Source organism: Candoia aspera, chromosome 17, assembly GCF_035149785.1.
Source record: "Candoia aspera isolate rCanAsp1 chromosome 17, rCanAsp1.hap2, whole genome shotgun sequence".
Classification (NCBI taxonomy): Eukaryota; Metazoa; Chordata; class Lepidosauria; order Squamata; family Boidae; genus Candoia; species Candoia aspera.
Genome location: NC_086169.1, coordinates 2,619,571 through 2,756,355, shown reverse-complemented (window position 1 = coordinate 2,756,355; position 136,785 = coordinate 2,619,571). Strand labels below are relative to the sequence as shown.

The following is a 136,785-nucleotide window of genomic DNA, read 5'->3' as shown; positions in this document are numbered from 1 at the left end:
CAAACTGCAAGCTTTGTGAGCTGGACCCCTTCAGAAGTTTTCCTTTAAAAAAAAAACACCATCCTTCTACTTGGAAGAAAAGACCTTCCCCTTGCATGTAGAAAGCTGTTGTGGGGAAAAGAGGAGGAGGAAGGAGTATCAGGTATGTTTGCCGCCTTGAGTTATTTATAAAAATAATAAAGGCGGGATATAAAATAAAACAAGTAAAGTAAAGTAAAGTAAAGTAGAGTAGAGTAGAGTAGAGTGTAAAGTAAAGTGTAAAGTAAAGTGTAAAGTAAAGTAAAGTAAACTGTAAAGTAAAGTAAAGTAAACTGTAAAGTAAAGTAAAGTGTAAAGTAAAGTAAATCTCCCCTTGCATGTAGAAAGCTAGTACCTGGCAAGGTGGTTGCATTCGTGTTATTCTTAGATGGGAAGACCTCAGCTCATTTTACAATTTACACATTTACAATTTACAAACAAATTACACATTTCTTTTCACTGCTTGCAAGCTGCCCAGGCTAATTCATAAATGAATGAACGAACGAACGAATGAGATGGGCGGCGCTATGCCTTTGAACAATAAATCAATCAATCTCAGGCAACAAACGATGGTTACTGCAGCCTGCTTCTTAAATGCGACCGCACCCCCCCACACCCCCACTCATACAGGGTTAGGTTTGGTTTTTACAAAGCTGGGCATCTCTTGGAAAGAAAGAATGCTGGCAGGGCAACGGTGCCGCCTCAGTCTTCCACCTCCCTTCTGTATAATGGGTCCAATGAGGTTAGCCAAGGTCAATCAACTTCTGATGCATCAGTCACCACAATGGGCGTCAGTGGAGGTTACTGGGGCATATTTCTCCCTCCCCCAACCAACATCAGTACCACTCACCCCCCGGAAAGGGGGCCAGGGCCTCCTCTCTGAAATTGGAGGATTTGGACCCTCTTCTACTCCAGGGCGATGGCTGTCTGGGCATTTCAGCATTGAATCCCGCAGAGTCTGTCCCTTCTCAAGGGGGTGGCCGGCTGGTGGCGAGGGCGTTTCCGGGCAAGGGAATTCTGCAAAAAGGAAATTGGCAGTTAGATCCAGGAGCAAATCTGGGGAAAAAAAAGGGGAGTTTGGAATCTGCAAAAAAATGGAGGAGGCTGGGCGGATCACGAGTTCCAGGGAAGTTTTTCGGCGTCGCGAGCCAGCCCTGCTTTTCTGCAACAGGTGAGCAAGGAGCAACACCGCTCCTTCGCAAAAAAAAATAATAAATCACAGTCACCCCCTCAACCTCCTCCCCCAAATGAAGGGGGGGGGGGAAAACCACCAATGCTACCCTCTCCTGCACAGTCGCCAGCATCCCCGCCTCGCAGGGTCGTTGGGAGGATGAAACAGGAAACACGGGCTGTTTGGGCGAGGACAGAACAGAGGGAGGGAGAAAAATAATGAAAAAGAGGAAGGTTGAAAAAAGGGGGCATAGAAGTATAAAGTACAACTATCATTATGGGGGGAAAAGAAGAGGAAGAAGAAAAGGAAGAGGAAGAAGAAATAAATTATTATTATTATTATTATTATTATTATTATTATTATTATTATTATTATTATTATATAAACCAGCCAGCCTCAGCTGCTAGGAAAAAGAAGGAGAAGAAATTACAGAATGTCAAAACAAACCAGTCTTTCCCCCCCCTTGATCTATATAATATTGGAAAGTCCAAAGGATCTAAGTTTCGGATCATCTCGGGTGAGATTGATCTGTTTCCACCGTCCGATCAAAGCCGGATTATCCCTGCAGGACCCCAATTTCATCAGGATCCTGCAAAAGGGCACCCACCAAAAGATGGGGGAGGCAGACTCCGGGCTCCTACGTCGCTGAAGAAGTTGTTAAAATCTTGGAAAAGCTGCTCGAAGCCAAAATGGTCGTCGAAGTGAATGCCGCCCGGCTCGAAAGTAAAGCCGAAACTGAAGCCGTCGGGGGAAAAGTGATTTTCTCTAAAACCCAGATCATCCTCGTCGTCCTCGTCGTCCTCGTCCTCGTCATCCCGGGTGAATGCCCCCCAAAAGGGGTCGGGGGTCCTGCGGGCAGAGACAGGTGAGGAACAGGGGTCCCTTGCCCATTTTTCGAAACCTTGAATTCAACCCCAAGATCATTTGCAGAGGAGACAGGAGCACACATGAGAAAAGGTTTTGCTAAGGCTTTTTAAAAATATATAGTAATTTTACTGAACGTTGCAGTTAAAAAGAGCCAATGCCCCCCACATGGGGTCAGGGCATTAAAAAGAACAAATTGAATAAAAAGAACAAACTGAATAAAAAGAACAAATTGAATAAAAAGAACAAATTGAAAGTGCAGAACAGAAAGAAAAAGGAAGAAAAAAGGAGAAATGTATAAAGAAATGATTTTCCCCTTCATAACAAGTATAAACGATTTTAGTGACTTATCGCCTTGTCTTAAAATACAACAAATAATCTTTTTCCCAGATCTCATTTCTTTTCTATAAACAAAGCTTTAAAGCCTTGTTGTTCAGTCCTGATCGGCAAAAGTCCATTTGAAAAGGTTTTGCCAAGGCTCCTCCCAGGGTGTTTGCAAAATAGGTGGGAAACAGGCCCGTTGGGCCTCTCCCCCTTTTTCGCCCCCCATGGCATTTATTGATTTATTTAAAACCAAGCTATCGTTCCCAAAGAGCTCGTATCAGAAAGTGGGTGATGAAAATCTCTGGCGCCACGCAGGCTCCATTAACGTTCGTAAAAGATAAACTGTACCAGGCAAAGCACGCCGAGTTCTTTTTGTGATATATATATGACACACATTAACATATTATTTATATATATATATATATATATATATATATATATATATATATATATATATAAAAATAAACATATATATTACATATATGTGTGTGTGTCATATACACGCACACAATAAATACAACATATATTTATTGTAAACTGCCCAGGGTCCCTCCTTGTGCGGGGGAGATGGGCAGTGATATTTATTTATAAATAAATTTTATACATATACATATACATATATATATAAAACATACATACATATATATATAAAACATACATACATATATATGTATACATATATACTATATAGTTTTTATATATATATATATATAATATATATATAAATATATATATATATAAAACATAGTAAAGGTAAAGGTTTCCCTTGACATTAAGTCCAGTCGTGTTCGACTCTAGGGGGACTCTAGTCCATTTCTAAGCCGAAGAGCCGGCGTTTGTCCGAAGACACTTCCTCCGTGGTCATGTGGCTGGCATGACTAAACGGAACGCCATTACCTGCCCGCCGAAGCGGTGCCTATTAATCGACTCACATTGGCATGTTTTCGAACTGCTCGGTTGGCAGGAGATATAAAACATACATACATATATATGTATACATATATACTATATAGTTTTTATATATATATATATATATAATATATAAATATATATATATAAACATACATACATATATATGTATGCATATATACTATATCGTTTTTATATATATATATATATATAATATATAAATATATATATATAAAAAACATATATACCTATTACATACACATACATATATATACATACATACATAGATAGACATATACATATATATATGTATGTAATTTTCCCCCCTTTTCTTTTTAAAGTATGTATAAATAATACTACAGTGGGGATTTGGCGTTCAGTTCAAAAAGCTAGACTTTTTATTTATATTTATCGATATATATAAATAAAAAATCTAACCCTTTGAACTGAACGCCAAATCCCCACTGTAGTATTATTTATACATACATTTAAAAAGAAAAGAGGGGGAAATTACTAAAAATAACATAGACAAGGATCTAATTTTGGAGTTGCCCTTCGTGCACCAACCGGAGGGAGGCCAGGAAGGGACCCAGGTTCGAATCCTGGTGGGATAGGACGCTCACAAGGGGAGGCTGGAGATTAGCCCGGGCTGAGCCTACCTTGCAGGGCTGCTGTGAGGTCAAAGGGAGGGGGGCACGACGTTCGCGTCTTTTGCCCACGTTGTGGGGAAAGAAATCTAACCGGTGTAGAGTCGAGATGAGAGGGGAGGAAAGGCTGGTTTTTTTTAATCTGGCTGGCAGGCAGAAGTTCAGCCGGTGCTTCTTTAGCCTCCCAGGCCCGGAAGGATATTATTTATCGGCTGGATCACAGCTCCCCGCCAACCCTCATCCGCACCATGCGGGGCAGGGGATGATGGGAGCCTTGGTCCAACCCCGCTGGAGAGCGACAGGCCGGGAATAGGCTCAACCGGTGAGATTTCTGCCCACCACGCGCGCTTGGAAGGAGCCTGGCGCGGGAACGGGGGAGCAGGCTGCGCCCCGCGCGGCCCGACCGGTGGGGGGACCCCGATTTCTCACCTCCGCTCCCCGCGGAAGCCGAAGAAGCCGCGGAAGAGGTCGAAGACGCTCATGCCCCCAAGCGGCCGTAAAGCGACGCCGCCCCCCCGCAGGAACGCCCGCTTCCGCCACCCCGTCGCGAAAGGCGCCTCTGGTCACCCCGCGCCGTAAAGCGAGCCGCCGCTTGACGACATGGCGCCTCAGAGAGGCGAACGCCGCTCCGAGGCGGAGTTTCTCCATCTTGGAGACTAGGAGGTGTGGACTTCAACTCCCAGAGTTCCCCCGCCGGCAATGCTGGCGGGGGAATTCTGGGAGTTGAAGTCCACAGCTCTGGAAGCAGCCAATCCCCCTAAACTGGCTTTCCAGTTTTTTCTTTTCTTTTCCCTGCTTCGTTGGCATTCCCTGGCTAGTCTCCAAGGGAGGACCTCTGCTAAACCCTGCATCAGGACCCTCGATTTCACCACCGGCCAACGGGACAGTCTAGATTCCAGGCACAGTTCCCGAATTCAAGACCCACGATTCAAGCAGGGTTCCTCAACCTTGGCAACTGTAACCTGTGCGGACTTCAACTCCCAGAATTCCCCAGCTGGCTTTGCTTTGCTGGCTGGAAAATTCTGGGAGTTGAAGTCCACACAGGTTACAGTTGCCAAGGTTGAGGAACCTGCATCAAGGGTATTTGGCCGCCAAAATACAGTACTGGAAATAAGCTTCTGCACAGCCCCCATCCCCAAATTAATTTGCTGCAGGAAGCTCTTTTAAAAAAAAAAGTATCATTTGTGGTGCCCATGGTGCTCTCCGAGCTGGGTGGCTGGCCTGCAGACATTTCATGACCAAACTAAGTACCATCATCAGTGCCGGGGAGGGTGGGGGTCGCTCCCTGTTTATATACAGCCGCTTGCCCTGCCAGGGTTGGTGGGCGTGTGGTTTTCTCCTCGGCAGTTCCTTGATTACTGTTTTCTGCTGGATTGTTTGCCTGGTGTTGGTCCCTGCTTAGCTGGGTGTTGGCTGGTGGAGATGATGTCTTCTGGCCTTTTTGTTTCCTTCTTAGCTTTTTAATTGTCTCTTTTGAAGGGTGTGTGAATGTGGTTAACCTCTGTGCGTCTATTGATGGCTGATTTGTCTGAATGCCAAGCTTCCAGGGATTCCCCGGCATTTTGGATGTGGCTTGGCCTAGGATGCTGTTTCCCGGCTGAAACTGTGGTTGAGTCTGTCCCTGTGTGGCGAGATCAAGGCGGTTTCGTGTCCCGACTGCTGGTTGGTGTTCATGGATGCGCTCGGCTGGTCTTCTGCCTGTCTGTCCCACCCACCCCTCGCCAACCTGGGCAGGGCAAGCTGCTGTATACAAACAGGGAGCACACCCCACCCTCCCCAGCGCTGATGATGGTACCTAGTCGGGCAACAAAACGCCTGCAAGCCAACCACCCAGCTCAGGGAGCACCACGGACTCCACAGTTCAACCCTGAGCTACAGAGATTCCCTTCGATTGGAACAGTATTATTTGCTATTGGAACCTCTTTAAAAAAAAAGAAAAAAAAGCACAGTATTATTTTCAATGAGAACCTCTAAAAAAAAGAACTATTATTTGCTATGGGGGCCTCTTAAAACACAGAAAATTCAGCCAGTAAAATTCCCATTAAGAAGTGCCAGTTTCCTCTTGTTTTCCTTTTGGGGGTCTTGAATTGTAAGCCCGTAAAGCAAATATTGCCTTCTTTATCGCATGTGTTTCATCCGTCCCGGGATCACCACCGAGCTTCTTAAATCTCTCTGCCACAAGTTCTGGGGGGTTTCCAATTCTCCCCCCTACCTCCCACCCCCAATATTATTGCCCCAGTCCTCATCTTGGTCTCTCCATCTTCAATTCCAACCCGCCCCCTCCCCAGACCAATCCAAAAACGGAGGATGAACTGACGAACTTGGACTGTAGGTTCAAGACATGGGGCCAGAACACCTGGATGGAAAAAACGCTGCGTGCCCAGAAAACAGAATGGGGTTTTCATTTTTATATACAAGACACATTTATCCATTAAATTTAGAACACAGTACAAAAAAAAACCACTTCAACTAATTAATCTTACAACGCGGTTCATATCAATTACTGCTCTTATTCCTAATAATAAAGGGGGGGCATCGAAGGGGCGGGAGGGAAGGGATTCCAGGTGTTGACTCCTTTGGATCTGCTGGGCAGTAATTTTATTTGGGGGGGGGAGCAGGGAGGAGGGGCAAGGAAGAGTAAAGGAGTAGAAAACCAAACAGAAGCAAAACGAAACGAAAAGGCCCCTACGGCTGAACGGCTCTCTGAATGAATGCAGGAAAAAAAAAAAGAGAGAAAGAGAAAAGGAAAAAAAAAAAAGATACAAATTCTATATTACATACAATAAGGGCAAGGTGATGGGAGGAAGGGGAAGGAACGTTATGGCCAGGCCGTGTTTCCCAAGGCCGCAGGGCCGTGCTGAGGGGAAGGGAGGCCTTCTCCCAGGTGGGGGTCGTTCCCGTTTGGGATGGGTCGCTGTCGTCCTTCTGCCTGTCTCTTGGTTGAAGTGTCGCGCTGCCAGGGTGTGTGGCGGTGGTCAGTTGGCGCCCCAGTTGTAGCTGTTGTAGGCGGACTTGTTAGCCTGCGATTTCTGCGGGATGGAACTGCCCTGGCTGCGCTGGCCGGTGCTGCTCTGCAGGGGGAGAAAGCAGGAGGGCGAAAAGGCGTTGAGCGTCAGCCAACGGACCCCCCCCCCAACGCTCTGGCCCGCCGGAGCAGAGTCGAGCGCCGATAGGTGGCGGCTGGCCCTCCCAAATCAGGCACCTGGACCACCACGGCACAGATCCGCTCAACAGAAGAGCCTTTTTGGGGTCTTCCGTTCTTCCGTTAGGCCAGCGTTTCTCGACCCTGGCGTCTTTAAGATGGGTGGACTTCAACTCCCAGAATTCCCCAGCCAGCAAGGCTGGCTGGGGAATTCTGGGAGTTGAAGTCCACCCATCTTAAAGTCGCCAGGGTCGAGAAACGCTGCAATAGGGAGATGGATCGCTCCGAACTCTTTTTCCTCTCAACTTGAGATGGAAACCGAGTCACGTGCAACACCGTGGCTGCGTTCACACGCGGTGTGGTGGTTGGCCGACTTTTTTATTTTTGCAGCGGGATGGGCGAACCTGGTCCAGTGTGTGGCAGAGCAAGGGTATGGGAGAAACAGTGGAATGTGGGTTAGGCAGGAAAGCCAGCCTCAGCCAGAATAAGCCCCGGGGTTTTTCCACTCATCGACAGGGCTTTAAAGGACCTTCCTGGGCTCTCGACAATGACCTGACGGCTTCTCAAGATCCTCAGCTCTCTTCTGCCCATCCCATTCCTGAACAGGACAGCCTGCACGAGTCTTCCCTAACCTGGTTTGCTTCCAGGGGCTACAAGGAACATGCTGGCTGGCAATCCTACCCGTGCTGCAGTTCGGGGTTACCGCAACTAGCTGCCAAAAGGGAAGCAGGAAGTTGAAGCCAGCCAGCTAAATCCCATTTTATTATCCCTTTACGATTCAGATCGGCTCACAGGGTAACTCTGGAATCCAGTCTTGACTAAAACTGCAGGATACGCGCCAAGACTGAGTGGAATGCCAAGTGATTCAGGTTTCAGGGCCAGAATCAGACCAGAAGGGACCGATGTAAAAAAGAATCCAGGGCGGCAAGATCAAGCTGGCGGTGTCCTAGCTCCCAGCCGTAGCGTTTCTCTTAGTTTAACCTTTGAGTCTGAGACAGGGTAGAGCTTCCTATCCAGAGGATGTCACATCTGGATATCAAAGAAATCCAAACAGTCTGTGGGGCTGCGTGGACGGGAGCGAGAGGCAGGGGCAGAGAATCTGGAGGGCAGAGGGCAGCTTTCTGGGCATGGGTGGGGCCTGGCCTCCTATTTACACCGATGGGTGCCTGGGACAAAAGGCTAAAGGTTACCAGGACAGCAGGAGGCCTTCCTCAGCCTTCCGCGATGTTCAATACTGGGTCTTCCTGCTGGTGTTGGAAGTACAGAATCGTCTGCAAATTTGGGGGTAAGTGCAGGCCGAGGATATGGAAAATATAAGAACACATTATGACAACCTGGGATTCGGGGGCGCAAGGGGGAAAAAGAGCTTTAATCTGCCGGAAAAGGAGGAAGGTTTTTCCAAGCAGCCTCGGGACGACCCAGAAGGGAGCGGAGGGGGCCAGGCTTTTCCAGTGTCTCCCCCCTCGCTGGCATGTGCCGAGAGCCCCACCGGCAGCTCCATGTTCTGGGGCGGGAGGAGCAAACGGGAGCCAGCGACAAGGGCGGGCACGTTTCAGGAAGGCGTTCGTACTTACCTGCCCGTCTTGCTGCAAGTGATGATGCAAGATTTGGGAGTGGGGTTGTTGGTGGGGGGTCAGGATGTGCATGAAGGGAGCCGGTGGGTAGGCTGCAGCCGTGGCGGGGTTGATCGGGCCCCCGCTGCCCAGCGCCGACGGCAAGTTGAAGGAGGCCGCTGGCGTCCCAGTGTGAAATCCCTGCTTCTCAAAGGACTGCTGCCAGGAGAGAAAAAAAAAAAAGAGGGTCAGCTCATGCACATGCTTGCTCATGCTCTTGCTGGTTCCTAAAGGATCTGTGGTGGACAAGCCAGATCAAACTTCAAGCTCAGACACTCCATGAAACAGGGTTTCTCAACCAGGGTTGCGTGGCACCCTCGGGATCCACGGGGGGGTCGGGTCCCTGGGAGGTCACAATTTATTTAAAAAATTGTTTCAAATTCAGGCCACTTCACCTTCAAGAGGGAAGCTTCATCCTTTATTTTTAGTTTAAGAACACCATTGATGCGTAGATACAGGCCGATGCATGAAACGCATATAATAATTTCCTAACTTCTGGCCTATATTGGAGCCTGCATGTGAAGGGGTTCCCCCAGGCCTGAAAAATATTTCAAGGGTTCCTCCAGGGTCAAAAGGCTGAGAAAGGCTGGCCGTTGTTGAGAAGCAGCAGCTCTGTCAGAGCATGGGAGCGAAAGGGGAGGCGAGGGCCCGCTGTTCTAGGCAGTAAATGGTGCTGAGTGTTTATGGCTGTTCCTCCAATTCGGATGGCCCAGCCCGAGCTTTCAGTCGTTCCTGCTGTGGTAGTGCCCAAGCTAACAACCGCCAGCACTTCATGGAGGCTGGCTTCGGTTCAGAAGCTTCTCCCAGCGGCCTTGCGGGGCCAGGCAAGGAGTGCACGGAGCACGGGTTCCAGAACGAGCACGCGGGGTTTTGATACTAGCGTGTTTCTGGACCCAGTTTGAAGTGCCAAGCAGTGTCCTTTAGGGCCCCGCACAGCTTTGGCCCAGTTATCTGAAGGATGATCGCACATCTCAACCTGCTTGGGCCCCGAGATGCGAACAAACTGGGGAGGGCGGGGGGGATGAGAAAGGCAGCCCAATCTTTCGGGAGCAGCCTCACCACGAGACGCAAATGTAGCTCCTTCCTGACCGTTTTTAAAAGGGTCTTAAAAACCGGGCCGCTCCAGCTGAGTGAGAAACAAACAGATGCCCTTTTTAGGGTTTTTGACTTGCAGCGCGCGCCAGGAGGGGCATTTCCGTGAGGTCTGCCATCGGCTTTGCAGCCTGGCTTCGTTAAAGGACAGAATAAACGTACTCCGACGGCAGAGAATCCTCTCTCCGGAGACTCCGGCGCGTCTAGGGGGGACAAGATGGGAAGGCCAATGACGCTGAAAGACTCAAGGTTGGGGTTCCCTCCTTATTTGGGGTGAGGTGGGAGTTTGACAGCAGGGTTGTTCATTTATTGATTTACCTGATTTACGGATTGCTTTAACTATTTAACTTTTTCTGCCCTGACTTCCAGGCTGTATACATCCTTCGCGGGGCACTCAAGTACCAACCTGCGTTTTGGAGTACACAGAGCCGGAGATATCAGGCACTCCTGTGTTACTGGATGTTACGGAAACTCCTGGCGAGGGGGGGAAAAAAAAGTAGCAGAATTAGCAAGACGCCATCTCCCTCCTCTGCTCTCCGGCCCGCTAACTGCTGCTAGGGGAGGGACAGACCCTGTTGGCCAGCCGAACGCAGGGCACCCGAAACGGGCTTTCGGTTGGAATCTTGGGCAGCCGCAGCGCGAGGGGTCTGTCAACCTTGAACTCCCACGGAGCCTGGAAACGTCTCAGAAAAAGCGCCAACCGCCCAGGCAGAACGGAGAGCTAACTGGCGCCTCCTGTGGGTTTGTCCCTGGTTTCACAGGGTAGGCTGCCCCTGCACATGGAAGCTCCTTTCTGATCCGAGGCAGAGAGCACAGCTTTACATCCCCACGAATCTGACCCATCTTTGATGGCCGTTCAAAGGACCGTTACTGCGTCCCACAGCAATTCATTCTTATTTCTAAGTGGGCAAAAAGCGCTTCCTTGTATCTGCTATGGCACTCGGCAGAAATGCATAGATTATTCCACTGTGAGACTCCCAAACCGGGCTGGGCGGAGAGAGGCAGAGGGGAAGAAAGGGATTTGCTCAAACCCTCCCTGGCTATCTGTACGGGTGCAGGAGCAACCAGAGGCAGAATTTTGCAACAAGCATAGCCCCGGGGTAGAAATTTAGGGAGCTGCAATCTTTTTTTTTTTTTTAATAAGATTTTTATTAGATTTCAGACAAAGGTAAGAACTACAGAAAAATAAAAACTACAAAGAGAAAAACAAACCGGAAGTGTGGAAACACAAGTTTTTTTTTTAAAGTTACAGAAAGAGGTGACTTCCGACTTTTAACAGCAAAGATATACAACAACCTTCCACAATCAACCCCTCACTCTGCGTTGAACCAAAATCACATTATTTCTATAAATCATTCCATTAGGGAGCTGCAATCTTGATGGCTCCAGAAAGCGCCAAGTTAAGAAAAGCTTGAGCTAGCCAGCAACTTACTTATTTTATTTATTTTCTATTTTATTTTGTCATATTTATTTACCGCTCATCTCATACACAACTCTGGGCGGTAAATAAGTACGACAAATAAAATCAAATAAACGGCTTTCTCAATTCATTCACTTATTTTCCACCCCGCCTTTTGCACTGTGGATTCTTCCTCCCCTGCCTCCTCCTTGCAAACCACCCCCTCCCCACTTAAATCCCCTTACCCGTGCTGTATCCGTGGGAACCGTAGCCGCTGGGCTGCTGAAATGGGGCGGCAGAGGCGTTCACACTGACGTTGACGCTGTGCTGCTTGGAAGAAGTAGGAGCAACCTGGGACAAGCAGAAGGCTGGGGAATGAGCTGAGGGGGGGTCAAGATGGGCTTCGGGCTCCCCCCAACCCCACAGCAGGCTGGCACTCACGGGAAACACAGCAGGTCCGTACTGGAAGGTGCTGGGCAGCCCGGGAACCCCGGTGTAGTAGGGCAGGCTGGTGTAACTGTAGCCAGGAGGCAAGGCCGGGTTGAGGAACGTCTGCTGGGTGGTGTGGTGCGTCTGCGTCTGGTTCTGCTGAGGCTGAGCCAGCGTGGTGGCCGGCGCAGGGGAAGAGGCGTCGCCTCGGCCAAATTTCGTGAGGTCGCCTGGAAGCAGAGGGGCATGTGGTGAGCCGGGCCCGTCCCAGAGCAGCACAGGACGGCAGCGGCCAAGCCAGGCAAAAGATTGGGCTTGCTTTATTTTTATTATTTTTATTTTTATTATTATTATTATTATTATTATTATTTTATTTATTTACTATCCCGCCTTTATTATTTTTATAAATAACTCAAGGCGGCGAACATACCTAATATTCCTTCCTCCTCTTTTCCCCACCACAACAACCCTGTGAGGTGGGTTGGGCTGAGAGAGAGGGACTGGCCCAGTCACCCAGCCGGCTTTCATGCCTAAGGCGGGACTAGAACTCTCCTACCACGCCTGATTGGCTCTTAGGCTGAGAGAGAGGGACCGGCCCAAGGTCACCCAGCCGGCTTTCATGCCTAAGGCGGGACTAGAACTCTCCTACCACGCCTGATTGGCTCTTGGGCTGAGAGAGAGGGACTGGCCCAGTCACCCAGCCGGCTTTCATGCCTAAGGCGGGACTAGAACTCTCCTACCACGCCTGATTGGCTCTTGGGCTGAGAGAGAGGGACCGGCCCAAGGTCACCCAGCCGGCTTTCATGCCTAAGGCAGGACTAGAACTCACCGACTCCTGGTTTCTAGCCCACTGCCTTAACCACTTGGCCAGCTAAACCCATTTTTGGGGGGGGGGAAGCATAAACAGGCAATTGTATATGGTTTATGGGAACTGAGAAGGATATTTTAAGAGTTGCAATGGAGAACTGCCTCTGATGCTGGAAATCCTATAAAACCAATCCTAACTTCTACAGGGCAATGTATCTTGCAACTTATCCTTCAAACGCCCTCCTCCCTGAACTGGTCTGATCCCATCTTTTTTTAAAGTCGTCCAATGTAACGGCATCTGGGAAAGACCTTGGGAGACGGGGGGAAGAGATGCCGCCTAAATAATGGTCAGACAAGAGAGGGCTTAGCCCTCAGCTGCATAATGGGCAGAGAAAGAGGCTCAGAAGGGACCCTCCCTGGTTTCTCAGGCTGTGAAGGAGACGGGGGAGAACTGGACTTTTAGACTTGCAAGATTCTGTCAATGTAGCCTTGCAATAAAGTAGAATTAGCTCATCTGGCCGTGTTTCCTGTCTGGTCCACCTGGGAAGGCTGACCTCAGATGTAATGGGATGTGGGAAAGACATTGGGAGACGGGGCGAAGAGACGCTGCCTCGGGAACGGTCGGATAAGAGAGGGCTGAGCCCGCAGCTGCATAATGGGTGGAGAAAGAGGCTCAGAAGGGACCCTCCCTGGTTTCTCGAGCTGTAAAGGAGACGGCAGGAGATTTGTACTTTCAGACTTGCAAGACTGTTAACGTAGCCTTCCAATAAAGTGGAATGATGAAACGCTTGACTGGGGAATTCTGGGAGTTGAAGTCCACACATCTTAAAGTAGCCAAGGTCGAGAAACACTGCGCAAGCGAATTGGGGCCTGACGCACCAATGTATGCAAAAGGCTACAGAAGTACTCTGGGGTTGAACATTAAGAATCTGACAGTGGGAGATGGGAGAACTGTTCAGTTCCAAACCATGTCTAAAGATACACCCCTGTGGGTCAACACACCTGCCAATTTATGGACAAGAAATATGTGCAAATGCTTCTGGTTTATAATGTCCAGACAGAAGACTGAACCATAGAGAACAAGCGTGGGAATAACCTTGGGAGACGGGGCAAAGAGACGCTGCCAAGGGAACAGACAGTTAAGAGAGGGCATAGCCTGGAGCTGCATAATGGGCGGAAAAAGAGGCTCAGAAGGGACCCTCCCTCATTTCTCGGGCTGTAAAGGAGACGGGGGGAGAATTGGACTTCGAGACTTGCTGGGTTCTGTCAATGTAGCCTTGCAATAAATTAGAACTTGCTCATCTGGTCATGTTTCCTGTCTGGCCTACCTGGGAAGGCTATCCAAGGAGATGGACCATGGCAGCATGGATTTTCACAATCAACAGCAAAAGAATCCCCTGCACAGAATCCCATTAAATCCACCCATCTGGAGGAGCGAACTGCCATTCCCACCACCCCGACGTGAGAGGGCCTGGAATCCCACTTCCTTCCCATCACATCTTACCAGAATAGGGGTTGCTGTTCAAGCTTGCATCCCGTCCGGTCAGCGGGGTGGTTGGTGTGGGGAATGGGATACTGTAATAGTCCTGGAAGGAAGGAAGGGAGAGGAGGTGGGATGAAGACAGGGAAGGTGACTCCCCAGGGATGGGAAATTAGGTCAGCAGACTGGGCTACTATCACACTGAGCTGGAGCCAAAGAAAAAGGAAGGTAACAGCAGACCGAGGCTTACAAACAACGCAAATTAGTAAATGTGTAAAAAGGGGGAGTCAGAAATCGATAGCTGATTTTTTTAAAAACCCGTTCAATCGTGTGCAATTCTCAGAGACAGCCTGGACAAGTGCCTGCAGTTTCCTTGGCAAGGTTTTTCAGAAGGGGTTTGCCCTTGCCTCCTTTCCAGGGCTGAGAGGGTGCGACTGGCCCAAGGTCACTCAGCTGGCTTTGTGCCTAAGGCAGGACTAGAACTCACGGCCTCCTGGTTTCTAGCCGGGTGCCTTCACCATGACCCCAAACTAGCTCTCGTTTGCTTTTAATTGTTATTATTTCCTTTTTTCCCCTTACTTTTAGGTATTTTAATTTTTGTTAAATTTGCTTTGTCTTTCATTTCCATTTGTCAACACACACACACAAAGTAACAATACAACAGATATCTTAGTATTAAATAATTAGTTCAGGACTGAAACTATTATCGTATAACTAATACTTCGATGTGAATCACAGCAGTTCTTTTTTTATGCTAGGTGGTTGTTACACAATGCAATATTCAGGCATTTTTAAATAGCGTGAAAGAGGACGACTGGGTTTAACTCACCAATGGGAACCTTGTCTGAAGCATCTGCAAGTCATCATAGCCGTAAACCTGCGGCTGCAACAGAAACCGAGCGGGTTACACATCCAGCCTTTTGAGAGTGACGGAAATTATGAATTGTCCAAAACATTTCAAACAAGAAAGGTGTTTTGATGCCCTAAAATAACTGAGACTCATAGTTTAGGGCTGTGGGCGGCTTTAACTTACAGTGAGCTATTTATCTATTTGTCCATATGCTTTTAGAAATGCTCTAAAAATAAATTGCAAAAACATCCAAGAGGGTCCTGCTTGGACCAGCACTGTAAATCGTAAACATTACCAAGGAAAGCCTTTTCCAAAACATGTCAACGGCACTGGAAAATGCAGGAGTGGGAAAATTACGCATCATTACCCAACTTCTCCTGCTCACATCCCTGTTGACTGAAATCTCTCCCTTAAAGCGAGGGCTAGCACGTGCCAAATTTTAGAGAAGCAGACGGTTGCGGACACACGTCGTTTTATTTAATTGCAGAATCACGCTGCTTAACTGTAAATAAAATACTGTAACGCTCTCAGTGTCATTTTATTTACAGTTAACCGGTGGGATTCTGTAACAAGACCAGGAAACTATGAGGGAACTTCCTCCCATTATCCAGGTGGGAAAACGCAAGTTATTTTGGAGGGATTTTTCACACTGGGAGTGCGACTCCTTCCTAAAACCCCAGGGAGAACGGCTGCGATCCCTGCTGCCCCGTTTAGACAGCCACGAGACTGTCCTGTTTAGAGCTTAGGAGCAAGCTAGTGCTCCTCTGCCCGCCAAGAGAGACACTGCTGGCCTCATTTGCACATCGCTCCCCTTGCCAAGCTCCTGTCCGAGCCAGATGTTGCAGGCTCAGGCAGGCTGGTGGGCTGCTTCAGCCGCATCCGGTACTGCTCGGGGTTGTTCTCCCACGCGCTGTCCCTCCTGCACCGCCACAGGTTAAGTGGAGCAGGATCTACTAGCGTGGGTTCGCCGATCTGGAGGAGGGCACGGCGCGCCCGACTCACCGGGTAGGCGTGCAACAGCCCAGGCGCCATGATGTACGGATTCGGCAGCAACGGCGGCACGCCAGGAGGCAGGTTGGGGGGAGCCTTTCCTAGGAGGAGAAGGAAGTGTCACAGCAGACACCGGCCGACTGCCCCCCAGCCTTGCACAACCATCTATGCCAGCTTTCCTCCACCATGGCCGCTTTAAGATGGGTGGACTTCAACTCCCAGAATTCCCCAGCCAGCCTTGCTTTGTGGTTGAGGACAACGTGGGGGAAGGAATGGACGAGCCGTTAAGGGAGAACAAAAGGGTAATTCAATCCCGGGAAAGCGAAAAGGGTGAGAAAGAGACTCAAGGCAGCCCCAACTTGATTCTGTTTGGTATAAAATGGAGTACAGGTAGTCCTTGACTCACAATGACAATTGGGACCAGAATTTCCAGAGTAAGTCATTGCAGTCCTAAGTCGAGTCACCACATGACTGGACCTGATTTTATGACCATTTTATGGTGGTTGTTAAGCAAATCACAGGTCGTTAAGCGAATCCAGCTTTCCCAATGGGCGTTTTTTGCTGGAAAATGGCAAAAAAACAGCAAAATGTGATCACGACGCAGCAACCGGTCGTAAATGCGAGCCGGTTGCCAAGTGCCTGAAATGTGATCATCTGACTGTGGGGGAGTGGTGGTTTGCAGCGTTTTGGGATGCTCAGAAGCGCTTTACAGGCCATAAAGCACCCATTCCGAGGCCGTCGTAACTTCAGACAATCGTTAAACAGACGGTCGTAAGTCGAGGACTACCTGTAGAGAGAAACTCTCCCAGGCTTTCCAAATTCTGTTATGATACTCTGCAACAGCAAAGCAGCACTTCCTGAATCCTCACAGCCTCTGTTCCTTGACCAGGCCTCCTTCAAAGGGCTCACAGAGATCTGGAAAGCCTCTCCCCACCCCAAGGTGCCCCCCCCCCCAGCACTTTAGCCACCAGCCAAACCCTGGGCCTTGAGGAGGCACCTGACGTCGTGGCTACTGAGTTGCGAGTCGTGGCCGTCACGGTAGAGTTATTACTGAGGCTCAGGCCCAGGCTGCTGACGCTGCTGAGACTCGACGAGGCGCTGACCACGGGGGGCGCGGCGGAGACAGTACTGGAGGTGGTGGAGAAAGTGCTTGCAGAAGAATGGAGCCCGGCTTCGCTCTCCATGCTGGTGTGCTACAGAAAGAGGAGAGGGGGAGGGCGGGGAGAGAAAGCAGGGGGCACGAGAAAGTCAGGTTGCTGGCGGAGCAGACCTCAGAGGACCACAGCAGCGGAGACAGGAATTCAACCAGCCTTTCCTTCGATCCTGGATCTCCACCTGGCTGCACCTCCGGTTAGGATTTTGTGCACTCCCCGCTCCTGACTAGCTGCAGGCTGAGCTAAGCAGGAGCCGAGGGCAGAGGTGCCTTTTAGGAGCCTTGACATGGAGGAGGAGGAGATGGTTCAAAGCCGAGAGAGAACCTGCCCTCGTTTCTGTTGGCCATCTACTTGGGGCTCTGCAGTCGTACTTTCTTCCACCCCCAGAGAAGGGCAGAGGGGCCCTCGAGATTGCCTAGGGGCACCTAGACGGGCAAGAATTTCCAGCTCCCGATTCTTAACAACCGGAGCAACCCAACCGTCCTGCACGAGTTAAGAACGCCGGGGAGGAACTGAGCGTGGGCTTCTGGGTGGGACGGCTGCGGATTCATCAGCCGCCCATCTGTGATGGCCGCTTCCCACTGGCAAAGCTTGGGGTTCCGTGGTGGGGGTGCAAAAAAAATGTAAGCCCTGCAAGGCTGACCTCTCTTGACCCCAATCCAGAACTGCAGAGACCAGATTCCCAGGAGCAGGGGGGGCTGTTCAAACGCGGCATTTCCACCCTGTCAGCCTTAGCGCAGCACAAGAAGGGCCACCGGTGCTGGATCGCCCCACCCTTTCGGATGACTGGTGAGGGATGACCTTTGAATACCTGGCCCACACCCTCCTCCTCTGCTGCAAAAATACCCCTACGCAGCCGGGGGAACTACTTTCACCTCTGTTAGCACAGACAAGGCAATGAATTGGAGAGCAGGGAGAAGAAAGGTGGAATTCGGTGGTGCTCATGCCTGTCTCCATTCAGAGACGCAAGCACAACGCAGGCCGCTCAACTTTCCCAAATGGATTCTCCCGGCGACTACAACCCCGCTAACAATTTCCACAGACAAAACTGACCAGGAGCCTTGGGGAATTCCTTACAGATAGTCCTCACTTAACAACCATTCATTTAGTGAGAGTTCGGACTTACAAAGGTGTTGGGAAAAAAAAGACTTATGACCGGTTCTCACACCTATGACCGTCGCAGCGTCCCCGCGGTCACGTGATCACGATTTCGGCGCTTGGCAACCGGTCCGCATTTATGACCGCCGCAGCGTCCCATGGTCACGTGATCGCCAGTCGCAACCTTCCCGGCCAGCTTCTGGCAAGCAAAATCAATGGGGAACTGCATGATTCACTTAACGACCACATGGTTCACTTAGTGCCTGTGGTGATTTGCTTAACAACCGCCGCAAAAAGGTTGTGCAATTGGGTTGGATTCGCTTAATGACTTCACTTAGCAACCGAAATCCCGGTCCCAATTGTGGTCGTTAAGCAAGGACTACCTGTACAATTTCTCTGTCTGCAGATCTATGGTTTTGCTCATAAAGAAAAATGGATGTTACAGAAGTCCCTGTAAAAGGGCACTGGAACAGATTGACCGCAGTGGGCCATGTGAACTCTGCTGGGCATTTCTCTCTAGAGCAGACAGCAAACTTCCCACTGAGGCCAGATACTTCCCCTTGTCCCTCCTTCTGGATTCCCACTCACCAAGAGAGTCGAAGTTGACGTGCGGCCAGAGGAAGTTGAGGAAGAGAGGCTGTTCTGCTGGGTGGGCAATGTACTGTGGAAAGAATTAGCAATGCTGGTCAACCAACGTTCAGGAATTCTCTCTTTCTTTCCCCCTGGCTCACAATCCTAAGTCAGCTAAGGCTCTTCTGGCACACGTTCTCTGGCAAAAGCGGGCCAAGGCAATATTTTCTTTTCTTGCCGCTGCTGTGCTGTGCCCAAAGGGTCACGCTACAAATTGGAATGCATGCTTTCTGAAATAAAGCCGTGGGTTTGAAGGAATGTGCATAGGCCAGGCCCGGACTGACCTCAGAAGCCGGAGGAGGACTTGAAAGACATGTGGTGGTCGGGAACGGAGGCTGACTAGCTGCAGTTTGGCACACGACTGCCGTTCCAGGAGAACCATTTTCTCCATTTTATAAAAGGTGCACAATATGGGCCAATCCCTTTCCTAAACCTTTACCCTTTCTAAGCAGGCCTTACAGGGTTTTTCTGCCTCCCTTTTGGGCTACAAAAAGGTAGCTGCAGAAGCCCCAAAGCTGCGTGGCTAACAAACTAAGGTCAGAGAGGGCTCAACAGGTGATGGAAGGTGAGGGGGCTTCCTGGCGGTGCCCCAATCTTGCCAGTACCTGCTGTGTTGCGTGGCAGCGGTGTTCGAGAGCTCCTCGGCGTGATTCAGGCTGCTGAGCACCGAGGAATGCTGGGTGGCCGTGGTCAGCAGGGACGCCGCTGACACAGTGTCACCGAGAGGGGCTGTGATGCTGGGGGCCGAAGGGGAGTCAGATTTCACAGCAGAGCCAGCCGCACCTGGCGGAAGGGACCGAGGAGAGGGAGGGGGTTGAAGAGGCAAATTACTCAGCAGCAAAAAGGAACAATTCTTTCGGTCCCTGGGATGCTGGTGTGAGCTCCAGGGCAAGGATGCCGAGGTGCACATTTTGGTGAGGCTGTTGACTGGCGATGGGCTATGAAAGGCAAACACTGTAAGTCAGCGTTTCTCAACCTTGGCAGCTTGAAGATGGGTGGACTTCAACTCCCAGAATTCTGGGAGTTGAAGTCCACCCATCTTCCAGCTGCCAGGGTTGAGAAACCCTGCTCTAGGTAGACACTTACACAGATACCTGGGATCCAACCTTATTCAGGAGTGGGACAGCTGGACAGGGTACCATATTCCCTGCCCTGACGTGTCTGCTGCCCCACTGCAATTCTCCTTTGTGCATGCATGAAGGGGAGACAAATGGCAACTTATAGCTGAAGTTCTCCATGCATATCAGAAATGGGCAATTTGAGGATTCCCAGATGTCACCAGAGCCGAACTGCTATCAGTCCAAGTTATCATGGGAGCTGCACCCAAAATCCTCAGAAGACTTCTGTCAGGCAGCAAAGAAAGCGGGGGGGGGGGGGATCTTGCCCTGGGCCACCAAGAAGCCAGGTTCACACCTCACGGCTCTTCTCAGCCAGCTCACAACGCTGGCCATCTGCCCCGTCACCCCTGGCGTGCACAGGGGACAAGTTCAGGCCAGGCTGCTAAGGGGCACCGTGCCACCCACCTGCCCACCCACGCAAGGGGCTTACCTTCAGCTGCCTGGGTGGTTTGCAACTGCGTAGGTGGCACCGAGTTGAAGCCGTTCTAGAGGCGAAAGGACAAGGAAAGGGCTGGGTCGGCCCCCGCTGCTAGAGATGTGCGTCTAGCATGCTTTAAAATCCCAGGAAGCTGCAGGGGGCGACTAAGAGCCAGCTCTCTTAAAGTACCATTTACCATCTATCGGTTTCAGGCTCAACCTGCAGGAGGCAGCCGAGCCGGCCGCCCTGCTCCGGAATTACCCTCCGTCGTAAAGGCGAGCTTGTGGGTCTGGCGCCCAAGAGCAAAGCCTACCTTGGCCTGGCTCAAGTCCTTTTGGGGCGAGGAAGAAATGGAGTTTGGATACCGCCGGGTCTGAGTGGATCTCTGCTCGTACAGGGGTCCCTGAGCACTGTTCTGGGAGGTATACGTTGCTGTAGGCATGCTGCCACTCTGGAAACCGGGCTCCTGGCTTTTATTGGAGGAAATTGTAGACAGAGACTCGCTAGGAAGGAAGACCGACAGAGAAATACAGCTGTAAGTGGATGAGACTGAAGGCAAGGGACGGGAAGGGAAACATTTAAACCCCACAGCATCACCGGCTCCTGCGCGTTCCTCGGTCAGCAAAGGGGACAAACAAGCAACAGCCAGGGCGTATGAAATCAGACATATCGCTGGTGGGCAAGATCACAAAACTCCGCCTTACTTATTTCGGCCACGTCACGAGACCCAGCTCGCTGGAAAAGGCAGCTATGCTCGGAAGGGTCAGCGGCAAAAGGAAACGAGGCCGCCAAAAAACATGGTGGCTGGACGCCATCAAGGCCGACGCCAGCCAGAGCGTAAAAGAACTAAAAGGAGCCGGACAAGATCGGGAAATGTGGAGAGAGCTGGCCTGTAGAATCGCCGAGAATCGGACACAATTGAACAGATGTCACCGTCGTCGTCGTCATCTCTAACTAGCTCTACCGTTTGGGATCTCAAATCACAGGGCTTATGGTTCCTTCCCCCTATTTTATCCTTCCAACGTCACCCTGTGAAATCCCACGAACTTGACTAGCTAGTTGGCTATCCGCAGATCCAGGATTCTCCCACGACACTCCAGCCCAGTGTTTCTCAAGCCCGGCGACTTTAAGACTTCAACTCCCAGAATTCCCCAGCCATCTGGGAGCTGAAGTCCACGTATCTTAAAAGTTGCCACGGCTGAGAAACCCTGCTCTAGCCGCGACATGGGACGGCTTTCCAGCTACGGATTTTGCGCGCGCTGCGGGCGGGAAAGATAGCGGGGCTCCGAGCCCCAGGAGGGGTCAGCGCCACTGGGCCGCCGGCAAACGTCACACCTGCCGCAGCAGATGCTCCTCTCTTCACTTATGGGCAAAGGGGACTCAAAAAAGGCCCCTCTGCACCCAGGCCTCGATCCAACCTAAGCGGCACACGGGGCGCTGTGTTCTGCGGACCCGTCACCGTGAGCGATCTCTGGCTCACCTTGCAGAGCTGGTATACAGGCTGCTTGGAGGCTGGCTCACGGAGCTGCTTGTAGCAGGTGTCGCTTCGTACTCCGAGAGGACGGGCTCCGAGCCAAACTGCAGGGCCCCAAACTGCAAGTTGAGCCCCGAAATATCCGCAGAGCCAGGCATCTCTACCGCCAGAGCAGGAATCTGAGGACGAGACGGTTTGACCTTGAAACGCAGTGTTTGAAGGGAAAAGGGGGAGTGTGCTTTAAACTTTCGGACGTTTCAGAAAGGGAGGAATGCAGCAGGATCTAAACCTTCTAGATACAGGTAGTCCTCGACTTACGACCACAGTGGGGACATGAACTTCCACTGCTAAGCGAGGCCGTCATTAAGTGTGTCATGCCCGATTTTATGATCTTTTTTGTTGCGGTTGCTAAGCGAATCACCAAGGTCGTTAAGTGAATCCAGCTCCCCCACTGACTTTGCTTGTTGGAAGCCAGCTAGGAGGGTTGCAAATGGTGATCAGGTGACCCCAAATACTGCGAGCAGGTTGCCAAGTGCCTGGCTTTTGACCATGTGACCGCAAGGACATTGCAACTATTATAAGCCCGAGGACCGGTCGTAAGTCACTTTTTCCAGCGCCGTCAGAACTTCGAGCAGTCGCTAAACGAACGGCCGTAAGTCAAGGATTACCTGTCCTGTCGCATCTGGCATCAAAGAACAGGCTTGTTCGGGCATCACAGGCAGCTGGCCAGCCACGCAGCTGCGACAGCAAAGCCGCCAATGATCCCGGCCGTTTGCTATGGCACACGCTGTCCCCCCTTTAAGGCTACGACAGAACCAAAAAGGGTCTACTGGCATGCAGCCTATCTAATGGCTTCAAATTAAGCTGGCTAGCCACCATTTATAAATCAAGCATTTCATAAAAGAAGGACCCACAGGGTGTCCCAGTTAGCCAGTTAGCCAGCTTGGGGCCCGCGCCGCCCCCCCGCAAGGGGCCTCACTGGGCAGCAGGGCCAGCGTCAAGGAGAGCCCTGCCCACCTCCCGCTCTCCCACCTTCGATGTCAAGGAGGCCTTCTTCCTTGGTTGTTTCGACTTCTGCTGGGCCGGCTGAGGGCTCGAGGAGCCTGGGGACGCCTGGGGGACGGGGTTGGCTTTGCTGGCCAGGGGGGAGGACGGTGGCGGCGGCGCCGTCACTGAGGCCGTTGCCGCCGGCTGCTTTTCCTGGAGGAACACTTCCATCATGGTGGAGGCGGGGGGGAAGGCCTGCCGCTTGGCAAACGGGCTGTGCACGGCGGGTTCCGAGGGGTTCTTGAGATCTGCGGGCCACGGAGAGAGAAAAGCTGGCACGGTGGTCCCCTTTGTGGGGAAGGTCTGGGAAGACGAGCGGATCGCTTTGGGCACGCCTGGATCTTACAAAATGTGCTGCGCGCACAGCGGGCTGCCACCCGTGGCAGAAAAGCCGACGCTGGACGGGCGGAACCCAATCCGGCCACGAGCGCCTCGTTCACTTGCAACCCCCCCCGCGACCTTTTCCTCCCAGCTCCTCTCTTGCGCACCCCCCCAGAAGGTCTTACCGTACTGCACGAGGGAGGAGGGCTGACCCGTGCTGCTGATGTCCCACGAGGAGGCCGGGGTGCTGCTGCCGGCGGGCTGGGGGTGCTGCGCTGCCAGCTGGGCGAGGGCCTGAGCAGTCTTGAACTGCTCCAGGAACTGGGAGCCGGTGGTGGTGGTGGTGGTGGTGGTGCTGCCGCCGCTCTTTCCTTCCCCCACGTCAGTGAAGCCCTTTCCCAGCACACCAACCTGAAGGGGGTAAAAGGAGCCAAAGGCTGACTCAGCCAGAGCACTCTGGGCAGCCCCGTCGGAGATGCCTGGCCCGTGAAAAAGACCCAGCTGTATCCCGCAGTGGCCGGCAACTTGGCGCAAAACCACGCTGCCTTCTGCAACTGAAAGGCAGGCTTCCATTTCGCCCCGTCTCAAAGCCCACCCCAGCCATTCTCTGCTCACTCAAGTCTGTCTCCTCCCTTTAAAAAGCATACCATATTTTATATTTATTACCTTGTTTATGTTTTTAAACTGTAACTGAGGCTCAGATGTTTTTACTATCCTTTTTATTGTAAACCGCCCAGAGTCCCCCATTGGGGGAGAGAGGCGGTAACACAAACCTAATAAACGATAATAATAATAATACCTGCCAGACTTACTTAAATACCAACTCGATCAAGTGTTCTCAGCTTGAGAATGGGAGCGGGAGCCAAATTCCCTGCCCCGCTGACCTCTCTGAGGTTCCCTTTCGAGGAAGACACCATATACAGGCAGTCCTCGCTCAAGAACCGTTCATTTAGCGACGGTCTGAAGTTAGGGCAGCGCTAAAAAAAGTGACTTGCGGCCAGTCCTCACGCTTACAAGTGTCCCCGCAGTCAGAAGATCACAATTTGGGTGCTTGACAACCACTGCGTCTTGATGACGACCGTGGTGCCTCATGGTCACGTGATGGCCATTGGCAGTCACTTGATGTCTTGCTTAATGACTGCTACGCTTAGCGACGGACTTGCCAGTCCCAATCAGGGTTGTGTGTGTGTGTGTGTGTGTATATATATTTATTTATATCTCAAATTTCTCTGTCACCGCCCATCTCCCCCAAAGGGGGACTATATATATAGGACCTTCAAGTCCCTATATATATTTCTGTCAAATTTCTGTATATATATATATATAGGGGCTTCAAGTCAGTTGACTCCTGGCCAATCCCTGTACTTTTCTTGGCAAGATTTCAGAAGTGGTTTGCCGTTGCCTCAGCTTCCTAGGGCTGAGAGAAAGGGACTGTCCCAAGGTTCCCCAGCTGGCTTTGTCCTAAGACGAGACTAGAACTCATAGCCCCCCAGTTTCTAGCCTGATGACTTAACTGTTACACCAAACTGGCTCTTCATATATATATATAGAGAGAGAGGGAGGGAGGGAGGGAGAGGAAGAAGCAAGAGGGAAGCAAAACAGCTGAGTGTCTCCCAATGCAATTATTTGCCCCCTCAGAGCCAGCCCTAACCTAAGCTTAACCGACTAAATGCAAAAACGGGCACAGAGTGAAATTTCCCCTCTGCCCACCCCAAGAGACAATTTTTCCCAGGAAATCTAACTGAAAACACCCCGCAAAGATCCACTGGAGTTTAAGAACCGTTCCTCCGCAGCTTATGGAGGATTCCACACGCACACACCCCCTTTTTTTTTTTGGCAGGCTGGCTGGCTGGCTCAGCAGGTTAAAAAGGAGCAGGCCGTTTCCTCACCATGCCATGGTGAGAGAAGGCGTTCCCTGAACTGGACTGGGATATGGAGCTTTGCTTCGAATTGCTGAACACCAGCGGCTGGCTGAGAGTCGGAGCCTGGGAGGAATCCAGGCTGGGCGACTCGTTTTCCAGCGAAGGAGTCTTTCCTAAGAGCACTGCAAGGTCGATCCTAGGAGGGAAAAACACCAACAAGATGTTAGCAGGGGCTGGGGAGCCCAGGCTGGTTCTGCGCTAAAGCAAGACGTTCCTTTTTCAGTTGCTTTTCGTTCTTCCTTTGGAGCCTCAGGAGTTGTTACTGTTTGAAAAATGGAGAGGCAGGACAGACAGGAGATAAAAAACAATCGAGCCTTGCTTCAGGGGAGCTGGCACATTCCTGCTCAAATCACACACGTTTTGTCACTCTCCAGCAACAGTAAGGGAAGATATCGCAAATCAACTGCCATTCTTGCTTTGAGGTTAGGACTGAGATAACACAACGCCAAGCAGGGACACACACTTGGGTGTCAGCCCACTAAACACAATGGGGTTAACTTCTGAGTCAACAGGACAGAGCTGAACGGGAAGGATGCACGCTGGCAATCACCAGTTGCAACTCCCGTTAGCAAATCCACCCAAACTTTGTGGGGCTCCGCTTAACTGTGAAACTCCAGGATGCCAGTGAAGCCCTGGCTTGCTGCCAGCTCCAGATTGCTGGTAGTATACAAGAGGCTGGGCAGCGAACGCACAAAAACCATCCCCACAACATACGCAACCCTAAAGAGATGACGGGGAAGCACGATGAGGGAACTCGCTTATCTTTCGCTTGAAGCCATCTAGTGCGGAGTAGCAATGGCTGGACGTGGAAAAGGTGGTAGGTGGAGAGATTCTGCTTGCAGAATGCCTCCTTGACATTGACCCTCGCAAGGCATGGGCTGACTTACCCTGGGCTGCTTTAACCCCCTTCCCCCTGAAAAGCCTACCCAATGGCTAAATGGTAACAGAGACAAAGGGGTCACCTTTGTCCAGCTGTGATGGTCACGTTTTCCACCGGCAGTGGCACAGAGGAGACATTGGATGCAGTGAAGATCTTCGTTTCTGAAAGCTGGAGGGGAAGAATAAAGGAACGCTATGAAGCCTCCCCGGTTCGTTAAGCAGAAAGGCAGAAAGAGGAATGGCAGGTACCTACATCTTCATTCCAGTCCTCAGTCCCCCATTCCTCCGTTGCCGTCCTCCACGCACCTGCCAAGCAAGACCCAGAGATCAAGCATGAGGTGCGAGCAATTCGAAGCGCCAGTTACAAAAAGGGGAAGGAGGGAGATTTTAAAGAGCAATGCAAACAGCTAAGCAGGTTGGTGACCCCTGCCCAGACAGACAGAAGCTGGGAGGGCCAGAGAGAGGCAGGGGAACAGCAGCTCAACATACAGTCCCCCCCACCCAGCCACCACCAAAGCAAAGAGGCTGGACCCTGGAATCACCTTGGGAAAGGGGAATGTCCTTTGTCCTGACGTGGAACTCACTTCCCTTTGGAAAGATCTAATTGTCCCCAGGTCTGCTATTAAGCTAGGTTCCAACTTGGGGCATTTCCTGCTCCCCCAAAATTAGCTTTTCTAGCTTCACCTGTGACAGGATGAGCAGTGGCACCAGGTCAGGGATCCTTGTCTTGGGACACTTCTGAGCTTAAGGACAAAAACTTGGTGCAGTTTTGTTTTTTGGTTTGGTATGCTTAGGTAGGTAGGTTTCCCTTGACATTAAGTCCAGTCGTGTCCGACTCTAGGGGGCGGTGCTCATCTCCGTTTCAAAGCCGAAGAGCCGGCGTTTGTCCGTAGACACTTCCTCCGTGGTCATGTGGCCAGCATGACTACATGGAATGCCGTTACCTGCCCACCGAAGCGGTGCCTATTAATCTACTCACATTGGCAAGTTTTCAAACTGCTCGGTTGGCAGGAGCTGGGACTAGCAACGGGAGCTCACCCCGTCACGCGGATTCAAACCGCCAACCTTCCGATCGGCAAGCCCAGCAGCTCAGCGGTTTAACCCGCAGCGCCACCGCGTCCCTTTTGGTATGCTTACATACGGATAAATTATAGTCATCCTTCTCTCTCGGCAGGGAACGCAAATAAGACTACCTGGTACCAAAAATGAAACTGGCTAGGCCTTCTTCCCACAAACAGGAAGGTGGTAAAACACACAAACACCTTAAACTCAGGTTCGCTATAGCTGGTGTTTACTTTAAGTACATTTAACTGAAAACGCAACCGAGATTGCCCACATCCCAACGGAAGTTGCTTAAACATTTCTGGATGCTTTCCAGGCCTGGTGGACTAACCGCTTTAGATCATCCCAGAAGTTCATTTCAAGGTCCAGGGAAGGGCAAGCAGGAAGGGGAATCACATCGCAAGGCTTGGGGTCATTAAAAAAATATATATCTGTGACTTTCTGCAAGTTTCCTCTCCCACCGCCTAGCCCCAATGTGGGTCAATTAACAGGGCAGGGCAGAGGAAGAGAGGCAGTGAAGAACCTATAAGCAAATTAATCTTTGGAGGTTTTTATCGAGCAACTGATACACAAAAGGTCCATTATTATCCTAACCCTTTACTTATATATTTATTCCTGTCAGAAGCATCACAACTAAAGTAAGACTGGAGAGATGAACATGGTTCTGGGCTTTGAGAGCTCCAGGCCGCTGGGTAGCTTTTCTGCAAGCAGATCAATGCTAAATTTGGAAAACTGCTGGAGTTTTATAACCCTTTACTAAAACTCCAGCAGTTTTTCAAGTTTAGCGTTGAGCTGCTTGCAGAAAAGCTACCCAGCAGCCTGGAGCTCTCAAAGCCCAGGACCTTGTTCATCTCTCCAAGCCTAGGTTGGCCACAAATTGCAGGCAACATGGAGGCCTGCTCTAGCAAATCAAGAAGACTTAAGGGGTGGCAGCAATAGAAATGCCAACATTTCTCCGAGGGATCCTTCACTGACTTCATCAGCAAGTTGCTTCTTTAACCAAAGAAGACTTGCTTCTGAAAGAAACTCAACAGGTTGTGGTGACCCTTTGCAAACATACATCTGTGGCCACCACCTTTTTCAAGCATTGGTCTTAAAAACAAACAGCTTTTGTAACAAGGGGCCCAACGCTCGATATTTTTCCTACTAAGGAGTGCCCAGACTGATGGGAACAACCTATTTAAAGTCAGGAAGACTAGGAAGAACAGCTGAGGGTCATACACACTCCAGACACACTAGTTATTTTCCACATTGGTGAAGAGACCTCCAAACATTATAGCTCAAACCACAACAGCTAGATTCACACAGCAGGGTAGGCTCCCAAGGAAATCACATAGTGACGTAGCACGATGCAAATCCAGGTTCAACAAGTTAGAATGCATCGAGATCCACCGGTGGAGATCTCGATCACCTCCAATTGATCAACAGCGTCCTGACTGCACCCTGCCTAACCATACCAATTAAAAATATTTCCTCCTCACTCTGACCACACCCCCAACTGTAAAACTGCTGGACACAAAAACACAAAGGGCAGAGTTGAGGAAACTCAGTTGCTGTGCAAACTTGGTTCTGGAGACCGATTATAAATCACTGAGCTGAGCATCTGCCCTGGTCCATAATTTGGAGGGATGCTTGGCTGGTTCGGACCCTATTTTGCAGCTGGCTCCAGCAGGTTGACCTCTGGCTTGTGGTGGAAAAGCCCAAAGTATATCTACAAATGTCAGATCTGTTCATTCCTAGTTTAGACCCAGTCTAGGTAGGCAAATCTTGCAGGTTTGAAGACCGTAACTCAGTCCGTCCTAACAGATGGAAAATGAGAAGGGGATGGAAGGCCGCCATTCTCCCTTGCGAATTTATTAGCTGGCCACCTCTGAAAATGGAAAGTCAACTTAGCTTGACCAACCTTTTCCAGCCCATGCTAGAGATGAGGCAAGTGGTAATCCCACATTACTACAACACTACTAACAACTTGGAGAGGGTACCAGGGACCAGGCTGGGGAAGGATGAAATGGATTCTTCATCTAACTTAGGTCTCATCTTATGTTATAGTAATTCCTGGCCATGCTATTTACTCCCAAGCCATAATGATACAACCATCATAAGCCACAGAAGGCCCGAGCAGTCAGCTTGGAAATCAAAGCTAATTTTCACCCCCCAAAATGTAAACCCCGCTTTCAAAAAAAAAAACTGTAGGGAGAGAGGAAGGTCTGCATTAGTAAAAGCACAGGCAAGTATGTTATCAAATATTCATTGTGAACGAAACACAGATGGAAAGAGATGGGGGGAGATAAAAAAAGACAAGACAGTAACATATCCACAGATATATTCCAAATTATTTTAAAAGAAACAAGACAAGGAGATCCGAGGGCAATTAGTGCCCCTGGATTTCTCGTACCAGGAGCAGTGTCAAATTTTCGGGGATAATTTGACCCCTCACCCCTAATGTAATCAACTCCTGAAACAAAACAGAATAAAGAAAGAAAAGAACAAAAAACAGTAAAATGTCATATACTTTGAAAGGTGAGATGAGGTGCCCCTCTTCCCCGCCCACCGTCCCCGTACCTGTGGATACTGATCAAATTAAAGAAAAAGCTTAAATGCTGCTAACTAATAAGGAGGATATGTAACACGGTGTAAATCTTATGGAGGAAGGGTGGAGTGATAAGCAGGTTCTAGACACCAGGAACAGTAGACAGAGGGACATATTACCCCTTTCCTAAAAAAAATTCCTTCTTGCTCTTCTCTGATGGTTATCCAAAGGCATGGGAGGGCGCACGATCTACCTGCAAAGCACTTTAGTGTCCTGGCTGCGTGTGACTTCCTACTACCCACAGGTGAGCATTTTCTCAACACTTCAATAAGAACATGGTTGCTTTTCCCAGCACAGGTCAGCTTGCTTACAGTAAAAATACATGGAAAATATGTCCCCATGGAGGAAGGGGGGCACAGGAGAGAGGAATTGCTTCTCTGGCATCGCTACAAGTGAACTCCATGCCTCCCTTCCATGCTAAAAGAAAAAAAAAACAAAAAGGAAAAACCGAAACAGCATCGAGGAAACTTATTATTAAAATTGTCTGGGGACAGCCACCCCTCTTTGTCCTGGTCACAGAAGACGTTTAAGCCGTCAGGCCACAGGTAAAAAGGGGACCCGAAAAGAGGTTTTGACAATTCTATAAATTCCTGCTGGTTCCACAGACAAAAAGCACGGGTTACTCAGCCCCTACACTACCTCAAAGTAGGCTTCAAAGGAAGTTCTTCGTTTGTATCTATTTCAGGAGCAACTTGGCGACATTACATGCCTCCACGTCCCGGAATTCCGTTACTACACCTCCCTCCCGACCCCCCAGGATTTCAAAGAAGGCTAAAGTTTTGGATGCTGAAGACCCCATCAGTCCTAGAACGGGAAACACAAGCCAAGAGACTGGCTGATCGTACCTGCCGGAGGGCCCTCCGGGCAAAGGAGATGCACCCGCTAGGTTTTGAACCCGATCCGGTCCCCGGCATCCTCCCCAAACTCAGGCAGGGCCAAACGCGGGTCACTTACTTGTCCCATCATCCGGCTCAAAACTTCCGGTGTTGTTCCACGTGTTGCTGTTACCATTGCCGTAGCCTTCATCCATGCTGGTGGGTTCTGCATAGTCCGCAGGGTTGAAAGTTCTGGGGAGGCAGGAGAAGGTGAGCAACCATACCAGGAGGCAGTTCTCCCACACTGCAGGTTGACCCAAGATGGTTACTGGTCCCTGGCGAGGAGACTTCAGCCAGGCTGGGCGTGCTTTGAGTGCGCGGCTGACAAAAGTCTTGCGACTGGGGCATCACTCAGAGCCAGGAGCCCAGCAGGAGCAGCTTTGGAAGGGCATCCACAGTCCCCTCTCTGCTTTGCTCCAACCTCTTCACCAAGTCTACATCTCCTTGTTGACGTCCTGACTAAGCAAGAACCACACTGAGACGAGGAGTAGGTCTCTGGTGTTCTGTTACTGCTATCGTAGACAGAAAATCCTACCCGACTGAAGGAGCGTGGGAAAACCCAGACAGATAAACCCAAAAAGTCAAGGCGGGTCTGTTCTGGGTTTCTTCGAAGGGAGGTTCAAAGCCTCTAAACTACGCTTGCGTTTTTCCCCCTGGATAGGGGCCCCCTCCTGCTCACCATCAGTACTCCCGATCACTCAGGAGCCCCACGGGAACCCCAGCACCGCCTTTAAGAGGACTGGCAAAGGAAACAGGCATGTCTTCTGTTGTTTGGCCCCGCTCACCCGCAACGCACGAGCTGCACAACAAGCAGCACGCTGCCTGGAACAGCTGGCGCTACCGCTACCGCAATCGTGGAACGGAACCAATTCACACAGAGCGAAGCTTACCCCATGCCTTGGGCAGAAAATCTTCCTCCCCGTCGTCCAGATCCGCCTGAAAATACAAGAAATGCTGTTAGCTGCCTTCAGCGTTCACAGTCCCAGGACCAGCAGTGCAACAAGAGATCAGTTTTCCGTGGTCTTACAAGGTAAGCCAGGAACAAAAGAAGAAAACGTCACAGATGAGGAAGTTCCTGCTAAAATTTCTTCTCGGCAACCCTCAGGAGCTATGTTCCTCCTTATGGGTCTTGTTCACTTTAAATTTCTTAACAAAGATGATTTGTCGTATTACTAGACAGACAGATACAGGAAGTCCTCACTTAACAACCATTTGTTTAGCGACTGTTCGAACTTATGGCAGTGCTGGAAAAACCGACTTACGACCGGTCCTCACATTTACGACCGTCGCAGCATTCCCGCAGTCACATGACCACGATTTGGGCGCTTGGCAACCAGTTCGCATTTACGACCGTCACAGCATCCCACAGTCACATGATCACCATTTTTTACCTTCCCAGCTGGTTTCCAGCAAGCAAAATCAATGGAGAACTACGTGATTCAATTAACAACCATGTGGTTCGCTTAACAACTGCAGTGGTTCACTTCACCACCACAGTAAAAAAGATTGTAAAATCAGGTTGGATTTGCTTAATGACCACTTCGCTTAGCAACTGGAATTCCAGCCCCAATTTGGTCGTTAAGTGAGGACTACCTGTAATCACCCATTCTCCCCTGCTCACCTCTGCCTCGCCCACGCCCCCGTCGCCCTCTCTCTGTGCCTCTACCAGAAGATCCACTTGTCTTGCCACCATCCAGTCCATTCTCTTGGCCCCGAACTGAAAAACACAAAAGGGCGCTGGGAGAGTTGCAAGCGATGAACGACAGAACCAAGGGGGGGAAATAAAGGAAAATAAAGGGAACACGACAGCAGACGGAGAATACATTCTGCCCAATATCGATGCCCTTGCGCATTCAAAACCACCTTGTCGGCCCTTAGAAGAAAAATGGCCAGAAAAACAGTGCCGCTGTATCCCCCAAAGCCGGGGGAAAGCCATACCCTCGCATGCAGCTGTGCCAATTCAGCGAGCCCCACGTCTTTAAGCCGAACTTCAGAAGCGTGAAGTTATACAATCTCAAAGAAACTAACATTATGGCCGCAAACTCTCCCTGGCAGCAGTGGGGGAAATGAAACTCCTTCTGGGAACGCGAAACAGCCACGTATGCGCATCTGAACACTTGAGCTGAAAATCTGCGCTTGCCTGTGCAGAGATCCATGCCCGCTTTCCCAGAGGCCAAACCCCTTTCTCACCCAGGATGCCTGGATAGCCGGGATACCAAGCACTATTCCCTGAGAGGTTGGCTCTACCCCGCTTCAAAAAAGGAGAAGAAGCTGGCATCCAGAAATACAAAACGCCCACTCCTGAAATCCCATGCCCTGCAGAAATTTCCTAATTGAACAGTAGCACCAGGAAGGTGCCCAGCTTTCAAAGTGTCCCATTAGAGTCAGAAGGTTCTCGGGACAGGAGGGCGAGGGGAGGTTTTCTGCTGACCATTCCGAGAGGGGAACAGCCCGTTTGAAGGTCAAACCACCTCCAGGACATTGGAAGGGACGAGAACGACCTATTTGGGAGTCACAAATTCTGCAAAGGAACATTTTGCACCTCCTTAGGAGTATCTATTGCTTTGTATGCAGAAGCATGGCCTACATTCTCTTCCGCGGCTGGCTCCACGGCCTCTTCGGGGCAACCCACTCCCCCGTCGCCGGCTGAAGTCTCTCTCTTTTTCCCGGTTCTCTTTGCCTTCGTCGCTGGGCTCCGTCTGTCCACTGTCTTTCTGTCCTGACACACCTTTCTTCTTCCCAACCATTTCCCAGGAGTGCTAAAAGGGAAGGGAGAAACATGCATGTGGTATTCCTGATGCACAGGACAATGAATCTGCTCTCATTTATAAATTGTTAACTTATTTTTTTCAATAGCCTTTTCATGTTTCGGTTACAGGTAGTCCTCACTTAACCATTTGTTTAGGGACGGTTCACACACCGGTGCTGAAAAACTGACTTGCGCCCGGTCCTCACAGTTGTGACCGCTGAAGCACCCCGCAGTCACGTGAGCACGGTTTGCATTTATGACCGTCGCAGCATCCTGTGGTCCTGTGATTGCCACTTTTGACCTTCCCAGCCAGCTTCTGGCAAGCAAAATCAACGGGGAACCGCATGATTCGCTTAACAACCATGTGGTTCGCTTAACGCCTGCGGTGATTCGCTTAAAGGAGGTTGTAAAATCAGGTCGGATTCACTTAACGACCGCTTTGCTTAGCAACTGAAATGCCGGACCCCATTGTGGTTGTTAAGCGAGGACTACCCGTATTAACAATTGTGTTAGTTTAGGGCAGTGTTTCTCGATCTTGGCGACCTGAAGATGTGTGGAGTTCGACTCCTACGCTGGCTGGGGCGTTCTGGGAATGGAAGTCCACGCATCTTCAAGTCGCCATGGTTGAGAAGCACTGGTTTAGGGAACAAGAGGAGATTAAACACACAAATATGTAGATGTGCTTCAAATTTCTGAATAGTCCCCCAACTTGGACTCCCAGTGGGAAACACTTGTTCAAGTAGTGCCACTTTGCCTGCCCTCCTGCTAATTTCCATTCTGAAAGAATATGAACATGCAGGGGGGAAAATAAAGGCAGTTTTTTTCAGAACCAAGTATGTGAAGCAGCTCTGGTCCCAAAGGAATCTACTGCAGCCCCCAGTCAATCAAATCAAATTAAAATTCAATTAAATGAACCAACGCTGAATGTTGTGCATCAACCCATCCATTTCATTCTGAAAAGATGCATGGATGTCAACAGACCCTACATCACTTTTGCTGCATTAGTTATCATTTTAAAATTACAGAAATGTGACGGAAATTATCTTCCCGTCAACCTTCAAGTTCCCCTGACATTTCTTTCATTTTTAACCCCCTAAACTCACTGGGATGGAGGGCTGAGATTAACTGTTCTGTGTTCATTCCTTCAAAACCAAGCTATCCAAGGGCTCCCAGCAGTTACAATAAGCCAGGAGCATTTTAGGACAGGAGGCACTCAGATACTCAAACACACAAAATAATAAATAAACGCTCTCATAGCAAGGCCTTTTTTTTTGACATAATGCTACGTTATAATACGGTTTGTTGTTTCTGGCTGAGTGCAATATGCAAACCCACTTATTATGGCTTGGCGCAGTGTGTGAACAGGCTGTTACTGCTCATTCAAAGTTCAAAATCCAATTCAGCTTTGAGAAGGTGGGGGGGGAGGAGAGGCATTGAGAAAACCTACTTCACTGGTGTAAGGCAGGGTTTCTCAGCCAGGGTTCTGTGGCACCTGCGGGTTCCATGGGAGGTCCCTAAGGGTCCCTGGGAGATCACGATTTATTTAAGAAATTACTTCAAATCTGGGCAACTTCACATTCAAGAAGGAAGTTTCGTTCTTTGTTTTCAGCTTAAAAACACTGTTGATGCATATATACAGGCCTACCCATGAAATGCATATAATAATTTGGTAACTTCTGGCCTATATTTGAGCCTGCATGTGCAGGGGTTCCCCAAGCAAGGCCTGAAAAATATTTCAAGGGTTCCTCCAGGGTCAAAAAGTTGAGGAAGGCTGATGTAAGGGAAACAATCACAAGAGCCTGTGAGCTTCCAGCAACAGCCATCCTTTGATGGGTTTGCGCATCATGCCAAGCTAGAACAGAACGTCCTCCCACTGTCCAATCCAGGCCTTGGAGGCCAGCCCCACCCACCCGAGCCCCAGATCTACCGTGTCTGGGTTCCCTTCCAGCAGCACATTGATGGCTCTGTTGACATCCCCGTTGCAGTCGTGCAGGGCGATCACACACTCATCCTGATTCTTGCCTGTGATGTCGATCAGCTGCAGAGGCAAAAGGAATCATGAGCACCGGTCTCCAGCAAATGCAGCCCAAGAAGCTTAGCTCCCTCTCGGTCCAGGAACAGCAAAATATTCCAGTACTACTGACTTTAGAACCCAGAAAAGTCCTTTTTCTAAAGCACCATTGTTCTGCGCTCGTTACCCCAGCTCCGTTTTCACCCCGAATATCCTTCAACCAGTAAGGATCATTTTTAGAAGTAAACCTTTGACCTTCCAGCTGGCTGCTTAATAAATTATTTTAACGAGGCGGTAATTCTCTTTTACACGGTGCTTTTAAAACGTCGGCAAGGTCTTTATTTTTGCTAAGCTCCTGGAACGTAATAAAACTGCAACGGTCGAGAGTCCCAAATTTAAACCGGCTACCTGCACATTCATTTCCCCAGGAAACAGCAATAAAAAAGAATTACTGGCAGGCGGAATGGCGAGACAGGACAACCCTGCCAAAAATTTACCAGTGTTACTCTATCAGCTGGAATTAGGGCAAAGAACCGGTTCAAAGCTGCTCCTGGGGCCCTCAGCATCTGAACGGCAAAAGGCTTTCGCTGGGGATCTTACACCCCAGAATCAAAAGTCAGGACGGTCACACTTCATTTTGGTTGGAACTGATAAACACTAAACAGTGAGTCATTTCGGCTATATTATTGGATGCCCCACGTCCAGTCCCTCTGAAGAGGAAGGACTCCAGACATGGGTAAGAAAGCTTAGCCTGTCTAGATATTCCCTTACTTTTTCAACTGACCAGCTTTGGCTTTTCCCACATCTATGAACATCAAGTACAAAGGGAGCAGCCGTAACAACAGTGTATTTCCATTATGCTCACATCTCTTGTTTTTATTTCATCTGTGGCTCTCGCTTAACGACCATGATTGGGACCAGCATTTGGGTTGCTCTGCAAAGTAGTCATTAAGCGAATCTGGCCTGATTTTACAATCTTTTTTTTTTTTTGCAGTGGTCATTAAGCAAACCACTGCAGGCATTAAGTTCCCCATTTATTTTGTTTGCCAGAAGCTGGCCGGGAAGGTCGAAAATGGCAACCACGTGACCGCAGGATGCTGCGACGGTCATACGTGCAAACTGGCTGCCAGGTGCCCAAATCGTGGTCATGTGACCGTGGGCATGCCGTGACGGTCATGAGTTGTGAGGACCAGTCACCTGTCAGTTTTTCCAGCACTGTTGTAAGTCCGAATGGCCACTAAACAAATGGTCGTTAAGCGAGGACTACCTGTAGTGTCATTTCGGGCATCATTTTATTTACATTAATATCGTCACCCTCTTTGAAAAGCTGACTTATCAGCTGGCAACCGCAATGCCAAACACAGAGATTCCGCATTAAAAGACAAGTCTGCCAGCAGAAGTGATCAACGTACGTGCCATTTGGTGTACCTCCTGCCCTTGTGAAAAACGCTCTTTTTCTTTCTACCGTATCAGATCTTATCTTGAAAGTTCGATTCCCTGCCTCAAGATACGTTTACGGCTATGTCAACCTTCAAGATGGCCCCTTTCAAGCTGGCTTGTTGAAAAGCACTTTAAAAAAAAACGAAAGCACACTCGAAAGAAAATCATCCGGTGGGCTTGACGCTACGGCTAGGCCTCCCCATCGCTCCCAATGCCAAAAGACTTACTTGCTTCACTTTCTCCTCAAAGTCAGCATCGTTGTGGTCCGAGATCATCTGTGCAAGTCGAATTTGCTCTGCAGTGGCCTGGGGAGAGAAGGACCGGAAACAGAAAATGAGAAGCTTCCATTTTCAGGAAGGCCGCGTCCGAAAGGAAAAAGACGGAGAGGTAAGAAGTTACAACCATTCAGGTGAGGTTCCGGGTGAATAACAGAACTTCGGGACTAAGAGAGGATTTGTGTCCAAGTTAAGGCAAATTCCCAACTCAGAATATGATCTGAAGTCAGAGGGACTCAAATCTGAACTACTGTTCACAAATTGCACTCCCATATCACGTGGCTGGCTTAACTGGGGCCCAGCCAGTTCTGAAATTTCAGCTGCTCCGATCTGCTCTACGGCTTAGCGCAACACGCACAGCAAGCCGCCGGGGCTCCAAACCATGTTGAAAAATCCAGTCGAGTCAAATCGGATCACAGCTTAGTGTTAACAAGCTCTTTGCTTCCCTCATTAAACAACAACGCTGGCCAGCCCAAGAACAGTTGTGAGGGGGGGGGAAAACACCTCCCGATTCACGGGAGCGGCCAAACCTTGCAAATAACGAAATCCCAGAGTTTATCAACCTGGCTGGGACTATTCCAGGAGCCCGATTGCCTGGGTAACCAGACGCTTTGGTACAATTGGCTAAGAAATGGCGGGGGGGGGGGGTTGACCTCTCCTGGCACCTCTCCCTGTCGAGAAAGTGAAAGGGCAGCTATTCTTCCTAACTTATCCAGGGTTTCTCTACAAGGCCAAAACTCCGCCTTCTCTCCCAAGTATGCAAGTTAAGCTCCAGGCTAAGAACAAACAAAGGTGGAGAAGGCACCTTTGTCTCCCAACCTGACGTTAGGGCCGGGTGCCACTAAGTCACAACTGAAAGAGGCCCCTCCGCACTCTTGGCAGGCAAGCCAACCAGTTTCCATGGATGCTCCGCGCTCACCTGTGGCCTCTGCTTGTGCTGTGCCTGGTTCTGTGTCTGTGTCTGTTCCCAGCTTCCCCGGGCTCGGTTAGTGCCCACCGATGTCATCATTTACAGTATATACAAATAACAGTATTTACAAGGCAGAACTCTGTAAGGGAGGATGGAAAAAAGAGGGCAGGTGTAAAAATGGAGCCAATAAATGGACAACTCAGCCGCGCAAGAGCTTTTGCCTCTTTTGCTATCGAGGACGGCTTTTACGTGTCGACCGGACGCTTATTTCCTTCTTATTCTCGGCTAACGTGGAGCCCTGCATCAATACACCTGTCAGTGTTTTTGCTGAAGAATCACATGTTCCCTTTCCCAGGTTTCCCCCTACCCTGCACAAAACCCATCATGCAGCCCTCACTGCAGCAACCCCACCTTCACAGCACAGATCTGACATGCTAAATGCAAGGAGCATATAGCTTCACCACTAGCTGCTAGCCCAGATAACTACAGGCAGTCCTCGCTTAACAACCACAATTGGGACCAGGATTTTGGTTGCCAAGCAAAGGGCCATCAAGCGAATCTGACCCCATTTCACAATCCTTTTTGCGGTGGTCATTAAGCAAATCACTGCAGGCATTAAGCGAACCACATGGTTGATAAGCGAATGACACGATTTTGCTTGCCAGAAGCTGGCCATGAAGGTTAAAAATGGCGGTCACGTGACCACGGGACCCTGTGATCGCCATAAGCCCGAACCAGTTGCCAAGCACCCAAATCACGATCACATGACCAGGGGAAAATGCTGCAACGGTCCTAAGTGTGAGGACAGACTGAAAGTTGGTTTTTTCAGCACCGTCGTAAGTCTGAACCATCTCTAGATGAATGGTTGTTAAATGAGGACTACCTGTATACGTTGCCATCAATGTTGAAGGCAAGAACTCTGGAGGAACACAAGACACATCCTGCTTACTGGTTACTATGAGAATGATAAAGTGGTCTAGAAAGTTCTTGAGACTGATCCAGGAGCTCTGCTTAAATTCTTCTTCCCTCTTCACTCCCATTGGCTTCCTACCAGTTCTGAATCACAGAGTTCAATTCTTAACCGTTCAAATCCAGTTCTTAAAAAACTGATAAACCTTCTCCTAAGAAGTTTCCATTACTAATGGAAAGTTAGAGGTGTGTTGCGACATGCCACCCAAAAACAAGATGGATCATTTTTTTAGGAAAGCAACAACTCTTCTCCACTGGATCTGGACTAATTTCTCATCTTTAGCGCCACACAATCCATTTGGAGCAAGGTTCAAACCAGGATTTCCTGGCCCTGCAACGAAATTCAACCTGACTTCACAGCCGTTCTCAAGGGAACTAAAAGAGGCCTCATTAAAGCCCAGAAGCACTCCCAAAAGACGACCATAAGGCAGTCGAGAACCGAACGTTGTCAATTCCTAATCAGAACAGGGACGTTTGCAAAACTTCAGAATTTCCCAGCCTTGCAGATGCATTTAACCAAGCGCACAGAAGAGCGGGCAAAAACACAGCAGTTGCTTAATAAAACAGATACCCTTAAGTCCAGCCTGCAGTGCAGAATGGCCCCCGCAAAAGAGATCACACACAAGAGGGAAATCAAACACCCAACCTAGAGGCCTTTAGAGTTCTACCAGGAACAGTCCAATTATCGCTGGAGTTACTGACCGAGTTTTAACTCTCCCCTCCCGAGGAGAGAACGGATGCTCCTCCTTCCTCCCCCCTTAGAAATCACTCCACATGTAAGCCACTCAGAGCAAAGGGATTCGACGGAGATGCAACACAACTTGGTTTCCAGGAATCCAATCTGCTCTTTTAAAAAAAAACCCTGCTGAAGCTAATCAAAAGCCTCAGACAGCAAATGGCTCAACAAGGAAACATTTTCAATTCACGGACCAGGCCTGCTGCTAACAAATTCTTATGCCGGGCAGCAGACCCACACAGACGGGAGAAGGAAACCAAACAAAACCACAGTTTGTCCCTTGCCCAGAGACTCAGTCCTCATCTTTGGAGGCAGTGGAAGAAAAGACAGGCACTCTCTCCTGTCAAGAGCACATTTCTAGGGGGCCAAGGGACAGGAACCGCACGCCTGGAAGGAAAATGTCCATTCTGGGGAAGCCTAGCCTTCCTATCACCATCAACGTGCAGCCGTGATTTCAAAATGGCAACTCTGAGCCGTTCCAACAGGCTCTCCAGACCAGCGAGAGCACCGAGCGTACACAACGGAGGGACAAAATGACCTGAAGGGTGTTAGGGCAGGGGCACAAAATGGGAAGAAGTAAACAACTTCTACAGTTACAGATCCTAACTCTTCCTGCTGAGGTTCCCCAAAGGAGAGACGGTTGGCTGCAGCCAGCAAAACCAGCATGGTGCTCTTAGGCGCTCAATTCTTGATTTTTCACCATTTTCTTTCCCGGCAGAGCAGCACGCAAAATGGGGTGCACGTGGCAGCAACAGAGCACGTGCACACACATCTCTGGCTTATTCAGCAGCCTCCAATTAAAAAGGAAGTGACAGCAGGTGATGGAAAAGACCCTGGAGAGCAGTTGCCAGCAGAGCCAATGCAGTTGGGTAGACGGAGCATCAACCTGACCTAGCACACTGGTGATTCTTCCGGAGTGATTTTTTCCACGGCTCGCAACTTCGCCCTGCAAGAAGACCAGCTGCTTCCCCGAAGCTGGTACACCTCCCCATTTGGGGCCTGCCCTCGCACCAGCCCTGCCAGCTTCAGCAGAGTGAAACTTTGCTCAAAAGATACCTGGTCAAGCAGTTGGAAGCCAGTGATGGGGGCGGGGGGGGGGAGATGGGAAAAGACAAACTTTTTACCCCCACGTTTCAAGGGTCGCTTTGAAGTTTTTACAAAATGAAGCCAAGGGAAGATTGAATGCTGGGTGTGTGTGTGTGTGTGCATGTTAAATCTTTATTTCCCATTTAACTCTCAAATGGGAAGGCTGTTTAAACAAAGGCACTCACTCAAGTCTTTTGGTTAGGGAAGATCAGACATGACAAATGGCCCTTCTTTACAAGAGCGAAAATCCATCATAAGAGCATGAGAAAGCAAATCCCTGGGCCAAGATAGATTATTCTGTAAAAGATTAAGTCTAGGGAGCACCGGCTTGGCCACCCCGTGATCTGCTCCAATATCATTCCCTCAATGGGCCGGGTGGATGCTTCAAAGAATCTCCAGCGTAGCATACTGCTCCTGAACCTGATGCCATCGCACTTAATACTGATAGAGCCCATCCCCATTTAAAGCCATTGACCAAACCCACTGCCAATAAATTCACCGCCAGATAGCAGATGATGTATTTCAAGACTGGTAATAAAGAAGGAGGTGGCGGGAAAAAACAAAACAAAACGCAACACTCAGAAGTTTGGAGAAAAGAAGCTACCTGAGGCAAAAGGCTGGTTTGCTGAGCAAAAGATAAACACCAAGAGCCTCCTTTAAAGAATGGCTGTTCTCACCTGGCTGTCAGGTGAACAAGCCCAGGAGGGTTTAAGATTCAGAGCTGTTAAACTACACAGGAGTGAAATCTACCCCAGTCGTCCCCAGCCTAATTTCAACAATACTTTACTGCAGGTTCAACCCTACAAAATACGTGATCTCAGCCCAAGAAACAAAGGCAATATTACTCTTTCTGTGTTACTCCTGATAGAGAATAACTCTTGGAGAGCAGCTTCCACCAGGAAAAGAAAGGTCCTAACCATTCTTCGGTCCAAAGATAATGCACTGCTTGCTGATTCCTGAAGTGAAACCTTCCTGCTCGCTAACTTGCTTACTACCACCTTCAAAGAGCAGCGTGAAAGCAGGAACCCTCTGTGTTAACGAGTTCAGAAAAAAAGCCACTGCATATTGAACATCCTACTCTAAAGAGAGGCCGGACCAACGAGGCATCTTCCAGGTCTTTAGGAATAAAGTCGTAAGAAGTTATTGCTCCAGTGGAAAAAAACAGCCTTGCTGACCGGATAGTTGCACTTGGCATCCTAGCCAAGCACCCTCTTCTACCTAAGACTGCAGTTCCCTGTACATCCACCTGGCAGTAAGACTGACCTACCTCAGAATCAGCCCAAAGAGGAGCAGCCCAACTGAAGAACTGGAACACAAAATGCAGATTACTAAAATATCCAATGATACACAATCACATTTCGTTGATATGCTTAGTAAAATCATCCTGCCTGGTCACGGAGTTCTCTATAACGTGGAAAACAAAAATCTCAAAGACTTTTAACCTCTTTTGATATATAAGGAAGTCACCTACACTTGGAGGATAATAAAGGATGGCCAGGTTGAGAAGATTCTGGCACAATTTGTTAGAAAATCATAGTACGATTTTGCTTAAAAGAACCTCGAGAGAACAACGCCAGGAAAAGTAAAGGAGACAAGAATACCAAGGCTTTAGGCCTTAAAGAAAAAAAAAGATCATAGAGTCTGTGGGATTAACAAGGGGGTAGGAAGCGAACAGGAGGAGCAGTGGCCATTTCAGAGGGATGAAACGATTCATCTACCGTGGCCTCTCATCCACCCACCAACGATTTGTGCTACCTATAGTCACTGTGATCTCCCACCACCGTGGCCTTGCTGGCTGGGAAATGACCCAAGCTGCATATTTGAGGAAGCCATTTAAGAACATCAAGTGTAATAAGACTTAAGAGAAGGAAATAGTGGGCCTACCAGCTTCTTACAGAGTTCCAGACGAAGTCGTTCGACATGATACAGAAAACAAAAGTAGTTTTCTTCATGTGAGGGAAATTGCGAGGGGAAGAACAAGGACGGGGCAGAAGGGAGAATGAAGGAGTATCAGTGTAAATTCCCAGGGCCTTAGGCATCAAAGTGAGCTGGGAAGTGTCTGTAAGGACATGGCAACAGGATTAGTTACAGGAGAACGGTGACTACTAGCTTTCTAAGAAAAGGAAAGATGAGCCGCAACTTCATCCTCGGAATGCCGCTACATCGCTTTCTCTGCAAATGTCGGCCTCCCCCCACCAGGTCAAAAGCTTCCAAAAGTCCCGGAAAGTTCCTTCAGCAAAGCTCCTGGCCCGGCAGGTCCACAAGGCCCAGAGCGGTGCGCATCGGGTCCAAGAAGTGCCGATGAGGGCACCGGCTCATCTACTAAGCAGCAGCACGGCCCGGAGTCAAGCCGGATTTGAACCCCACTCGGCCGCAACATTCACCGGGACCGGCCAAACCCTCACGCGCTTCGCTTCACGGTGCGGAGATCCCAGAGGAGCACCCTTCTGCCTCCTGCAAAAAGGAGCTGCAAGCCTTAAGAGGAACCACCAGCTCTAACTTTTAAGAAGCCTTCAAAGAAAGAACAGGGTTAGAAGGTAAAGTAAAAACAGAGGAGAAAACACCCCGTGGTGATGGGGGGGGGGGGAGCGGCTGGAGGCAAAATTAACACCCCAAATTCATGCAAAAGCTGCGCTGCATGGGGGGGGAGGGGGGGTCGTTTTACATTAGCTTTCCCTAAGGGGGACTTTTTGAGGAGGGGGATAGAACCGCCCTCGACCCGCAGGGTGGGCGAAGCCAGGAGCGGACGGAGCGAGGCCCGCCTTGCCCGGGTTTAAATAAGCCCTACTCGGCCCCGATCGAGAGAGGGGAGCCGGGGGCGTCGCTTCCCCCTCCCGAGCGGGAAGCCGGAGCCCGGCTCGCGGGGAGGCGGCCCGGGGGGGCGCGGGAGGCTGCGGATCCGCGCCCGGCCTGCCCGAGCCCCGGGCCGCGGCCCTGCGGAGAGCCCGGCGGGCAGCCAAGGCCCCGCCCCGGGCACGGCGGGGGGCGAGGGCGCCCCTCCACGTGCCCGCCGGGGGGGAGGCGGGTGGCGGCTCCGCGGGGAGACAATGAGCGCGGCGCGCCCGCGAGGGGGAAGCGGCCTCGCCCGGGCGGGAAGGGCCGGCGCTGCTGCGCGCGGGGCCGGCCGGCCGGGCCTCCCGGGGGCCGGGGGCGGGGGAGCGCGGCCCGAGAGAAGGAAACCGGCCTACCCGGCGGCGGGCAGCCCCGCGGCGATCCAGCCCGGGAGGGGCGAAAAAGAGCGCCTTTTTCCCCCCTTCCGGCCGTCCCGGCGGGGCCGCGTCCGACTTTGGTCTCCCCTGGCCCGGCGCGGCGCGCTACGCGAGTCCCCGGCTCGCTCCCGGCCGACTAGGCCGCGGCGGCGGCGGCGCTCCGGACCGGAACTGCCCGCCTCCTCACGCCCCCTTCCTCCCCTCGGGCCGGGAGGGGAGGGCGCCCGGGGGCCCGGCCGAGCCGCCGCGCGCTCCGCCCGGGGCGCCAGATACCCGCCTCCGCCGCGCCGACGGTCCTCCGCTCCGCGGGCGCCGGATCGCCTCATAAAAGTAAGCCAGGCAGGCTCGGGCGGGGGAGGGGAGCGGGAGGCGGGGCCGGCTCTTAAAGGGCCCGCGCGCCATTTCCGCCGCCGCCGCCGCTTACCTGCGCCTCCGCCGCCGCCGCCGCACGCACTGACAACTGAAGCCAGCGAGGGCGCGACCGCCCCTGGGCCACGTGACGCGCGGGGCGGGGCGAGCCGCGCGGGGCCGCCCACGTCAGGTGGCCGCGGCACGCCCCCTTCCGCTCCGGGCGGGGAGGCGGGGCCCGCGAGGGCGCCTGCGCCGAGGGGGTCTCCCTGCCCCCTGCCTGCCTCCCTACCTCGTTTGCGCTGTTTGTTTTCCTCGGCTCCGCTCGCCCCGCCTTCGAGCACGTGATTCAGTTTGGGGTGTTTTTTTTTTTTCCCCTTCCCCCCTCCTCTCTGTCCCCAACCCACCCTCCCTCCCTTCTCCTCCTAGCGTGGTGGAGAGACTCGGCGGTAGGATAGTTCCGGCTCCTGTTCGACAGGCCACTCAATGCGGGGTGGCGACGCAGAGTGGGATCGACGAAGGGGGAAGCGGGGAAGGCGCCGGGGCTGGTATGCCCTCCCCCATCTCCGTCGCCTCCGCGCTGGCCGATCTCTCCTTCTTGGAGCGCTCAGGGGGCCGCCCCGCACTTCTACGCTTTCCATGGGAAACCGGAAGTGTGAGGCACAGGGGACTCCCCTTGACCGCCTCCCTTTGGCTTTCCAATATGGCCGCCGGAGCCCCTTTCTCTTTATGATTCCCCCTCCTTCCGGTCAGCTGAGACCAGCTTCCTTTTTTTTCCTTTCACCCCGCCCCCCGGCAGGCCTGACGCCGGCGGGAGGCGTGGCCTTGGCCACGTGACCGGGCGCGGGCGGCTTCGGCGGCGGCCATGTTGTGCGGCCCTGGGGGCGGCCGGGCCAGGTGCCGCGCCCGGCCATGGCGGGCTCCGCTTCCTCCGCCGCCGCCGCCGCCGCCTCCTCCGCCGCTCCCTCTTCTCCCGCCTCCTCCTCGCCGCCCTCGTCCAGCAACTGGCTCTCCGGGGTGAACGTGGTGCTGGTCATGGCCTACGGGAGCCTGGTGAGGCCAAACCGCTCCCCTTCGCCGCCTTTCGCCTTAGCCCCTTGCCTGCCGGGCGTGGGACTGCACTTCCTATCCTCCCCGGCGGGGCGGGATCCTGGCCTCCCTGCTCCGGGGATTGAAGCCCAGCAAGCGGGGGGGCCGCGCCAATGCGCTGAGCTGGGGAGAAAGGGAAGGGGGTCGTCCATCCCCTGAGGCGGGGACGATGGGCTTTGGAGTGCGGAATCGCAGCGGGAGGAAGGGGCGGGCAGGCGTTGGGAGGGGAGGAGGAGTTGGCTGGGGGCGATGGGAGCTGTAGTCTGCGGCTTGTGTCTTTTGAAAGGAGCAGAGGGGTGAAACGCCCATTTGCCTCCCTATTATTTTATTTATTTTGTATCACGTCTTTATTATTTCTACTGTTTTATTTAAGAGTATTTACTCTTATTTCAAATAATTACTTTATTAGATTAATTTTGATTTTATTGTATTGTAGTCTATTATTCTATTATTATAATTTTATTCTTATGGTTTTTATAATTATTAAATAATAAAAGAGTAACTACTCTTTTATTTTAAGAGTATTTACTACTTTTCCTTGGTTCTTCTCCCCGGGGCCATCCCCAGCACAACCCTGCGAGGTAGGCCAAGCCGCCCTGGGGGTTCATGGCTCTCGCTGGCGGGGTGCCACCCACCCTCCGCTTGTCCTGCAGGCGAGCCCAGCCCCGCCAACCCTCCCTTTGCCTCCCCTCCAGGTCTTCGTCTTGCTCTTCATCTTCGTCAAGAGGCAGATCATGCGCTTTGCCATGAAGTCTCGCCGGGGCCCCCACGTGCCCGTGGGGCAGCACGCCCCCAAGGTTTGTGGACCTGCCCGTGGCTCTTGCCAAGCTTGGACCGGAGGGGTGGGGGTGCAAACAGCAGCCACATACTGGAAGGGTGCAGAGTTAACATCCAAAGCGGGCGTGGCTGCCTGTTGAACATGCCGTACCTTTTCACGGGCTCAGAAAAAACCCCGTTGGAGTGGCCAGAGCATTAAGGAATGACGACCCATTGCCATCTCCAAAACTCAGTGCATTTTCCTGAGACTTCCGGAAATGCCAGCAAAAGATCCATCTCCTTTAACAAGTGGCCAGCTGGCCCAGTGACCACACCCTGATGTGAAACCTGCTTCGGCATTTCAGATTTGAACCCGCAGCCCTCCTCCGCTGATTCCCCCGCTGGGAGCATTTAAGCATCTGCCTTTCCTCTTGTTATTTTAGGGAGGCCTGGTTTGTTTACGAAGTTCAGCGCCCTGGTTGTGAGCCTTTGCATCCCATCTGATTTCAGCGTTCAGCCTAATCATTAAAAGCTGTTCTGAAGCCCAAATTCAATACAAAGCTGGTAGCTCTCCAGTGTGAAAGAGGCTCAAAGATTTGGGAGATTGTTCCCTAGTTTGGGGGTGGGGAAAAAGGCCGCGGAAGCTTGCTGAATTCAGAGAAGTTTAGAATGCGGTATTCAGTGAGTAGCTAGTAAACTTTTACCATTTATATTTTGCTGCTTTACTCAGGCAAGCACTCAAGGCTGCCAATGAAACCATAATTTTAGAAAAACATCCAAAAAGTGAAAAATGAGTAAAATCAGTGAAAGCTTGACAAAAAAGATGCACCTTTACAGACAATTTATAGATTGTCTAAGAGCCAAGACGGCGAGGTTGATCAACAGATCCATTTTGGTACTAACAAGTTTTAAAATGTATTCTTGTATTGAATACACCTCTTTGGGGGAGCCAAAGAGATGTATTCAAAAGCCATCTCTTTGAGGGAGATGGGCGGCGACAGAAATTTGAAATCTAAACAAAATAAATAAACTCCAGATGAAGTGCGTGCTATAATCTGACACAGGCCTCTGACCCCAGAAGCATCTTCTCAATTATCTCTGCAGATCGGGACCGGTTCATAGCAGGAGAGGCAACGCATTCGTTCCTTGGTTGCGCCAAACAGCCAAATTGATTAGCAGCAGATTCCGCCATAGTCGGGAAATCTGTCATTAAACGCAAGGTGGCAGAGTTTGAACTGGCGGCTTGTGAGATGGAAAGCTAACCCACATGCCCTCTTTCTTCCCTCATCGTTTTCTCTATTCAGGGACTCAAGGAAGAGATTGACATCCGACTGTCACGGGTTCAGGACATCAGATACGAGCCCCGGCTGTTGTCGTACGATGACGCCCGGCTGTTAGAACTGGACTCATCCATCAGCCCATGTACGGTACTCAGGGATCAGGGGGATGGGGGGGACAAGGCCACAAGTGGGCAGGGGACATCTTGCCCCAATTCAGTTTCCTCTGCTTCCTTTGCAGTCCCTTACAGTTACGTGTATCGGATGAAAGCTTTGGATGCTGTCAGGGATTCAGGTAAAATCAACCAGCGGCTATCCTGCAGAGCATCGGCGGGCCTGTTTTTCGCCTTTTGTTTCATCTGAGCTGCCACAGCCTCAATCAGCAGGGCGGGGTGCAGGAAGGTACTTGGGCGGGGTGCCGCTTTGGAAAAGACATTTGCTGCCTCTCTGTTTGAGAAACTTTTTTTTTTTAAAAAGGGTCTTTATTAGACATTGTGGAGAAAACGTGTTACCCGGGAAGGACGTTTCTATGACTGGGTGAAGCGTTTGGATCGTTGCGGGATTCCAAATATCCAGCAAATCCAGGCTCGTGTGTTCGCTGCAAAACCAGGAGCGGGGTGAACCCCACCGAGTGGGTCGTGTGAACGGGGCTCCTCTGTGTTTCTCTCCGCAGAGATCCCGTTCTCCGCGGAAGGCAGATACCCCAAGTCGTTGATCGGGAAAAACTTCCAGGGCTACCTCCTGGAGCTCCGCAACTCCAGCACCCCTTTGAAAGGGGTCCGCAAGGCTCTGATTGACACACTCCTGGATGGGTATGATAATGCCCGCTACGGGACAGGGGTGAGTGCGGCCTTCCAGAGGCCCTGCAGAGTGGGGCTGAAACGTTGCAACCTGCCATTCTTCCAGTTCAGGCATCTTTAAAGTTGAGTGATTTTTTTTTTCCCTTTCTCTCTCTCTCTGTGCCATAGACTTTCGGCAAGGCAGAATTTCTCAAGTATCGGGAAGCGTTGTGTGAGCTGGCAACAATGTAAGCTGGGAATGGGGCTGAGTGGGGGCAAGCGGGACAGTTTTTAGCTAAAGCAACGGGGGGATTTAAAAGAATTGGCCCCGTGACGGTGGAGCCAGACGGCCTCTCCTAGCAGCCACTTGGTTTTGTAAGTAGAAACATGCAGCTTCAGTCCCCAGAGGGGAAGGGAGCTGCAACAGGTTTTCCCCAATCTAGGAGTTTCCTGCGGTGTGGATTTCAGCTCCCAGGATTCCCCGGTCCGTCGTGGAGAATTCTGGGAGCTGAAAGCTGCTCCGTAGGCGTCTGGATTTCCACTGCCGCGGTTCCTCCGCTCGTTGCTGAGAATCCTGGGAGCTGTGCCCAGGTGGTGATGCTATCTGTTCCATCTTGTCCGATCCTCGGCGATTCTAGGGACCAGCGCGCTCCACATTTTCCTATCTTGTACGGCCATGCACAGATCTGGAGATTGATAGGGGTGACCCTGGCGTCTGCAGTTCTGGCTTAAATGGGCCAATTATAAAACTCTATCCCGGGTGAAACGCCCCCCGATTGAGCCTCCTAGGGTGGAATCGTGCCCTGTTCGGGTTGGATTGTAATTCCGTGCTAGAGCCCCCACCCTTTTGATCGATGATGGCCCAGCCATCCTGGGATTTAGGAGTAGCCCAAGGTGTTCCCAGCTAAACTACAAACCACAGAAACCAGACCGCAGCTGCACAAGGGCACGGCTCAGCGTTTCTCAACCTTGGAACCTTTAAGATACGTGGGCTTGAACCCCCAGAATTGCCGGCTGGGGGGTTCTGGGGGTTGAAGTCCACGTATCTTAAAGGTGCCCAGGTTGAAAAACGCTGGCACGGCTTGTAGTGCAGACCACGCCACGGTATGCGTCCCCAGGGGTTGGATGATGGCCAGGCTTGTGGGGCTGCGTGCCCCACCATCGAGGCTTGTTAACCAAGGTTTGTGGCCCGGCACATGGTAGAAACGCGGCCTTTCTCTCCGCCCTCTCTCCCCGCAGCATCAAAGCCCGAGGCGGGAGCAGCCAACGGCAGCACCAGTCGGCGGCCAAGGACCTCACCCTCTCGCCCGACCTTGCCAGCCCAACTATCCAGGTCACCTACCTTCCCTCGAGCCAGAAAAGCAAGCGGGCCAAACATTTTTTGGAGCTGAAAAGCTTCAAGGACAACTACAATACGCTGGAGAGCACCCTGTAACCTCCCGTCTGGACTTGAGACGCGCGTGCCCAGGATCGAGCCCCAGAAGGGGCATGGCTCTCCCCACCTGGACCAAGCGAACCGGTTGCCTGTACGCAGGCTTGGCCAGCCCTTGTGGCTGGGGGCTGGCATTTGGGGCCATCCCCTGCCGTGAAAAGATTGCAGGATGGTGGGGGGAGCAGCCGACCTCCCGCCTCCCCAGCGGGCACGTGGGGGGGTTGTAAATAAGCCTGTTTCTTTTGTTACCTCGTATTTATTTATAAAGACTCGCTCTCGCAGCATGCCGAACAAGCCAAGAACGGGCCAGCGATCAAGTCCTCGAGAATTTTTCCCCTCTCGGTGGACCTTTCTGCCTTTCCTCCCTGAATTCTGCCCCGCTGACGTTTGCGGGAAGGTGGCACTGCCCCCTGGGGCATGGTGGTGGTGGATGTCCAGCTGCTCAAGCAAGAGGTGGTCTGTGTCACAGAGGACTTGTCCGGCAGGGCCTTTCCATGTTCACAAGCAGGAAATCGAACGTGGTCCCCGCCCAGGAAGAGCAATTTTCACCCCCTGGCGCTTAACGGCAGGAGGCACTTAAGAGCACCCACCGATGCAAAGCAGCACCGTGCCCAGGGCCCTTCGAAGGCGTGTCACCCATTCCGACGTTCCCTCACAAGCTTGCTCAGGTGTCTCTGAGTTGGGCTGTTTGAAATAAAACGAGCGGTTTTGCCCTCGCACACCCCTCTCCTCTGTGTTTTCTGTTCAAAGCGGGTTTACAACTTTTTTTACAGTTTTTTTTTTTTTAACAGGTTTACGGCCTTAGAAAGCTGCGCTTCGGTGTAAGGAAACCTGGCCTGAGTGGGTGGGAGGGAGAATAAATCAACTTTGGCAATGTTCTTTCCTGCGTGGGGTTTCTCCATCCTGTAATGACCGACAGTGTGATTTATTTGAGTCTCTGCTGGCCAGAAGGTGGCGTCTCAGGGCGATTGTGAATTTTGCACAACTAAGGGTTTCCCCTGTACTTGGATTTCATGGAGGGGGGGACCTCCAGAGCAGCCTTTCTCGACCTTTTCACCCTGGAGGACCCCTCAAAAGATTTTTCAGGCCTTGGGGAACCCCTGCACATTCAGGCTCAAATACAGGCCAGAAGTTGCAAAATTATTCTACGCGTTTCATGGGTAGCCATGTATATATGCCTGAACAGTGTTCTTAGACCGAAAATAAAGAATGAACCTTGCCTCTTGAATGTGAAGCGGCCCGAATTTGAAATAATTTTTTAAATAAACCAGCATCTCCTTTTAAATAAACCCCTAGGTACCTCTCGTGGAACCCGAGGGTGCCGTCGAACCCAGGTTGAGAAACCCTGCTCCAGAGGAAGGCCCTTTCAAGCAAAGGAATGGCAGTGTTTTAAAAAAAAATTGTTTCTTGCTACAGGCAGCAACCCTTGGCCAAAGAGCAGATGGTGTCGCTGCCTACATTTGTTTTGATTTCTCAATAAGATGCTCCTGCATTGTGGATTATGCCAAACTGCAATAAACGTCACATTTGAAAACTAACCCTTGTTACCGATGCAACAAAGCAACAGAAGTGGAATGGTTTTTCACCTGTGCTTCTGGAAAAACAGTACTTTATTGACTATAGTCCAGCTGTTTTCAACCTTGGCAACTTTTAAGATGCATGGACTTCAGCTCCCAGAATTCTGGCTGGGGAATTCTGGGAGTTGAACTCCACGGATCTTAAAAGTTGCCAAGGTTGAAAAACACTGGACTATAGTCAGTAGGTTTTTTTGTTTTTTTGTTTTTTTTACCGTGTCCCCACTGAAGCAACGCTGTCTAAAACGTTGCTTTATATTTATATTTTTAAATGTTGCTTTTAGTCTTCGCAGGTCCTCTAAAAGCTGTTGGTTAACTAGTCTGGAGAAGAGATTGCCCTGGCTAACTGCAAATGCTAGGCTACGGATTGTTGAATAGCTATGATGGTTTACTGAAATCTTGGTCAGTGAATAACAAACCCTGGTTTGCTGAGCCCACAGTGGATTGGGTCACACATCGCACTACATCCAAAAGTGTTTTTTGGACTTGATGGGTACCCCCATCAAGACAAAAATGAAATGCCTTTGTGCCAAACGGGAACCCAGCCACGATTTTTAGTAACCCTTGAAAACTCTTTACAGCTTGGTCCTGAAAGAAGAAAAGATCAGTTGGCATAAAAGCATCATGGCCTATTTACTCTTTCCTTCCTTAGCCACTCCTCTGTTCATTTATTTCATTTATTTAGCAAATTGATATAGCCGCCATCTCACACTACATAGCGCAATTTAACTGAGGATGTGTGAATCCAGAAATTGGAAAGGAAGTCAGATCTGGCTGTTAGAAGCCCGATGGGCCAATCTTCTTCCATAGCCAAAATCCTTCTGTTCCATTGTTCTGATTCTCCCGCATACACCCAGATCTTGGCTTTTCCCTGCAAAGGGCAAATTATTTGCTCCAAACCAATCATCTCTGCAACTGGACTTCTCAGCTTGTGCTGTGTCTCTTGGTTGGTCATGTGGAAGCCAGCTGACATGATCCGGCTTGAGGGCTCGTCAAACCCAACGGCGGGGCTGCTCCATTTTGAAATAATCTTGTCACTAAATGGAATCAGGCACCCGTATAATAAGCCCTGGAGCGCCAAAGCACCAAGGTCAGTGGGAAGCTTCAATGGGTGGTTGGGAGCCTCTCGAGACCAATCAACCAGTTGAGAGAGGTAGTCCTCTTGATGTCCTTCGTTGGAAGGGGTTGCCTCCCAAACTTCCAGCAATTGCCCTTGAAAAGAAAGCCAGAACTTTGAGAAGACCACCACCACCTTCGCTAAGCTGAGGTTGACCCCAGTTCCTTGAGTGCGTTTGGGAAGTTGACATCAACGGGGTGGGTGGGGAGGCCTTCATGATGAGCTGTCGACATAGCCCGCCAGACATAGCCCGCCAGTTCTTCCTGGCCAGCTGTCCCTTTCTCAAGGTCGATGGGGTGTGCCCACCCAACCGTGTGCCCTCAATGGTGCAGGGGAACATCCATCAGTGGATGAACCAAGAGATCAATAAACTAGCATTCTGGCTAAACCAGTGGCGGAACAAGGCTGGTGGGGTGAGGGGATCGAGAAGAATTGGGGTTGCACTAATGTCCACAAACACGTGACAACAATTGCCTGGGATGGGTGGAACCCTGCCCAGTCTTTCAGAAGTATACCCATCAAATAGGACAAAGCTTACTTTAGAGGGCGGGCAGGCAGCCATTTTTCCATCCTGGTTTAGCCCTTGCACAGATTTATTTCTCTGCAACAGCTTCCACGCCACCTCCAAAGCTCAACTTTCTCAGAAACACTTTTCAACGTTGGAATTGAAAATGGTTTTCCGTAAGCCACTAATGTTAGTTCAGGCTGAAATAGGTTGGCCATCTGGAGAACGTCGCAGGAGGAGAGCCCAGTTAGTCTATGGAGGCCCCAAATCAGAAACAGTCTGGTAGCTGTTCAACTTTTTCAAACTTTATCTGAGCGTATGCCTTTTAATAAAAGTGGTTAGTTAGGCCAGATGCTGGTCATTGGGGAAATAACTTAAAAAAGAAACACATTCTGTCCTGCGATGGGTTGATGGTCTCCACAGTATATCTTAGAATATACAAATCAAATGTGACATAAATTGATTCAGGTTTTGTTTTGAACTGTAAACCCCGCTACGGTTCTTAATTCCTAATGAATTAAATTTAATGATGCTTCTTGCAAGTAAAGTTAGGCTGAATAATCCCAATTAATTAAGATCAGGCATGTTTTTTCAAAAGTGGGAAGTTGTTCTGGCTGAAGCATTTATACCCCTACAAAAAAAAAAAGCTTTGAAATAAAGAATACACTTACTCCAATCTGGTATTTATTAACTGGGTTAACAACATTCTTCCTTATAGATTTCTTTCTGGACAGAAATTTCGAATGCAGATGGGTAAAATTTGTGTAGTTCTCAAAATTGTGATCTGTCCACCTTTGTATATGCACACCAGTTGGTGTGTGAGTGAGTATTCTTTAATTGCACTTGATTTCTTAGACACGGAAGCCGTCTGGGTGACTTTGGGCCAGTCCCTCTCTCTCAGCCCAACCCACCTCACAGGGTTGTTGTTGTGGGGAAAATAGGAGGAGGAAGGAGTATCAGGTATGTTCCCCGCCTTGAGTTATTCGTAAAAATAATAAAGGCGGGACACATAAATAAAATTTTGCATCCGTTTTTCCTCTTTAATTCCATCACTCGTTCACAATGGTCTTTTTGAGGCCCCTCCGAATCCCTTCTCTGGAACTGCGTAGTGTCAGGAGCAGAATTCCACAAGCTTTGGATTTTGCCCAAAGAAATCTACCGATGCGTTTTGTTTTGTTTTTCCCCAAAAGGAGAGAAAACAGGTTGGCATTGAAGGGGAAACCTGGGGGGGGGAAAAAAAACTCCGTCCATCCCCTTCGTGTTTTAGTAAAAGTAGCAGGTCCAGAGCCCAGAGTTATTGATGGGCTATTGACAAGGCTCAGAGGTGGGGCAAGAAAATCAATCTGGATGATTGATCTCCGAAGGCATAAGGGGTGGGTAACGCAGAGGGGCCCAGCCGTTGCGTCTCTCCGGTGCCGGAGGGCAGCGAGAGATGGTTATAAAGGGAGCGCCTGGCGAAGCAGCAGAGCGATGCCAGGAAGGCCCTCAACGCAGGTAAGGCTTGGGAAATTTAGGACAGGTATCAACAACGCAGGGCAGAGAGAGGACGAAGGAGGTCCTGTTTCTCCAAGCTGGGCTTCTCCCGGCAGTGAACTTAAACTGCTTTGCCACGCTTGCCAATTTTGTCTGGATGGCACCAGCCGCAGCGTTTTGGGCAGAACGATGTCTTTTTCTAGCTCTGTTGCCAGTGTGCTCCATGACATCTCACCTGCAAAAAATGTGAGGGGCTTTTCCCCTGTTTTCCCGGCTTCATCCCAAAGTCTGCTGTCCTGTTTGCCTCAGGAGCCGGCCAGATGCTTTGAGATGCTTATAAATCTGCAGGTGAAGACGTGCCCTCCTCCCCACGGTTTGTCTGGCTCTGATGTTCAAAGGTAGACTGCGTCTGAATCCAGAGGTTCCATTTTGCTGCTGAGACTAATAGTTTTTCTCCACTGATATGGTTACCACTTTCTTAAGGCCTTCCAAGCTAACATTTAAATCCAGCCCAGATCCTTCTTTCCTTTTCCTTTTCCTTTTCCTTTTCCTTTTCCTTTTCCTTTCCCTTTTCCTTTTCCTTCTCTTTCTTTTCCTTCCTTCCTTCCTTCCATCCATCCTTTCCCTCCCTCCCTTTCCCTTCCTTCTCTTTCTTTCCCTTCCTTCCTTCCCTCCTTCCTTCCTTCCTTCCTTCCTTCCTTCTCTTTCTTTTTCTTCCTTCTTCCTTCCTTCCTTCCCATTCAATCTCTCTTCCTGTATCCCTTGGATTTTCCTTCAGTCTCACTGTTAGGATGCTAGCAGATAAAATTCTTAATTCTGGGTTTTCAACTGTTGAATGCTAGTCAACTTATCCACCCAGACCGTTACCGGTTGTTTAACATTTTCTGATCTCCTTAAAAGAAGGGGAGGAAGAGAAACCATAAAAGGGGAGAAGAAAATTTATTATTATTATTTTCAAAGCAAAAGTACATATATTTTACTTATAGCTTCCACTTTCACTTCAAAGGGAAGCCATTCTTTGTTGCAGGTAGCACTTTGCGAGCCTCGAGTGAAAGAAATGCCTGGCTTTTTAATGGCTCAACCAAACCAGGTGGGCCAGGTGAATGAATGACTGAGCATCTGGTGCTATCTGGGTTAGGTTTAGCCTTGGTTAGGGGTTTTCCCCACCTCTGGGGGTGCAGAGAGAGTCTTTCGTGTGTTGCCTGAAACCAACTCGCTCAAGTCATTTGGGTTTCAAGGCACAGTACAAACTGGTTATCTACATCCCCAGGTTAAGCATGCTGTGAGGTTTCAGCCAACGGGCGCAAAATTCGCAGAATAAAAGGTTCTAGATTTAATCCACCCAAGCAACAATTTCTCCCAGCGTACAGCGGTTGCGTATACAAGATGCTCTACCTCAAACTGCCGTGACTTTTCTTTTCTCCATCTTTTGCAGTTCCGTCCTGGCCCGGAAAAAAACCCATGGCTTTGCGTGCCCGGCTTTCCGCTCCCCAGCCTCTGTCTGATATGTTTGATATTAGGTTGTTCTACTGGGAAACTCAACTAAATATCAAACATATTCCGACAGCGACTGGGTCGGTTCGACGCCCGGACCGTCCACCGGATAGACGCGGGGTCAGTCCTGTGTCTTTAGCCTCCCTTTCTGAGACTGAAGCAAACCTCTCCGAGCCAGGGGATTTGGGGAAAAGGCTGGGGGTGGATTTTCTGCAGAGGGATTGAATTCTGGCCTGGAGATGGAGGTGGGAGGAGGGAAACACTTGCCCAGCATCAGAAAAGGGGAAAATGTGAAATCAAGACTCAGAACCTTGATCTGGTTATCCTTCAAAAGGGGCAGTGACAGTTCGGGAGCATTTTGTTCCTAAACTCTTCCACAACAAAGTACCGTTCCTGGAATCCTTTCAGTGTCATTTTCCTTTTTTAACCAGGCCTGCCTCGAAGGGCTGGCACGCGCCGGTGGAAGATCTCAGCTCTGTTTGCAAACTAAAAATGCAGGTTTCTGTAGCGAGCAGAGATCTGGGGTCTCCTGGCATCGTTGCAGCACCTCCGACTGGTTGGAAACGTTGGACCGTGTGATGGTACGTGGGAATGACCTTGGGAGACAGAAGGGAGTGCTGCATATTGGACAACTGGCGCATAAAAGATTTCTCAGCTCACAGAAGGAAAAGGGGTGTGGGAAGCATCTCAGGAGGGACCTCCCTTGTTTTCTGGAGAGGAAAGGCGGGGAGAAATATTTTCACTCTTGCATGATTCTGTTCATGGAACCTTACAATAAAAAAAGACCTAGTCCTCCTGGGTGTGTGTCTTGTCTGGACTACCTCGCAGGGCTAACAGATCTGCCTGGGAGGAAACACTCTGTTGCCCCTACAGGGAATATAATTTTTCTGCCCGCCCTCCCGTGCCTCCACCTTTCCAGCCCGGAGTGTGATGGGTTCAAGCCCCCCATAGTGGGGGATAATGTTTGTCTCCTTGTTCCCACGTTATCCCAGGGTACGATGGTGTACCTGCGTGAATGCCCGTCCCCTCTCTCTACTTAGCCTCGCAGCTTTTAAATCCAAAGCAAGATGCAGTGACGCTTCAGAGCGTTTGGGGGCAATAGAGGGGGCCGTGAAGCGTGACCCCAATATGGCACGAATGCAGGCCGAATTGGGGGCCCTAGGGCAACACTCGGGGGGCACCAAGAGGGAATTGCCAACTCTCCATGTTGAAACCGACTACCAGAAATCAGAAGCCTTGGATAAAATTGGCACCGGGTTTGGCCCTCCACTGCACGACAGTGGGTAGGGCCGGGCAGGAATTGTTCTTGTGCTATTTAAAGCAAGGGGATAGGATATCAGCGGGACAAAGAAACGAGATCGGACAGATGGGGCCTTGAGTCCTGAACATGCTGTCGAGGCTGGTGACCTTACAACATCAGGACCCGCTTTCCCTGAAGAGCTAGACTTCTGCTTGCAAGGATGAGGGCTGTGGATGGTGGCGGTCGTAATCCAGCTTCCCCGAGACAGCCTTGCAGGATCGTGTCCTGAACTGCCTTTCATTCAGAAAGGTTTTTCCTCGGAGGGCAGCCACAGATCCTACAGAACTGGGCTGCTGCAATAGGCTAGCTTGGTTGGACGTGGTTTAGGAAAGAAACCCCAATAGGTTGGTTTGAGCCACACGCCAAGGCTCTCCGTTTGGTAGAGCGACGGGCACGTCTGGTGAGTCCCCTCTGAGATTATAAGGTCAGTTCATCAAGGAGAAAAAGCGCTCCTCTCCCTGGGCTGGGGCGAGTCTTTAAATTGGAGTTAGAGGGGGAGAAGAGGTTGTCAAATGCCGTCACTTTAAAGGCGGGCCGGTCTCCGAAATCGGATCAGCACCAGGTTCTCTGTCTCTTCAACCCTGGAGGAGCAGCGGAGAAAAGGGCTAGGAAAAGGGTGTGAGGTGTTCTACGGGGGAAGCGTTTTGATTTGGCACTCCATAAGTTGGGGACACACACAGACACACAGACAAGAGGGGACACATGTGCGTGCGAGGGGGGCGTGTCAAGAAAGCTGGCACCAATTTCCCTCTGGGTGTTTTAAGCTCTCCGGGGGGCTCGGAGGGCTCCCCCGAAGCAGGGGCTGAGCAGGAGCATCAGGACTGCGGGGCGGGCAGCGTTCGAAAAGGAACCGGCCCCTTCGTGGGGGAGAAGGCGGTTCACGGCTGCCAGGCGTGAACGCTACACCCTGCGGGTGAGAGAAGATGCCGTGTTCCACGTTGGGAGGGTGGGCAGGGAAGCGGGTCAGAAGGAGGTGCCCCCAAGGAAGACAGGGCTTCCAAGCGTACCCCAAAGTGTAGAGAGGCACGCCCCCAACCGAACATGAATGCAGGGCAAGGGCAAGCCCCAAAATCACACGCAGAGGGCCTTAGTGTTGGGAAGCAGGGATTTCACCAGAAAGGTGAAATTGATCAGGATAGATCCCGGGCTCATTAGCAACTTCACCCGTCCGACCTGGCTCACAGCAGGACGCCTGCTCTCGGTCAGAGGGCCAGTTCACACAACCCCCAAACCCGGCTTCTTAAATCCCGGCTCCTTGACTGAAGCACCCACCTTCAACCCCTATGGGACGCCCGAAAGCCTGGTTTGCGAGCCTCTCCAGCTGAACTCAACCCCAGTCTTTTTGCAGAAGAGGCCAACTGAATCCTGGAGGGATCTTTTCAAGGATGGGGGAGCAAAAGTTGGGGATCGTCGGGGTGTCCACGGAAGCACGTGCCACAGATTCCTGTGAGTGCTATTCATGTCTCAGCCTGTCCCCCAATTGCTGGGCAGCTTGGTCCCAGCATCATAAAGCAACACCCATCGCACACTTTTTCCTTGTCCTTCCCGTCTGTGTCCTCCGGCGCTGACCTAACTCCCTTTCTGGGCAGATTGCTCTCGCACGTGAGCATTGCACAACCTGGAGTCACCTTCTGCCTGCTGAAAAATGGTGGGGTTGGCCTCTTAAAGGGGTTCCCCCCCATTGCAATGTTTAATGCAACAAACGGGGTGATTAAGGACAAAGCTCATGAGTAAACACGGGGCCGGGTTTTAATTTTAATATCCGTCGAGAAGTGAGACCGTTTTTTCCAGCGATGGCTTAGGCAGTGCTGAAGGATAGCCCTCTCCGCTCTAGCAGGACACGTCCATCGCGCCATAGGGAGGGACCCCCAAAGGTCATCTAGTCTAACCCCCTGCACTGTGCAGGGAAACCGGTTAAATCAACCCCACGGCTTGACCAAAGGCAGGCCTGCTTGGAACAAAGCCTTTGCCCCAGCAGAGTGTCCCTCCCCCTCTTCTTTTTGCCACTTTGGGACTTCTATTAGTAGCATCCAGCTGTCCCCCAGAGAGTCCAAATATGGCCATTGTCCTCACTCTGCAAACATCTCCCGCCGCTCGGAGGACAATGGAGAGACATTTGGGGGGTCACTTGAGAAAGTTCTCCCCCCCCCCGCTTCACTAGCCCCAGAAAGGCAAGGCTTCTGCGCCAGCTGGCAGGAGGGGGCGGCTATAAAAGAGCCAGGAGGGGAACCACCGGCTCGCAGACTCCCCTGTGCCAACGTGCCCTCCAGTCCGGCTGCCTGCTCGCTTGCTCGTGACCCTCCAGCACCATGGAAGCCATCAAGAAAAAGATGCAGATGCTGAAGCTGGATAAGGAAAATGCCTTAGACCGAGCGGAGCAAGCTGAGACGGAGCAGAAACACGCGGAGGAGAGGAGCAAGCAGGTGGGCAAGTTTAAACCTGGTTTGGAGCAGGGGAAAGGGGGCAGCTTCCCTCTGCCAGCCGGTTGGGTTCAGGACGAGTTGCCGTGGCTTCCAATCTCTCCGCTCAGACCTAAACCCCCTTGCCTCCCCTCAATTCAGCCAGTCCCTCTCCCTTTGGTTGAGTCTGTCCTACCTCGCAGGGCCATTGTGACAGTCCAGTGAGGGCTGTGGCCAGGCTGGGTGAATGGGACAACAAAGTGGGGGCCGATTCTGTGAGCCAGCACGCCTGATGGTTCTCCCTTTCCTCTCCCTTGGGACCACAGTGTAAATATTTTCGCTTTGGGGTTGGGCCAGCCTAGCCCGCTGCCTAAAATCCGACGTTTTTTGCAAAGTCCAGATAAAAGGGCCCGAAAATATCGCTTGGGTAGGCCCTGCAAGGGAATCTGTGACTTAGAACGCAGCAACAGCAATGGCAACACAGTAAGGCCCCATCTGGTCTTAAAACTTGTTTTGGTGGCATGGGTAGGAATCATTGTCAGTTTACGCGGAAGGAAAATTCCCCAGTACTTTACTTTTTGACCTCAGATGTCTTGAGAAAACGTCTTGAGAAAATACGGAAAAAGGCCAGAGAAAAATGTGGAAAAAGGCCATCCGTCCTTCCTGAGATGATTGGCAAGCTGGTTAAATATAAGCTGGGTGGACTGGCCACTGCGTAGACCAATTGTGACTGTAAAATTGTCCGCCAAGAATGCCCACCAGTGGTTCCTCAACATACTGGACAGAGGGATAAACTGGTGGGGTTTCAAAATATCATTGCTCTAATCCTCAATACTTTTTATTAATGAGTTGGATGAAAAGGCGGAAAGAACGCTGATCGGATTTCAAGATGACCCCGACTTAGCCAGGCGAAGGAAAACCCCGGAAGATTGATCAGCAAACTGGGTTATAAGCAAGCAAATTAATTTTACAGAAACATCATTTATGAAGCAGAAACTAAATGCACAATTATACGTGGGGGGACCTGGCTTGGTAATCGGATATGTGCCAAGATTTTGGAGCGGTCATTGTCAAGCGTTGAAGCGGTTTTGGAAAAAGAAATTTGCGATTTTCAGCTGCATCCACAGAAGTATAAATATGGGAGGCAATAAATCTTTTTTTTTTTTTTACCTTGGACAGACCCCACCTTTTAAGGTTCTGGGCTCCAGCCTTAAAAAAAAAAAGCCAGGGAAATTGGCACAGGGTCAGAGAAGAGTAACCAGGCTGAACAGGAGATTAGAAATTAAGCCCCGTGCTGAAAGATTGAAGGAGCTGGTGTCTTTTGCCTTGGGCAAAGAGGGGAGATGTGATTGCATTCTTTGAAAAAGGGAAGGAAGACCAGAGAAGAGATTTGTTCTCACTCATTCCAGAGGGCAGGAGAGAGAATAACGGATTTAAATTACAGGAAGGCAGATTCTCACTATGTTAGAAAAAAACTTCCTGGCGGTTGGACGGTGGCGGGGACGTCCCAGAAAGGAGATGGCCCCTCTGTCTCTGAATGTGGAACTAGACAGCCCAGAGCAAGGGGTTAGACTAGATGATCTCACATAACCTGTCCAACTCTGGGATGCCAATTTCATTGACCGGGCTTAGCCTCAGAACCATTTCTATTTTGTGGAACTCCAGAGAAGGGAGAAAAGGAGGAAGAAGACACGGGAGAGAGACCCACAGCCGTGAAGATCTACAAATCATCCCTAAATAATAACAGCTATTGGGATTGTTAGGAATATAGTGGAATCTTTGTTCTGATTTATTGAATTCAACTTCCGTTTTTTTCCTTCCAAAATGGAAGAAAGTCTGTACTCTTTGTAATTTCCTCTTTTCCTCCGGCAGCACCGGCAGCTGCATTTCTCCCCATTTCTTGCAGATCCGTCTTAGGGGTCGGCCCCCGGAAGCCCCAACGTCGAAAACAGCCCGCAAAATCACTTTTTCATCACCCCCCGCCATCAATCTTAGTTTGGTTTTGATGTTGCTCCTGATTTGCAATGTGTTTGGGCCTTATCACCCTCTCTCTGGGAATCTGTTTTTCTTAATTTATTTCCATAAAGAGGAGATGCGTTTCCCAAAAATCACTTTGAAACAGAGTTTCTTTTCAAGAAATGGACGGCCTATGATGCACACCCACAACCAATCCATCCATCCATCCACCAATCAATCAATCAATCAATCACACACACATTTGCTTCCCGCTCTAGTGAATTTTCACTTTTCTAGATCTTAGGATGTGGAAGCACAATCTCTGCATGGCATGAAAACGCAAGGGTTCCTGAGCCACTGCAGAATGCACTCGCCGGCTTCGATCCTGTTGCTTTGCAAATCCCTTCCTTTAACATAACAGCTTACAGTTGAGTTCTCTCTCCTTCTCCTCCCCCATTGGCCAGGAGCGTGCCTTTTGCACATGCTCAGAGGATATCCCTGGTATTTGTTCTTGCGATCCAGGGAGTTTCTTTCTCTGATGTGTGTTTAACAAGGATGGAGACAGGGAGAAGAACATTAGACTGGAAATTTAGCTGCAGCAGGTATGTGCTGTGAGCAGCGCACGCTCAGCGTATGCTGAGAGAGCATGGCCTGAACTTTGCTGATCCAGTTTGATCTCTCCCCTTTTCAGAGAGTTTTTGAGAGTTCGAGAACTCTTTTGAGAGTGGAAGAAAATAAAACTCTGCCTAACGCTCAGCAAACTTGGATAGAGTAAAAAGGCCATTTTCACTCTCAGGCACAGGGGGGAAGCACTCTGCAGATGCTCACACAGAGGGGATAAAAATCTGGATCTGAACGTATTCTGGGATTTCACCGCATTAACCCCGGTGTGGATTGCTGGGGCGGAGGGGGGGAGGAATCCTCTCGTTGGCATGACGTGGCGGCCGGCCGGAGTGGCATGGAGCCCAGTGGGCAGAGAGGAATCCTGCAAAGCTGGTATCCGGTTGCTCGTTCCGTCTGGTTGACAACATCTTGGCACAAAAGAGTGGGGGGGGGGTGTTCATGCTCTGCAAGGTTTTTGGGTGAGCATGCAGCTGACAATAGGCTGGGGGGGGCACCCCTCCCAAGCTTTTATTTCCAGGCAAAGCTCAGGTTACAAACACACAACACTGCAGGAAGGAGGAGATTAGCTTGCAATGATCTGATGGGAAAAAAATTCACGCTGATCCGAGCATGCAATATTCTCTGCTCGCCCCTCCTTGTACTGTCACTCTTAAGAATGGTATTATTATTATTATTCCTGTAAAGTTTATTGCCAAGGCCTGGGTGCTGAAGAAAGATAGATTAGTCATGGGCCTAGAGGACAAGCTAGATTGAGTCTGGGAAGAGAGGGGAGGTGAAGCCTCCAGGTTCAGAGGCAGTCTACCTCTGGGACAAAGAACCCCAGAAGGGAGCCGCTTTCATCCCGGCTGTTTGCTAGCCTGACCTAGCCAAACATTCTCTTTTATTTCTCGATCTCATTTAAAATAAAGAGATTGAGAGAGGGGGGAATGAATAAATGAATGGATGGGTGATCTGGGGTATGGTGTGTATCTGGGGATGAATGGGTGTGCGTACGGGCATGAGTTGACCAAGTGAGCCTCCATGTTCCAATGCAGTATACCTCAGATTCTTGGTTGCCGAAAGGAACACACCATCATCCCCTGGCATTGGACCTATAGAGGAAGATTCTGGATAACGTTGCATGTTAGCCTGGGCGAATCCCTTTTTAATTTGTACTTCTGTTGGGACCCATCTCCTGAGTGTGGTCCCGCTAGATTGATTGTTTCTGCACGGGGGGGTTTGCTTGATCCCTCCTGATAAATAACCACAAATTAGCTATCCTGAATTTGCCCAGCCCTAAGCTTCTGGTTGGCTCTTGTCTAAATTCTATTCCACATTAAAAGAGAGCCTATTGCACAATAAATAAAAGAAGCCATTGCTTTTGACTGGAGCGATGGGATATTGACTCCCACTGCAGAGAAAGAGGAAGGGAGGAAGGAAAAGGTAGAGAAGAAAGAAAGGAAGGAAAAGGGAAGGAAGGAAGGCAGGCAGGAAGGAAGGAAGGAAGGAAGGAAAAGATAGAGAAGGAGGGAAGGAAGGAAAGAGAGAGAAGGAAGAAAGGAAGGAAAAGAGAAGGAAGGAAGGAAGGAAGGAAGGAAGGAAGGAAAAGATAGAGAAGGAGGGAAGGAAGGAAAAGATAGAGAAGGAAGAAAGGAAGGAAAAGAGAAGGAAGGAAGGAAGGAAGGAAGGAAGGAGGGAAGGAAGGAAAAGATAGAGAAGGAAGAAAGGAAGGAAAAGAGAAGGAAGGAAGGAAGGAAGGAAGGAAGGAAGGAAGGAAGGAAGGAAAAGATAGAGAAGGAGAGAAGGAAGGGAGGGAGGGAAGGAAGGATCTGGACTGAGAACCCCTGCCTTGCCTTCAGTTTTGTTCAAATTTCATAGCCGATGTCTAGAGCCACCTTGCGATGCTCAAATAACCGATATTTCCCATTCTTTTCCTCTCATTTTGCAGCTGGAAGATGAACTGGCTGCAATGCAGAAGAAGCTGAAAGGCACGGAAGACGAGCTGGACAAGTACTCAGAGGCTCTGAAAGATGCTCAGGAGAAGCTCGAAGTGGCAGAGAAGAAGGCAGCCGACGTACGTAGAGGGGACGGGGGACGGGAGCTTAGCGGACGGATACGGGCCATCTCTGCGCCTCATCCCTCACGTATCTGCCCGTCTGGGAATGTCTAAACCAGGGATTGTGGGTTGCGTACAGCTTGCTTGACGTGCTCAGCCCATTCTAGATGGGCCAGCGACCACCCTGAGCCCCCATCAAACATTCCTGGGGCTCAGTGCAATGGGAAAACCAGCTCTTTACGCCTCGTGACCGTGCTAGTGATAACCATGGCCACAATTACTAAGAAACACTCCGTAGCAGTGTTTCTCAGCTGGCTGGGGACTTCTGGGAGTTGACGTCCACACGTCTCCAAGTGGCCGAGGTTGAGAAACACCGCCCTAGATCAACGTTCTGGTTTCTTTGGATTCAACTTTTCTGCCTGGTTCCCCAAGAGGCTCTCCCCCTGGAGAAAGCTTTTGATGGGTAGGAAAGGCTGAAAATGGCTCCCTTGGGGTGCTAAAAGTCTAGCAAAGGGACCTGCTTTGCTTCTCCCTCCTCCCTGCCCCGACGGCTTGTCGGAAGCAGAGGAAACGGCCGGGAAGCTAACCGTCCAGGAAAGGCGGCACTCAGCATCTGAAAATAACCTTATCTTCCCCACCAAATTTTGTGGTTCAACTTACACAGGGATGAAGCCCTGCCAAGCAACGGCTGGTTTTTTTGCCCACGGTGCCCGTCTCTGGAGACCTCGCTCGGACCCACTCCTCCCGGCCGTGCCGATACGCCCGTGCCTGCAGCATGAAGGGGTGTAGCGATCGTGGTAAACATCATTTTTTGTGTTGGCAAGGCTACTCGCCTCTGGTGAGCAAAAACCAGTTACACAGAGGGTCACCAGGAACGGGTCGCTTGTCCGTTGGCCACAAAGGGTCCCACGTGTAATTTTGGGTACCTGTGTCTGAAATCTTGGAGCGCTGTTGGCAAATTAGCTGGACTCCAGTTGGACAGTTTTGCCTACAGGTAGTCCTCACTTAATGACCACAATTGGGACCAGAATTTTGGTTGCTAAGCCGAACGGTCATTAAGCAACTCTGACCCAATTTTACAACCTTTTTTGCGGCGGTTATTAAGCATATCACCACAAGCGTTAAGTGAACCACATGGTTGTTAAGCAAATCATGTGGTTCCCCATTGCTTTTGCTTGCCAGAAGCCAGCCGGGAAGGTCAGAAATGGTGATCACGTGACCATGGGATGCTGGTCACCACAGGACAGTGGTCACCATATCATGTGACCATGGGACGCGATGGTCATAAATGCGAACTGGTTGCCAGGCGTCCAAATCATGATCATGAGACTGTGGAGGATGCTCTGATGATCGTGAGGACCGATCATAAGTCGGTCTTTTCAGCACTGTCTTAAGTCCAAACCATCACTAAACAAATTGTTCTTAAGTGAGGACTACCTGTTATTATCTTTACCTGTTTGCCCCTTTTACCAAACTTGGTAAGAGTTGATGGATGTCAACATCTGGATAGCTGCGGATGGTGGGATGACAGCTGACTGCAGAACAGGGCCTTCCCAAGTCATAACCTCTCCCTGAGTTGGTGAACAGACCATCATTCCCAGGCAGTTTGGTATTCCTCCGCCTTTCCACCCTTTTGCATCAGACATGGCAGCAGGGATGCTCCTGTGGACTCAGAAGCTATCTTACTATGCTGGAGTCCAAAGAAAGAGTCAGGAACTATGGAGATCCGTAAGCTATATTCCTCGGATCAGGCCCTCCAGCTTCCTTCTCCATCTCCTGCTCCTTGGAGGACAATCCTTAACATCTGGAGGCCTGATTGTGACAAAACCAGCCCCGAATCCAGAAAACCACTGCCCCTTAATGCAGAGCACAGCCCCGTTCTCTGATTTGGTAGTGGGCACTTCTGAGCTTCCTATAAATAGAGCTGAGCCGAGCTGAGAATGCCACGCTTACTCTCTAACGATGAGCGGAAAAGGTATGCTCTGTCCCCTCGGGGCCGAACTACTTATCATAAAGTTGGCGGTATTTGCTAGTCAAATGACAGCCTCGACTTTCTCCCTGAGCAATGGCCGAGCCATCTGTCAAGCATATAAGGGCTGTCAGCGCTCCGTGCAGCTGCTGCGTGGCATTCAGAGGGGATCAGCTGTGTACAGATTTATCACCCAAAACTATTTTGACGGACACACGGGCTTTTGTCGCCTCCGAGGGATACTCCTTCCCCTTCCAGATTCTGGCTGGCAGGGGCACAGCCCTGACCATTCTCTCCCATTGGGGGGCAGGGAGAGGGCAAATAGGGTGCAGTTGACTTTGATGTGCTTAAATAGCTCTTGGAAGGAACTGTCTGTCATTCCTTCAGCTTGAGAAGGTTCCCCAGGCCCAATTCTGTTATTTGGTAGGGTCGGAAGCTCAGATCTTCCTTGATCATTTTTACTGGCTGGGTTTTTGGATGGGTCAAAGAGTGGGGGGTCTTCCCTATCTGTCTGATGCAGCTTCCTAGGGCTGGCCAGCAGAGGGGCCCAGAGAGCCCATTGCTTTACTCAAGGGGGGGAGGAATGTGCTTGTAGAAGATCTAGACGTCAAAGATCTGGTCATTAGCTGGCAAGGAAGGAGGAAGACGAAAGCTTAGCCTGCTGTCTTAGGCATCCCAGCCAGGCAAAGAGAACAGCCTTTCTGTGGCTTCAGGAGGGTGAGAGTAATCTCAGAGATCAGCCTGGGGTGGTGACAAATGCTTGGCGGCTCTCGGATGCTAAGTGTGAAGTCAGGCTGAGGATGGTTGTCGTGAAGAGTGACAGGGAGGGCCGATAGGTCCGGAAAATTGCCGGGAAGGTTTGGCTGAGTCATTTCCGCCAAGCGGCTCCCCAGGCCAAGTTTTGACTTCCCCAACCCATCTTGTCAATTCTACTGTCAGACTAGAAACTCTGAACTGGAAGGAAAAAAATAGCAGCAGTTCTTTCTACCTACCTACCTACCTACCTACATGTACAGTAGTCCTCACTTAACGACCGCAATTGGGAACGGAATTTCAGTCACCAAGTGATGTGGCCGTTAAGCGAATCTGACCCGATTTTACGACTTTAGTGGCAGTCATAAAGTGAATCACCGTGGCCATTAAGTGAATGACATGGTTGTTAAGCAAACCATGTGGTCGTTAAGTGAACCATGTGGTTCCTCATTGATTTTGCTTGCCGGAAGCCAGCTGGGAAGGTTGAAAATGGTGGTCACATGACTGTGGGATGCTGTGACAGTTGTAAATGCGAACTGGTTGCCAAGCGCCTGAATCGCAATCATGTGACCATGGGGACACTGCGATAGTCTGAAGTGCGAGGACCAGATACAAGTCAGGTTTTAGTGCCATTGTAAGTCTGATCTGTTGCTAAATGAATGGTTGTTAAGCGAGGACTACCTCTATCTATCTAAAGTGTTGCAGGGTCTAAACTGATCATAAAGAAAAGAGTTGCAGGTTCTAAATTGCTATATTATGCAAAGCAAGACACTTTGCATGATATTTTATTTATCAGAATTATATAGCCACCCATCTCTTGAATGTGACTCCTATAATGTTGGCATAATTTAGCCACATCTACAGATGTCCCCAGATCCTCCTATCTTCCCTCTTGTTAAGGCTAGATTGTAAAAAGGACACACCATTCGTTGTTCTGCTGTGAAACTGCCTTCAGCAAGTCCCATGCTCCTTCTCCCTGCCAAATTTACCACATTTCCTAGTGCACCTTCACAAGGACTGGAGACCTGAAAAGGAAAAAGTAATCCAAAATTCTCAGGAAGCCGAGCCTGGTTGTTAAGGCCACACTTCCCCAGAAGTTAGCTATCAGTCCAGAAGACACAGGAAATTTCAAATTCCATTTACAGAATGAGGTGTGATAGGGGGTGATGGGCATCGGTCCAAAATCCACTTTTGCAGCTTAGTGTGTCATTTAAATTCAACGATAGAACCCACGCTAACCCGACTCTTATTCAGTGAAGTTTTATGGACGTCCGTCAAGGCACAGGATCATCATATTTCTGATCAAAAGAGAGCTGTCTAGCTGTCTTCTTCTGCAAACGCTGACTTTGCCATTTCAGACACAGCAGACAGGGTTTCCAAGGAGCAAACCTTGGCACAGAGACATCCCTTGCACTTAAAAAAGCCATTATTACAGCAAAGCTTTAATGGATCACAACCCGCTTTTCCGGCCGCCTTTTAGCCCTCCAATCCCACTTATAAATAATGCAGCAGAAGGTAAACCATTAGGAAATAGATTTCTCAGATCTTCCATTGATCCTGTAAGGAGGAAGGCATGCATGCGGTCCAGTGTGTGTGTGTGTGTGCGTGTGTGTGTTTGTTCCTGTACCAAAAAGGATCTCACCAGAATGGAATGTTTCCCAACCCTGTTCCTTTGCCACGAAAAAGCCCCAGATGCTGCAGGCAGAGGTTAATTCCAGTTTCCATATCCATATATGTCCTGCAGCGGTCTCCCAGCCTTCAAACCTGGCTTCCCAAATTCTCATTTTTCTTCCTTTTTTCCTAAGTACCACGGATTTGCCAACCGGCTGGGCTGGATGGGAAAGAATTCAGGGATCGATGCCCCCCGCCCGCTGCAGGCTTGGTGGCTGTGTTTGCAAAGGGGTGGCGCAGACGGGGCCCGGATCCAGGTCCGAGGGCCGTTCCAGGAGTAGAATTGGTATTGACCCTTCCCCTTAGAGCAGGATTCCTCAACTCCAGCGACTTTGAGAGGTGTGGACTTCAACTCCCAGAATTCCCCTAGCCAGCAGGATTGTGCCCGGGCACAAGATGTTGGGGGGCACCAGCCACTGTGTTTCCTTAATTTAGGTCCAGCTGGCGGGGTGCCCCCAGGCCTGCTCTGCAGCATCTGGGGAGGGTAGGAGGGGCGCCCCGCCAATGCAGGGGGCGCCAGGTTGGGGAAGGCTGGGCCCAGGCTGGCTTCCCCGGCACTGAGGGGGGGAGGAGGGGCGGGCGCTCCGCCGCCTCTCCCGCGGCGCCCCAGAGGCGCCCGACTACAGCTCCCAGGGTGCCCCGGGGCGGCCGGGCGCGCGGAGCAGGCGGGGCGGGGCGGGGCGGGGCGCGCCCGTCTCCAGGGCAACCCCGCCGCGGGCGGGGGCGGGCGCATCCATCCGGGCCTCCGCGCGTCACCGGGGGCGGGCCCGGGCGGGTTGGGTTCCGGTATTTCAGGGCGGGGCGGGCGCGCGGGCGCAGCGAGCAGCCGCAGCATCGGCCGCCGGCGGAGGCTCTGCGCGCGGCGGGCGGCGGCGGCGGCGGCCATGGCGGGGGCGACCACCATCGAGGCGGTGAAGCGCAAGATCCAGGTGCTGCAGCAGCACGCCGACGAGGCCGACGAGCGCGCCGAGCGGCTGCAGCGGGAGGCCGAGGCCGAGCGCCGCGCCCGCGAGCAGGTAGGCGCCGCTGGGGCGGGGGCTTCCCACGAGCCCCGCGCTGGGCCGGGGGCGCGCTCCCCGGGCGGGGGGCGGCCCGCGCTGCGCCCCCTCCCGGCGCCCCGGCCCCGTTGGGCTCCCCCGCGCTGGGGGCGGCTTCCCAGAACCCTTCGCGGCTGGCCAAGCCGAGCGGGTGGCCCTGGGAGGGTGGGGCGCTGGTGCCCAGAATCCCCGGTTCTGAAAACGATGGGTGGCCTCCCGGCGTCCTTTGCGGCCGGGGGTGGGGAGCTGCTGCCGCCCGGGGTCGCCCTGCTGGGGGCTGTTCTCGAAACGAGTGGCTTCCCAGAATGCTTTGCGGCCGAGGGAGTTGAGCTGGCGGCTGCTCTGAAAACGGTGGGTGGGGAGCGGCTACCCAGCATCCCCCGCTGGCGGCCGTTCTGCTGCGGGTGCCCCAGTCGGTGTCTCGAAAGGGTGGGGTGCTTCCCAGCACGCTTTGCAACTGGCCCCCTGATGCAAGGCCGTAGGCGAAGACCACCTGGGGGTGCTACCCAGAATCCCCCACGGCTGGCCTTGCGGTGTTGAGGAAGTCGCCCGGAGGCGTTTTCTCCTAGTCACTTCCGGCAGGGAGCCTTTTCGTGTCGGGGGCGTCCCCTTAGGGCCCCCAGCCTCTGCGGAGCGAAATGCCCCATCCCTCGCATTGGCCCTGGGCGCTCGTGACTCACAGCAACGCTGCCTCTGAGCATGGGAGCCTCTGCCGAGTTCCGGTGATCTCTGGCCACGCAGGATGCGGTCAGAACAGGTGGAAAGCTTTGTCTGGCCAGCTGGGCGCCTCTGGGGACGCCGCCGTGAGCGAGACAGGGAGGGCCGCGTCTCTTTTGCTTCCCTCTTCCTGTCAATAGGGTCCTTTTGTCCTGCTGGGCCAGCAAGGAGTCTGAATACTGGCCAGCTCTCCCTGCCTGTCTGCAGCATCGGCTACTTGGAGGTAGACTGTTCCTGTTCCTGGAGGTTCTGTTCTAAGTTCTCTTTACTATTAGGACGAGGCTGGTCTGGCTCAATTTGTCCAGTGTTGTGTTTTCAGCAGAAGCCCCGGTAGCTGCCTCCTTCAATTACCTTGTCCTTGTTCCTGGCTTTTTGTACACTGCCTCTGAACCTGGAGGCTTGAACTGCCTTCCCTCCCAGTGCTTTTGGCTCATGACTCAGGTTGGTTGGTCTGGAATAATTTACCACTCCCTGCGTTTTCACAGGCGAGTGGTACAACTAGTTGCTTTGCTGGGAGAGGGTAGGGTCTGGGAAGATCTAACCCTTGGACCTTCTTCTGAAGCTGCGCATACATGGATCCATAACGGAAGAAGGGGCTTTGGGTGGTCCGGACTCCACCACAGCTAGTTCCCTTGGTGTGGGGCAGCTTTCTCTGCCTGCTGCCCCACCCCGCTCTAGCCTGTTTCATCTGAGCCTAATAAAATGCCTTCTCCAGAAATATTCCTCTCCTCCCTCTGAAACACCGGTGATGTAGCACATCCCTTCTCTTAAACAATGTATGAAAATAAGGGAGTGCATAAAATAGCTCAATTTTACAGGACTGGGAGCTGGATAGAGAGGGAGCTAGGTTCCACGGGGTGGGGGGAGAGAGCTCTTCCAAGGAAAGGATCAGGATCCAGGTGGAGAAAGTTGCAGAAATTTGCACACAGGGCAGAGGTGGGATCTGTTAGAAGGGATCTGGTAGGAGGTGATGGTTGCCTGAGACTCTAGGGGAGGGCGAGATAGAGAGATTGAAAGGGGAAGGTGTGCTGCTAATCCTTCCCGACCTTGGGACTCACCAGGCAATAAAACAGAACAGATTAGGGAAGGGAGATAGGAACTTTTTGCCCTTAATGCAGGGAAGCTGAAACCTGGCTGACAAATGATTTTACAGCCTCTGCGTCGCTGCCCGTGGGAAGGAATTGGGGGTGGCAGTGAAAGGGCCTGTTTGCGGGGAACGCCAACAGAGGTGGCCCTGCCGGCTGAGCAGAGCCAGGAGCGTGGCTGGGAAGTGGGGTGTGACAGGATCTCATCTGTGCTGTACGAATGGAGGATCTGTGTGTCCTTTTTTGGGGGGGGAAACCTCAAAGAGGCGTTGCCCGGAAAGCCAACTCCGAGTGGGAAATGGGTCATGGCAGTAGCTCTTTTCCCTATTTAGGAAATAGGGCTGCGGTCCAGGCCGTGCCCATGGACGGGTGGAGATGCAGTCTGTTTCCTGCCTGGTTAGAGGGGGTTCCAGTGCTGGGCCGTGAGCTGAGCTCTGGAGGGAGGCAGTCTTTCCATTCTTTCGCTGCTCCTTTTGTCCAAGCAAGATCTAGCTGCGGCGGAGACAAGCCGGCTGGCGTGTGTCTGTGTGTGTGTGTTTTGCCCTCCCTCCCTCATCCTTCCAGCAGTGACTGGCTGAATGCAGTCAAAAAGAGGCATTCCTGGACTGCGAAGGGAAGAAGGGCTTTTTCTGCACTAACTGCTAACTTGCAATCCAGCAGTTTCTCTCCTAGAGTGCCCTGGCAGTAGCTCAAGCCTTCGGGTGGATCCCGATTCTCCATTTTCTTGCTACGGAAGGTTTTCCTTTTTCGCAGCTGCCTTAAAAAGTCTGGCCCGAGCCCCATCTTGCATCAAGAGGGGCGGGGAAGAGGCAGGCTCCTGTGCCTGGGCTGGCCGTCTTCTCCTAGCTCGTATGAAGAACGGAACCCATACCCAGGCACCTGTCTTTTAGTTCAGTGGTTAGAATTTTTGCTGGAGCAGGACAGGGCTCTGAGGGGATTGATAACTAGTTGCTTTCCAAAATTGTGCCCTAGAAAATCAGAGCATCGTTTCCCTGCCTTTTGGGGAGGGCCGGCTTAGGTGCGGATCCGAAACGCCTTCTGTCTCTTGTTTTTGCACCCGTGACTTTGCCGTCCCCGATTCTTTATCACCACCTTGTCATGCCAGCCATCTCGAGTTTGCCCCTTGCATGCCTCTTATCTGCACTTATAAAAAAGGCAAACAGTATAAATACTTGGCAGGGTGCAAGTTTCTGCTAACATGGGTGGTGTAAAAAAAAAAAAAATGACGTGGGAAACGGGGACTTCCTCCTTGTTGAGAAGGAAAAATGTTTTGTTTTGTTTTTTAAAATCCCTTGATGATTGGCCCAGAACAAAACCTGAGAGAGAGGGCTGGGTTTTGGTGTTCTTTTAAAAAGGACACCTTTTGGCATTTGGAAAGGGGGAGGATTTGGGAGGGATAGATACATAGAACCTCGCCTTGAAATGAACTTGCCTGTCTTTTGTGGATGATCCGTGGCTCACCCACCACTGTGGCTGAATTCATACCGCACATTAAATGCAAGCTAAACCACGTTGCGGTTCAGCGTGGTGTGTGAACCTGGTCGTAATAGACGCCGGATCAATGGCAGCAGAAGGAAAAACAACTTCTCGCTCTCTGACCGATCCCGCGAGATAAATTAATTTCATCCTTGAAACGCAGAGCCGCCAGTTTCCGAAACTGGAAGAAGTTCCTGGGGATCCCTCGATTTTCTTTTTCCAGAATGGTGTCTTTCCAGCACCTGTGGAGACGGTTTTATTTTAAACCAGGGGCCGTCAGCCAAGCTCCGCTCTGCAGGGTTAAGCGTTCCTGAAGCTGGCTTACAGGCCTGCCAGAAAATAACTGAGTGAATTGTTGGTGAAAAGCTCACCGCTCCCCTTTCTGGCTCCCAGGCTGTTAAACGCTCTCCTTGTGCTCCTTAGCAATTACAGGTATCCTTCCTGCCTCTCGGTAACCCTTGGCACGCAGGCTTCCCTTCTGAAGCAAGCCCGTTCTTGGCATGGCTTTTGAAAACAAACAGCGGAGCGCTGGCTCAGCCCTGGATGCCTGCCACCGGTTGGAGCTGGGATGCACTCCGAGTTACTGATCTCCTGGCTGGGATCCAATGCCGCCTGCTCTGCTTCTAAGCCCCTCCGAGGAGCTCATGAGCAGATGAAGGGCCTTTGGGCATCATTGACATCTCTCCCTAAATGAGTGCCCACCCGGGTATTTGCTTCTCTCTCCCTCTCCACCTTTGCAAAATGCCCTTCCTGCTGGAGGTGCTAAGCAGCTGCCTCGCCTGGCCGGTGTCGCCGCTGGGTGGAAGGGCTTGTCCATGCTGGCTGGGGAATTCTGGGAGTTGGAGTCCACACCTCTTCAAGCTGCTGAGGTTGAGAAACACTGCTTTAGAGTGTTAGCTATTGATAGGAAATTCAGGGAGAGCCAAGCTGGTCTAGTCAGGATTAACACGTAATGATGAATAATCCTCCCTCCTCCCAAGTTCTTTGACTTCTTTTGTCTCGCTGATGCTGAGGTTGGCACAGAGGCCCTTCTGTTCTCCATTTGGGCCCTTTTCGGGGCGTTTAGGGGGGGACTAAGCCGGGCTGTCCTCTTGTGAGCTGGACCGAAGCTCTTTAAGGCACAGAGCAAGCACAGAGACTTCTTTCTGTCTCCCCCAAACCACTGCCCCCCCTTTCTTGTTGGGATGGGAAGCTGTTCCTGGCTGCGTTTTTTGGGAAGAGCCGTTGTCAGCAGGCCTTTGGCGAAGGGGGGAGATTTATCGCCGGCTCGCCTTCATCCGAACAAGGGAGACACTGAGTCTAGGGTTGGAAGCAATCTGTCACTCTCGGTCCCCCCGCCTTTCCCCCCTCAAAAGTCTTCCTTTCAGCGGTAAACAGCCTGGTCACTGGGAGGTGCTTAACTTGGCTTAAGGGGGTGGGCGGCGGACCTCCGGTTTGTTGGAAAAAGGCACGTCTGCCTTCTGTGTCTGGGGGGGGAGGCCAAGTTGGTGCGGTCGGTTTCCCCAGCGGTGTTGTGCAATACAGGTGGGGGGGCGCTGCCTACAGCATCAAACACCTTGGGTAGGCCGGACCTGAGGTCCCCATCCCATTTGGCCTTCTTCATCTCACAGGAGGTCTCTTGCACCCTATTAGTGCCAACTCATGAGTGGTGGCTGCTATTCACTGGTACACTGCCTCTCTCCAAGGAGGCTCGGTGTGCCAGCTGCAGGCGTAGGGCGATCTTTGTTGATGGGCTGGATCTCCAGGTGTTGAGGTGCGTAAGTTGGTCTTGCTCCATCACCATCACCTTGTCCCCCGGCAGAGTGTGCTGCGGTGAACCAAGGGGGTCTGCCCCCAACGCCACAGCTCCCTTATTTTTGGAGAGTCTGTTTAGCAGAAGCCTTGGTCCCTGCCCGGACTACGAGTTAGGGAAGGGCTCCGTCCAAGATGCATATTTCGGCATCAAGGGTTAGGGGTTCGGTGTCCGGGTCTAGCTGCAGGGAGGGCCCCGGGGCAGAAACAAATTGAACTTAATGGAAACTGGGTGGTGTAAGGGGTCAGGTGGAGTCTTCTCGCAGCGAGAGAAATCCTTAAAGCCGAAGAATTTTGGGGAAGGGGCTTCTCCGCAGCTGGAGCGTCTCCCGCAGAGCCTCCCGGGGTGGGGGTTGCGCAAGGGAGTTCGATATAGCCTGCTTCCCATGCTGAAATCTGCTGGGGTGGGGGAGACGCCACCTTGGAGCAAGCCAGCCTTGATGGGAAAGGAAGGGGGTGGCTCCTGAGCGGGCCCCTCGGCTCTCGCAGGTCACCCACGTAGCACGGCGGCTTCTGGGGCTCAGCTGCGGCTGAGCATTCGAGAGGCATCTGGCTGGGCTTCCCCGGAGGGGCCTTTGATTGCAGTGCTGCTGTGGTGCACGTTCAGGGGTCTGGAAGAGACCTCCAGCTGCCGGCTCCTGGGCCTGCGTGGACTTGCAGTTGCGTTTGTGCTGCAAAACCAGCCATGGGATCTTGCGCTAACCCCTTCTGGAAGGCAGCTGGCGATCGTTCAGGACCCGGCAGCTGACAGAGTCCAGCGGCCTCAGTGAACAAGCCCTGGTCCCCAAACTTTTTATTATTCTCCCTCCCTCCCTCCTGGCTTGGGGACTTAAGCCGTTGTTCCCCAGGGCTTAAAGCCTCTGAGCTTATTGTAAAGAAGTCAGATCCATTCTGAATTTGGATACTGTGAATTTGGGAGGCAGCAAGAGGGCTTCTCCAAACGGGTCCTGTAGAGGAGAGCTGCTGGGAATTCTGTTCCGCTGAGCGTGGCTTCTTGTTGGAGCAAGTTTCTAGTCCTCATGAGCAGCCTTTGAGGCCGATGTTGGATGCCGCAGCCCTTTGGTGTTCCGGTGGGTCCCTTCGACACACCAATCTTGTTTGGGTGACCATTCTTAATAGTTTCTTTCTTGCAGTTCAGAACTTCTTCGCATTTAGCAGGTACAATTTATGCAAGCAAGGCCCAAATCCTGGCTTATTGTTTCAGGCAAAGATTTTGCGTTCCTCCTACTCCCCACCTGCTCCTCATGTCGATCAAGCTGTGGCGTGTTTGGTTGGCGGAAAAGGAGTTTTAGAGAGCCAAGGAGTTTGTTGGCTTTCTAAGACCAGATCGGGAAGCGGGAAAGCGAAACCAGATGATCTTAGCAATATGATCCTGAAAGAGCCTTAAGCTAGATTCTGGCATTAAAAAAAAAAGACAGCTTCACACAATTTCACTCAATGAAACTGAGCACAGTTCCAAAGTGGAGCCAGGAGGGTGCAGAGGGCACAGGGTAGTGAGGGAACCGTAGCCAACCTCGGACCCAGGAAAGGCCACTGGGTTGTGCATGGTGACGGCACAGCTGCGTGTCAGCCGCCAGCAGCCTGGCACCAAAGCCTCTTGGCGATCTGGCGAGAGACAGCTTGTTTGGACATCTGCAGACCTCGGTGCAAAGCTCCTTGTCCACCCAGAAATGTCCACCATTGGTTTTTCTGGCCGTTGGCTGCTATCTTGACCTTGCTTGCAAGCCAGCCTTCCCTGTCGCTTCTTGGCAGCTTAGCGAAGATGAGCGTCCCTGCTGAGCACTGAAAGTGCGCGGGGCTGCAGTCCTTCGCGGACATGTGCTTGGCCGTGGCGCTGAACACCCAGCAGGCTCACTGCACAGCTTAGGAAGGTTACTATATCTATCTTGGTTAGCGTCTTTTCTCTAATTCACCATAAAGCAGTGGAGTGGAGATCAGGGCATCCCGTCTAATATTCCAAAATAGGAAATTCTCCATTGGACGGCAAATTAACCTTCCAAAACAACATTTCTAATTTGCGCCAGTTAAGGGACATTTGGATGGCCCACGTGCTATTTTATCTGCTGGGCTACCTATAAGGAAGGAAATATTATTCCAACCAGACTTACTCTTTTGAGCTCCTGGGATTTTTTGCAGGCTAGCGATTCTTCTGAACCATTTGAATGCTTTCGTGGCTGAAACATGCAGGGGTTTTTTGTTTGTTTTTTTGCTCCCCAATTCTGTGAGGACACAGTGGCTTCATTAACCAAGTTCTGCTCCCTGAAGTGCAGGGCTATACAGGTAGTCCTCGCTTAACAGCCATTCGTTTAGTGACACTTCAGACTTATGACGGTGCTGACGAATTGACTTACAACTGGTCCCCACACTTAGGACTGTCGCAGCATCCCTGCAGTTGCATGATCACGATTTGGGCGCTTGGCAACTAGTTTGCATTTATGACCGTTGCATGTGATCTCCATTTTTGGCTTTCCCAGCCAGCTTCTGGCAAGCAAAATCAATGGGGAGCCACATGATTCGCTTAACGACCATGCGGCTCGCTCAACGACCACGGTGATTTGCTTAATGGCCGCCACAAAAACAGTCATAAAATCGGGTTGTATTTGCTCGATGACTGCTTTGCTTAGCAGCTGAAATTCTGCTCCCAGTTGTGGTCATTAAGCAAGGACTACCTGTAATGAACCCACAGACCTAGTCATCAAGTTACTAGTCCAGTGTGTCTTTTTTTTTTTTTTAAGCACTCTTCCTCCCTCTGTGCAGGGAACTCATGACGTGCCTAGTCACCGCTTTAGCCTTCCCCAGATGAATCTCCCCCTTCTCCCATTCTGTGCCTTTGAGGTATTCTCCTGGCACAGCAGAATGAAGTGGTTTTCCACAGCTCCACAGAAGGAGGCCTGGCCAGGTCAGTGACACGCGGGAATGTAGGGGGTAATTTTTATTATTGTTACTTTTGTCCTGTTTAGGGAATAACATCCGGCTCCTGCGTTGTTCTCTTGGAGCCACAACAGAGCCCAGTCAAGCCCATGCTTGCTTATCCATCAGCGTCTGCAGCATTTTTTTGGATCACCTGCTGATAGGACTTGCTGTAATATGGCCTGGCAAGCTGCCCCCCACCCCATAGATCCTTAGCCTAGGCAGCTAAAACTTCTCCCAGCTCTTGATCTTTGCTGAGCGCGGGCTGTTTCTCTCCCTCTTACCTGTAAGAGCGGCTGAAGAGCCGCAAAGGCATCAAGTAGCCGAGTCTGAAGACAACCAGTCCGGGGCGCTCCCTCGGCTGGCCTCCGGTTTCCAGAAATGCAGAGCGTGGGTCTCTCTAATGTTAGTGGGCTCAGGGCAGCCTTTCTCACCTTTTTGACCCTTGAAATATTTTTCAGGCCTCGGGGGACCCCTGCCCATTCAGGCTCAAATATAGGCCAGGAATTACAAACGTATTATCTTCGTTTCGTGGGCAGGCCTGTCTCTGTGCATCAGCAGCGTTCTTAAACTGAAAATAAAGAGTGAGGCTTGCCTCTTTAACGTGAAGTTTTTAAATAAGTGGTGGTCTCCCAGGGAACCCCTGGTGATCTCTCGCGGACCCCGAGGGTGCCATGCTTTAGGGAGAAGAGGGGCTGAGTCGCAAGGGGAGGGAAGCGGGCGTGGCTGCAGATTGAAATGCCTTGCGGACCCCTCCCCAGCTTTGCACTGAGGAGGGCCAGTTTGCCAAAGGGCACTTGCATCTGCAACTCAGCGCTCCTTTTTGGCAGAGGGCGGGCGCCTCTGTTGCTCCTGGAACGCCTCCCTGCAGGCTTGGCTCCAGGGCAGCGCTGGCCCCGTTCCCACGCCTTCCCGGCTGGGTCCCGCATTCCTCTGCCCCTTCCGGTTGCGATCGCCGAGTTTCTTTGTCTGCTTCCAGTCAGGCTCCTTGGGGACGGCGGGGGGCTTCCAGGCCTCGGACGGGAGGTGCAGGAAGCGATGTGGTGGGAAATTTCCCAAGTTTTCTGTGGGATTCCCAGAAGAGGGGCTGGTCTCTGAGTGCCAGAGAGGGAGGGGGAGAGCTGTCCATTCCACCCACCCACCCCCCGGTGACATTGATTGCTGAAGTCCTGCAGACCCCCCACCCCCCAAATCTTTGTGAAAAGGCCAGGGAAATGTTTCTTTTACACACACTCCCAGGCAAGCATGTGTGTGACCTTGCAATCGGGGACCTCCGCTGCTTTTTCCTAGCCTGTCCTGTGGAGCGGTGTTTCTCAACCTGGGCAACTTGAAGACGGGTGGACTTCAACATGCTGGCTGGGGAATTCTGGGAGTTGAAGTCCACCCATCTTAAAGTTGCCCAGGTTGAGAAACACTGCTGCAGAAGTAAGGAATCTCTGGATTCAGCCCCCCAAAGCAGCTGATAGCTTTCCCTGCGGTTGTGGTCCTAGAGCAACACCAGCCTTGCAGGGGACGCCCCGCCCTGGAGGCCCCGATCCCTTCCTGGCTGAAACAGAGCTTCCTGCAAATCTGCCCCCCGGGCAGGCATGCTGTGGATCAGTGGCTGAGGCACCTTCCAGCTCAGCCTGGGATGCTCTGCCAGGAAGGTGCGTGTGCTAAGACGATGCGAAGGTTGCTTGGGATTAAGTCTGCCCCTCTGGCAGCAGATAGTGGCGTGGACTGTGCCCGCTGCTCTGGAGGGGGGGGGTGCTCAGGAGAAACCAGGCCATCCCCGTGGTCCAGATCCGGCCCAGAGATGTGGCTGGTGCTGAACTGGGCCAGGGAAGACCCCCGGGAGGGCTTAGCCAGGCGCCGGCTAGCTCGGCCCCTTCACAGCGAAGAAGGTGGGTCATTTGGGATTGGCTCGGGCAAGCTCGGCCGGGGCTGGGCGGGTCAGTCCTGGCTTAGGGCCTACCTAATGTGTGGGGTGAATCCTTGCCTTCCTCGACATCAGTTTAATTTGTTCCCTGACATTTGTTGTGGTTGTTTCAAGCGGGGGGGGGCGCAATGCATTGTTCTTTGAGGGCCTTAGGAGCAAAGTGGGGACGATTAAGGAAAGGGGCAGCTCTGTTTGGCTCCAAATCCTAACGAGGAAGGGGACTTGGAAGTCGAATTGTCCCTGGAAGGGGGGGGCTCTCTGCTGAAGGGTGGGTTAGGTCCAAACCAAGGCTGAAAGGACCTTTCAGGTGTCCCCGTCTTCTGCCTCGGAGGCTTTCCAGGGAGGTGCAAAAACTGGCAACGGCAGGCATCACAGTCCAACGCCTCTGGAAGAAGCAGCTCGTTATTGTCACCTCTCTTCCCCCCACCCCAGGCCGAAGCCGAGGTCGCATCCTTGAACCGCCGCATCCAGCTGGTTGAGGAGGAACTGGACCGGGCCCAGGAGCGTCTCGCGACAGCCTTGCAAAAATTGGAGGAAGCGGAGAAGGCTGCAGACGAGAGCGAGAGGTGGGTGGGCGCTGGCTGGTGAGCGAGGGGCCTTCCGGCCGGCTTGGGAGAGCTGAAGAGACCCCCCGTGCAGGCTGAACAGATTAGGGCCGAGGGGTGGGATGCTCGAGTAAGATCTTCGCAGGAGGAGGGGGTGGAAGCTGGAGTATCCTGGCTTGAATATTTATTTAAAGATTCATAAGACCACCCCACTACACCAATGTGACCCTGGGGAGTGTACAGAATTAAAAAATCAATCGGCTTGAGGGTGGGAGGAGAAGTTTGGCCCGAAGGCGTTGGGTGAGCCTTCTTCAGGCCGGGACCTGAAGCAGCAGGGAGACCCCCATACCACTTTTGGCTGGGTCACTGTTTGATTTACACCTACGATATCCTGCCACATCCTAAGAGCTGCTGGGCGGCTTGCAAGGTATGAAGGCTTGAAGAGATCCACAGGAATCACAGCCGTTCAAAATGAAGACGAGGACAGACCCACCTCTGGCTGTTCTTAGCAGTCTGCTGCAGTGGTCAAATACAGCAGTAGACCAGTCATGGTAAATGAAAGTGGAAATCCCATTCCTTTAAAATTAAGGGATCCCGACAGTGGCCCAGTTCAGCCCTAAACTCCTCCAGAATAACTGGTGTATTCTATATAAATAGAATAAATAAGGTAGTCCTCGCTTAACGACCACAATTGAGACCAGAATTTTGGTTGCTGCAAAGCGGTCATTAAGCAAATCGGACCCTATTTTATGACTGGGAGTTGTTAAGTGGATCACCACAGGCATTAAGCAAGCCTTGTGGCCATTAAGCGGATTGCGTGGTTCCCCATTGCTTTTGCTTGCCAGAAACCAGCTGGGAAGGTTGAAAATGGCAGTCGCGTGACCGTGGGACACCGCAACAGTCATAAATGCGACCCAGTTGCCATGTGCCCGAATCGTGACCACGGGGACACTGCAGTGGTCGTAAGTGTGAGGACCTGTCATAAGCCTGTTTTTCCCACACCATTGTGAGTCCGAACCATCACTAAATGGTTGTTAAGGAAGGACTGCCTATAATACAAACAACTCAGCTTTAGCCAGTTACCTCCCGGCTCCCAACGCTGCCTCCTGCTTTGGGGCGTTAGCTGTGCTTCGGGTAGATCAGCGCCGGGTTCTCTCTCCCCTCCTGACAGGGGCATGAAAGTCATTGAAAACAGAGCCCTGAAAGATGAAGAGAAGATGGAGCTGCAGGAGATCCAACTGAAAGAGGCCAAGCACATTGCTGAGGAAGCCGACCGGAAGTACGAGGAGGTGGGTGGCCCTCAATTCTGACCATATAGTTCCTTTGCAGTTTCCCTGGATAATCTGGAATTCTTCGGGAGGCGGGGGATGTCAGGGCAGAGTACGTACAAACATCCCGCTTCGGACCCAGGCAGAGAGAGTTTGGCCCCGGCCCCGTAAGGCTGCAGTTTCTCAACGGATAAGGCTGAGCTCTGCGGAGCAGCGTTCCGACGCTAAGGCGGCGTTGGCGTTCCTCCAGCGCAGCCTTCCTTCGGCATCATGAGGACTAGAGCCTTTCGTTTTAAGGGACGGGCTGCAGCTCAGAGGGAGAACCCCTCTGGTTTTGTGGGTCGGCGGCGCCGCCTTGGGGCAGCCTCTGTATCGCCAGGCAGGGCTGAGGAAGACGACATCTCTCCATCGGAAGTCCTAGAGTTGATCTATACAGCCTGAAGCCCACGGGCGCCAGATCTCTCCGAGGCGGTCGCTTGACTTTCACCCAGGGAGGGGGCGGCCCAGGGCGATCAGCTCTTAGTGGACGTGCAGAGGGCTGCTGGCTGTGTGTCTGAGTGAGGCCCCCGAGGGATCTTTCGTTTTTCCCCTTCTGGATCGGCGGGGCCTTTCCCAACTCCCCCAAGCAGCGTTTCGCAGCCTCAGCGACTTTAAGATGGGCGGACTTCAACTCCCAGAATGTATTTAAAATTAAAATTTTGGGAATTGGGAACTCTGGGAGTTGAAGTCCACCCATCTTAAAGCCGCTGAGGCTGCGAAACGCTGCGCCCAAGGCTCTTCGTTCGGCTCCCGAGCTTGGGCGTGGCACCTTCTCTTTTAATAACCAAGCCTCATTGAAATCCCCTTGGGTTCCTCCCCAGGTTGCTCGTAAACTGGTGATCATCGAGGGAGACCTGGAGCGTACAGAGGAAAGAGCTGAACTGGCCGAATCGTGAGTGTTGCGCCCTCCCCAGCTTCCTTCCTTCCTCCTTTAGCATGACACCCCCCCTCCGCCCTGCCCGTGCCCCGCATGCATGCTAACACCAGCGGCCTGGCTCCCCGCTTCCCAGTTAGACGAGGCCTGAAGCAGCGGGGGAGGAGGGCTGGAAGTCTCTCCTGGTTGGAAGGACCTTGGATGCACCCTGGATGCAGTGAGAGGTCCCTGTTCAGGGACTGCAAGCACAAAGCGGAATGAAAAGCAGGAATGGCCGCAAAATTTAGCCAGGCTGTTTCGGGTCAGAGTCCCAGCCAGCTATGTCCTTTGACAGGGACCCTGCAGATGCTCGGTTCCTGGCGGGGGGTGTCAATCTTGGATTCTTGTTTTTAGCAGGGTGTCTCCCATGACCCGTAAGGTCATTCCCACCGCTGTTGGGGTGTCCTCTCTCTCGGGGACCTCGCACAGACTGTCCAGTCAGAGCCTTCCGAGCTTTAGGCGGGGTCTGCCACCCATCTGGGGTACCGATGTGCCAAAGCACAGCTGGGGAGGGAGCTAGACGCCTCCAGAAGCATGAGACAGGCTCCCGTGTCTGGATGGGCAGGTGAAATCTTTCCCAGAGCTCTTAAGCTCTCGTCGCAGGACTTCTTAAGGGTGTAATAAAATCAGCGGTATCTCCTGGGGCCGCTTGAAACTCGAGAAAAGGAACAGCAGAAGCATTACGGTCAAATGTCAGTTCCCCTGCCTTTCTCCCCACTTCCCTTTTAAAACACACACACACACACACACACACACACACAGATTAATAACACTGGTCTTGGTAGCCTTCCTCCCTGTGGAAGGAGGAAACTTCCAAGCGCTTGGATAGTTCGTTTGGGAGCCAGGCCTGTGTTCATCCCATTTCTAAAAAAGAAATTGGAATCCAGACTCAAGTTCTAAGGCAGATTTTATGCTACCACTACACACACACACACACACACACACACACCCACACACACACCCCTCAGAACTAAGCCACATCTGTCTAACTTAGTTTGTGACATTTTTAGAGGTCTGTTCCTCGCTCTGGGGAGCTGCGAATGGCATGGCCTCGTGAAGCGGTAGGGCATCCTACCGATCCTTAAAGACATGGGCATCCATGCAGCCTGAGGGGCCATGAACTCTCCCGTGAAGCTTAGCGGCCCCATCACCCCTTCTGAATCCTTAGGAAATCCCTCGAAAATCCCCCACGGCCCTCTTTCGGGTGGCCGAAGATGAAAGGGAAGAAGCAAGGGTTGGTCTTTCCTGGGGGGGGGTTTTTCCAAGCTGTCAGTCCTCCCATTCCCCTGAGCAGCTGGCCGCCAGCTGTTAAAATCCCCCCCCACTGCACCACTTCCTGCACCCCCTGCTTTGATAGAGCAGCCTTGTTTTCCCCAGATTGGTTGCATGTCTGAGTAGCTGGGGATGATGGGTTGAACAGCCCTCCACAAGGAAGCAGCAGCTGCTTCTCACTGTTGTGCTTCTTGGCCTCGTGTAATGCGTCCCCCCCCCCACCAGTGGCATGCACCCCGCAGAATGGCCCGCTTGGCCCCCCCGAGTGAAACCACGATGCCCCTGCCTGCCGAGCATGTGTTGTGACCGACCTTTATTTTTCTTTTGTTTTTTCCTTTTTTCTCTCTCCCCCCCCCCCCGCCCCTTTTACGGCTGCGCTTTGTCTCTTTTCCGTTGTTGTCGCTGCTGCTCCTTTCGGCCCCTCTCCCCTTCGACCCGTGCCTCTCCGCCTGGCCGTCCCTAACCAGCCGTTTACGGGAACTGAATGAGCAGAACCGGTTGATGGATCAAAACTTGAAGTTCCTTTCTCAGGCTGAAGAAAAGGTACTAATCCCTTTCCCCTTCCTTGAGCACTAAAGCTCTTAATTCTCGTTGTCCCCTACCCCTGCTCCTTCATGCATATCTCGCCTCCTCTTCCTCCTCTTCTTGCTGCCTTAGATGCTTTACGTGCTCTGCTTGTCCTAACCTTGCTGTCTCCCATCCACTTTCCCCCCTTTTTTGTTGTTTTTGCTTTCTGTTGAGCAGACAGTTGCTGAGGCTGTTTTTAGCCAGGCAGCTCCTACCAGATTCCATGTCGAAGCCAGCCCTGGCACAGCTGGGCACATCCCACCTGGGGACCATCATTGCAGCTTGGAGGCTGTGTTGCCCCCATTTAGTTAATCCTTGGGCCACCCTAAAGTTGGCATCCTGGAGTCTCCACTCTGGCCATGGCTGCTGAAAACCGATAGCTTGGTTTTCCACGGCTCTAAGCAGGAAGGCCTAGGTTAGAATTAAAAGAACAGAAGAGGGAGAAGAATGGAAAATCGAATGTCAGTCTGCAAGGGGGGGGGTGTCTACATACTTCATATCGCTCCTTTGCCCCCAGTAGGCCCAGTCTTGGCCTCCCAGGACCTCTGATAGTTGAGGAGCGTTCAAATCACAGATGTTCTGATGCACCAGTTCCTCAGCCAGCCAGCTGAAGCCCGGAGCTGTATCGGAAGTGCCTGCTAATTAGGTTCTCCTCCTAGACAACACAGAATTCTGGGAGATGAAGTCCCAGGGCAGTTGGGGAGCAACGGGGAGGGGCGCTTCTATCATACAAGGCTGCCTGTTAAGCCTTGGCTGCAGCAAGCTAAGAGGAGGCTTGCGTAATATAGAGCTAAATTCACAAGGGAACAGAGACCCTGTACCTTAAGGATGCATTGATACACGCCCGTCCGGGAAAGAGATCTATGTTTGCCAGCGGCTGGGAGGTGAGATCCAACTTATATAAGATGCAGAGTTCCATAGCTGCCTTTTTCTGCGTTTTCTAAGCCCTTTTGGGCTTTTCTCTGGTGCCCCACGTGCATTCCGTAAAGCGCTGGATGCTCGGCCTTGGGCTCGAAAAGAAAAGCCCGCGTTCTGAAATAAAGAAGTGGTCCTTGCTGGTTTGAGCAAGCCTGCCTCTTGAGGAAATTTGCACAGCGTTGTCGCGGAAATGCACATTGGATTCGGCCCTTGCGTGTTTCCCATAAAACGGGGTGTGATTTGCTGAAGTGTGATCCTTTCGCAGATAAGCGCATCCAGGAAGGGTGAATTTAGGAAGAAGGCGTCGTATTCTCCATACAGTGACTGGTTCTGCAAAGCAGAACGTTACCCTTTAAGCTGGAAAGGCCGCAAGCCGACATTAAAAGCCGCCCCTTGAGGCTGAAATGCTCGGGCTGGAGTGTCAGAGAGAGGGGTTGGAGGTGAATGTTCTCCTTCAAGGGTTAGGGATGAAGCTACGCGCGGGCGTCTGACTAGTGTCAGAAGCTCTGGAAAATGATCTGAGCAAGCATTTACTTTCCTGGCAGCTGGTGGCCTAGGGAGGATGGGGGGAAACCCCCCCCACCTAATGTAAATTGTTGGTTAAAATATCCCTGGACTATTTTCTCAAACACTTTATACGCTGCATTGACCCCAAGTAATTACAGCCGGGTGCTGATGCCCCAGGGAGGTCCTCTCAAAATCTCAGCCGCTTCCCCAATCCACAGATTCACTCTGTTTCTCTCTCTCTCTCTCTCTCCTGTCTGTCCTTCCTCCCCTTTCCCCTTCTTTTTTTTCCCTATCCTTTCTTTTCTGCCTTGCCAACACGTGCAGTAAATGTTCAGAGTTGGAAGAAGAGTTGAAGAATGTCACCAACAACCTCAAATCGCTTGAGGCTCAGGCCGAGAAGGTAGGGTGGTTCCGTCCCTGCTTAGAAATAAAATCATTATTTGCCTTTTTTTTTTTTAAAGAAATAAAATCGCAAAGCCTTCTGTGGCCTTTTCAGGCATCGGTTTCTTGTTCTGCTGGGAAAACTAAGTGTGTGGCCTTCTTGGGGTCAGTGGTTGGTCGACTGTGTTAGTTACATCTTGGATATCATAATTCTAGGTCTCCGTAGCTGTATAATCCGTAGCATCGTGTCTTTTTAAAGTAAAATACTTTTAAAAGTATTCTAGGGTGTGCTTTAGGACTTAACGATAGCTGACAATTTGCCATGTCCTTAATTGTTCCACTTCTCGCTTCTCCCCAATTCTGTAATCAAGATTGCTTTACCAAGATTCAGGCTTGGCACATGTAGGCAAGGGTGCCTTGCCTCTGATTTATACTTCAAAGGCAGCCATTGTGGTTAAGCTGGAAGAGTTTGGGTGAGTCCAATGAGGGGTCTCTTTCTCCTCTCAGCTTGTATCTTCCCAGTGGGAGAAATGTGAGGATTATAAACCTTTTGGCTCTGCTTCTTCCCTTCTTGGCTGCTACAGCCAGGAAGGAGACCTGGAAAGGATGCTGGAGATCACAGGTTGCCTATCCTGTTGTTAATCCTTTTTTAAACAAGGCAGCCAGCAAAAATTCCTGCGGCCCCTTGGATAAAAAGGGGCACTAAGAAGCTTGGGGGTGAAAAAAACCCCTAGAAATTTGGCTAGCTTCACAGGTCAAATTAGGCTGATGGGCTGGCTCATAGTGAGTGTGGGTTTGTAAATTAGAGCTTGATTCCCAGTGGCTAGATTCACATGACAGACTAAGCCAAGGTTTAATAATCCTGAAGAGCCTATTGCCTGAGTCAAACTATGTTGACTTCAGAGAGCAGTGAAAAGACTCCTGTTGCCCTCTCCCATATTTCTAGCTGAAAGGCAGGTAGTCCTTGTTTAACAACCGTTTGTTTAAAGACAGTCCAAGGTTACGACGGGCTCAGAAACAGTGCTTTGCGGCCTGTACTCACACTGATGGCTGTTGCAAATTGTCGCACCACCCCCGTGCTCACGTAATCAGGTTGTAAAATCAGGTCTGGTCGTGTGGTGGCTCACTTAACGACCACACCTTCACCAAATTTCTGGTCCCTGTTATTAAGTGAGGACTACCTGTAGAATAAACCCCAAACAAATTATTTGAGGGGGATCTGCCCAATCCAGGGAGCTGCTACTGAGGGGTGATGTGCTAGTGATGTGCGCACTGTCGCGGTCAGATCTTGAGTCTCTTTCTCTCCCTCCAGTATTCTCAAAAAGAGGACAAATATGAAGAGGAGATCAAGATTTTGACTGATAAACTCAAGGAGGTGAGTGGCGTGCGAGGCTGTGTGTATCAGAGAGAATCTTAATAACGGGTGTGGAAAGCACACATTTGAGTTTGGAGGGGACGCCCAAACATGACCAGCTTGCCTATTGTGCTAAGCTGGAACTAAAGAGCCCACGCTAGGTTTAGTGGGTGTATCTCTTGCACAAATCACTTCCATTTTTCCTTTGGCTTCCGATTTAGCAGCCTGGTGTTTTGGGGAGAACGGGCAGTCTTTCAGTTGCTTGGATCCCTTAACCTCTTTTCTGCCTGCCCTGGCTTAAACCCATCCCATAATTCAGTCAGGAACCTCTTTGGGCTCTAGGCCTAATAGCAACTCAGTCTCCTTCCATGGCTGACCGATTTTCTCCTTCCTTCCACAGGCCGAGACCCGTGCCGAGTTCGCCGAGAGATCGGTAGCCAAACTGGAGAAGACCGTCGATGACTTGGAAGGTAAGTTCTGCCTGAAAATCAGTATTGCGTGGGGCTTCATGGAAGCGATACATTACCACCAAGGTTTAGAACAAGGGTGAGGAATGGGTGGTTCTCCAGATCTTCCCGACTCTCACTGTCCATCACTGGGGTGCTGTGGGCTGCTGGAAGACGGAGCACGCAATGTCTGGAGGACAGTAGGTTTCCCACTTCCGATCCGCAGCCGGTGTGCACGACAGCACAGGCGGAAGTTTGTGTGAGCTCTCCGGTTGGAACCAGATGCTAGCTATGGAGGACACTCAGAACCTCAGCCAGCCGCTCACAGCTAAACAGCCACAGATTCCCACACAGTCGTCTTTAACCAGATTTGTTGAAAGGGGAAAGAGATTAGGCTCCAGAAGTCTCAGTCACTGGATATATTTGCTTCAGCACACAATTTATCTCTGTTTCTCTCAGAGATTTCGCGTCAGCCATCCCTTGACGCATTAGGGAGATAGCTAACTGTTTCCCTCGTAAAGGAAGAATGTGCAAGTTTTCTGTGTTTTGCAAGTTGCAGACTCTGGGAAGTGGCGGGCCCTTGGGCCTGATCTGGCTCGTATGTTTTTAAACATAAAATGGTCAGGAGAAGGTAAATGGCTCATCTCTGAGCTGGAAGTGATTTCTTGAGCCTTTCGGGGCCCGCACGGAACGGCGGCTGTATTTCCCGACAAATTCAAATGAAATTATGTCCTCCTCGGTGGTGCAGTGCGGAATCTGAAAACCGTGTGTCACCAGCACAAAATAACTTAGGCCAAAGCTTGGTTTCCGATCGTCACGTTTTCCTTCTGTACTGTGGGTGGGAGATATTTTCTCTTTAATTTCATTGAGATAAAGTAGAATTGTTAAAGCCCGCTTTCCACTGGAGTCTTCAGGGGGACCTAAACCCCGTGCTTGAAATGAATCTACGAAGGATTCTTTCTCCATTCTCAAATCCTAGGAATGGTAGTGGGATCCCCAGCGTTCCTTTGGTGCACCCACCCCGCCCCCCCAGAAAAAGCCACATTTTGGGGCAAAAAGATAAGCCGCTAAAGCCTGTAATCAGGAATAGTCATAGAACTGTTGAGCCGAAGGGGAATTGAGCTGAAGTCTTTAGCCGAAGCGGTATCTGCATTCTTCTTGCCTTAGGCTCTGGAGTGGTTTCAAAGCCCCTGGATGCGTAATGCAAGGCTTTCTTAACCGAGCGCATTGGGATACCCTGCCACCACCCTTGAAAACGTGGCTGAGTATCCCTCAGGCAGGGGGAGCAGGAAATGCGTGGTTTTTATAAAGGCAGCGCCCTCCAGAGGGCCTTGAAATTTGGGGTTGGATCGCGGTTACCCCTGCAGCTTGCATCCAGTGGAGCCAGCCCTGTCTGACTTGGACCTTCCAACGCCGAACTCCCCCCTCTATTCTCTGTTGTGACGTCCTCCCCCCCCCATTTTTTTAGACGAGCTCTACTCTCAGAAACTGAAGTACAAAGCCATTAGTGAGGAACTGGACCATGCTCTCAATGATATGACTTCCATGTAAATATCAACGTTTGGAGTGCGCTGGGGGGGGGGCGCTTGCGTGTTGGCCTTCTGTTGGGCATGCTGTGTGTGCTGGTGAAGCGGGGGGCAAAGCAGCACCGGAGCTATGCAGGGGTTGGGTTAAGTGATGCTCACGGCAGCTTGAGTAACCTGTGCTGTTGCCACAACTTGCGTGATTCCGGGGCACGTTGCACGCCTCTGGGACACACACCCTCCCTAGGTTAGCCAGGCCTTGTTCCTCTTGTCACAAAATGCGACTTTCTGTGGGTGCTTAACTGTCCTTCAACCCTCAGTCTCAGCTTTGGGGGAGACACCAACCCCTTATAAAAAGCACCCGCATGGGGATTTCTCGCCAACTCTGCGCTGCTGTGGTTTGAAGCTTGAACGCTGCCAACCAGCCACAGAGGGTGCGCACAAGGACGGCTGGGTGCCATTCTCACGACACGCTTTCCCTCACCTTATTTTCGTTTACCAGGTTGTCTGGTCCCAGACCAGGGTTAAATTCTGGTGACGGAGCCCAAGGGATCCCAAATTTTGCTCCACCCCATCCCAAGAACGGGAGAAATGAATCTAAGCAGCCCCTTTCTGAATAAAACTTAACGATTTCACTGGGGCGAGGGCCGGGCAGAAACAGAGCCGCCTAGGGAAAGGCGTAACTTGGCTCACGGCTTTTCGCGAGAAGACCGTTCTTTTGCAAGAGGTTGGAAATTCCAGAGTGCCGCAGAACAAAAGTCAAGCTAAGCTTGGGGCTAAACCTGGCCTGGTTTGTAACGTGCTCCAGCCACGAAAGGCAGGCCCAGAAGTTTCCCATCCTGGTCTGATAGAAGCCAGGATGAAGGTGGGCCATGAACACTCCAGGCGACGTCTCTGGCACCAGATGGCCTTTGACCAGCTTTTCCCTGCAAGGTGGACCTCTAGAAACGTTGAGTGGCTGTTTTCAGGCAACAGCCGGACAGTAACAGGGCCGGGGCCCTTGACTTTCCTAGAAGCACCCTCCTTGCACCATTGAATCCCGAGCAGACAACCCCTTTCCTCTTTCACTGAGGAACTGCCCTCTTCCCAAAAAAACACTCCTGCGCCCTCAAAACACCGGTGACTCCAATGGCCACATTAGATTGCCCGGCACTGGATTATCTTCCTCAGCTTTGGGCCTCCTTTACAGCTTGCAGAGAATCCGCTGATGGGAGCTGTAGGAAGGGCACCCGGAAGGGAGACAGATGGTCCAGCCAGGCTGGGTCCTCTTCTCACGGTCCGGGAGCCCTTGGCATCCCCCTGACGGGTGTGTGTGTGTGTGTGGTCGATTGGACTGAGGTGTGGTGCTGGGGCGTCGCAGGTAGATTTTTAGCAAAGGGTCTCGCGTGAGTGGCTCCAGTTTAACCCTCCTCAGAACTCGTTGGCGGTGATGTAACCTGGCGGTTTCATATGGGTGTTGGCATGGTTGTGTGAACTCGGCTTACCCCTTAACCCTTCGCTTCTCGTAACCGCACCCCTCCGTTGTCATCTCACCAGGGTCCTGCTCTGCTTTTCTGCTTTCCCCTCCCCTTGCTTGCTGCATCAAACCCCCTCCTTTCCTGAAAACCTAAACGTTCTCTCTCTCTTTCTCTCGCACACAGATAAAACTTGTGATTCCAAAGCTCCACTTAGCGGCTCTGCCTGCAGCTTTTGAGGGGCCCCCCTTTTTTTTTATTTCACCCGGGCCTGGTCTCTCTCTCCTCCCTCCCTTCCGAAGTCCTGCCTCCCCCCCCCCCACCAAATTGCACATGCGTCTCACACCAGGACGAGGAGGGTCCTCCATTTGCACGAGTGCGTCCTCCGCCCGGCGGGGATGGCCGCCTGGCCTTGCACGCTGTGGGATCTCTCCGAAACAGAGCCGCCTTTGTGATCTTTGGCGTTAGCAGACTTTCCTGGGGCAGCTTTGGGAGGGGGCTGGGTTTTCTTCTCTGCGGACAGCCTCTCCCCCCTCGCTGGCTTGCGGCGGGAGGTGACAAGCGGCGGCGTGGGACTGGGGCGAGGCTCAGAAGCATTGCTGCTGCGTAGTGCCTGTGACACAAGGCTGTTTCCTTACTGCTGATTTGTGTAACTGTCGGGATGGAATATAGGCAAAATGCATTCGCCTCAGCTTCTGTATCTTTTCTTTCCTTGCCGGCAAACAGCCCAGGCCTCTGCTCCCTGGAACTGTGGGGGTGGGATGGGGAGATGTTCGAGTTTTGCAGCACCTTCGTTGGGCACCCCCCCCCTTCCCCAAGCACCTAGACCTCCCCAGATTTCAGAAACCGCCGTGCATCTTTTGGAAGAGGAGAAAGGGGAAATCGTTTCAAAGGGTTGCATTAAACGGAGTCTTGATTCCCTCTCCTGCCCACCCCCCCAGCTTCCAGTTTACTTGTCGATTACCTATTTGATATGGACGCTAACAGTCAATAAAAGCCACCGTTGGTGTTAAAAATGAAAAAGGAACGTTCCACGCCTGGGGTAAAACTCATAAGCCATCGCCATGTTGAACAGGCTCAGCTCTTGCCCAGGAGCAAAGGCTTGGGGGGAAGAACTGGGTCTTGAATGCCTTACAGAAGGCCCACAAGGTCAGGGCCGTCCACATTTCTGCTGTTCTGTAGGACAGGTGTCCAGACACAGAGGGCCCCTTCCTGGTCTCATTTGATGACATTGCTAGAACAAGGGGGGGTTGGCACATGCCCACCCTGCCAGGCCTGGTGGGAGAAGCAGACATAATGGAGACAGGTGGTCCTGCATGTTGTCCGGCCCGACACCATGAAGGCTTTCTAGGAGACAGACAGACAGACAGACCCTTGCCTTGGAAGCCCACAGGGATCCAGTGGAATTCATGGAGGGGAGAGGTTCCCCGGGCGAACAAGGCACACCATAGCTACCCACACTGCTGCATTTCGGACCAGCTGCGACTTCTGAAGGGCCTTCAAGAGAAGCCCCAGGGAGAGCACATTGCAGTAGTCCAAATGGAGGTGGCCAAAAGGCGAGGGGCAGCGAATTGGGCCTCCGTGTCTTGGAACGGGCACAAGATGAAACCACATGAAAACCCTCCTACCCACGGCTGCGGCCTGCTCCTTGAGGCCCCGTTAGGTTGTTCGTCCGTCCCGCGCATAAAATAAAACCAGTTCTGCACATTCCTGCTTGCTTAAAAAAACAAAAAACTGGTCCTTTGGAGCATCTGCAGCCCTGAGCATCCCTGATCCCGTATGAAGCTGCTTCTCTGCAGGTGCTGTATTTCCAACCAGGCCGGCTGGGTTTCCAAAAAGGAAGCCTGGTTTGCAGGGTTTCTGGGCCAAGGGCTTTTCGGAAAGCGGCGTGCTTGGCTTGTGTGTGCTAAAGCACGGGGTCGTAAGATGGGGGAAGGAGCCCAGGGCTCAGCGGTTTGAAAAACGAAGCTGACCTGGAAAGATGGTCATCAACGATTTTGAGAAGCAGTCCCGGCCTTGCCTTCTGTTCCCAAGATGGGGGCACAAAATGTGCTCAGAATGTGAAATCTTGGGGCCAGGGTGGGTCCCTAGCTCCCTTTCCATCACACCACTCCCTTTACTCCATCTTTTATTTCAGTGATTTAATTTAGAACGGCAGGGAGGATATAGAACAGTGTTCCTCAACTGTGGCGACTTTAAGAGGTGTGGACTTCAACTCCCAGAATTCCCCCTCCGTTGCGCTTTGCAAATAGGAGGAACCGAAGGTGCTCAGTGGGTAGGACGTTCTGGGAGTTGAAGTCCACACATCTTAAAGTTGCCACGGTTGAGAAACACTGACAAAGAAGATGGCGCAGTTCCTTTCTTGCCACCATTAGTGAACATTTGGGAGCCAGTCTGCCCTGGGTGTAAATGGAATCTCTTGCAGAGCTTTCTAACAGATCCTCCAGTTCTGTCTGGTGCACGTGGGGCCAGGAAGCAAGGGCTGTGCTGGTTTCTCAGCTCCTTTCCACGCTGCAAGGACAGCCTTGGCCCTTCCTCCCCGCCTGCCTTTCCAGACAGGGCTGGCTAATCCTCAGGAGGAGGCTAAAAACAGATACTGGCTCCTCCTGTGCACAGGAGACGCACTGCTATTGCATCAGGCCCCGACCCTCACTTTCTGTGCATCGTGGCAACGGTGTGAACGTTCTAGAGGCCTTAGGTGGGTGTTTGCTCGGTGCGTGGCACCTTTCCTGCCCCCCTTCCCCAGCTGGGGCTCTGTTTACTGTTTACCCCCCCCCCCTTGACTAAAGGTGGGCACTTGAAGCTTAGTAATGGAACGTCACTACAAAAGCAGCCATTGGAAAGGGGACTTGGAAGCCTTGGTCCACCAAACTTGGCGTGCCTTGGGTGATGGCCGTTCTGCAGGGCTTCAGATAAGCACTTCCTTTTCCCAGCGCGCGCGCGCGCACACACACACACACACACACACACACACACGCCTCCAGCAGATCGGTTCCCAGCATCTGCTATCCGCAAAGGAGGCCAGGCATTCTCCCTCTGTTGCGCTTTGCAAATAGGAGGAACCGAAGGTGCTCAGTGGGTAGGACGTCCTTCATGCCAACGTAGGACGATGCCATTGCAAAGGGCGGTCTTCAGACCCTGTTTGCAGCCTTCTCGTGGGAATGGCTGGCCTCGGCTTTTGGGAAATCCCACACTGGGGGCCAGGCCCCTCCAGGAAGACCTTAAATCTTCAGCTAAGACACCGATGTTCTGACGATAGAAAACAGCATGCCATGAGGAGCGGTGGCATGGGTCTTGCTGCTGTCTTCAGCAACGCTGGGCCCTTTGGAAATGTGGCGAGGAAGAGCCGGCACCTTCCTCCAGGGCCTGAAGCGACGGGGTGGGTTGCTGCGTTCCAGGGAGGATCTGTCTCAGAGCAGGCCTGGGAACAAATCTCAGTTTGTCACTCTGGATAATTTCTTTGGCCCTAAATGGGTTGGGAGTACCAGTGGGTGAAGCCTAAAGTCCTGCTGGGTTCTGGGGTGGGTGGGCTGCCTTCTCTGCCTCCCCTGGCCCACAGCAAGCCTGCTCCGTGGTTCGGGACCAGCACCCGCCCCTAAACAGACTGGCAAGTCTCCTTGGCTTGCGGGCTCCAAAGCGAGCAGGCATTGCTTCGAGGCAGGGCGTCTCCTAATGTCTGTTGGAAGCTTTATTTGCTCCTCAGCTGGCAGGCTGCCCTGGCTAATCTTCAGGCCTTAAATCTTGTGAGCGGGTGCCACTTCTGCATTTCCAGTTGATCTTATCTACGAAACCTGGGCTTCCGCCTCTGGTTTTTTTCCCTGGCCCTCTCCAGCCGCCGGCTGAAAAGCGAGTCCTGTTTTGTCAACGGGTAGCATGTGTCATCGAGGCGGGGGTGGGGGGGCTTTTCTTTGGGGCTACTAACCTCCCCTTTTTTTTTTTTCTTTCCCCTTTCTCTCTTCTCGTTCTCTTCCCCCCTCCACCCCTCATCTGCCTTCTCCTTCCTTCTGGCCACCGCCGCAGAGCGTCTGTCCAGCCAGCTTGAGAAAAACCGCCTGCTGGCTAACGAGCTGAAGTTAACTCTGCATGATCTGTGTGATTGAGAACCGTCCACCAATTTTATTTTTTTTTTCAATTTTTTTTTTAAGCCACTTCTTGTGTGGCTGCAGGCTAATAAGGGCGGGAAGGCCAGCCTTTGACGGCAGAGCCCCCCGTTTTCTCTTTGAGCCAAGTTAGGGTGATTAAATGCTGTTCAGCCACAGTCTTAGATGCTTATCCCTCTTAACACCTATGTTTTCTAAGCTTGAACCAAGCACGCTGCCCCATAATCGCAGCCTGTTGGCCACTATAGACTGCTGAAATATGCAGGAAGATCTTAAGATGCCTGGACCCGGAGTTGCGTGTTCCAGAAGCATTTTTTTTTTTCCCTTCCTTGGGGAAGAGGTGCTGATTCGGGTTTTTTCGCGCCCTCCGCCCCACCTTACTGCTTCTTTCAAATTTCTGGAGACACCTCCCCACCCACCCACTTTATGATATCTCTAAAGCGTTTTCCTGTTTGCCTGTAAGCTCCCTTTGCACGGATTGTCGTCTTAACGTTTTCCAAAACGATGTTTGCTTCTTATTTTCCATGTACCAATAAAGTCACTGGCCCACTTGGTATACTGGGGTCCTCTTCTTTCCCACCTGTGGGGTTCTCAGATTGCACATAACTTTTAACCGAAAGCTGCTGCCCAACAGACAGGAAAAACGCCTGCGGTTGGCCGAGGGTAGGTATATCGACCCCCCGCCGGAGTCGGTTCGGCTGATGGAACAGGCGTCCCGCTGCTACAGGAGCTGTGACCGGAACAAGATGCAGAGCTGGAAACAGCCAGCGGCCGTTGGTTGTGTAGGAAGCATGTTTTTCTTTGGAAAAGGAAAAATGGAAAATCCTTCATTGCTTAACGGAAGGCTGTTTCCACTTCTGGCTGCTCGTGTTTGGACTGGACTCCGAATGGGGCTTCTCCCTGGGGTTTTTCCCTCCTGCCGCTGCGGAGTTGGGAATGTTGGGGGACACCTGTTCCCTGAATCCTCGCACGGGGTTTGTGCTTCCATGCACAGCAAGCTGCTTTCGGTAACGGGTGAAGATTTTGGCCCAGAAACGGACGCTTGAATTCTGATCGCTTGTCACCCAAACTCCTGGGAGGGACTTACGGCCACTTGCTCTTTCTCAGCTCAGCCTGCATTGCAGGATCGGTGTCCCCAAAACTAGGAATTTAAATTAACCAACCATGATCCGGCCAGGCTGGCAAGGTGCCCTGCCTGATGTGGGCGTTCTCATGGGTGTGCATTAACCTCAGTTTTCTTCTCCAGAGAACGCATTTGTGATTTTATTTGGATTTACAAGCAGCTTTTCAAAGGCCGGACCCTTTGTCCCCGCTTGTTATCCTGAGCTTAGGATTCTCCGCTGCCCGAAACAGCTGGCTGTCACTTGCGCGTGGCGGAGATCCCTGGGTGGCGTGCACATCTGCTCCACGCGGGGCATGAGAGGCGCTTCCCTTCCCTTGCAAGCGAAAGCGCCGGCGTGTTGCCATCAGAGCTGCCTGTGTGCCTGTGCGTCATCAGTGCGCGGAAAATGCATGCTTGCCATCCCGGATTTGGGCCCGAGGAACGGGGCTTTGAAACAAAACAGCTGGGCATCCCAGCTCCACGTTGGCAAGGAATAGCGGCTGTTAGGGTCTTTGCTTGTCCTTCACGGTGGGCTGAGACAGAAGTGGCCGTCGCCTTAACCCTTTGCTCAAATGTTGGGCCCTGGGTTGGTTGTTTCGAAGCACACGGCGCACACAGCTCTGGTCATCTTTGGGCAGGATGGATGAGTACCAGACGCAGCCGCGCGCTGCTGAGTAAACAAGAACCGCGCGAGGGGGAGCTTGTGGGGCAGACGCACGGCCCTTGCCACCGAAGCTTTGCGTGGCAGCACGGCATCGCCAGAGGGTGCACCTTTTACGGGTGGGGAATCAGAGCCAAGGCACTCCTTTGCCTGAGTCCTTCGGACACGCTTAACGTTCTCTGCTCTTCCTTCCAGATAAGTTGAAATGCACCAAAGAGGAACATCTCTGCACGCAACGGATGTTGGACCAGACCCTGCTTGACCTGAATGACATGTAAAAGATCCCCTCTGCAGCCTGCAGGCTAGCCAGCCTCCCCATCCCACCCCGTTTCCCACCCCACGGCCAATGGGGCTTCTCGAGCAGTGATTCTGTGTTGGGGCCAGGTTTTTTCTTTTTTCTTTTTTAGGGGGGAAAAACAAAAACAAAACCACCACCAACCCTCAAAGGGGAGAGAGAAGTCATAAATTACATTCCTGATGTCTGTGGCCAGCTTAGCTTATAGACCCCTGCCCAACCTCCCTCTTCCCTGCCCATGAAACGTTCCCAAGTTATCAGCAACAAGTAAGGGAAAATGTGTACCCAGTGCAAGAATATTCTTCTAGGGAGCGAGTGTCTGAAACGCACCCTTTTAAAGTGTGGGACAATATGTGGTGCTGTGTGTGTGGGGGGGGTAACAGCCCTCCCTTGCTGAGCATCGCTCGTATCGCCAAGGCTCCTGGGCATGATAGGCTTTTAAGGCACGCAGCTAGCCTCCCTCCACGCGCTCCTGCTGTTTGGCTCAGGAGCGCCAACGGGGGTGGAAGATGGACCCCTTTGATCTGTAGGATAATCGCACATCCCGTAGCCTGAACCAGCAACGCTTTGTGGCATCCGCTAGCTGAGCGGGATTAACCTCGGCGAGGAACAGCCCTCCCTCCCTCCCTCCCAGTTTTTGAGTGTTTAGATTTGGCTTTCTAGTAACGAGTTGGGCCAAAGCTTCCTTTCTCTGCTGTCTTAATCTGTTTTTATAACTCTTTGTAGCTGGGGAAGCAACTATGTCAGAAACGTACCGGGGTGTTTCTTTAAAAAAAGGGGTTTCCTTTTCTCTAAACCCGCTTTTAAACCATTCGCAAGACCCTACCCCCGTCTGCGCCCACCCTGTTCTGTTCCATTTCTTCCGCTTTGGGGAAACCACTATATCTGGATAACCAACCTCTTCCCACCTAGGCTTAACTTTCTCTGTGCTTGGCGCTTCTGTCGCGTAGGGGTGTTTTGAGGAGTGGGGCTTTTAACCTTTTGCGCGCTCCTGGACGTGAGGGGTTTTTCTCCTCTGTTCCAGCCAGGAGCCGACCGTACCGTCTTAAAGAGAAACAGGATGTATTGGACACCTTGATGCTCTCTGAGACTTGATCCACCGAAGGTTGTGTTGTTGTTGTTTTTCTTTACGCATCTGTGTACAAGCCTGCTGGGTCTCATAGGAGGAAGACTATGCACTGCCACGGTTTTTCGCAGCCAGTGTGTGTGGAGGGGGGGGAATGAGGAAATTATATCAAGTGTTTTGATACTAAAAAAAAAAAAAAGCCTTGGTCTTTTATTGTCTTTTTATTTTTGAAATAATAAACAAGCATTCCCTCTCTCCTGCTTGTGATGCTTTTTTTTAAAACTAGGATTCTAGCTTTGGTAAGCTGGATCGGCCCAGCAGCATTTCAATATTTGTGTGTGTTTGTTTTTCAAATTTCTCTTAACCCTATTACCACCCCTCTCTCCCTCTTTAGCTGCCTCTTCTGGCACAGGGAACCAGATCAGGGTTGCTTGTTACGGATGGAGATTGGATAGCGGGGGGGGGGGTGTTAGGGTTTTGATGACCCAGTGCATTGGGCAAACCTGGCTTAGTTGTGGTTTGCTCAACCAGTCAAGGCTTAGGGCAGTGTTTCTCAAGCTTGGCGGCTTCAAGCTGCGTGGACTTCAGCTCCCAGAATTCCCCAGCCAGCCTGAAGTCCACACAGGTTGAAGTCGCCTAGCTTGAGAAACACTGGCTTGGGGTGAAGGCAGCCTACATTGTGTGAAAAATCAGGAGCGGGGGAGGCACCTTGGGCAGCCAAAACACTGGGATAGGCTAGGTAATGAAATTGATTTTATTTACCATAGTCTAGTCAGGAATGGGGTTTTTTTAAGCCCCATCAGCCACCAGACTGCCTTGTAAGTTCACACAACACATGAGCTCCAGCGGAGTGGCTTAGTTGTTGGTTCACCCCAAGCGGTTAAGAGAGGCCATCCGGTGGAGCGAGCCTCTCTTTGAGGTCTCCGGGCACAGCCACGGTTTTGTTAACCCAAGTTTAGGGCCAGCACATTGGGGCAACCCAGCTAGTTCTGAGGCTACCGAAACTGCAGCTGGGCCAGAAGGGTGGATGCTCACCAACCCCAAAGCGGGGGCCCTCCAGCAAGACCGCAACTCCCAGAATTCCCAGCCAGGCGATTGCAGATACTGAACGTTCCTTGCGTTGCAAGTCTTGGGACGGCCGCTAGGGGGCAGCAAACGAAGAGCTTGGAGCGTCCCGACTGCCCCCTTGTGGTAATTTGAAGTTTTGCGACCCAAAGACGGCGGCAGAGCGCCCCGGCGCTCTTCCTGCGGGAGCCCCAGCCATGGCACTCGACAAACGAATCGGATCAACGCCGCGATTCCCACGCGGTACAAATCCCGGGCTTGAGAGTCCGCGCAGGCGCAAAATGGAGGCGGCCTCTCTTTCCCCCCCCCCGCTCGCGTTACAGCAAAAAAAATGTGATGAGCCGGACAGGCGCGCACGCGCAGATGGGCTAAATAAGCGCGAGGAGGGTGGCCGCGCGCGCCGGCTGTTCAGCTGCGCGAGGCGGCGCATGCGCAGAACTGCGACGCGCGTGAGGACCGACCCTTTGGGCCGCCATTTTTGGAGTCGCGGCTGGGGCCCTTTCGAAGATGCGGGCGGTTTCCCGGCGGGGTCGGGTTCCGGCGGGGCTTTTCCTCCTCGCCGCGGCACTGCTGACGGGGCCGGCCGGGGCCTACAAGCTGAACGTGCCGAAAGTGCTGCTGCCCTTCAGCCGGGACAAGCGGGTGCCCTTCGTGCTGGGCGCTGAGGGCGGTTGCTATTCTTGGTGAGGGGCGGGGCCTCGCGGGAAAAGGGGCGGGCGGAGGGTGACGTCACGGGGCGGGGCAAAGACCCCGGAAGTGAGACGACCTTGAGTTAAAGCGACGCTAGTGCTAATTCATCCAATATTGGAAAAAAAATCTATTGCTATTGCTAATTCATCCAGGACTGGAAAAAAAAATCTATTGCTGCTGTTAATTAATCCAAGATTGGGGGGGGGAAATCTATTGCCAAAACATAGCAGGAATTTAATCACATCCAGCCCATGCAAAACTGGGAACTTGGCGCCTATCTGCAGGATCTGCTTCTCTGGAATTAGCGGCTGTTGAAATCGGTGGGCTTGTTTTTAAGCAGAATGTGGAGCGTCTGGCCGCAACGCTATCTTCGCTTCTTAAAATACTGTTCGAAGGCACACGTTTGTATTTCATTGATAAATGCATTCTCTTTTATACGAGGTAGGTTTAGCAGAGAGGAAACACCGGCTCAGGAGAGTGGCTACTGTAGTTGGAAAGGCGGCTGCTGGTGACCAGCGATGGGAACTAAGGGGAACTGCCTCCCTCCTCCTAATGCTGCTGCCTCCAAGCCGGTCTGGACAAATGGCTGCTGCAAAAAGCAGCGGTGGGGGTGAGGAGCTGCTGGTTGTAGCCAAGCTGGCATGGAAGTGGATTCCGAGGGCGGGCAGGTCTAAGCATCTTCGCTTCTGCCCTGTAGGTACTCCACACGCCATGACACGGTCACCATTGAGCCAATATACGAGAACGGGACTGGTTGCTCACAGAAAGCGTTGCTCGCCACCCGCTCTCTGCAGGCCACAAAGCTAGCCAGCGTGATTATAGCAGAGGAGATAGGTAGGTGGGGGCAGGAAGCTGAAGGGGGATGCCTTTCGGCTTGTATCTGGCTGAGTTGGTCAATTAAGGGCAAGAAAGCCTTCTGCTCTAACCAGTTTGGAGATTTGCGTGGCTTATGACCCGCCGTGACTCCTTCCATGTATAACAGCCCCTTAGGCTGGGAGAAGGCAATCCTAATCCTGCTGTCCACCTGTTGCTTAACTACAGCTCTCATATGCTGGCCTGGCCGAGGCTTCTGGGGGAGGTGGTTCTGCCACGTCCAGAGGGGTAGCTCACCCACAGAACGGCAGGGGTCACGAGCAGGGGATTCTCTAGATAAATAGAGCTCAGGCCTGGAGAGGGAGAAGCGAAGTGGTTGCTCGGCCCGGGAAAAGTAGAAAATACAAGAGAGAGGGGGAGTCAGAACAGCCCCACCTTGACCTTGTCCTTAAAGTTTTAGGTGGGATTTCAAGATTCTCTTGATAGATCCCACAACATCAAAGTAGCATGCCTGGATCAGTGCAGGGTCTTGTTTCTTGACCTGGCCTACCTCAAGAGGACTGGCAGTTGCCGGCTGTTTGGCAAACAACAGGGCGTGGCTGATGGGATACGTTTACCATTGGGTCCAGCAGCCCCTGCTGAGCAGTTGTGTCCTTTGGGGAAGCTGCTCATTCCAAGGAAGTGATGAAAGAGCAGCAACTGCCATTCAGCTCAGCTCTAATCTTTGCAAGAGCAGCCGGTGCCTTTTCTCCTGAAGGAAAGCCCTTCTGTGCAGGCTGATCTTTAGCGTTCAACGACAGGAACGGCAGGGGGTGGCTTCGTTCCAGGATGCTACTGTGACTCCCTGGAACAGAGTTTCCCAGGGCTGCTGTTCCAGAATTAAGTTCTCTTTGGTTGAGGGTGCCCCAGAGCCTTCTGTAAGAGAGTCTTCTGAAATAACCATTTTATTCATAAAATAGCCTTTGCTTGGATCATAAGCAAAAAAAGTAAACTTGCCGCAAGGCCCCCTGCCCCAGCTGGCTTTATCCCTCCCTCCAGATAACGCCAGTTAAGTCAGTTTAGACTGTGATGCCAACCCTTCTCCCTTTCTGGCTCCCGGTCGTACCATGCATTGCTTCCACCAGCTTCAAAATTAGCCCCATCACGTTTGCGCGGCCCGGCCCTCTTCATTCAGCGCCGCCCCCTCCGAATTGTCGCTGCAAACGCTCCTCTTTCTCTGTGCATCAGCTGCAGCATAAGCGATCCTCCTTATCGCTGCCTGTTCCCTGCTGGTGAATTTCCCGTTCAGTAAAAGTCGCTGGCGGCTGAGGGCTGGAACCGTAGCTCCTGCATGCCGCATTGCATTGAATGCGCTGCGCTGAATACGGCAGGGCTGTCAACCGAATGAGCGTGTGCTCAGAGGGGTGTGAGTGTCCCTTTTCAAAGCTCCCCCCCCCAATCTCTGCATAAAATGTCACCGTGGGCCAAGCCACAGAAGCCCTTCCACAGCCGTAGCCACAAGCAATTCGAGGCCACTGAGCTTTCTCAAACTTAATTGAGATGGGGCAGGTTGTTTGTTTGTTTGTTTGTTTGTTTGATTGATTGATTTCAACCACCCAGATTTTGCTGGATGGCAGCAGAGGGCGGGAGACATGGCGTCGTCTTTCTTTCCAGTGACCGGTCACTTGCTCCGTTGCGACATCATTGTGGACCTCATTGACCAGGTGGAAATAGTCTCCCGAACTCGAGAGATCTATGCGGAAGACTCCCCACTGGAGCTGAGTGCGAGAGCTTTAGATGCGGAAGGTGCTGTATCCAGAGCAGGCCCTGGTCGTTCAGATCCAGGTCCTCGAACGGCTTCTGATCCTGCCCAGCCGCAGAGACGGTCACCTGATCCCTTTCTGTAATCCTTTGCCCAGTCGTCTGAGGCAGGCAGAGCTGGAGGAAATGCCTTTTCAGTGGTGGCTCTGTTTCGGGCATTGCCTTCCCAGGAAGGCCTGCCTGGTACCTTTGCTGTGGTTCTTTTCATACCAGGAAAAACCTATGACACCTTTTGGGGCTGTTGGGGGGGAGGCATATGAGCGTTTCTTAACAATCCAGCTGCTCGGGACTAAGAATTCATGGTGGTCGTCATATCTAATATGGCCATACATCCGTACTTGGTTTGGGTTTATCTCTACAGGGAACACGTTCAGCAGCTTGGAGGGGATGGAATTTGAGTGGAGTGTCGCCAAGGACGATGAAATGGAAAACTTGGAGCTGTCGAAGAAAATAAGGTCAGGTGAAATCCTGAGTGGCAAAGCATGGTTGTAAATTGAATATACAAATGGTCCTTGCTCAAAGACCACGATTGGGCCTGGAATTTCGGTCGCTGAGTGATGCGGTCGTTAAGCAAACCCGACCCGCTTGTTCTTCGGACCAGAGCCACACAGGGCCATGCTTGCCGGAGCTGCGCTTTTTGTGAAAGCTGGGTTTGATCTCTTCAGGATTTTAAAATACTCGGAGGCCGAATATTCTCCTCCCGACTACATCGTCCAGATGGAAAAAGAGGAGAAACAAGGAGATCGGATTTTGGTCTCAGGGATCAAAACTGGCGCAGCCATCATCAAGGTCCGAATCCAGGAGCCTGTTTACAAGGTGGGTCCTCGTGGCTCCCGGACGGGTGAGGTCACCAGGGGTGGCAAGGCAGAGTTGACCAGAGACCGGCCAGGGTTGTTGAATCTAGGGGGTTAAATTGCCGCGACACGAAGCATCCCTGTCCATTTTCCCCACTGAATTGCACGGGCAAGCCTTCCATCTAAGCGTGTGCTTTGTTCCTCCCCGCCTGCCCCCCACCCCCAGAAAGTTGCTGCCGCTTTGGTCCGTCTCCTGGTTTTGGAGAACATATTCCTTATGCCTGCCTATGATGTCTACCTGCTAGTGGGAGCTTACATCAAATACAGAGTTGGCAAAATAGTTCAGGGAAAGATCACAGGTACGCTGTTCCAATCTCCTGACCCCCTTGCCGCCCCAGGCAAACGGTCAGGGGCATTTGCTAGCAAAGCAGTGGGGCGACCCGTGCAAGTTGCTTGGAAGGGTCCCCAGTGTGCTTCGAGAGCCTCGCTGACCGTTACGTTTGTTCGGGAGGATGGAAAATAACCTGGCGCTCCCTGGCAGCCTTCGAGTGATCTCAGCCAGATTTCCAAAAGCTGGGGGTCTCGGTCAAAGCAGGCAGTCTTCAGGCTGGTGCAGTTTCTAGCCAGGTGTGGTTATTTGTTAAGCCATGGTTAAACGCCTCCTGTGCACCCAAATCACTGCTTGTCTGCGTTTTCTGACGGGGGGGCAGTATCCTGAGCAGGAGCATCCCCTAGATCAGGGTCTGTCGCAGATCCCACCGACTCAGAAACCCTGAATGAAACAGCTGGAAGCTGCTCCGGGCTCTGTCTGGGTCGGGGGAGGCGGGCGTTCGAAAGGAAACGGCTTGGGGAGCAGCGCAAGCCTTGTTCGTGGGTTCTCCCAGCCCTTTCTCCTGCAGGGGTACAGCTGCCTCTGGAGCATTACAGGCTCCAACTGCAGGACGAAGTTAAGGCAGCGAGCGGCTTTCGGTTTCTCCCGGTGGCCCAGCTGGACGCGGATACCGCCACCGTCACTGCCCTGCAGCTGGGCCAGGTGAATCTGGCCTTTGCCCATAAAAGTATCCTTTGTTACCAGTCGCTGGAGGTAACTCTCATGCTCTCTGACTTTTCCCGTTCCTTCTCGTTCTACCCTTCCCCCCGGCAACGCACACAGCCTTATTCCTCTCCCAGCGTGGAGAAGGGAGAACACCAGCCTCCTCGTAAGTAAGCCACGGCGCCTGATTGTAAGTGCCTGCAGGCTCAGGGCTGGCTAAGCTTAAAGGCTGCTCTGCAGGGGGAGGGTTGGAGAAGAAGGTGGAGGGAGATGGCGGATACCACAGCACAACAGCGAAGAGGAGCCTGCCGAGTTAGCAGTGGAAATTGTCCTTATCCAGGCCTGTGTAAACAGGCTCCCCCACCCCTCTATGCTGCCTGGTTGGGGCCGGCTCATTTATCAGGCACTCTGTAGGGCCGATTCCTCTATTGCAGTGCTTCTCAACCTTGGCCACTTTAGGATGGGTGGACTTCGACTCCCACAATTCCCCAGCCAGCATGCTAGCTGGGGAATTCTGGGTTGATGTCCACGCATCACACGTCCACACACTGGCTTAGACAGTAACTAGTTGGTTTGTCTTTAAGGGGCCGTGAGACCCTGTTGGTGGTTTTGCTGCAAAACGTTAACGTAGCTTCCATCTCGGCAGAAATCTCCTTTGCCACCAAGGCCAGCCTTGCCGGACTCCTTCATCGGAATACCCTTTCCCTGGCATCTGGCCTACCTTAATAGCTTCCAGGGGACCCAGAGATGCCTGGTTTAGCCACCGAAATTCCCCCGCCTCTCTATTTGCCCCCTTTCGGTTGCCACAAAGCTGAATTCCTTATGTGTGCCTTTAGACATCCACATGCAAGCGTCACTAGGGCTTCCGAACTGCAGCATATACGTGGTAGAACCTGGATTTTTAGGTAAGAACGCGTAGGCCTGCTGTTCCAGTGGCCCCATCTAGGAAGTTGTAAGTTAGGGAAAGGGGGCCTGTTGCTGAGGTACAGCTCCTTGCGTTCCCTTTTCCTGGTCAAAAATACCTGGAGCGCTTCTAACTTCCTGCCCCTGCTTAGACGGCGAGGAAGAGAGAAGCACACTGCAATAAGTTGTCAGAAGTAACAGGTGCCGTGATGCGTTTACATCGCATATGCTTTTGGCTGACTGCTTCGTAGCTCTTGCTGAAGGAACGTTGAGAAGCCAGAGCTCGGTTGCAATTGTGCACAATTTGATCTTGGGAGCAGAGAGAAATCTCTGAGTCCGGGTCGCTGCTGCCCTGCAGAATGTCGGACTACAGTTCCCAGAATTCCTGGTCAAGCTGGCTCTTGGCTCAGGCCAACCTTGCTGGGTTCAACAGATCAGAGGCTCTTCCCCCTTGATTCTTTGGTTTTCTTATTGCTGGATTAGAAACGAACTTGGGGCCCACGAGTGTACTTAACCCGTAAGAGAAAAAGTAGCAGGGATGAACCACAGGGCGTTCAAGATTGCCCTTTCCACAAATCCCCATCAGCATGGACATCCGTCACCCCAGCCATCTAGAAGGCACCAGGTTCGCTGTCCGTTCTCTGCACCAAAGGAGGATCCTCGGGTGGAAATGCGTTTTGTTCAGCCCCCCTTGTACCATAATTGCAGGCTTCACTGTCCAGCCTGGAAACAGATGGGTCTTGGAGGTGATGCGGACATACACCATCACGGTCGAAGTGTTTGACAAATCGAGCACCAAAATCTATCCCTCGGATGTGAGTAGATGACAGCCGGGGGAGAAAACGTGCATGCTCTTCCAGCCTTGCCCAGTGACCCTGTTAAATAATTCCAAGGAAGGGCACTCGGGTCTGCGTATCCTCCACCCCAGCCCTCCCTTTCTTTGCTCAGGCCCTTTCAGACGGATTTTTCTGCATTTCCAGAATCTCCGAATAACTCATCAGTTTCCCAGGGAGTATTTCAAGGAGTTCACTTCTTCCGTGAATGGCTCCTACCACATCGTTCAGGTCCTACAGGAAGGCGTCACGGTCATTAAAGCCATGTTGCTGTCTGTCCTTCTCCAGGTAGGAGCCGCAGATTCTTCACCACCCAAGGAATTTTTCCTCACCCGGTTTCTGAGGGTGCAATAGTCGTAAATACTTTAAAGAGGGCAAACTCAACACATTTGGATCTCCAGCTGGACCGTCGGAACAGGATAGTCTAAAATAATTGAAATTGGGGTATGGTGGGATCGGAATGTTTCAACCCTGAAACATTTTGCACGTCTCCTTAAAATGTTTAACCGGGTAAGCTCTGAAAACTAAAAATAACTCTGGGCAATGTAAATGATCTTGCAGAGTCCGCAGATTATATTTCTTTGGTGATAATGCGTGTGGCATTTCTGTAGGCCGGTGTCTAAAAATCACACCGTTTTTTAAAACCTCTTTTCAGAGTGGCTTGGAAAATTATTTTGAGACCCCAATCAGCCATGAGCAAGAAGTAAAGATCTATCTTCCCATCAAGCTGACGCCTTCCTTCCTGGCTTTCCCATACCATCCTCTGGACCTCTTGTATCGGTATAAAGTTCAGGTGAGGTTGACAAACTCCTGAGAATGTTTTAAATATTTTAAATGCATGCTCTGCGGCTGAAAATGTCGCTGGTATCTCTAAAAGGAAGGCTTATTTCCTATTCCAGATAGAATTCTTAAAGCATTTTTTAAAATTGCCTTTGTTGCTAGCTTTGTCTAAAAATAAAAATTCAAATGGAAAAGTCGGAATACAACTACAGCCAAATCAGCCTCCGTTAGCCAGGTTTGAAAGTTCTATTTATAAAACCACGTTTTCACCCGGCATTAGAAAATCAAGAACGAGGCCAAATTGATCTTACTAGTTTATAGCTTTTTGCAGTTTTAGGAAGTATAACAGCCCCTGTATTGAACATGGGAATAAATTAGCAAGGTCGGAATGTACGAAAAGTCATAAAAATTAATCCCAACCAAAGAGAAGGATTATACACCATTGTAAACTGTAAACCTGACTTAATAAAACCGTGACAATGGCCCTTAATCCTCATGAAACACAAGTGTTTTCAGGTCACCAGGAAACGTGCAATGCTGCTGCCACCCCTCTTCTGTTGGGGGACAGTCAGACATCTCCCAGAGAGGGGATTCCTCACTTTTTCTAGCCATGTCGCCCCTCCCTCCCCCTCTGTCTCAGACACGTGGCATTTGACAGCATTTCTGGAATGGCCTCCTGGGGCTCTCGTGCCTCCTCTGAAGCCTGCCCAACTTTCTGCAGGTCGAGGGAGGCAGCGGCAACTTCACCTGGACCTCTTCCAACCAGACAGTGGCCACCGTCACTGTCAAAGGCGTCGTCACCGCAGGACTCGCCGAGGGGCAAAGTGCCGTGCAGGCCAGGGACGTGCAGAATCCCTTCCATTTTGGGGAAATCCAGGCGAGTGTGCCGAAGGGCTGTCATCCCGGCCTCTGTTCCCCTGGCAGAGGAGCCAGAAAGAGTCACGGCTCAGTCCTGCATCCAATAGCTTAGAAGCAGGCACTGTCTCAGCAGCGGGCTAGGCCTCTGTGGGCTGAGAAGCTAAACAGAATTGGGCTTCTTGAATTCTGGGATGGGGGCTCTCGGGCATTCGGTGGGCTGCCGGGAGATCTGGAATTGGGAAAAAGATGGATCGCCAAGGAACTCTACTGTTAAGTCCAAAACAGTGCAGAGGGAGGGATGAAGATCCAGCTAGGCAACTGTAAGCACTGGCACATTCAAGCATTCATTCAGTGACAGTCAGGAGACCGGGCTTTTTCTGCTGTTTTAAGGAAGGGAAATGACCAGTACAAGAAGAAAGCTGCAGATGCCCTGTTCCCACTCAAACCTACATTTAAACCTGTTGTTGTTTATTCGTTCAGTCGCTTCCGACTCTTCCTGACTTCGTGGGCCAGCCCACGCCAGAGCTTCCTGTCGGTCGTCAACACCCCCAGCTCCCCCAGGGACGAGTCTGTCACCTCTAGAATGTCACCCATCCATCTTGCCCTTGGTCGGCCCCTCTTCCTTTTGCCCTCCACTCTCCCCAGCATCAGCATCTTCTCCAGGGTGTCCCGTCTTCTCATTTAAACCTACATTCACTAAATTACCCTCTGCCCCTCTTCCCACTAAGGCATGTCACCCCACTGCCCAATCCAGGTGGCTTCTCTGATGTATCTCCCTTGCATGGCCTTGGGGTGCTCATGCCATAAATCCATAGCCATAACAATGCAGTTCACACTCCAGCCCGGCACCCCCTCTCACCTGGCGACACGAAGTCTGTTCACACCGATAAGAGACTGGCGGAAGATGCTTCAATAAGCGGTTCTGGGAACCTTTTGATCGGAGGGTCTGACAGCAACCTTCTCAGAGACAATTTCTAGGGGTCTCTGAGGAAGGCAGTGCTCTCGGCCAGAACAGAGATTCGCGCTTGGCTGAGCACGTGGTGTCAAGCCCCCTCTTCGTGGCTCATTATCCATGGTTTACACCACGCTGGGTCGCGTGATCTCAGCCAGCTGTGGCTTATCGCAAGAAAACACAAACTGCGGATTAGCACCATGTGCGAACCCTCTTGTGTGTGAAACCGGGTGCCAGTCTGAGGAACAGAGAGGGATTCTCAGCCCGGTTTCCTCTCAGGTTTGCCTCTGGCAGCTCTCTCCGAAGTCCAGGGGTTGGGCCTTGGGCAAAGCATCTGGGCCGAGAAACTCGAGCCCTGCGCTCAGAGAAGGCAGGCTGTGTCCTGCCAGCAAAATTGGCTGTGGGGGAAGCAGGCTTGCGCTGTACCTTTTGGAGACCTGTCTGATGGCCGAGGGGCAGGAGAGAGATGCTGGGGAACTGGCCTCCATTGGACATACACAGGGTTACAGCAGCCACCCGGTGGGGGGGTTGGACGAGAGGCCTTTCGGGTGCTTTCAGCATCCAGCCTTCCGCTTTTCTTCAGGTGTACGTGCTGAAGCTCTCCAAGATGGAGTTCCTGCCGTTCCACGCAGACGCTGAGATCGGGCAGAGCTTGGAGGTGCAGCTCGTGATGTATCACGTGGAGAAGAAGACGGGGGCGAGCACGGCTTTCACCGACTGCTCTCTCCTGGCCTTGGATGTCAGCATGGACAAGCAAGGAGTCTTTGCCTTGGGCGGAGAGGGTAAAGGGGCAACCCCAGACCAGCTTTCCTGTTTCGTTGGCACCTTTGGGGGCAAGCTAGACCAGAGCTGGCAAGCAGACTGTCCTTCAGAGGGATGCATTTGAACAGGGCCTGTGCCCCTCTGGGAATGAAAAGATGGTGTCTCTTGGTGCCATCTTTTGATGAAATACTGGTAGTCCTTGACTTACGACCATTTGTTTGGCAACCGTTCGAAGTTACGACAACTGAAAAAGGTGGCTTGCGAGCAGTCCTCGCCCTTACCACCGTCACAGCGGTCCATCCCTGTGGTCACGCGATCACCATCTGTGACCTTCCCAGCTGGCTCCCGACAAGGAAAATCAACGGGGGAAGCCAGATTCACTTAACGGCCGCGGCCAAAAAAGTGAAATTGGGTGTGACTCGCTCAACAACCACCTCGCTTAGTGACGGAAGTTCCAGTCCCGATTGTGGTCGTAAATTGAGAACTACCTGTATTGCGCAGGATTTCTGCAATTGTGCAGAGGTTTGGTTGAAAGGTAGCTAAGGGCTGCTGAAAGGTTGGGGAGGGTTGCGTCACTCTAGGCAGCTCTAGGCCTCTGCCTCCCACACCCAGGCTGAAATACAAGCCGGCCATGGTCTGGTTTTGCAGGGAAGCAGAAAGTCGGTGTGACGTTCTGCTCCAGCATCCAACTCATGGCGAAGTCCCTGGGGCACACGCTAGTGACCGCCAGCGCCACCATCTTTGAGGAATATTTCGAAACCAGTGCGACTTTTGCGGCTTACGAACCTCTCAAGGTGAGCGGGTGGCTTACCTGGCCTCGATTCAAGGTGGGAGCTCCTGTCTGCCTGCTTTTTTCCTGTTTCCTCTTTTTGGGGCCATTCGTTGAGCCAGGCGTTGGCTGCGGCTTCAGAAAAGTTAGCCCCCCGTCAGAAAAACTGTAGGTGGCGAAGCTGGCTCCTCGGGCACCGCCGCGGTAGTCCTGCCAGGCTTCCTCAACGTTTTGGGGGTGGTTTTTGGTTCCTGCAAGTCAGTTTTTGACTCCTGGCGACTGTCTGGACAGGTCCCTGCAGTTTCTCAGCAAGGCTTTCCGGAAGCGGCATGCCACGGCCTGCTTCCCAGGGCTGAGAGAGCGTGGCCGGCCCAAGGTCACCCAGCTGGCTTCGTGGCTAAGGCGGGACTCGAACTCATGGTCTCCAGCCTGGTGCCTTAACCGCTACCCCAGACTGGCTCCCTCCCAGTCCAGTCGTTCCTGGTTTAACCCTGGTCCTTCTTTTTCTTAACCTTTCCGTAGCCTGACGGAGTTTTGCCTCATGCTTTTCAGCCCGCGTTGTTGACCGAACTGGCATCTCTGCCCTGAGTTGGCAAGCCTAGCCCCCACCCCCCCACGTATCCCTGCAAATTCTCTCCTCTTGTGGCCAGGCAGTGAACCCCGTGGCAGTGGCCTTGGTGACCTGGCATTCCACGAAGGAAATGGTCTTTGAGGGAGGACCCGGGCCCTGGAGTTTGGAGCCGTCCCGCTTCTTCCTGGAACTCAAAGTGGAGAATAAGGACAAATTCGACGTGCTGGAGGTTCGGTTGCCCGCCCGGAGGAAGCAGAACCAATACATTTACAGAGTCACGTGCTTGGAGTTGGGGGAGGAGGTAAAAGGAAGTCGCGCGAACACCTTTTCCCCGAAGATGTTCTCGATACGGGAGGCTTGAAAGGGAAGGCCGTAGACTCTATGGCAGCGGCTCTCCACCGTGGCAACTTTACGATGGGCGGACTTCGACGCCCAGGATTCCCCAGCCAGCAAGGGATGTCTCGGGAAACACATGGGCAGTGAAAGGCTGGCTGGGGAATTCTGGGCGTTGAAGTCCGCCCATCGTAAAGTTGCCACGGTGGAGAGCCACTGCTTCAAAGTGCTGTGAGAGCTATTGCTGTGGCCGACTGATTCTCCTTTCCAGCTGCCTGTAGCTTTCTGGTTCGAAAGGCAGCAGCTGTCTTCGTCTAGCTGTCCCCCAGCTGGTGGGAAGGCCCAGGCCAAGGGCAGCAGATCACCCTCCTTTGCTTGCTCCCCAAAGGTCTTCACCTTCCAAGTGGGCAATCACCCAGGGGTGCTAAACCCCAGCCCTGCCGTGGAGGCGGTGCAAGTCAACTTCATCTGTGCCCATCCTGCCAGCATGGCTGTCACACCCGTGTACAAGCTGGCAGCCGGCGCGCCTCCGTGTCCCTTGCCTCAACACCACAAGCAGCTGGTAAGTGCGGGAGGAGAGCGTTGAAAATGCCGCGGGGTTGCCTGCGTGGGCCCCTTTGTCTGGGCGTCTCAGGAAGCAAATGGGCCACTGAAGGAGCAAAGGGGGGTCTTGCTGGTTCCAGGTCCCCGTGTCCAGTTTGAGGAACACGATTTTGGAGCTAGCTTTGTTTGACCAGCACCGGAGAAAGTTTGACAATTTTTCCTCTCTGATCCTGGAGTGGATGTCAGCCAACGAAACCCTCGCTCGCTTCACTCACCCGAGATCCGTGCAGATGGTAGATAAGGATGATGGGACTGGACAGACAAGGCTCCATGGTACAGCTCAGCATTCTCTCTTCAACAGTAAAATGTGTCCCCTGCCCATTGCCTTTAAGCATACTTACTAGTGTTTCTCAACCTCGGCCATTTTGAGATGTGTGGACTTCAACTCCCAGAATTCCCCAGCCAGCATGGCTGGCTGGGGAATTCTGGGAGTTGAAGCCCACACATCTTAAAGTTGCTGAGGTTGACAAACACTGATACGTACAGTACATGCCTCCAGGAAGACCTTGTGTCTCCTCAAAGATAGCATCTGCTAGTTTTCTTCTGATACCTCTTTTTTCCCTCCTCCTCTCTTCCAACGGCTTGTCCATTTGGCTCCTTCCAGGACACCAGCTGTTAGAGGTGCACCAGATCAAAGGGACCGTTCTGATTGCAGTCAACTTTGTGAAATATTCTGAGGGAGGCAGCCCCAGAGTGAGTGTGAGGGGAAGGCTGGGTGGAAGCAACGCTCCACAAGGAGAGGTTGAAGAAAGTCAAGACCCGGTGGAGGTCTGGTAGCCCTCTCTTAAAGACCTAAAGGGGCCTTACACAGAAGATCAGGACCTGTTCTGTGTTACCCCAGAGGGCAAGACGAAGAATGATAGGCAGGTGGGCAGTGGGAGGAAGCTGGTGGGTTCTCCATCTCTGGGCGGGTTCAAATAGATCCCCGGGATGCCTTGATTTGAACCTTTCCAGGGTTGGACTCAATGGCCCATTCCAACCACAGCGTTCCATAACTTCTTGGTGGGTGGTTGCCACCCAAGGCGCCGTGGAGGGACCAGATGGTTCCTGAAGGTGGAGCTCGGAAGACTCAACCTTGTTTGGCTTTGGAGCGGAAGGAACAGGAACCTCCGTGTGGGCTGAGCTTCCCGTCTAGACACTGTTGTTGTTGACTTTGTTCTGCACGTAGGAGGTCTCTAACTCTCCTGCTTCTGCAGCTGTGGAGCTTTTGCTGGTCGAGGACGTAACTGTGGTCCCAGATAACGTCACCATGTACAACCATCCTGACATAAAGGTAGGGCCGAGGACGGCTTCAGTCAGCTCTTGACCCGGAGCATCCCGATTACTCTTTCTTTGCGTTTCAGAAGCCCTTAAAGCAGCGTTTCTCAACCTTGGCGACCTGAAGACGTCTGGGCTGCAACTCCCAGAATGCCCCCGCCATGCCGGAGTTGCAGCCCAGACGTCTTCAGGTCGCCAAGGTTGAGAAACGCTGCTTTGAACATTTCTGGTGCCTGTGTCCACCTAGGAAGTCTTCGCTCTGGTGGAAGGTTCTGGGTACTTCCTCGTCAACAGCAGCGCAGAGGACATGGCGAACATCACCCACCTGGAAACAGAGAGCGCCATCCAGGTGAGTGCCTGCGTGGTCCTGGAGACCCTGGTGTGGGGCAGAGGGAGGCTGGCATTTTAGATAGCCATGCCATCTTAATTTCATACGATCCTCTCAGCCATCCTGAAGCCAAGGAAGCTCAGTTGGCTGTTGGCAGTCCAGACAATGCTCTGCGGCTCTGATTTTACTCTCCCAGTTTCGGCTCATGGTCACCTTTTCCAGGTGGTTCCTGTCCTGCCTGGTTCTTTGGCCCTGGAGGTCTACGATCTCTGCCTAGCGTTCTTAGGACCGGCCACAGCTTACCTTCGGGTGTCGAACATGTACGAGTTGGAGGTGGACCTTATTGACAAGGTGAGAAGGACCTCGGATGGCCAGTCGCGTGCCCGGGCTACGTAGAATGAATTTTAAGCAGCGGCTCTTTCTCATTTCGACACAAGCTAACTCCCTGTAGAGTCTGTTCAGGAAGGCGTCTTGATGCAACGTGTGGCTTGTCGTGCCCTATAACACAACCAGAGGAGGTGTGGAGGAAGAAGGAACAAGAGAGGGCCTCAGCCATCACCCTTGTGGGTCTTCTGGAAGCTCCTGCTTCATGTCAGAGGACACATAGGACGTGTTCCCCACCCCACTCAGCTCCTCTTACAAGGTGCCACGATAACGCATAGAGAATAGGAACGGGTGTGCCGAGACACCTTCATCTTTTGGGCGAGAGCTCCCTGTGCCCCAAATTTGGGAGCCGGCTTGGCGGATTCTCTCTCTTCCTCTGCTGCTTGCAGAAGCAGGAGACACGGCAAGGCCCCACTTGGTCGCGCTGAGAAGATAGACAAGGACCCTAGGAAAATGGGTGATGTGCTTTATCCATTCTCAGGCCCAGCTTCATTCATTCCCCCCCCCCCCCGCTTATGATAGTGGGTAGAATGGGGGTTGAACCCCCTGCCCCCAGTCTTTTGACCATTAGTGGTTTGGTTAGACCAGTGTTTCTCAACCTTGGCAACTTTAAGAGGTCTGGACTTCAAGTTGAAGTCCACACGTCTTAAAGTTGCCACGGTTGAGAAACACTGGGTTAGACATTGCTTCTATTGAAGATGACTTCGTTCCTAACGGAACAGTCAATCCGGTCTTGTCCCCTCAGTTGCCCCGCCGGCATCAGATCCTTATGAAAGCCGGCCTTCCACAGCAGCAAGGCAGAGGTTGAAAATTCACCTCGCAGAGCCCAAGCAGAAAAACAGCTCTATGTTTTTTCCTCCAGGTTGAGATTGGCAAGTCCGTGCTGGTCTCGGTGCGAGTCCTCGGCCACCATCGGATCGCTTTCCGCAGCAGATACTTCGCCTACATGCACCTCCAGCTCAAAGCAGCCTCCCCGATCGTGAGTCTGACGTAAGTCTTCAGCACGCAGCCTGCCTCTCGCCTGCACCGGCAGAGCCTTCGGTCTGGTCAGCTTCTGCTCCAGCGGGCCCTGGGAACAGGTGGGATCAGCCTTTCTCAACCTTTTGACTCTGGAGGAACCCGTGGAATATTTTCCAGGCCTGGGGGACCCCCTGCGCATTCAGGCTCAAATGCAGGCCAGAAGTTACAAAATCGTTACCTTGGTTTCGTGGGTAGGCCTACATAGATGCATTAACCGTGTTCTGAAACTAAAAGTAAAGAATGAAGCTTACCTCTTCAAAGTGAAGTTGCCCAAACTTGAAACCACTTTTTAAATAAATCGCGATCTCCCAGGGAACCCCTGGTGACCTCTCGCGGAACCTGAGGGTGCCACGGAAGCCTGGTTGAGAAACCTCGTGGGTGGGAGAATCCCGCCAGGCTGGGGCGTTGCTTGCTGCCCAGAGCGGGGGATGAGGTCCTTCACCCCTGGTTCTTGCAGGCTGATGGAGGAAACGGGCGACTACGCCGAAGTCTACATGCTCCGAGCCATGGCAGTTGGCCAAACGACTTTAGTGGCCACCGCTTGGGACAAAATGGGAGTCAAATTCATGTCTCCGCCACGGAAGGTGGAGGTAAGGAATTGCAACCTTTTGGCTTGTTAGGGTAACGCTCCCCCGTAGTCAGCGCGGCGAGAAACTGCTTGGAAAGTTCCTCACCAAAATCTATAAAATCAAGAGTATTGGGAATCTTGAATTAATGTAGCAAGGTCTGTGAACGGTCCGTTGGGGTAGAATCGGAACGTGCTGCATCTTGCTGTGTGATTATCTTTTTTTTTTTTCTTCCCCCAAGACTAACGCAATGCTCTTGTGTTTTCCCAGGTCTTCCCACCATTCAGGCTCATCCCCGAAAAAATGACGCTCATCCCCCACAACATGATGCAGGTGAATCCAGGATTCCTAGCCCACAATCCCAGTTTATGGGTCATGCCCCACTTGTCTCTGCAAAGTCGTTGATTTCACTCTCCCCACAGATAGCGCTGGGTCACCACAGTGGAGAACGGGGTTCAGTTGTTGGGGGTTTTCCTGCAGATGTAATAAAGCATCTGCAGGAAGAGAAGAGAGCCCAGAAGACCTTTTTCTCAACCCAAAGGATTCCCTGAGGCTTCTGTTCCTCCTTTTTCTGCTGATCAAAACTAGACCCTTTCTCCCTGTTTGAAGATGGCTAACCGAGGTGTAGGAGAGTAACTGCAAGGATGGGGAGCATCCGGTCATGCTTCAGCCATCCCATGTCTTTCTCATTTATCAGAGGCAAAAGAGCGAGGTAGCCCAGACTGTTAGGCATGCCCCAATTCTATCCCCGCCTCAGCAGAGCATCGAGCAGGCTTTGCAGCAGGAGGGAAGGCCGTCACACACAGCTCCGCTTTCCGTTTTGCCTGAGCACCACTCGGCATTCTTCCCTTGTGTGTTTTCGCACCAACCTGCAGGTGATGTCAGAAGGTGGCCCACAGCCTCAGTCCCTCATTCACTTTTCAATCAGTAACCAAACAGTGGCTGAGGTTAACGGACTGGGGCAGGTCACTGCCAAGGCCGTGGGCACAGCGTTCGTCCTGGGGAGCATCCGGGCTGTCAATGAAGACACGGGAAAAGTTATTGTCTTCTCCCAGGTACTTCTGGCGGGACTGCCAAATTGGTCCTTTGCCTTGGACTGTTTTTTTTTTTTGTCCCTTCCATTCCCCTCTGTCCCTTCCACTGTAAACGGTCACCACAGTCCGGTTCTAAAACCCATCTCTTTGTCACACTTGCTCGGCCTTCCCCATCCCAGGGCGGGATGGGACGCAGCTGTCCTTATCCACGGCCGTGGGTCTTCCTCGCAAGGAGGGGTGGTGGGGTTGAACCCAAGAGACCTGGAGGGCTCTAATTCGGGGTGGCAGATCAGCTTCGGATATTGCGAATGTGGAGGGCTGGCGCTGTTCCGCGCTGCACGAAATACACAAGGCGAGAGAACGTTTGAAGACACCTCGATAGGAGGGGAAACACCTATTGTCCTCCTCAGGATCAAGTGGAGCTGGACGTGGTTCAGCTGCGGATGGTGCGGATCCACGCCCCTGCCACTCGACTTGTAACGGGCACTAAGGTGGGTCCCGCGAGACGACTCGCTGCCTTTCACACCCTGTCCGAGAAAATTGGTGTCTCGGTCGTGGAGGCGTCCCCTGTCCATTGGAGCCAGGATGATCTGTGGAAGTCAGTGGGCTTGGCTCCTACCCCCTGAACAAGCTCAGGTTCGAGATCCGTCCTCCAGTCCTCGATGCAAATCCAAATGTCTCACACGAAGCCCTTCTTTGCAGATGCCTGTCTATGTTGTTGGGCTGACCAGCACACTGACTCCCTTCTCCTTCGGGAACACTCGCCCGCCCCTGACGTTCCACTGGGCAATGAGCAAACGGGACGTCTTGGACCTTCTTCCCAGGCACTCGGAGGTGAAGGACCCTCCTCCTCTCCAACTCGCCTTATTTCAGCAACGAGTCTTCACAACCAGGCTCTAGAGCAGCGTTCCCAACCTTGGCCACTTTAAGATGGGTGGACTAGGCGGGCTGGGGAATCCTGGGAGTTGAAGTCCACCCATCTGAAAGTGGCCACGGTTGGGAACGCTGCTCTAGTGTGATGTTGCCGAGTTACAGCTTGCTGTCCAATTTGACACCGTAGAACCTGGGCCCCTCTGCGAGGACCGCTGCCAGTTTGGCAACAGAGATGTCCTCTTTGAGCGCTCGGTTTGCGTAGCAACCTCACAAAATGAGGCTGGATTGATCTGGGATCTCTACGCGGCAGCGGGCCCAGCCCTGTGGCTCTCTGCCTTGCGCACAGACGGGGACTTGGTTCGGACCATGGCGCGCTCGCGTTCAGGTGGAGTGCCAGTCTCGCGAAGAAGCAGGAAAGGGGCGCTGGGGTAACAGTGCCGCCCCTCCCCTTTTCCACCAGGTTTCCTTGGCCCTCCCTCCAGAAAGCAATTTTGCCATGGTCCTGCAGACCAGAGCAGCGGGCAGGACGAGCATCCGGGTGACGGTGCAGACTTCGGACGCCCAGGCCGGACAGTTCGAAGGAAACCTCACCGAGCTCTTGGACGAAGTGCAGATCCTGGTAAGGAGCAGGGACTTCCTCAGTTCAGCTCCGGCCTCCTTCCTTCGCGCTGGCTGCTCCCACGAGCCTTTCCTGTTGAAAGGGAGGCACGTTCCGGCCCTGTGTGCAGGTTCCTCGCTCTCCCCTCACAGGTCTTCGACAAACTGCAGCTCTTCTCCCCAGAGTGCCCCGCCGAGCAAATCCTGATGTCCATGAATTCACAGCTGAAGCTACTTACAAACAGGTACCAGGGCTGGTCCTTGGGCAGGGAGAGCCCTTCTCTGCAGAGGTGACTGGGGATCGGCTGCCCTACGTGGATAACGCCGCCATACAGCCCCGTTCCAGAGTCAAGGTGTGCAGTGAAGCCCTGCCTTTCCCTGATCCACCAAGGGTGGGTGGCTGCCCTCTGGGTCTTGAGACTGACTTGCCTGTTTTGCCACTGTGAGCCCATCGCTCCTGCCATCGTCCTCCCTGCCCCATCCAAACTTGCTCGCTCGCTCTTCCGTTCTTTCTCAGGGAAGGGGCAGCCTTCATGAGCACCCAGATCCTGCAGTGCTTCCCCAACTCCTCGGTCATCGAAGAGGATGGGCACGGCCTCCTGAAGGCAGGGGCGGTTACAGGCACCGCTGTGCTAGAGGTGACCTCCCTGGAACTCTTCGGGGTCAACCAGACCGCCATCACTGGGGTGCGGGTAAGGGAGTCGACGAAAGAGGCCTGCGAGGGAGCCTCTCCCACAGCTGGGCTTGCAGCCGTTGGAAAGGAAGCTGAGAAAACCCATTTTCCTTCCCAGGTTGCCCCAGTATCTTACCTGCAGTTCAGCAACACCCCAAAGCTCTACACAGCCAGCCGGGCACCTCTGCTGGCATTTCCCTTGGGCATGTCTTTGACACTCACCGTTCAGTTCTTTGACAGCGCCGGGGAGAAGTTCCACGCGCAGAACACCCAGCTATATCTGGCTTTGAACAGGTATGCTCCAGGAGAGGCAGGTCGAGGGTGATGCTTTGTGAACATGACCTCTGGGAAGCTGCTGGGGTGCTGGGCAGCCTTACATTTCGTTTATCTCTCCCAGTCAGTTGGGCTCCCTTACACTACCTGGTACACTACTCAGGAGCATATGCGGGGAACACTCACACCTTGCAGTGTGACGTCACCTCTTCTGGGGTCTTGGATGGGCGAGTGACTCGCCCCAAATGACACACGGCACACACAGGACTCTCCGTTAACCTCCTCGCTTGACTGATATCAAGCAAAGCTTTGCTGAATCACCCACCTTTTGTTCTCACATACGCACCAATCCCAGCAGGGTAACTGGTCGTGAAAATTGAGGGGAGTGGAAAAGAGAGGTTGCGGTCCCAGTGCCGCATAGGGTGTCTTCCAGCCAGCTCCCGGTCCAGTGCTCCTTTTTATGGACGCTCCTTCACGCTCCACCGGTTTAATTTTCAGAGATGACCTGTTGCTCATCCGGCCCAGCAGCAAGAATTACACTTACACGGCACAAGCCGTGAACCGAGGGGTCACACTGGTGGGAGTTTGGGATGAGAAACACCCAGGCATGGCGGATTACGTTCCCGTCCCCGTGGACCACGCCATCGAGCCAGATCTCTCTGCCCCGCTCGCCGTGGGAGATGTAGTGTGTTTCAGCACGCCCCTTGTTAACCAGGAAGGTGAGTGGGCCAGCCCCCACAGTCTCCCCTGGAGAATTGAGTCACCTTTGGGAGGAAAGAGAAGTTAACCTCCCTAACCATGATCCTCACCCTCCAAGGAGTGAATCTACGTCTCCCTAAAAGCAATGTACCGTGCTCTGGTTGCATCCCTGGTCCCAGGTCATTGTGGTTGCACTATATAAGCTAATAGCCTTGAGGGATGCATTCAGGATTCACATTACCCCTTGGCGATGCTGGTTAGAGGAGAAACTAGAAGTCGTCGTGCCTCTGGTTTCTCCAGCTTTTAAGGATATAAGGAAGCATGCCCGGAGCCGGCAAGCAGTTCACACCTATTGCTGTCCAGAGGCTACGAAGCTAAGCTATGTTGATCAGCCACCAAACGTGGGCATTCTTGTGGCACACTGTGGAATCTGCTGCTAGTCAAAGAGAGGTGATTATGCGCTGGTGTTGAGTTTTGCCGTCCATTCTAACCCAGCTTCCAGTATGATGCGAATGCCCCCAGAGCCCAAGCGTATCATGCGAATGTAGCCAGGAGTGCATTTGCATTAAAAACCGAAAACTTCGAGTCTGGAAGCCCACCCGTGGCTTTGTTCTGCCTGCAGAGAAAAGGTTTCCTCCTGTTGTTCCTAGGGGAGCCTGGGATGTGGCAAATCACCCCCAGCGACGTGCTTGAGATGGACGTGGCGAGCGGAGCAGCATACGCAAAGCACCCAGGGAAAGCCACGGTCTTCCACGAAATCCCAGGGATAGTGAAAACGTACAGAGAGGTAGGAGTATCTTTCTAGCGTGTGAATACACTCATTTTAATACGCTGTGAGCAGAGGAAGGTGGGCTGGGCAAGGGTGGGGAAGTAATGCTAGTTTGGGTCAGGGAACAGCTCCTAGTGACAAGTGGTTGGTTTTTTTCCCACCGTCTTCTAATCTGTCCTTTCCAGATCGTCATCCATGGTTTGTCGAGACTAACCCTGCACCTTGGTCCCAAAAACTTCCTAAGTAACGCTCCCAACGCCTCCAAATTCCGGGTTTTCATCTCTACGAGCAGCCCAGCAGCTCTTCGAGGTAGAGGACGCTCCTTTTGAACAGAAATACGGTGGGGGAGTGGGGGGGGCAGCAAGGGGTGAACCAGAAAGGAAAAGTAAGCACTGGCTGGCAGTGTGACTTTAAAGTTTATTTTTTGTTTTTTTAAAGGGGTCCTCTGTAAGGTGGAAGCGAAGGTCGTCTGGGTGGGGCAAGACTTCTTGTTTCTCTTGCAAAAGATTAGAAAGTGTGTCCAAAGGAGCTTTGATTCTCCTGGCTTCCCTCTGTAGCCATTTTAGATGGGGCAGCAGGTCTTTCTCCAAGGGCAGAGAAGACCAAATTCTTCCCTTGAAAGACAAAAGCAGAACGTTAAGAAATTGGGGGCTGATCTTCTGTCTGCCCACAGCTTGGTGCAAATCCTTTTGGCCCAAGGAAAATTCTTTCTCAATTCCCTGAAGTTCTCCTGAAGCTAATATAGGCACAGCTTCCCCTTCTTTGCTGGGCTCGCCCGCTTAAACACAGAAGGGCCAGCTGGAGCACCACGCTGATGGAATTGCAGGTTTTACCTTCCTCTCCCTCCCCCATTCAGTCCCCACCAGTCCCATCTTGCGGATGAGTCGGGCCCGTTTCCGAGGGGGAGCTCAGAGACTCTAGCAGGGAAGACATCCCTTCTCTTCACGCACCCCGAGCAACCCAAAGACCCCTGTGTCTTGTTGCAGGTCCTTGTGGTTCCGAGCAGCTTCGTGCCATCGCAGACCTGCTTTTCCCCGAATCCCAGCTGACCTGCCAAGTGGATTTCAGCGAGAGCTTCCTGGATATCCCAGCAAGCAAAATATTTCACATCCAGCCGGCTTTTTACACAGATAAAGGTAGGCCGGAAGAGAACTTGTGCACCTTTGCTTCACGGATGGGGAACTTGGGGGCCTTCCGTGCGTTGCTGACTCCCCTTCCAGTCTGCGATACCAGCTGTCCAGTTCCCTTGACATTCAGGGGCGCCTGCGTTAGGCTCCAGCCTTACGCCTTGTCCAGATTTGCCTTCTTTCCGATCGAATCTTGAACCCAGGCATTCCGAAGGCACATTTTAAAGAGTCTCTCTGGCTTCCATCAAGGGCTCTACGCTTGCCTGGTAACTGTGAAAACCCACCCTGAGGAGGATCTGCTGGCCCTGAGCACAGCCGAGGGCTTCGTGCACGTGTCCGCTGCTCTCCGCAGCGAGCAAATCCAGGAAGTGCAACGGATCTCGGTCCCGTTTCTACCGGCCTTCTACATCAACCAGACGGAAATTGTCTTCGGCAGCTCCCAGCTGACTCGGGAAATCTTGGTGTTCGGGGCCAGGAGAGTGACAGAAAATATCGAGGTAAGTTGAAAGCTGCAGGACAGCCACAGCTGCCCAAAAAGAGCAGAGTTGCACGGAAGAGGTTGGCCAGTCCTCCTGAGGCTGGGGCTGACGTCTCAGCGGGGGGTCCCCTGCTTTGCCTCCAGAAGGGGCTCAGATTGGGCTGCACCTCCAGGATCCAGATCAAACTGGGGAAGCCCTGCCTGAAGACAGGAGACAGGCGTGAGTTTGAAGGGCCAAAGGTCTGACTAGGCGTAGGGAAGGTTCCCACGCAAAGTAAGATGCAGGGAGTTCTCAAGGAAAGGGCGGTGACTGGGAAGGACAGAGGCAGCGTCGCCTGCACCGGGGGGAGGAAGTCGGTGGCCCACGCCTGGAAGCACCATGCCGTTGGTAGTTGGAGGCTGAGCGTTGACCTCTGTGTGCGTGGTTGATTGATTGGGTTCTAATTCCCACCATCCTGCATCATTGCGCATGCTTTCTGGACCCGATAGGAGTTGGAATTCAACATCTGGAGGCCCTCCTTCACCCACCCTTGCCGCAACATCTCTTCTTGGGTGTCCCAAGTTCTCAAAAAGCAGTTTTCTTTCCTGCCTTGGGGGTGTCAAGACAGGGAGCGAGGTGCCACTGGAGCGTAACGCATGGGCGAAAGGTCCTCTCTCTCTCTCTCCTCCGAGGGGCTGGAAAGGGGCTTCTGCAGACAGCAGCAGGGACCCTTTGTCCCTTGAAAGCAGCTGGCTCCCAAGGCAGAGGTGAGACCAGGTGTGGCCGAGTTGTCCTCTTCTGAAGGCGCGTGAAGCTGAGGATCAGGAGCGATCAAGTTCAGCAGATCTGAGGGATCGCTCTGGACAGGCAGGCCCGGGTCACCGAGCCACCACATCTTTTATTTGGTTTTAAGAATGACCTATTTGGGCTTGTAAACCCTGGTTTAGGGCTTAGGGCTTAGTGGAACCTGGCTTTGGTGGACTCCCCCCCACCCCCACGTCCTCTTTGCACAACACATGGCCTGACTTTCCCTGAACGCTAATGGCCAGCTTTCTCCCGCATGCCAAGGCCCATCCCAGTTCTCCGGTAGTGCAAGTGGGACAGCCTCTCCTCCTGCCCGACATGCCCGGACTTGTCCTCTACCCGGTCAGTGTGGTCAATCTCACCTCTCTCCACCGGAGGGCAGCACCCGTCTTCGTCAACCTCTCCTGCAGCCTGACGGGGCAGAGGGCTGCCGTCTTGGTGCGGCCCCTGCAGGAGCAGCACATCTTCGGTGAGTGCCAGGACGAGATCGAAGCTTCAGGCTCGCGTGCGTCTCCTGACTTGCAGAGCGCACAGAATCGTTGTTCTTGGGCAGGCCTGGCGCCTAGAGTGTGACCGGACTCTTTGTGAACATGCCTAGATCAGTGCGCTGAGGCCAGCCTCGTCCGGCAGCTGGTGGGGTCCTACCAGGTCCTCCTGTTCACCATCTTCGCTGTTCTGGCATCCACCATGGTCATCTTTCTCAGTAAGTCCAGCATGCTGGCCGGGGCCACGTGCAAGCTAAGCCTAATAATGGTGCCAAGTCAACCTCCCCTTAAGCCATCTGGAGGGCACTAGATTCAGGAGGCAGTATTTCCAGGAGTCACAAAAGGCTGAGCCTGGAACAGACCAGTATTATTCCATCCCTGCAGCTTATAACGCCTTCCTGAACAGAGTTCAGACAGTCCCAGTGGTCTACGTTCCCACGTCAGCCACGACACAGGAAGGTGAGTTCCCAGAAAGCCGCTGGGGGCCCAGCCCAGGAAAACCCCAGAATCCTCAGCCGAAGCTGATTCTGGGAACGTAGTCCTGACACCTTTTGAGGTGACTGAACGCGGGGAAGCAGTTTTCCCAGTCCTTAAAATTCATTGGTTTTCAGCTTCCCTGAGCTTGAACTGTAAACTGCTTTTAAGATGTTTTAAATGGGAAGTAGAAAGTTCAGTTGCAGCCAAGATGGGCGCCATTGGATCTATGCCTTCTTGCCCGTTCTCAAGGATGCCTTCCCTTTACACCTAGGGTACCTCTATCCTCCACCAAGTGCCCAGCACCACCCTTCCAGCCTAAGGAACAGGACTCAGGCCTGGCTGTGGAGCGTGCGAAGATGACTTGTACAAGAATGTGAAAAGAGTAAACTGGTAAACTTTACGTGACGAGTGTCATCCTTACAGGGGAAGGGAAACACTGCGCTACCCGACAGGCTTGCTTCTGATGCCCGGTGGAGTCGGCCTCCTCGAAGGACAGAAGCCGCTTTGTTGCACCACCTTTCCGCGTTTAGCCAGATCCCCAGAGGGTCAGAATCGATCCCCGGTGGGCGTCCAGGGGTAGGTCAGCTCAGAGCAGTCCCAGGCAGGTGCAGACATCGCTCAAACAATTTGTATACCCAACACACAGGAACACAGATTGCCTTTATATCCAAAATTTATTGAATCAAACGGGTGAGGCTACAAGGACAGCGCCATAGCCACGGGGTTGATCGTATTCCATGCCCCCTGGGAGCAACTAGGGCCCCCAGCGGTAACCCAACCGCATTTCCCGCTCCGCTGCGTGCACTCCAACCCCGCTCTTGAGACCGTCAGAATCAAAGCCGGCGGCTGTGCGCATAGCCCCACCCATCCTGTGCAAGAGTCCACGGCTTAATGCTGCTTTCGCCTGAAGGAGCATCCTGCAAGGAGAAACGCACACCGTGAGCGAGCGAGACCAGGAGGCCCGGTGTTTGGGGGGGGTGGGGGACAGAAGAGCCGCTTTTCTCCACATCCCTGCGAGCGCATCAGCCGCAAAAACGGCCCGCCGAGTCCTATCCACATCGGAAGAAACGGTTTTAAAGCACCGCTTTGCACCTTGGCGGTTCTAGACGCAGGTTTCCGTTCCTCCCACCCCCAAGGCTGCAGGGCGGTGCGCCCAGACCTCCGCGGCCAGGCCCCGGCTGCCTTCCCGTCCTTCCCGGCCGCTCACCTTCTGTCAGCCTCGCCTTCCCTCCGGTGGGCTGGCACAGCACCGTGGAGCAGCCGACGCACAGCACGACGGTCTGCGCGTGACTGAAGACCGTGGTGATTTTGTAGCAGCCTGCGGGGGGCGGTTTTTATTACCGTTTGTCTGTTTTCGGGAGCGTCGCAGACCTGCCGCGGCCCGAGCCCCCCCCCGCCCGCCCCCCCCCAAGCACCTCTGGCTCGGCCTTCTCCCCTTCCCGGCCCCTCCTCCTCCCCGGCGTCTCGGCCCCCTCCGACAATGAGGCCCCCCGCGCCCCGGGCCGAGGAGGGCCTCACCCGGGCACTTCACGTCCATGAAGTAGGAGTTGGGGCTCTGCACCAGGCGCTTCTTCTTGTGCTTCCGCTTCTCCTCCTCGGGGGACGGGTGCAGGAGGTCCTTCGCGAGCTGCGGGGCAGAGAGGCGCTCAGCGCGGCCGCCGCCGCCCCCCGCCCCCGGCCCGCCGCCCCCGCCCGCCCGCGCGCCCCCGCCCCCGGGCCGCCATTTTGAGCCTCCGCGCCGCGGCCAGGCGGCGTGGGCGCGCCGAGCGGGGCCCGCGGGGCGGCCGGGCGGGCCCTCCGCGCCGCCGGCGGGCTGCCGAGCGCGGGGCGACGGCGGGGCGGGGGCGGGCCCGGGGGCGGCGCCCGGGCAAGACTCACCGGCATGTTCGCGTGGAGGCAGCTGCGGCCGAAAAGGAGGCAGGCCGGAAAGAGAAACTGCTATATCCGCTCCGGGGTTTCCCGCACGGGCGGAAGTCCGGGCGGGGGCGGGGGCGGACTCGGCGTCGCCGGCCGCGGGAGGGCGCCATCTTGGGGCGGTCCGGAGGGGCGGGGCGAGTGGGCCGCCATCTTGTGAGGCGGAGGGCCTGCCTGGCCGCCCTCTTGGGAAGGGCAGCCCTTTCCCCCTTGGGACGCCATTTTGAGAGGGATCCGTCAACAGGGACTCCGCTCCGCCTCGTCCTCCCCACAGCCCTGCAGGGTAGGCCGGGCTGAGGTTGACTCGCCTGGTCCCCCCACCCCAATACACACACAGACGCGCTTAGGGCACTGCAGATATCCCATCGTCCTAGTCAGGTCTAGCCCTCCCCCTAAAAACAAACTAAGGCTCTAGTCCTCATGGGTCCAAACAGGTTCCCAATCCCAAAACTAACAGCCCTGCCTGGGTTCCCACCCTGATAAACCAAGCTTCTAGCCCTCAAGGTTCCTCCAGGAGCTACAGCCTCCTCTCCTTTCACCCCAGCGACACTCCTGCAAAGTTGGGCTGAGTTCAGTGCTCAAGCCAGGATTTGAACCCAGGCTGGCCTCTCCTGGGTTTGGGTGGCAGAGCAAAGTTTTTATCATGCCCGGCCAGCCTCTCAAAGAGCAAGGGAGGTCTTTTGACGGTGGGGATGTCACCCTTGCAAAAGGGGTTCTCTGCCCCCAGTCAAACGCGTGAGCAGGTCAGCAGTCCACATGGAGGTCGAAAGATTTGCGGAAGGAAGAAAACAAGAGAGAGGTTAACCCATCTCTGGATGAGACCAAGCCAGCTTCACTTGCAGGCAGTGGAGACAGTGACCCTTCCAAGTCCAGGGTGTGTCAGAGGTAGACTGCTTCTGAACAGGGGAGTTCCATTAACTCCATCAACTTTGAAAACCCAGCTTTGGTCCCAGGCCTGGGGTTGATGTTCATTATTCATCTATGGCGCCCATTTCGCTTTGTGGGTCATTTTCGTCTGGCCCATCCGTCCAATTTAACGTCTCAAGCGGTTTTTACGTTTTTTTCCTCTAGTTTTGTGCGCCTCCCAGAGTCCATTGGAATTGGGTGGCCAGTGCATTTAAATAAATTTAAGTAAGACAATCGTTTAATTTAGCGCGCGTCGTTTCAATCGATGTCAGTAAAGAAACTGTTTAAGTTTCTCATCAGCCGCTTAAATAAATTTAGAGAAAAAAAGCAATCGCTGCTAAGCGATTGACTTAAACTGGAATACGTTGAAATAAATCAGTAATTTACTTTAGCGCCCGGCTGCTTATCGAAGATGGTTTGAAGAAGGTGGAATAAGGAAGATAACTCGGCCGAGATCTCCCTCCGCCGCCCCGTTCCGCCTCCTCTCCACGTGGCACCCTTTCCAAGCCCTCCTAGAATTCCCATTCCTGGCCCTGGGGACAATGAGGGTCGTCGCGGGAAGGGAAGGGGGCGAGTTGCCCCCCACCCCCGTGCAGGGATGCTCGCGCAAGGCTGCCGCCGGCGGAAGACGCTCTGCCCATGCTCAGGAGCTCTCCGCCCTCCTCCGTGGCCAGCGGCGGCGGACGATGCTCCCTCCTCCCCTTCTGAGCCAGGGGTCAACCCCTCCCCGCCTTGGGGGGGCTGCTTCGCTGCCCGGCCCGGGGGAGTGGTTTGGCGGGGAGGGAGGAGGAAGAGGAGGGCGGCGAGAGGAGGGAGAAGGAAAAAAAGAAAAAGAAGGAAAACTTCAGCCCCTCCTCCCCAAAGTTCCCTCCCGGCGCCCGAGTGGCCCGCTCGGCCTTTCTCCAGCGCGGGCGAGGCGCCCCTTCCCACGACGCGCGGATCGGCCCGGGCCGGACCCCCGGCGGCGATGGCCAAGTCCTACGACCACCTCTTCAAGCTGCTGCTGATCGGGGACAGCGGGGTGGGCAAGACCTGCCTGATCATCCGCTTCTCCGAGGACAGCTTCAGCGGCACCTACATCAGCACCATCGGTGAGGAGGGGGGCCCCCGCTGCCCGGACCCCCCCGGGGCCCCCCACAACCCCCAAAGCGGGATCGCGGGGAATCAGCCGCTGCCCGGCTCCGGGGCACCGCTGGCCTCCCTCCGCTTCCCATCTGCCCAGCGTGCCAGTCCCTGCCTCCTGGACTGCATGGCGGTGGGCTGCGGATGATGGGAACGGGGAGGAAGGGGCAAGGCGGGGTCTCTCAGGATCTGGCCAGCCCAGGAAGGGGGATCCCCAACACTTGCACCCCTTTGCAACGCTTCAAAGAATTGGGGTGATGAGAAGCTGTTGCTTTGTAGGGGAAGGGTCCTTGGGGAGCAGGAGGGCCCCAACTCTTTTACTCCTGGGGTCCCAGTGGGAAGAGGCGGTGGGGTGAAACTCCACAGACCCCTCCCAGCAGGGCAACTGACACCATCGAGTTGGACTTAAGACTTGGTGGAAAGGAAGGTCCCATTTTCGGTTTCGATCACCCCCTCCTTGAAAAAAAAAAATCCAAGCACCATGAGGACTAGAATCTTAGCTGAGATTTGGAGGCAGGGGCTACGTTTCGTGACGTGAGCTACAATTCGGCGCCCCAAAGATCTGAATTCCAACAATGGGGTCTCCAACATGGCCCCCCAAAAGCACTGGAGGCCCATCCCCAGACGGGGCACCCCAAACCTGCGACCAGCAGGAATCAAATTAAACCCTGGGTTTTCTCCCTTCTTCTATGTAGGGATTGACTTCAAAATCCGGACGGTGGAGGTGGAGGGCAAGCGGATCAAGCTGCAAGTTTGGTGAGTGTTTCTGAGGACAAGGAGGTGCCCCGTCCGTGTTGGGGGGCACGGGCGCAAAAGTGGGGTGGGGAGCCGGAAGGGAGGGGTTAAATGCCCGGGGCGGCGGGAGAGAAGTTGTATGTCAAAGCCCTGCATTGAAGGATGTTTGTGAAAGCTGTAAAACAATCCGTTTAGGAACAGGAAAAAAAAAGTGGGAATCTTTTAAAATCACATACGGCGTAGAGCAGCGTTTCTCCGCCTTGGCAACTTTACGACGTGGGGCTTCAGCTCCCAGAATTCCCCAGCCAGCTGTGCTGGCTGGGGAATTCTGGGAGCTGAAGGCCCCACGTCGTAAAGTTGCCATGGCGGAGAACCGCTGGTATAAATTGCGATTTCTGTTGTTGATCCCCAAGAAGATGCCCTCAGTGGCGCGAATTTATCCAACCTCCTTTCAGAGCCACCCGACTCCCTCCCCAGATCTGGTGGCAGGCAGTTCCGCAGCAGAACGACATTTTGGGTCGCTGCCGCGGCCTCTCCCCAGTTTTGGGAGAGCCCCCGAGGCTGAACGTGGAAAGGGAACGAGCGAACGCTTGGCCACATTTTCCATAATTCCATATGCCCCTAAGTCTGAAGCCTGCAGCAGGAGACGGGAGCCTAAAAATGGGATTTTCGAGGCAGAGTGACCATTCACACAACCTCTGGGATTTCTTTTGCAGGGACACGGCTGGCCAGGAGCGTTTCAAGACCATCACCACTGCATACTACCGAGGAGCGATGGTAACGGGGCTGCCACCCCCTGGGGCTACCCCCTGGGCTGGGCTGGGCGAGCCCGTCGAGGGGTGTGGTGGGAATGTCTTCAGCGGGCACCGTCACAGGCGGGCAGCTTTTTTTTTTGTTTAGATTATTTTTGTCCCACCTTTATTATTTTTATAAATAACTCAAGGCGGTGAATATACCTAATACTCCTTCCTCCCTCTATTTTCCCCGCAACAACAACCCTGTGAGGTGGGCTGGGTGAGAGGGAATGCCCCTGGCCCAAAGTCACCCAGCCGGCTTTCGTGCCTAAGGCGGGACTGGAACTCACCGTCTCCTGGTTTCTAGCCCGGTGCCTTTGTCAGTAGGCCAAACTGGCTCTCTCTTGTGGCCCCGGGAGGAGAGAAACAGCCCAGATGCAGGGCGTGCTTTCAGACAATTAAAATCCTGAATTACCAAAAGCAAACTAAGTAGATTTTAATCTTGCTGGTCTTAAAGTTGGGAGCGAGATGATCCTTCCCTTGGAGAGGATCCAGAAATCCTGTTTTCTCACATTGAAAATCTTAGTTTTGCATTTTAGTTTCCCTCCCCTTCTTCCCCCCACCCCAAACACTAAGGACTAGATCCATGTTTCTCAAGCTCAGCAGGTTTAAGATGTGCGGACTTCAACTCCCAGAATTCCCCAGCCAGCATGGCTGGCTGGGGAATTCTGGGAGTTGAAATCTGCACATCCTAAAGTCACCAAGGTTGAAAAACACTGGACTAATTCACACTTTAGTTGTCTCTCCCAAAGCATGCAAAAGGGTCTTCAGTTTCTCACCCCTTAGTGAAATCAGGGTTCCCGCATTGCCAAGCTGTTACAGATGTGCCAGATATATGAGGGTGCCCAATCTGGGCCATATGGGATTTTTTGTTGGGCTGTTATTAAATTGGTTAAAAGAAAAAAAAATTCCTACCACTCTATCGCCCAAAATATCATATGTGAGTAGGCATATGATCCAAGAGAAACGACACGAGAGGAAGAAGGGACTGGGAGGGAGGAGGGGAAAAAAAACCACAAGTCCAGACATGTGTGTGGCACTTGGAGAAGCAAGAAGGGAAGGGCTGGTCTTTGCCGAAGGAGACTTGCTTCCTTTTGCTGTGCAGCTGGCACCTCAGTAGCAGAATGGGAAGGCTGGGCTCTGGACGGCCGGCCACCCTGCACTAACCCCCAATTCCTTCTTAGGGAATCATCCTGGTCTATGACATCACAGACGAGAAATCCTTTGAGAACATCCAGAATTGGATGAAAAGCATCAAAGAGGTGGGTTCGTTACGCGAAACAGTGCTGGGGGTGAGGATGTCAGAAAGGGGAGACCGTCTGCAGCTATACGCCTCCCATACTTTCTGCCCCAGGGATCCCCCCCCCCCCCCCCGCTCTGCCCATTCATCCATTCTGGATTCAGATTTTGGATTACAAGTGAGAAATGGCAAATGATGGCAAACGCTGCCCTCTGGTGGCAAATGGCCCCTGAACAGAGGGGATGGGAGGACCACGGTGGCCAAAGACAGTGAGGTCTGCCCTCTAGTGCCCAAACAGAGGCATTGCACTAGCAACGGGAAAGAGAATAGCCAGGATGGGCAACGCAGCGCCCACATGCCCCCCCACCCCACGGGCTCTCGGTTCTTCCAGAAAAAAATAAAAGGGAAACAGCTGCAAAGCCTCAAAACTGAACTTTCCATGCGGGAAGGCCTGTAAAGGATGCGAGAGTCTCCTGTGCGAATTAAACTCTATTTAAAAAAAAAAAGGTATTGCAATTTTAAATGCAAAGATTAAAGATTACGAGGCTGTATTACTAGGCAAACTGCGTGTGCTCTCCTGCAGATTATGGGTGTTTATTGTTTTTAATTTTTTTTATGGTTTGTGATGGTTTTTATGAGTTTTAAGGTGGAGAAACCCTGAACATGCCCAAGGGGAAAGGAGGGTGTCATTGTTTGATCTGTGGCTGGCGGGGGGGAATATCCCTCCCCCAAAAGACAGATGGATGGCCCGTTTCTCGGACACCCGGGTTGACGGTCCTTCGTGGCCCAACCGCCCCTCTCGGCCACTTCCTTTGCCCAGAACGCCTCGGCCGGGGTGGAGCGTCTGCTGCTGGGGAACAAGTGCGACATGGAGGTGAAGCGGAAGGTGTCCCGGGACCAAGCCGAGAAGGTACCCCGGCTGGGATGTGGGAGGGGGCGGAATTCGGCCTCACTGGCTTTTTGGGCCACGGATGGCTCTGGATTTCCAGCTGGGGGGGTGGGATCTGCACTGATGCAGTTTCAGGTGGGGGGAAGCTGTCAGGCGCCCGAGGTCCCGCGTTCGCAAGCCTCTGGACTCGTCGGATCCTGGGAACGGTTCGCCTGCAAAGAGACGCTGGCCTGCGAGGGGTGGAGGGCAGGCAGGGCCGGAGCTGGAAGCAGGCAGAGTTTGCCGCCCCCAACCCGCTTCCCCTTCTCCATTTCTCTCCCCTGTTGTTTCCGCCCCCCACCTGCCAGGGTATGGCTTGTAATAGCCTTTTCTGATGATCCCAGGTGACCTCCAAGCCTTTGGCTCTGCTTGAAAGCAGATCTAGCAGCCCTGGATGCTCCCCCAGTGATTGATTGATTCCTCCCTCCCTCCCTCTCTTTGTCCATCCTTCCGTCCCTCCTTCCGTCCTTCCTCCCTCTTTGTCCTCCCTCCCTCCCTCTATTTGTTCGTTCTTTCATTCATTCATCCATTCTCCACACTCTGCAGCTGTCCAGAGAGCACGGGATCAAGTTCTTTGAGACCAGCGCCAAGTCCAGCTTGAACGTGGAGGAGGTGAGTGGTCTGCTTGGCCTGGGGATCCCCTCAACACACACACACACACACACACACACACACAGCTCCCAGGCCTGGTGTGCAGTCGTCCCTGGGCTGCAGGGTATTAGCCATCCTTGGCTGGCCAGTTTGGGAATTCGGCCAGGCAGAGGGACAGTCAGCCCTTCGAGGTAGGCCAGGTCCAGAGACAGGCCCCGCAGGGATGGCTGAAGGGCTGCTTGATTGGGGAAAAGCCCGTTCACGGAATCTGGGGAGCCGCTCCCAGTTCCTCTCCTCTGCAATGGGAGGAGCGGCCTACCTCGTAGGGGCATTGTGGAGGCCCACCACAAGCAGAGACTTCTTGCAGCAATAAATGGCTGGAAGCAGAATTATGGAACCCTGGTCTTTTTTCTTCCCCCATGTCAGGCTTTCAATACTTTGGCCCGTGACATTCTTCTCAAATCGGCCAAGAAATCGGTGAGTGCCGGATTGGGGGGGACAATTAAAACAGTCTGCACAATGTGGCCATCTCTCTATCTTTCTTCCTCCTCCTCCTCCTCCTCCTCCTCCTCTTCCTCTTCTTCTGTCTTCCTCCTCCTCTTCTTTCTCTTTTTCTCTTTCTTTTCCTTCTCATTCCTCCTTCTCCTTCTTTTGTCTTCTCCTTTTTCCTCTTCTCCTCCTTCCTCTCCTCCTCCTCCTCCTCCGCCTCTTTCTTTGAACCACGGATGGCCAACCAGCTCCTGACTTGGTCCCTTTCTCCTCCAGGCTCAGCTCCCCAAGAGGCCTTTGGAAGTGAAAGCCTCACCCAAAAGCGGCTCAAAGTGCTCAGTGGTCTAGCCGGGGCCAGCCCGTTCAGAAATACCCCGTATTATATACAATGCCCTTTCTCCTCTTTCACCCATCGTTTTCTCACCCTCGGGACTCCGAGTTGCTTCGGGCTGGACTCTGGAAGGACTCGGAGACTGATCCCCCTCTTTGTCGTCTTCTTCCGTTGGGGGCTTCCTGCCTTTTAATTTTTGCGCTTGCAGAAAGGGAAGGAGAGGTTTGGGGGGGGGTCCCCAAGCAAAAAGGGAGACGTTTAAAAACTGGGGAGGGGTATTAACTGGGGAAGTCAGCCCCAAATCCCTGGAATCAGCAGACAACTTTGCAGAGTTTCTCAACCTCGGCCATTTTAAGATGTCTGGACTTCCCCAGCATGCTGGCTGGGGAATTCTGGGAGTCGAAGTCCAGACATGCTGGCTGGGGAATTCTGGGAGTCGAAGTCCAAACATGCTGGCTAGGGAATTCTGGGAGCTGAAGTCGAGACATCTTAAAGTTCCCAAGGTTGAGAAACACGGCTTTAGGGAATCAAGGTTCACTTCTCTTTAACAGACATAGGAAGGGCTCGGATGAGACCCAGATCTTCCTACAGGAGAGGGAGAAAAACTTTTAAGAAAAATACTTCTGCCTGCTGGGATTCTCCACACTTCGGGTGGGTGGAAGCCCGGAACGCAGCCCACAGAATCCGGCACCTTGGGGGGATCAATTGCCTTTTATAAATCTGTGAAGACTATTAAATATTTGCAGTTTTTCTGGATGTTGGTGTGTTGAAAAGTAATTATCTCCATTCATCTGGGGAGGGGGGAAGGAATGGCCAGAAACAGCTTGGGGGGGGTCTTTGGTCGTTCAAGCGGGAGCTTCTGTCTTGTCCCCTTGCAGAGAGAGGGAGACCCTCCCCCAAATCCTGCCCACGTGTTCCCCAACTTTCCATCCCCCCTCCTCCCTTTCTTCCCAAACCACGTTTTCCAGGGCAGCCTACGAGACATTTGAAACCTCTCCATTTGCAACAAGTCTCTTTTGCTGAGGCTTTTAAGGGGTGCCCCGATTTTTAGCAGCTGCACCCCCAAATCTGCCTTTTGTCGCAGCTCCGGTTTGATTGTCTCGGGAAGGACGAATGTCACAACTCTGAGTGAGTCTGCGGGAGCCCTATTTCCCTGGCTCTCAAGCGCGTGCGCCTAGCATTATCAGCCGCTCTGCCAAACGTTCAAAAGTTGGGTCCCCCCCACTTTTGAATTTCTTTCCCCTCCTGGCCGCCTCGTGGATCAACATGGAACAAGATGGTTTTAATTTAAAACTCCACACAGTTTCAATTCCACAGGTTTGGTGGCTCATTATGACAAGGTCCCCATTAGGGTAATTCTTGAGTTGGGAGGGACCTAAGAGGTCATCAAGTCCGACCCCCTGCACACCGTGGGATTCACTATGCCATCCCCGGATCAAGTCGTTATTGGGGAGGGAAGGAAAGTCTTTCTAGGCAATGCAAATACTGATATGTATATTCAGATTCATCTGTCTCTGCAGATACATTTTTATATACAAGCATCTCTCTCTCTATATGTGTGTATATATATATATATATATATATATATATCTATATCTTCAGCAAAGGATCGTTACCTTGTCGTGGTGCTGGAGCTTGAGCACCTCAATGATGCCATGAGCTAAACCGTGAAGGGCCACCCAAGACGGGAAGGTCATGACAGAGAGGTCAGACTAAATGCGATCCCTGGGGAAGGTAATGGCAACCCACCTCAGTATTCTTGCCGTGAAAACTAAATGGATCAGTACAACCAGAGATATGTCGGTATACCATCGGAAGATGAGACCCCCAGGTCGGAAGATGGTCAAAATGCTACTGGGGAGGAACAGAGGATGAGCTCAACTAGCCCCAGACGTGATGACGCAGCTAGCTCAAAGCCGAAAGGACGGCTAGCGGCCGACGGTGCTGGTGGTGAACGGCGAATCCAATGTTCTAAGGATCAACACACCATCGGAACCTGGAATGTAAGATCTATGAGCCAGGGCAAATTGGATGTGGTTATTGGTGAGATGTCAAGATTAAAGATAGACATTCTGGGCGTCAGTGAACTGAAATGGACTGGAATGGGCCACTTCACATCAAATGACCACCAGATCTACTACTGCGGACAAGAGGACCACAGAAGAAATGGAGTAGCCTTCATAATTAATAGTAAAGTGGCTAAAGCAGTGCTTGGATACAACCCAAAAAATGATAGAATGATCTCAATTCGAATTCAGGGCAAGCCATCTAACATCACAGTGATCCAAATATACGCCCCAACCACAAATGCTGAAGAAGCTGAAGTAGAGCAGTTCTATGAGGATCTGCAGCACCTACTGGACAACACGCCTAAAAGAGACGTTATTTTCATCACAGGAGACTGGAATGCTAAGGTGGGCAGTCAAATGACACCTCGAATTACAGGTAAGTATGGCCTGGGAGAACAAAACGAAGCAGGACACAGGCTGATAGAATTTTGCCAAGACAATTCACTCTGCATAACAAACACTCTCTTCCAACAACCTAAGAGACGGCTTTATACATGGACTTCACCAGATGGACAACACCGAAATCAGATTGATTACATCCTTTGCAGCCAAAGGTGGCGGACATCTGTACAGTCGGTAAAAACAAGGCCTGGAGCTGACTGTAGTTCAGATCACGAACTTCTTCTTGCACAATTTAGGATCAGACTCAAGACATTAGGGAAGACCCACAGATCAGCTAGATATGAGCTCACTAATATTCCTAAGGAATATGCAGTGGAGGTGAGGAATCGATTTAAGGGACTGGACTTAGTAGATAGGGTCCTGGAAGAACTCTGGACAGAAGTTGGCAGCATTGTTCAGGAGGCGGCAACAAAATACATCCCAAAGAAAGAGAAAACCAAGAAGGCAAAATGGCTGTCTGCTGAGACACTAGAAGTAGCCCAAGAAAGAAGGAAAGCAAAAGGCAACAGTGATAGGGGGAGATATGCCCAATTAAATGCAAAATTCCAGAGGTTAGCCAGAAGAGATAAGGAATTATTTTTAAACAAGCAATGCGCAGAAGTGGAAGAAGACAATAGAATAGGAAGGACAAGAGACCTCTTCCAGAAAATTAGAAACATCGGAGGTAAATTCCAGGCAAAAATGGGTATGATCAAAAACAAAGATGGCAAGGACCTAACAGAAGAAGAAGAGATCAAGAAAAGGTGGCAAGAATATACAGAAAACCTGTATAGGAAGGATAACAATATCGGGGATAGCTTTGACGGTGTGGTCGGTGAGCTAGAGCCAGACATCCTGAAGAGTGAGGTTGGGTGGGCCTTAAGAAGCATTGCTAATAACAAGGCAACAGGAGACGACGGCATCCCAGCTGAACTGTTCAAAATCTTGCAAGATGATGCTGTCAAGGTAATGCATGCTATATGCCAGCAAATTTGGAAAACACAAGAATGGCCATCAGACTGGAAAAAATCAACTTATATCCCCATACCAAAAAAGGGAAACACTAAAGAATGTTCAAACTATCGAACAGTGGCACTCATTTCACATGCCAGTAAGGTAATGCTCAAGATCCTGCAAGGTAGACTTCAGCAGTTCATGGAGCGAGAATTGCCAGACGTACAAGCTGGGTTTAGAAAAGGCAGAGGAACTAGAGACCAAATTGCCAATATCCGCTGGATAATGGAAAAAGCCAGGGAGTTTCAGAAAAACATCTATTTCTGTTTTATTGACTATTCTAATGCCTTTGACTGTGTGGACCATAACAAATTGTGGCAAGTTCTTAGTGGTATGGGGATACCAAGTCATCTTGTATGCCTCCTGAAGAATCTGTATAACGACCAAGTAGCAACAGTAAGAACAGACCACGGAACAATGGACTGGTTTAAGATTGGGAAAGGGGTATGGCAGGGCTGTATACTCTCACCCTACCTATTCAACTTGTATGCAGAACACATCATGCGACAAGCTGGCCTTGAGGAATCCAAGGCTGGAGTTAAAATCTCTGGAAGAAACATTAACAATCTCAGATATGCAGATGATACCACTTTGATGGCTGAAAGTGAAGAGGAACTGAGGAGCCTTATGATGAAGGTGAAAGAAGAAAGTGCAAAAGCTGGCTTGCAGCTAAACCTCAAAAAAACCAAGATTATGGCAACCAGCTTGATTGATAACTGGCAAATAGAGGGAGAAAATGTAGAAGCAGTGAAAGACTTTATATTCCTAGGTGCGAAGATTACTGCAGATGCTGACTGCAGTCAGGAAATCAGAAGACGCTTAATCCTTGGGAGAAGAGCAATGACAAATCTCGATAAAATAGTTAAGAGCAGAGACATCACACTGACAACAAAGGCCCGCATAGTTAAAGCAATGGTGTTCCCTGTAGTAACATATGGCTGCGAGAGCTGGACCATAAGGAAGGCTGAGAGAAGGAAGATCGATGCTTTTGAACTGTGGTGTTGGAGGAAAATTCTGAGAGTGCCTCGGACTGCAAGAAGATCAAACCAGTCCATCCTCCAGGAAATAAAGCCAGACTGCTCACTTGAGGGAATGATATTAAAGGCAAAACTGAAATACTTTGGCCACATCATGAGAAGACAGGACACCCTGGAGAAGATGCTGATGCTAGGGAGAGTGGAAGGCAAAAGGAAGAGGGGCCGACCAAGGGCAAGGTGGACGGATGACATTCTAGAGGTGACGGACTCGTCCCTGGGGGAGCTGGGGGTGTTGACGACCGACAGG

General features: G+C 52.2%; 7 protein-coding genes across 28 annotated transcripts in view; 4 read left to right on the top strand and 3 right to left on the bottom strand.

Annotated features, from left to right (window-relative positions):
- HAX1 (HCLS1 associated protein X-1) overlaps positions 1-4,464 on the bottom strand; it is a 7,264-nt gene extending 2,800 nt beyond the window's left edge. Inside the window, exons 1-3 of the mRNA XM_063316853.1 lie at positions 4,363-4,464; positions 1,797-2,038; positions 869-1,035 (exon numbers count right to left, since the gene is read on the bottom strand). Of these exons, the coding sequence (XP_063172923.1) occupies positions 869-1,035; positions 1,797-2,038; positions 4,363-4,415 (462 nt within the window). The 5' untranslated portion in view covers positions 4,416-4,464. The remainder of the gene's footprint in view (positions 1-868; positions 1,036-1,796; positions 2,039-4,362) is intronic.
- Positions 4,465-6,326: 1,862 nt separating this feature from the next.
- On the bottom strand, positions 6,327-44,154 carry UBAP2L (ubiquitin associated protein 2 like). Of its 6 annotated transcripts, XM_063317122.1 has the most exons (29): positions 38,658-38,873; positions 37,718-37,847; positions 36,751-36,828; positions 35,000-35,110; positions 32,911-33,082; positions 31,945-32,040; positions 31,214-31,259; positions 30,403-30,515; positions 29,242-29,313; positions 26,050-26,105; positions 25,880-25,965; positions 24,885-25,053; positions 23,181-23,406; positions 22,660-22,922; positions 21,634-21,806; positions 20,467-20,656; positions 20,166-20,220; positions 19,223-19,400; positions 18,576-18,648; positions 16,733-16,928; positions 15,748-15,836; positions 14,725-14,778; positions 13,920-14,001; positions 11,621-11,838; positions 11,425-11,530; positions 10,187-10,254; positions 8,650-8,847; positions 8,266-8,346; positions 6,327-7,004 (listed from the first exon to the last, which is right to left on the bottom strand). In XM_063317122.1, the coding sequence occupies exons 2-28, from the start codon at positions 37,805-37,807 to the stop codon at positions 8,287-8,289; spliced, it is 3,318 nt and encodes a 1,105-aa protein (XP_063173192.1). In that variant the 5' UTR covers positions 37,808-37,847; positions 38,658-38,873; the 3' UTR covers positions 6,327-7,004; positions 8,266-8,286. The 6 variants fall into 6 exon arrangements, with proteins under 6 accessions (XP_063173192.1, XP_063173190.1, XP_063173189.1 ...); XM_063317120.1 differs by lacking the exons at positions 8,266-8,346; positions 38,658-38,873 and adding an exon at positions 44,133-44,154; XM_063317119.1 differs by lacking the exons at positions 8,266-8,346; positions 38,658-38,873 and adding an exon at positions 43,986-44,064.
- Positions 44,155-44,900: 746 nt separating this feature from the next.
- Positions 44,901-50,114, top strand: C17H1orf43 (chromosome 17 C1orf43 homolog). Its single transcript, XM_063316834.1, is given in 8 exon segments — positions 44,901-45,109; positions 45,841-45,942; positions 47,206-47,323; positions 47,420-47,473; positions 47,852-48,018; positions 48,147-48,205; positions 49,197-49,300; positions 49,303-50,114. Coding segments are annotated over 8 exon segments (1,059 nt in total). The 5' UTR covers positions 44,901-44,968; the 3' UTR covers positions 49,617-50,114.
- Positions 50,115-59,082: 8,968 nt separating this feature from the next.
- TPM3 (tropomyosin 3) lies at positions 59,083-97,859 on the top strand. 17 transcript variants are annotated; one of them, XM_063317045.1, is made up of 10 exons: positions 59,083-59,275; positions 63,759-63,884; positions 79,626-79,759; positions 80,910-81,027; positions 81,867-81,937; positions 85,547-85,622; positions 86,916-86,978; positions 87,358-87,427; positions 88,872-88,950; positions 96,439-97,859. In XM_063317045.1, the coding sequence occupies exons 1-10, from the start codon at positions 59,162-59,164 to the stop codon at positions 96,440-96,442; spliced, it is 855 nt and encodes a 284-aa protein (XP_063173115.1). In that variant the 5' UTR covers positions 59,083-59,161; the 3' UTR covers positions 96,443-97,859. The 17 variants fall into 17 exon arrangements, with proteins under 17 accessions (XP_063173115.1, XP_063173109.1, XP_063173110.1 ...); XM_063317039.1 differs by lacking the exon at positions 96,439-97,859 and adding an exon at positions 94,401-95,032; XM_063317040.1 differs by lacking the exons at positions 85,547-85,622; positions 96,439-97,859 and adding exons at positions 83,698-83,773; positions 94,401-95,032.
- A 1,275-nt stretch (positions 97,860-99,134) lies between these two features.
- NUP210L (nucleoporin 210 like) lies at positions 99,135-123,387 on the top strand. Its single transcript, XM_063317253.1, has 40 exons — positions 99,135-99,352; positions 100,057-100,193; positions 101,826-101,957; positions 102,334-102,427; positions 102,638-102,788; positions 102,993-103,125; positions 103,666-103,824; positions 104,636-104,704; positions 105,411-105,517; positions 105,683-105,823; positions 106,191-106,328; positions 107,037-107,192; positions 108,709-108,907; positions 109,536-109,681; positions 110,307-110,528; positions 110,949-111,122; positions 111,244-111,436; positions 111,768-111,856; positions 112,332-112,436; positions 112,668-112,769; positions 112,971-113,099; positions 113,995-114,122; positions 114,610-114,742; positions 114,989-115,051; positions 115,594-115,773; positions 116,163-116,243; positions 116,455-116,586; positions 117,086-117,244; positions 117,376-117,467; positions 117,740-117,914; positions 118,014-118,189; positions 118,667-118,887; positions 119,518-119,654; positions 119,822-119,945; positions 120,623-120,772; positions 121,013-121,260; positions 122,290-122,489; positions 122,616-122,728; positions 122,895-122,969; positions 123,259-123,387. The coding sequence occupies exons 1-40, from the start codon at positions 99,177-99,179 to the stop codon at positions 123,345-123,347; spliced, it is 5,628 nt and encodes a 1,875-aa protein (XP_063173323.1). The 5' UTR covers positions 99,135-99,176; the 3' UTR covers positions 123,348-123,387.
- Positions 123,388-123,642: 255 nt separating this feature from the next.
- RPS27 (ribosomal protein S27) lies at positions 123,643-125,000 on the bottom strand. Its single transcript, XM_063316637.1, has 4 exons — positions 124,866-125,000; positions 124,506-124,614; positions 124,195-124,305; positions 123,643-123,904 (listed from the first exon to the last, which is right to left on the bottom strand). The coding sequence occupies exons 1-4, from the start codon at positions 124,869-124,871 to the stop codon at positions 123,876-123,878; spliced, it is 255 nt and encodes an 84-aa protein (XP_063172707.1). The 5' UTR covers positions 124,872-125,000; the 3' UTR covers positions 123,643-123,875.
- Positions 125,001-126,664: 1,664 nt separating this feature from the next.
- RAB13 (RAB13, member RAS oncogene family) lies at positions 126,665-132,758 on the top strand. Its single transcript, XM_063316918.1, has 8 exons — positions 126,665-126,898; positions 127,625-127,685; positions 128,381-128,441; positions 129,643-129,720; positions 130,519-130,608; positions 131,173-131,238; positions 131,644-131,694; positions 131,983-132,758. Exons 1-8 carry the CDS (start codon positions 126,775-126,777, stop codon positions 132,052-132,054), a joined length of 603 nt encoding a protein of 200 aa, XP_063172988.1. The 5' UTR covers positions 126,665-126,774; the 3' UTR covers positions 132,055-132,758.
- The last annotated feature ends 4,027 nt before the right edge of the window (positions 132,759-136,785 follow it).

Excerpts from the sequence above, each read along its gene's own strand:
- NUP210L (XM_063317253.1), top strand. The coding sequence starts at position 99,177 with ATGCGGGCGGTTTCCCGGCGGGGTCGGGTTCCGGCGGGGCTTTTCCTC. Across the intron at positions 111,437-111,767 it reads TGGACAGACAAGGCTCCATG|GACACCAGCTGTTAGAGGTG; the intron begins GTACAGCTCAGC and ends GGCTCCTTCCAG. Across the intron at positions 119,946-120,622 it reads CAGCCCAGCAGCTCTTCGAG|GTCCTTGTGGTTCCGAGCAG; the intron begins GTAGAGGACGCT and ends GTCTTGTTGCAG.
- TPM3 (XM_063317039.1), top strand. The coding sequence starts at position 59,162 with ATGGAAGCCATCAAGAAAAAGATGCAGATGCTGAAGCTGGATAAGGAA. Across the intron at positions 59,276-63,758 it reads CGGAGGAGAGGAGCAAGCAG|CTGGAAGATGAACTGGCTGC; the intron begins GTGGGCAAGTTT and ends CTCATTTTGCAG. Across the intron at positions 86,979-87,357 it reads TGACTGATAAACTCAAGGAG|GCCGAGACCCGTGCCGAGTT; the intron begins GTGAGTGGCGTG and ends TTCCTTCCACAG.
- UBAP2L (XM_063317120.1), bottom strand. The coding sequence starts at position 37,807 with ATGATGACATCGGTGGGCACTAACCGAGCCCGGGGAAGCTGGGAACAG. Across the intron at positions 32,041-32,910 it reads AGCCAGCCGCGGAAGAGAAT|TTCGGGGCCAAGAGAATGGA; the intron begins GTAGGCCATGCT and ends TGTGTTTTTCAG. Across the intron at positions 10,255-11,424 it reads TTCCCACGGATACAGCACGG|GAGTTTCCGTAACATCCAGT; the intron begins GTAAGGGGATTT and ends CCCCCTCGCCAG.
- RPS27 (XM_063316637.1), bottom strand. Across the intron at positions 124,306-124,505 it reads CATGGACGTGAAGTGCCCGG|GCTGCTACAAAATCACCACG; the intron begins GTGAGGCCCTCC and ends CGCCCCCCGCAG. Across the intron at positions 123,905-124,194 it reads GAAGGCGAGGCTGACAGAAG|GATGCTCCTTCAGGCGAAAG; the intron begins GTGAGCGGCCGG and ends TTCTCCTTGCAG.
- RAB13 (XM_063316918.1), top strand. The coding sequence starts at position 126,775 with ATGGCCAAGTCCTACGACCACCTCTTCAAGCTGCTGCTGATCGGGGAC. Across the intron at positions 127,686-128,380 it reads CGGATCAAGCTGCAAGTTTG|GGACACGGCTGGCCAGGAGC; the intron begins GTGAGTGTTTCT and ends TTTCTTTTGCAG. Across the intron at positions 128,442-129,642 it reads CATACTACCGAGGAGCGATG|GGAATCATCCTGGTCTATGA; the intron begins GTAACGGGGCTG and ends ATTCCTTCTTAG.